Source organism: Rhinolophus hipposideros (genome assembly GCF_964194185.1).
Source record: "Rhinolophus hipposideros genome assembly, chromosome: 21".
NCBI lineage: Eukaryota > Metazoa > Chordata > Mammalia > Chiroptera > Rhinolophidae > Rhinolophus > Rhinolophus hipposideros.
The window spans coordinates 36,845,096-36,965,301 of NC_138067.1; the positions used below are offsets into that span (position 1 = coordinate 36,845,096).

Sequence of the window (120,206 nt, forward strand, 5' to 3'; positions counted from 1 at the left end):
ACATCAAGTACACATTAATTTCAGAGATTCCTAGTTACATTAAATTTTAATACTCTTTTGTGTAGACTCAGTTTCTTATAAAATTAAATTTAAATGCCAGTTTGGTAAGTTCTAGTTGAAATATAACTTTAACTTTACATAAAAAATAAGTAAAAATGTCTAAAGGGGAGGGTAAAAGGGTAGAAGCAGGGACAAAAAAAGTGAAGGGGATCAAAAGATACAAACTTCCAGCTATAAAATAAGTCAGTCACAGGGACATAATGTATAGCATAAGGAACATAGTAAATAATATAACTTTTAGAGGGACAGATGGTTACTAGACCTATTGTGGTGATCACTTTATAAGTTATATAAATATTAACTTACTATGTTGTATACCTAAAACTAATAAATTGTGTGTTAATAAAAAATAAAATTACAGCACCAATGATTCCAAAAATTTAAAAAGCAAAAAACAAACTATAAGTCATGTGCCAGGGTTTCAACTTTTAACAAGCTTGGTTCCTGACCTAAGGACATAATCCTGCAGTGGCAGTCGTGCATCACAATCACCTGGAGGCTGGTTAGAATCCATAGCTGGCACCCACTACCCGTTTCCTATTCAAGTAAGTAGGTTTGAAGTCGGGCTCAAGATTTTGCATTTCTAAGAAGTTCCCACGTAGTGCCCATGAAGCTGGTTCAGGATAACACTTTGAGAACCTTCTGTATCCTCCATGGGATACAGAAAATGTCTGTGGCTTTGTTGTGGACCGTTTGTGCCCCCAAGCCCACACATTCATATACTGAAATCTTAACCCCCAATGTGATAGGAGGTGGGGCCTTTGGAGGTTAATTAGGTCACGAGGGTGGAGCCCTCACTAATGATTAATGCCCTTATAAAAAGCGACACAAGAGAGCTTCCTGCCTCTCTGCTCTCTACCTTGTGAGGATACAATGAGATGATGGTCATCTGTGAACAAGGAACAGGGCTTCCACAGAAATGTATCATGCTGGCATCCTGATCTTGAGTTTCCAGCCTCCAGAACTGTGAGAAACAGATGCTGTTTAAGCCTAAATAAATAAGTAATAAAAGAATGGCTAGAGGAAGTTCTTTAAGCAGAAGAGAAATGATAAAGTAAGGAAACATGGAATATCAAGAATGAGGAATGACAAGAGTAAAAACATGTGCACATTTAATAGACTATCTCTGTTGAGTGTCCTAAATTATGTTAGCTTGTTTAAGCAAAAATGACACTGTTTTATGTAGTTCTTAAGGTATACAGAGGAAATATTTAAAGCAATTATACAATAAAGTAGGAAAATTAAAGGATCTCAGTTGAGATAAAAAGTTTTTAACTGGTTAAATGCTGACACAAGTAGACTGTGATAAGTTATGTATGTATAATGTAATACCTAGAGCAACTACTAAAAATCTGTACAAAGAGATATATATATATACTCAAGAACTATATAGATAAATCAAAGTAGAATTCTAAAAAATGCTCAAGTAACCCACAGTAAAAAAAAGTGAAACAGAGGAACAAAAGAACAAATCAACCAATAAAATGAAAGACAAATGTTCATTAACAGTTTTATTTGTAATAACCCCAAATTGAAAACAATCCAAATGTGAAAAAAAGCCAATCTCAAAAGGTTATATAGTGTACGATCCCATTTATAGAACTCTTGATATTACAAAATTATAGAGAATAGATTGGCGGTTGCCAGGATTTAGAAATAGGAGCAGGGAGAGGAAAGAATGGTGTAACTACAAAGGGATAGAACAAGGGATCTTTGTGGTGTTGGAAGTTCTGTATCTTGATTGTGGTGGTAGTTACTCAAATTTACACAAGATAAAATTGTATAGAACTACATGGGCACACATACACAAAGTGCATGTAAAACTGGTGAAATACGCATACGATTAGGTCTGTGGATTGTACGTGTCACATTTGATACTATAGTTATGCAACATGTTACCATTAGGGGAAACTGGATGTAGGGTACACAAATTAAATAGTACTATAGAATATTATTTCTGCAACTTCCTATAAATCTATAATTATTTCTAAATAAAAACATTTTTGAAAGTCCCAGTAGAAGAAAATAGACAAAATATGTGAATGGGCTATCTACAGAAAAGGAACTTTGAGTACTAAAAATATTTGGAAGTCCTTATATAAAACAGCTATGGTACAGGAATAAATGACCTTTCACATCCACTGGGTCCTTACCTGGCACATATGAAATCACCAGCATCTGTATCCCCATTGAAGGATCCAGAAACCAAAGAAATCTTTGCTGAGATATTTGTACATTGAAATTGCTTCTGCTCTGATTCAGGTAACTATTCTTGGTCTGACATATTAGGACATTAATCACATTTTATAGTATGCATGTTCCCCTCAATCTGAAACCAACCCAAATGCAGCTGATTTCCCTCCATACCCAAATGGACAGTCAATTATCCCCAAAATTTAATATTTCATTTCTTTACTACTTTCAACTAAGGAAGAACTTGTGTTTGTAATAAAAATTAAAATTTTAAAAAGCTGGCCTCAAACGAATACGATATTCTGATTTTTATTACCCCAATTAATATTATGAGGACACAGTAAGCAAAGTATTATCTTAATTCAGGTTTGGTTTGTGTATTAGCAAAGAATTTTCTCTAAATGTTAGTACCTGATCAAAGATAAGAATCCTTTTTCAAATTGTTTTTATAGGTCGTTTCCTGCACCCATTTGATTCTTTTTTAGAGAAATAGGTAAGAAAGGTAAGGAAGAATACAAAAAAAGCAACAATTTGACAACCAAATTTGTTACCACTGTCATATTTGCTTTCATTATATAAGAAATATTACAGATAAATATAACTCCCTCTAAACCTTTTCCACTTCCTAAAAGTGGGATCCATGGTCACATAAGGATCCATGGTCAACACACATTACTGTTCTTTGCATTATTTTATTAAATTTATACAAACAGTATGTCTTGTTTTATTGTACATTTTGCTTTTAACTCTTAGTATTATATATTGTGATCTATCCATGTAACTATGTAAAATTTGTATTCACTAAATACTGTATTCTATCACAGAAATAACCACATCATATTGATCTATCTCTCTACTAATAGAAATTTGTTATATCCAATTTAGAGTAATATAAGCCATGATGCAGTGAACATATATATCTTTGTGCACATATGTGTGTGCTCTGAAGACAATACACCAAAATAGAATTGATTGTCCCGTATGTATGTGTTTTTAAAGAAATCCTGTTACTCTAAAGTGACATTCTATTTTCATCATAGTTTAAGAATTTTGCTTTTTATATTCTGTTCTTCAGTCTACTTGGATTTCATTTTTATATATGGCATAAACTAGAGAGCTAACACTTTTCATTAAAATGAATCTTCCATTTATTGAATAGGCCATCCTTTCTCCAATTATTTCCGTAGCATTATCACATACAAAATTCCCACATCTCCTTCCTCCAATCCTCAATTTGTTTCCACTGATTTATTTACTCATCAAGAACACATGGTTTAAATGACACCTTTAAAGTATGTGATGGTATCTAGTAGACTGCCTTTTCTTTTGTTTTTCACATTTTCTTGAGCTATTTGTAGTCCTTTACATTCCAATGCAAAATTTTGAATCATTTTGTAAAATTCTTTTTTTTATTCCTTGTATTTACCTACAATTGTATTTCTTTCTTTTTTAAAAAAATTTATTGGGGTGACAATTGTTAGTAAAGTAAAATTCTTAAAGTACAACTAATTGGTGAAAACTTTGAGTGGAAGTACTTTATAAAATTAGAGATTTGTGAAAGAATTTATATTTTTTACAATGTCAAATCTTTTCAGACAGCGTTATTTTTCTAAATTTTAAAGGGGTTCTTTTGTGCCCTTCAAAATGTTTTATAACTTTATACACATATATGTATCGTAACTCATTGTTGTGCTTCTTCTTAGATATTTTATATCAACACACTTTCTAATTAACTATTTCTCATATAAAAGGTTATTTTTATAGTTTCTCTTTTTTTCCCAATCTTTTTCTTGCTAATGCACTGGCTGGGAGCTCAAGTATCATGTTGATAAGCTGAACAGCAGATATCGTTTCAGTTTTTAATGAGAATGACAAATATTATCAATAAGATAAGATGTCTGCTGAAGGTTTTTGATAATCAACTTTTTCATTATACAATTTAATCTTGGAAATAATTCTCATGTTTCACAAATGTGTGACTTCATCAAAAGTCTTCCCTACATTCATAGTTTTCTGCAGTAGAACTGATTATGTAACGTGCAAGGAGGTGCTAGTTCCTTCTGATGGCTTTTCCATATTCACAGGGTTTCTATTTCTAATGAGTATGAATTCTCTGGTGTCTAACAAGGTGTGACTTTTGGCTGAAAGCCTTACCACATTCATTACAATGATAAGGCTTCTCGCCTGTATGTTTTCTCATATGAAGTGTAAGAGATGAGATTTGAGAGAAGGCTTTTCCACATTTACTACAGTCAAAGGGTTTCTCACCTGTATGACCTCGTATATGTATAGTAAGGGATGAGCTTTGGGAGAAAGCTTTTCCACATTTATTACATTCATAAGGTTTCTCACCTGTATGACCTCTCATGTGCACAATAAGGGAAGTTCTTTGAGAGAAAGCTTTTCCACATTCATTACACACATACGGCTTCTCACCTGTATGACTTCTCATATGTAAATTAAGCAATGAGCACTGAGAAAAGGCTTTTCCACATTTATCACATTCATAAGGCTTTTCCCCTGTGTGACTTCTCAGATGAAGAGTAAGGGATGCAATTTGAGAGAAGGCTTTACCACATTTATTACAATCATAAGGTTTCTCTCCAGTGTGAACTTTCTGATGTGTAATAAAGTTTTGCTTTTGGCTGAAAGCTTTACCACATTCATTACATTCATAGGGTTTCTCTCCAGAATGAATTTTTTCATGAGCAATGAGATTTGATTTCTGGCTAAAGGCTTTGCCACATTCCTTACATATATAGGGTTTTTCTCCAGTGTGAATTCTCTGGTGTCTAACAAGATTTGACATCTGAATGAATGCTTTTCCACATTCATTACATTCATAAGGTTTCTCTCTAGTATGAATCTTCTGGTGTGTAATGAAGTTTTTCTTGTGGCTGAAGGCTTTTCTACATTCCTTACATTCATAGGGTTTCTCACCGGTATGACTTCTCATATGTACTGTAAGGGCTGAGCTTTGAGAGAAGGATTTTCCACATTCATTACATTCATAAGGTTTCTCACCTGTATGAATTCTCACATGTATAATAAGCATGGAAAACTGAGAGAAGGCTTTTCCACATTTATCACATTTATAAGGTTTTTCTCCTGTATGACTTCTCATATGAAGAGCAAGGGATGCAATTCGAGGGAAGGCTTTACCACATTCATTACATGCATAAGGTTTCTCCCCAGTATGAACTTTCTGATGTGCAATGAGGCTTTGCTTCTGGCTGAATGCTTTTCCACACTCATTACATTCGTAAGGTTTCTCTCCAGTATGAATTTTTTCATGATCAATGAGATTTGATTTCTGGCTGAAGGATTTCCCACATTCCTTACACACATAGGGTTTCTCTCCAGTATGAATTCTTTGATGTCTAATGAGATTTGACATTTTAATGAAAATTTTCCCACATTCATTACATTCATAAGACTGCTCCCTACTGTGAATTTTATGATGTTTAAGGAGTTTTTCCTTGTGGTTGAAGGCTTTTCTACATTTTTTACATTCATAAGGTTTCTCTCCAGTATGAATTCTCAGGTGTCTGATGAGATCCAAGGTTTGACTGAATCCTTTTCCACAATGATTACACTTAAAGGGGGTTACTACAAGATGGGATGAGTTATTGCCAAATGGCTTTATAGATTCACTATATTCACAGTATTCCTTTCTTATAAGGATTCTTTCATCATTATGACAATCAAAATTATTATGTTCTAAACATTTTCCAAATAAGTTACAGTCATAAAGATGGTGACTGGAATGAAAAAAGTCTGAGTTTGGATAAAATGCATTTGCAAATTTCTTATGACATTCATTGACTTTTTCTTCAGTCAATGTTTCTGCGAACTTATCTTCAAGTTGTGTCAAAAGTTTGTCCTGGATATTCTGATGCTCATCAATTCCCCATATTTCTCCTAAAACAGTTTGCAAATAAATATTACTTGTAATTTCCTCCAAGATTATAAATCAAGAATATTTTTAAAAATATGCTATAGAATTATAGAATTGATTCTTGGCTTAAGGCCTAGTTTTCCACTATTAAGCAAATTCCAGGTGCATATACCTCCTATTTCCTAAGCTTAAGAAAATTTCAGGAAAGCAGATATGAGTAGAGGTAGACATTTATGAATACAAATAGCCTTGCTTGCTTTTAAATGGGATCTGAAAGAAAATAGATAAACTGTTGGGTAAATAAAAAAGAATGTAGAATTTACATATAAAGTAAGAAAAACTAATGAGAGAAAAACAGACAGGAAGTTAAAATCATAAAACTATTTTGAAATACACTTTTACAAACTTTGATGTGAATAATTTTCTGAAAAATGTAAATGACCAAATTGACTATTTAAGATATAGAAGACCTATATAAATCAAATTCTAAAAAATAAACAGACATATAAAAACAATCCCTTAAAAACAAAACAAATAGAAAAGGCCCAGAGAGACTCATATGAAATTTTAACAAACACTTAAGAGACAGCTCTCATGCTGTGCAAAATGCTACAAAAGAAAAAAAAGAGAATTCCTAATTTTTTGTGTATGAAACGAACAATATTAATACCAAAACCTGACAAATATGACAACCAAAAAAGCACCAATTTCACTTATGAATATCAATGTAAAAATTCTACATAAAATATCAAAATAACCCAGAAGAAAAAAAAAGGGACCCAGAAGCACATTAAATATAAGCTACTTCATACCTGAATAGATTTTTTCCCAAGAATATAAGTATGTTTCAATATTAGAAAAATTCTATTACTATAAATATATTGATAGATCAAAAGTGAAAATTCAAGTAATCATTCCCAAAGATATTAAAAAGATGATAAAGCTCAGCATCTATTTATCATTTAAAAAACCCTTTACAAAATGGGACTAGACAGACACTTACTTAACGAGAAAAAGTACAGTATAACTTAAACCTTAGCACCATACTTAATGGGAAAAATCCCAAAATATTCACATTATAGTCAGGAAGAAGTTGAGTACTATACCACCATTACTATGGTACTGGATAGTGCATTAAATAGAGAAAGAAATCAGAGGTATAAGAAGTTGGAAAGGAAAGGTAAAATGAACATTGTCAACAATAAAATGATTTACCTGCAAAATCAAGAGTCAACTGAAAAACTATTTAAAAAAAGTAAGAAACTCATTAAATTTACTATATAGTAAATATTGTTTCAAAAACCTTCATATGTATAAACAATTATTTACAAAAATATAACAGAAGACTACACTTACAAATGCAAAAAATATATTAAAAATCTGGGAATAAATTTAAAAAGAAATATCCAAAAATTATAAGAAAACTTTAAAATGCACACAGATTTGAAAAAATGAAAAAGTGTTATGCGTTGAATTGTGTGTCCTCCCAATCCCCTCCACACACACAAAAAAACAAACATATGTTGAAGTCCTAACCCACAGTAACTCAGAATGTGAAGTTATTTGGAAATAGGGTCATTGCAGAAATAATTAGTTAAGATGAAGTCATACGGGAGTAGAGTAACCCCTAATCTAGTATGACTGGTGTTCTTATAAAAAGAATGCCACATGAAAAGACAGAAACACAAGGAGAACGAATGCCATGTGAAGATAAAAGACTGGAGCTATGATGCCACAAGCCAAGGAATGTCTAGGGCTCCCAGAAGCTGAAAGAGGCTTCTGGTTTCAAAGGGAGCATGGCCCTGCTGACACCTTGATTTAGTATTTCTAGCCTCCTTAACTGTGAGAATAAATTTCTGTTATTGTAAGCCACCCAGTTTGTGGTAGCTTGTTATGGTAGCCCTAGGAAACTAAGACAAAAGGTATATCACATTCTTGGAAAAGAACATTTAACAGCAAAAATAACAATTATTCATAAGCTAACCTATCAACTTAAAGTGGTTTTAATAAGAATGTTGGAAATTACAAGTAAGAGCTCTAAGGAGAATTATGCTAGGGGTTGCCACCATAGAGGGAAAATGGGTAAGAAAAGAATAATTACTTTTCAATATATATCCTTTTGTACTTAAAAAAATCATACTATAAGCATGTATTTTATGTATTTTAAAAAGTAAATAAATGAAATTGTTCTGAACAATACAGTAATTCATAAAATAAGAACAAACAACAGGAAGGTAAAAACCGGATGAAAGAGTTGGAACATAAAACTGAAAGAGTCTACCTAGCATGACTGGATAGGGAGTAAGTATAGTGAGCGGGGGAGGGATAAAGAGTGAGAAATTGAGTTTACATATGATAATAATAAATACATAAAATTTATCTCTAATCCCATCTAAAATCACACTAATATGAGATAAAGAAAAAGATATAAACTAGCAAAGACAAAGACTATTTATTCCTCTACCCTAGAGAAGATGAAAGATTACTCTCGAAAAAAATGGAAGCTCTGAAAGGCTCTACAGTCAGGGACACTAGGCAGAAGAATACAGAGAAAAGGAACTGGCTCAAGCATAGAGAAAATAAGTGAAAGTCTACATATTGAATGGTGACACAGACAGTCCCCTGTTGTTTAGCTCCAAGATGGGAAAATGGAGATTTTTCTCCCTCTCTGCCAGAATAAAGTAAGGGAAAAATTCCTGTGAAATAGTAAAGCAGGTAAGGTTAGAGATCTGGTTGCAGACTATGAATGTAAAAAAGAAGGCAGAACACTAAGCTTTTGGGTCACTTCAGTTAGGGGAAAAAGACAAGCTCAATTAAGCAAAAGATGTTGAGGGAGAAGGTAAGATTAGGTCATTAAGGTACTATCCAAGCAGAAGTGAAAAAGAATTCCCAAGGCAAGATCAAAAAATCAAATGTTATAGAAAAGACTCCATGTTTTAAGATGATGTAATAAAAAAGTATCTGATCTCTTTTCCTCTTTACAAGAAGAATGAAAAGACACTGATTCTTCATTGATTCTATGGGATGGCTGTAACCCAAATTATGTTAAATGAGTTAGTGTTGACAAATACAGTGAAGGCTGCAACAGAGGAAAAAGGATTCTACAAAAAGGCAGCTGTTCATGCTGATCTTGGGCAGAGAAAACAGTGTCAAATGTATTCCATGTTTCCCCGAAAACAAGACTTGGCTGGACCATCAGCTCTAATGTGTCTTTTGGAACAAAAATTAATATAAGACCTGGAATATATTACATTATATTAAATTATATTAATTATATTATATTATATTATATATTATATTATATTATTATATTATTATATTTATTATATTAAATTATATCCGGTATCATGTCATATCATATCATACCGGGTCTTACATTAATTTTTGCTCCAAAAGACACATTAGAGCTGATGGTCGGGGTAGATCTTATTTCTGGGGAAACACGGTATCACGTCTTGAAAGGCAGAATTAATTATCACATGATTACAACATTGAAATTTGGGAATGTAGACTGGTTACAGGAGACTGGATATCCCAAGATATGTCAGGGAAGCCAGGACTGCACAAGGAAACATTCTGACATACTATCTTTTTAGGAAGAAGTCTACTGGGGTAAGAATGTAAAATTCAATTATGAGAAGATGTGCAGCTGCAGTTTCTTTCTAGATAAGAATAAATAAAGCCTAAACATACACAATCATGTAGAACAAAGGGCTTCAATATGAAGCACAGATGCAATCATATATATCGAGTTGACAAACTTTTTCTTAAAGGGTCTGACTGTAAGTATTTTCGGCTTTGTAGGTCGTATAGTTTTTGATGTAACTAACTTTGCTGTTGTAATGTAAAAGCAGTTATAGACAAGATGTAAATGATTGTGTGTAGCTGTCTTCTAATGAAAGTTTATTTACCAAAAACAAGTGGCTGACATACAGGCCATAGTTTACTAATCCCTGCTCTTGATCAAAGCACTCATTTTCCTTCCCCAACATCACCCTTCTTTAAAGCAGGTCAAGGAAGAACTATCCTTACTCAAAAATGAGAAGGTGTTGGTATCAGATCTATAAAAAATATTACGAGAAAAAAAAAGAATAGAAATACGATATAAAGAAAGTAGACAAAAATACAAGTGAAAACAATTATGGCACATAGTAAATGAAAACCTTGATTAAACATATTGTCATGAATGAAAAAACTTAATGAAAATAGAACCTATAAATCAGGAGTTCAAAATATAAATACAAAGGAAGAAACAACGAGAAAACAAAAAGGGATTAAAAACAATTAAATGGCAGAACCAAGAAAAGAAATGGAAGGGAAAAATAAAGCCACCTGAAACAAAGAACACCATGCCAGTGATGGAGAAAAGAGAGAGAGAGAGAGACAGAGAGAGACTAGTTAGGACTTTTAGTATTGACATTATGGTAGGGTAACCTCAGATTGCAAAACAAGAAGGATAGAACAGAAATTATAATGCATCCCTGGGCTTATAGGAAGTCTTCCAAGAACACCTCAATACTTTCCACCAATCACACCTCAGCATCATACATAAAAAATGAAAAATAAAATAAAAAAAAACAATTACTAGCCAAAACCAGGTGTGAGAGAGGGAATTAGAAAGCAAGCTGAAGAATGGGTGTGACTTGAATACCTAGGTAAACAAAAGTCCTGTTAAGTGAAGTATAAGCTTTGGGCCAGCAATAAGAAAGAGAAATTCAACTGAGGTTTCTACAAAAAGTCAGGACCTTCAAAGAATATACAACTCGATAATGGTAATGGTCCTCACTTGGTAATGTTTGTTGGCACCCACCAAAAGCATATGCAAATTGTCTTCAGAAGAAAGCAACCCAATTTATTAGGACAATAACATTGTCGGAAACTAAGATTCTAAAATTTCAATTCACAGTCAGCAATCATCAAGCATGTGAACAAGCAAGTATAAGTGAGTCACTGAAAACAAGATATTTAAACCTGAGGACTTAAAATATGAGAATTGTCAGATACAAAATACAGAAGAGTGATGTAGAGTATTTTTAAAGAAGCAAAAAACAAAAACACAAAGCTGAAATTATTAGAAAGGACAAGAAAGAGTGAAAAAAAAAGCAAAAAAAAAGAAATTTCTAAAAATACAAAATACTGCTATTGAAAAAAAAATTTTTTTTAAGTAGTGAGTTGAAAAGATGAATAAAAAGAGCTGAAGAGAAAATTATCAACTGGAAGATATATCTGAAGTAATTACTGACAAGGCAACACAGAGACGTAGGAAGTAGAAAATAGCAAAGGAAATGAAAAAACATATATGGAGGAAAAATAAGGTCTGGAATATAACTAACAGGAGTCCCAGGAGTAGAGTGTACAGAGAATGAAGGAGAGCCAATATTTGATAAGGCTGGCTGAGAAGTTTGCACAATTTAGTGGAAAACATAAATAAGAAGAGAACATTATGGGTAATTTTATAGCAACAGATTTGAAAATACAGATGAAATAAATTGTTAAACGTAACAGATGACCCTGGAACATCAATATATGGTAAACGTTTACAGATAAAGAAAAAAATGTTTATGGAAATTATGTTGTTCAACTCTGTTAAAATTAATTTGAAAACCAGGATTAAACAGATAATTTTCTGGAAAAATATAACCTATTATCAAAAATTAATGCCAAAATACATAAAAACATTTACATAGAAGAGTTACAAAAGGAATAATGGGAAAAAGATGTCAAAAAACCTTCCCTCGATAATCCACAAGGTCCAAATAGTTAGTTCAACAGGTAAGATAAACCAAGATTTTAAGGAACTTATATGCCAATGCTATTAAGTGTTCCAGAATATGAAAGAAAGCTTCCAAATTCTGTTTATGAAACCAAAGTAACATTGACTTCAAAGCCTGAAAAAGAACAATTATTTAAATTCATAGCAAAAATGTGAGGATGAGTCATTAAGAAATATGTAAATATAATTCACTCATATACATTAAAGGAAAAAATCATGATAATTTCCTGTAAGAAAAGATTGTTATTTTAACTACATGAACATTAAAAAACTCAAGGTGGGTAAAAGTACGTCAAAGATGAATTGTACTTCAAATGACCAATTGTGAAAAAATACTAGAAAAACTTACAATAAAGGGCTAATCACATTACATGTTGAGTTGATAAAAATTATAACAACAGAAAAAGGGCAAAAGACAAAACTGTTCATAAAGGAATATAGATTTTAAAAACATGGAAGGATGCTTGCCTTTACTCACCACAAACGAAATGCAAATTCAAACTACCATAAGTTATTTTGCATCTATCAATTTGGGAAAGATTATTTTCCCCCCCTTTTTGGGCCTCTCCTCCACCACTCCCCTACTCCGGAGAGCAGCCCAGCAGCCCAGCTACTCACAGCAGCCCAGCTCCAGAAAGAGCTGTTGTTCACAATCATAGCTGTAGAGGGCGCAGCTCACTGGCCCATGTGGGAATGGAACCAGCAACCTCAGCATTAGAAGTCGGCGCTCCAACCATTTGAGCCACCAGGCTGGCCCAGAAAAGATTTTAAAAATGCCAATAGACTATGTTGGCAGAAATTGTTGCTAGAAATATAAATCGGTTAAAATCTCTTAGGTGGGCAAAAAAAGACTTGGCAACATCTATAAAATTAGAAATACATGTATGTATGCATATAAATGTATATGTGTATCATATATATGTATATGTGTGTGTATACACACATCGCACATCTGCACACAAATAAAAGCATATATACATGACAAATGTAGCAGAAAATGGGAGCTAACAGAAAATAGCACAGTCTTTAAAACTTTTCTTAAAGTAAAAAGGTTGTAACCATTACTAAAGTATGAAAGAAAAAGCTAAAAATACAGTGGGAAGTATGATTATGGGTACAAAATATGATGCTAAGGCATTTACAATGGAAGGAACAAAAGAAAGCAGAAAGTAAAGGACTAAAAATGTTAACACATTTGTTTGAACAACTGTAATTCCATGAATATCCGAAAGCAAAAAGGAAGGATCCTATGTAACTAAGGTACGATAAACAGAACGATTATCAAAGTAAAGTTGGAAATGAGTTACAAAATATTGATATCTAACATACAGGTAAAAAGGCCAACTGGTCCTTCAGGTTCCTTGGAAAGAAGTTCTGAGGAAAGAAGTTAAGAATCTTATCTAGAAATGACACCTCATTTTCTGCTACATCTGTCATGTATATATGCTTGTATTTGTGTGTAGATGTGTGATGTGTGTATACATGATACATATATACACATGCATACACATACATACATGTAATTCTAATTTTATAGATATTGCCAAGTCTTTTTTTGCCCACCAAGGAAATTTTAACAATTTATATTTCTACTAACAATTTATACCAATTGTCACTATAAAAGTCTACAGTCTTTAGGAAAATATCTTTGAAGAACATTTCAGAGGCATTAACGATTCATGGATTAACTATTAAAAAGTCCTGGCCCCTCCTCACCTGTCTGATTCCCTCCCACTAACCTGGACAGTGTCTCCTTAACATTTCTTCCTCCACCACCCATGGTTCTTCTTCTTGCTCCAATTTGAAAATCACATCAGGTTTGGAGAATGGACAGCCTGTCAAAGGGGAGTAAGATTGAGGCATAAATACTAGAACAAAGAATCATTCAAGAATTTAGGCTGGCACAGGAAAACAAGGAATTCTGAAGGACAAGAAAAGTGTGGTTTCTGAGGATGTCTGGGGATGCTGCCCGTTGAATCATAATGAAAGAGGACCTTTTTCTTTTTTTTTTTTTTTTAAAGCTGCAGCATGCACATTCATTTGAATGAAAGCATCTAAAGGCCAAATTCACTCTAACATTTAAAGGTTCCACACATTTCAGAAAATTGGGGAATAAAGCAACTTTACTTCCAGAGTTTGGGTTATACAGGAAACTATCCTTACCCACTGTGATTAAGTTGTTATAGTTTTCTAGCATCACATTCCGGTACAGGTTCCTTTGAGCAGGATCCAATTGCTGCCACTCTTCCTGGGTGAAGTCAATAGCCACATCTCTGAATGTCACTGTTCCCTGTAACAACACACTCCGACTCAATCTAAGTCATCCATCTTAGATGCTGCGGGCGAAACATATTGAACTGTGTTCTCATGGTATGCACAGGGAAGAGGTTTTAAAAAGTTTACCTGGTTTTGTTATTTTCTAAAAGACAAAATATCATATTAGCAACATCCTGTCAGTTTATGTTCATTCACTGAATTAGCAAACACATATCTTTAATAACCATCATGGGTTAGCGAAATCTCAGGGACTAATTTATACTGAGTGTGGAAGAAGGGGGGAATATAAAACTTTACTGAGTGAGGTTAACTAGTTTGGGAACTCACTAGATGCCTGTGATTCAATGAGGCAGGAAAAAAATGAAGACAGGATTTGGATGAAAGCAAAGCAGGGAGAGAAGGATATGCAAAATTTGTAGTAAGGTAGGATATCCAACTAGAGATATACATTGATTGAACAGTTGGACATATTGTTCATTAGATCAAGAGAAATCTACAATGAAATGAGGATTTATTGTTCATAAGCCTATAGTAGGTGTCTGCAGCCATGAAAATGAATGTGACTGTTCAGAGTTCACACATATTGAAAAAAAGAGAGTTACAGAATTACACAAATACCAACAAAGAAAAAAAGATTAATTAATGGTTTTTCTAATGTTCTGAACTAGAATTACAAACAGAACTATGAGAAAACATTATTTTAAAAGCTTTAGAATAAGTTTCAGAAATGAGATGGTACTGACAAATTTCTTAAAAGCAGTATGATTTGAATATTAGAAATATAATACATTTTTCCTAGTTAAAACCTGAAGTGTCCAAAAGAATATAAAAGAAGAAAAAAAATCTTCAATAGTACTAGAACAAAGGGAGCTGTCCATATTTCTTGCCTTTGAAGAATTTCTATGAGAGATGGGTGGGATAAAAAGAAGTCACCAGGAGCTAATTCACAGTCAATGTTTCTAAGAACTTATTTCTAGGTCCTAAAAGAACTCTATGAACATGGATATCCACTAACATTAAGGGTTCAGAGTGGGCTGTGGGACTAATGGGAAGTCCTCTTTTGGAATCCTTTTCTGCTGAAGACCAAGGCCTTTGAAACAAACAGGTTTCAGAAACCAAAGGTGATTATGACTGAATAACACACCCCTCATTTGCTCCTCCCTGCCCTACAACAACAATTTGGCATCCATGCATGGGCAAAAGTGCCTTTGTGAGAGCTGTGGAATCCAGCACCATATGCCAAGGAGCTCGGGGGGAGTCTTGTCCACCCATGCATTGGGTAATAAGGCATCCAGACCTCAGTCCCAGCTGTGGACACTGCAGCAGCCCATGAACCAACTCTGGTCCCTCTTGGCCATGGTCCAGGAGCCCCTGGAAAAAGCTGTCTTTGACAATCACCCATGGATGACAGAGCCTTTGTGAAAGTCCAGGTCTCCAGCAGAGAAGTTCCAGCACACCACTGAAGCAAAAAATGAGTTTGGACTCATCAGAGATGGTAAGAACAGTTTGACTTTACTCGCATCGCCTCTCTCCCAAGGTGGCAAAGCTTAGGGCCATGAGAGATCTTGGCCCAGGAGCTCATCCATAGAGGAAAGTGAGAGTGTATGGAGTGAGCACCTGGCTCCCTAGCTGTGCAGGATAATGCCAAAGAGGCTCATTTCTCTCTTGCCCCATCCAGATTACTGAATTCTGAGCTGCATGACTGGACGAAGGAAGAGTCTGGGAGAGTGGAACATAAAACTCTCATAGGGCATTAAAGGGACACAGAGCCTACTAACAGCATTGTAACTCCATCAAGAACCTGCCCATGAGCTTCTTGGTGTGCTCCCATGGGCACCCCCAGAGTTCTGCAGGCCTCACCCCCACATTGTAGCTGGTTCCCTATGTGTGTGCCCCATGGTGGTGGTGAGAGCGAGCTTTGGCAGATGACTAGTGAACTTGTGCAGAGAGCCAGCCCAAATCTGCAGGCCAGGGAGAGACCACAAACGTGAGCTTTAGTGCTGCCTTTGGGGAAACAAAAGGGAGGCTCTCAGCAAGCACGCTGCCTGGTGTGTTACAGGCTCAAGAGAAGACACAAACTTAAAAATTCTGCCACAAAAGGGAGCAAGAAGAATGGAGTGGGTATATCCATAGAAGCTCTGAGAATCCCCAGCAGGGTTGATGAAAGTTTTCTCTCCTGAAAGTAGTTAGTAAAGCCTAGAGAAGGTGACTGCTACTTCAGTGGAAAACTTCAAGGAACATGAAAAATCAAGGAAACATAATACCACAAAAGAATCACAATAATTTTCAAGTAACTGATTCCAAAGACAAGGAGATCTGTGATTTGCCAAATAAATAATTCAAAATAGCTGTTTTAAAGAAATTCAAAGAGATACAAGAAAACATAGAAAAACAATTAAACAATATCAGAAAAACAATATATGAATAAAACGAGGAAGTCAACAAAGAGAAAAAGAAACAACCAAACAAATTCTAGAGCTGAAGAATACAATGAATGAAATTAAAAATGCAATGGAGAGCATCAACAGCAAAATAAATCAAGCAGAAGAAAGAATCTGTGAGTTAGAAGACAGGAACTGTGAATTATCACCTGAGAAGATGAATGAAGAGAGTGAAGAAAGCCTATGTGAATTATGAGACATCACCAAATGCAACAATATTCACATTATGGAAATCTCAGAATGAGAAGAGAGAGAAAGGGACCAGAAAGATTATTTAAATAAATAATGCCTAAGAACTTCCCAAATATGAGGAGAGATTTTGATATCCAAGTTCATGAAGCTCATAGTTTACCAAATACACTCAATTTAAAGAAATTCTCTCCAAGACACATTAAAATAAAACTGTCAAAAATCAAAGACAAAGAGAGAATATGAAAAGCAGGAAAAAAGAAGCTTATAACTTATAGAGAACCCCCAACAGGCTAACAGTAGATTTTTTAGCAGAAACATTATAGGCCAGGAGAGAGTGGGATGACATATTCAAAGTACTGAAAGAAGGAAACCTGCAAACCAAGAGTACACTATCCACTAAAGTTGCCCTTCAGCAATGGAGAGAGATTTTCCCCAAAACAAAAGGTGAGGGAGTTCACCACCTCTAGACCTACTTTACAAGAAATGCTGAAGGAGTTCTTCATGCTGAAATGAAAGGATGCTAATTAGTAACATGAAAACATAAAAATATATACACAATGATAAAGGTAAATATATAGCCAATTCAGAAATCTCTAATACTGTAGTATGGTGGAGTGTTAAGCACTTTAGTCTAAAGGTTAAAGGATAAAAGTGTTAAAAATAACTATAGCTACAATATTTTGTCAATGAATCACAATATAAAAAGAGGTAAGCTGTGACATCAAAGACATAAAAGAGGGGAGTAAGTGGGTAGAGTTTTTGTATCTGACCAAAGTGAAGTTGTTGCTGGCATAAAACAGAATGTTATGTCTATAAAATGTTTTATGTAAGCATCATGGTAACCACAAACAAAACTTATGGTAGAAACACAAAAGATAAAGAGAAGGGAATCAGAGCATACTACTACATAAAATCAGCTATTCACAAAAAAAAAAAAAGGCAGCAACAGAAAAAGAAAGCAGCAAGGGAACTATAAAACAGCCATAAAACAATGAATAAAATGACATGAGTAAATCTTTACCCATCAATAATTACTCTAAATGTAAACAGATTCACTTCTCTAATCAAAAATCATAAAGTGGCTCAATGGATAAAAAACAAGACCCAAAAGAACTATATGCTCTGTACAAGAGACTCACTTTAGCTTTAAGGAAACACATAGGCTCAAAGCAAAGGGATGGTAAAAAATATTCCATGAAAGTAGAAAATAAAAGAGAGCAGGGGTAGTAGCTACATTTATATCAGACAACATAGACTTTAAGACAAAACCTGTAATAAGAGACAGAGAAGGTCATTATGAAACACTAAAGTGGTCAATTCAACAAACAGATATAACAATCATAACTAAATATGCACCCAACGTTGAGCACCTAAATAATAAGTAAATACTAATAGATCTGAAGGAGGAAATAGACAATGATAGTAGGGGACTTCAACCCTTCTTTTAACCATGAATATATTGTGCAGACAGAAAATCAAATAAGGGAACACTGGATTTGAACTATACTTTAGACCACGTGGTATATGGACGTGTTATGGACCTAACAGACCTAACAGACATATAAAGAATATACCACCCAGAAGCACCAGAATACATATTCTTCCAAGTATATACAGAACATTCTCCAAGATAGATCATTTGATGTGTCACAAAACAAGTTTTAGCAAATTGAAGGCTGAAATTGTACCACATATCTTTTCTGACCAGTAACAGGAGAACAGGTAGAAAATTCACAGATAAGTAGAAATTAAAGAATACACTCCAACAGCTAATAAGTCATGTTGGTGGGAATGTAAATTAGTACACACACTCTGGAAAACAGTATGAAGATTCCTCAAAAAATTAGAACTAGAACTACCATATGATACAGGAATCCCACTTCTGGGTATTCATCCAAAGGAAATGAAATCAGGATCTCAAAGAAATATCTGCATCCCCATGTTCACTGCAACATTAATTCACAATGATCAAGATGTGGAAACAACTTAAGTGTCTGTCTACAGATGAATATATAATAGATAGATAGATGAATATATAATATATAATAGATAGAGAGATAGATAGATAGAGAGATAGATAGATAGATAGATAGGTAGGTAGGTAGGTAGGTAGGTAGGTAGATAGATAGATAGATAGATAGATAGATAGATAGATAGATAGGTAGGTAGGTAGGTAGGTAGGTAGGTAGGTAGGTAGATAGATAGATAGATAGATAGATATTTGATTATTATTCAGCCATGAAAAAGAAGGAAATGCTGCCATTTGGGACAACATGGGTTGACCTTAAGGCATTATGCTAAGTGAAATTAGTCAGAGAAAGACAAATAGTTTTTGAGCTCACTTATACGTGGAATACTAACCAGTCAAACTCATAGAAACAGAATAGAATAGTGGTTGCCAGGGGATGGGGGTTAGGGGAAACTGGGGAAATGTTGGTCATTGGGTACAAATTTCCAGTTATAAGGTGAATACTTTCTGAGGATCTAATATACAGCAGGGTAATTATAGTTAACAATAACGTATTATGTACTTGAAAGTTTCTACAAGAGATCTTAAATGTTCTCACCACAAAAAAATTAATAATAATTACATACCAGAATGGAGGTGTTAGCTAACGCCATGGAGGTAATCATTTTGTAGTATATAAGTATATCAAATCAATATGTTGTACACCTTAAACTTACACACTGTTACATGTAAGTTGTATCTCAATAAAGCAAGAAAAAGATTTTTAAAAGAAACCAAAGGCAAATTGTCAAATCAAATCCTGAAATCCAAGGGGTTGTTGGAATTTCCCCTTAACTGGGATACAGACCAAAATAAGCTTGGCCAAAGCACTTGGTGAACAAGTCGGCTGAGGAAAAAACATGATGCAAAAAGCTGGTCCTAGGATAATCACATTGAAGGACAGGAACAAAGAAAATAAATTGTTGCTGATACTGCTTCAGCCTCAGATTTCTCCTCAGGTGGCTGTATTCTCCTCAGGAAGATGGATCAATAAACAAACAAAATTTAAAAACCAACACTACAAGGCCAGCCCGGTGGCTCAGGCAGTTCGAGCTCCGTGCTCCTAACTCCGAAGCTGCCGGTTTGATTCCGACATGGACCAGTGGGCTCTCAACCACAAGGTTGCCAGTTCAATTCCTCGAGTCCCACAAGGATGGTGGGCTGCGCCCCCTGCAACTAACAACAGCAACTGGACCTGGAGCTGAGCTGCGCCCTCCACAACTAAGACTGAAAGGACAAGAACTTGACTTGGAAAAAAGTCCTGGAAGTACACACTGTTCCCCAATAAAGTCCTGTTCCCCTTCCCCAATAATAATAAAAAACTCTTTAAAAAACCAACACCACATATTTTGCAAGAAAATCCTAATTGCACCCAGCTCAAGACTGGGAGAATCCAAAAAGAAATCATTAAAATAAATTTGAAGAAAATACTTAAGAAAAATAATTTGGTAAACGTGAAAGCCTAATCTTAAAATAAGAAATCTAGAACTCTTATACATTAATCTCCATATTTAAAAGTTGATATTTTAAGTATAAATAAGGAGTTAAGCAAATGTTTAATAAGTTTAATGAAAAAAATAAAAACATACATACAAAATTAAAAATCATGAAACAATCTCAATGGAAAAGCTCAATGAAATGAATAATTTAAAAGGATATATGAAACCAACATTGATCTAAAACTAAAAAGAAGAAAACAGAATCTAGAACAATGCAATACTATAGCACAGACTATTACTCTTCTACCCCAACATTTATTCTCCCCCTTTTCCAGATTTTTGGCTGGGCACCGGGCCTCCTATTATAAATGATCATTCTTTAACTCCTTGGAAGCTGCCATGCCTGACTGCTAAGCTAGGCCATTAGTCTTTTCCAGTCTTCAGAGGTAGACTTGTTGAGGACGGTGACATTTCAGCTGAGACCTGAATGATGAGAAGAAGTCACTCACATAAATATCTAGGGTAGGAGCATTTAATAGCATGTTCGAAGTTCCTGATGCAGCGATAAACTTGGTCTGTTCCAAGGGAGCAGGGCAGGGGAAATCTAGTGTTGCTGAAAGACAGTGAATGAGGGAGAGAGTAACAGAAGATAATGGTAAAGACACAGGGGGAAGGCATATCAGGAAGGGTTTTGTAGAGGACACTAAGGAATCTGAATTTTATGCCAAATGTTATGAGAAGCTATTAGATAGTTTAAAGCCAATAAGTTAATGCCTTAGATTTTAAATTATCACTTTAGTTGTTCTATGGAGAATAGATTATAGATTGTTAAGAATGCATGCAGGGTTATTAGTAGGCAGTTATTGTAATCGCAGAACCAGCTCAAACTGTCCCTATTTTGTTTCTTACAAGATGAGTCATTTTTCAGAGACAACATAAAATTTCAAGTCGTGCAGCCAAAGCATGCCCAGGGGAGAACATGTTGCAAATTATATCCAGAACCAGTTTCTCTCTATCCCCACACTAGGACATGACTGGAACCCGAAAGCCAGAACCCTTTCAGATGCAAAGCGTTCACTGTCTAGTAAGATCCAGTGCTAAATTCCACCCAAACCCTCAACTGAGAAAACAGATTTGAGCCTTGCCTACTTTTCCATCGACTTCACAATACATCGTTTCTCTTTTCTCAAAAGCCATTACTGGCTTCTATGCATGTCAGGCAGTGAGCCCTTCCTCGGTAACTATTGAACTACCTTTCAGGTAAAGGGATGATATGGCCTAGATTACAACAAGATCCATGGAAATATTGACAAGTGATCAGATTTGAGATATGATGAACTTTTACAAAACTGGACTAATCTAATGTAAAATTTACATTTTATTAATCACAAGCGAGGCTGAGGTCATAAAGGACAGCAGTGGCTAAGATAACAGGCTTCACGGTCATAGTGCCTGGGACTGAATCCTGATTCTATTACATCCTTTACTGATGAGTCTGACCTTAAGCAAGTTTCTTAATCTTTCTATGCTTGTTTTTCAACTAATAATAAATAAATAAATAGAAAATGGACTCCTAATGAAGAGTATATGACATATAAGGACATCCACATAAAATTTTAATTAACAATATTAGTTTTATTATTATTATTTGCAAGTTTTATTGGGCATTTTTTCTTTATTTTTTCAATCGTGAGTTTGTTTTTCATGTCCCATATGCAGTTTTCTACTGGATTTTAATTTGGTTTGTAAATATGTATTTAAACACCATATTGGGTCTGCCATATGTATTACTAAAATTTTTGCCAAGTTTTGGCAATTTATTTATGGTAATGGTATCAAAAGGAGAATAATTTTTATGTACTCAAATTTAGTTGAGCTTCTCTTTTACTGCCTATGAGTTTAATATATGCCAAAAAGGCAACTTAGTGAGTGTAGAAAATATGCTCAAGAAGGTTATCTTGGAGTAACTGCAACTCTCATATGCTATTAAGAGTGTTATTTTGGGCCGGCCCGGTGGCTCAGGCTCTTAACTCCAAAGGCTGCCGTGTTCAATTCCCACATGGGCCAGTGGGCTCTCAACCACAAGGCTGCTGGTTCAACATCTCGAGTCCCGCAAGGGATGGTGGGCTCTGCCCCCTGTAACTAAGATTGAACACGGCACCTTGAGCTGAGCTGCCTCACAGATGGCTCAGTTGGTTGGAGTGCGTCCTCTCAACCACAAGGTTGCCAGTTGGATTCCTCAACTCCTGCATGGGATGGTGGGCAGCACCCCCTGCAACTAAAACTGAACACGGCACTTTGAGCTGAGCTGCCGCTGAGCTCCCGGATGGCTCAATTGGTTGGAGTGTGTCCTCTCAACCACAAGATTGCCAGTTCGACTCCCGCAAGGGATGGTGGGCTGTGCCCCCTGCAACTAGAAACGACAACTGGACCTGGAGCTGAACCGCACCCTCCACAACTAAGACTGAAAGGACAACAACTTGAAGCTGAATGGCACCCTCCACAACTAAGATTGAAAGGACAACAACCTGACTTGGAAAAAAGGCCTGGAAGGACACACTGTTCCCCAATAAAGTCCTGTTCCCCTTCCCCAATAAAATCTTAAAAAAAAAAAAGTTATTTTGGACAACCACTTTGGAAAACTGTTTGGCGGTATCAATAAAAGGTGACCTTATGCATAACCTATGACTCCGTAATTCTACTTCTGGTATATACAAAGGAATGTGTACCTATGTCTATCAAAAGACATCTACAAGAAAGTTCAGGGCAGTCCTTTTTTTTTTTTTTTTGTCCGACATCTTAGCGAAGCTGCGGTCGTAGCTTCTGCTGTCCGCACTTTGCCATGCCGCCCAAAGACGACAAGAAGAAGAAAGATGCTGGAAAGTCGGCCAAGAAAGACAAAGACCCAGTGAACAAATCTGGAGGCAAGGCCAAAAAGAAGAAGTGGTCCAAAGGCAAAGTTTGGGACAAGCTCAATAACCTAGTCTTGTTTGACAAAGCGACATATGACAAACTCTATAAGGAAGTTCCCAACTATAAGCTTATAACACCAGCTTTTGTCTCTGAGAGACTGAAGATCCGCGGTTCTTTGGCCAGGGCAGCCCTTCAGGAGCTCCTTAGTAAAGGACTTATTAAATTAGTTTCAAAACACCGAGCTCAAGTAATTTACACCAGAAACACCAAGGGTGGGGATGCCCCAGCTGCTGGTGAAGATGCATGAAGAACAGGTCCCACCAACTGTACGTTTTGAAAAATAAAACTTTATTAAATCAAATAAAAAAAAAAAAGAAAGTTCAGGGCAACAATATTTGTAATTGTCCCCGAATAAAAACTACCTCGATGTCAATCAATAATAAAATGGATAAACAACTTTTTTCACATAATGTATTCACATAATTGTATAATATAGAGCAAGGAGATTAACTGAACTACAAATACATGCAACAATTCAACATGAATCTGATGAATATAATATTAAGCAAAAGAAGCCAGACACAGAGTACATAGATTATATAAAGTTAAAAGATAGGCAAAAATAATCTATGATGATAGAAGTTAAACAGTGGTTACCCCTGGTGGGGGTAATGACTTGGAAATGTACAGAAGGAGTCTAATGGGTGTCAGGGTAATGTTCTATTTCTTGATCTATTGCTTATGCTGGTTATACAAGTGAGTTAATTTTGAAAGTTAACTGAGTTTGAGGGGAAAAACTAGAGACATAGAGAAGCTGCTAGGTAGGAATATATGGCCAAAGAAAGGTATATCTCAAAACAGCAAAGCTTTGAGCTGAGGGTGGAAAGGCAACAACGTGAGATATGTTCACTATCTGAGAGTACAGAGTAAATCTGAAAGAGAAAGATTCCAAAGTGTGAAGAAAAAGGATGAAGTCTGAATAAAAGGAATCATCCTTGAAGAGGAGGCAGATGTCATTTATTCTAAGAGTAAAATAAAGAATAAGGAACTGTGAATTTGATTCACTAAAACCACAAATATTCACAAAAACCAGTTTACCAGGCATTGTTCTAGGGGCTGGAGGTACAGCAGTAAACCAATAAAACACTCTCTCTGTTCACATTCCAGTGGTCTAGAATTATAAGAATTTACCAGAAATTTGTACTTTATGGCCCAATTTATAGCAAATCCCCATTGAAAAAAGATAATTATGTAGGGTCATTTGAAAGACATACATGCCCATCTATTAAGATTTTCTGGTTTTCTTTTTTAATGAGATATAACACACACAGAATAATGTGAGTACAATGCACTAATCTTAAATGTACAACCTGATACATTTTTATACATTTATATATTTGTGTATCCACCACTCAGGTCAAAATATAGAATATTTTCAGTACTTCAGAAGATTCCCTCATGTCCCTTTCTAGTAAATACCCCTTCAAAGATAACCACTATTCTGGTTTCTATCACAAAAGATTAGTTTTACAGTCAAACTTCACATAAATGAAACCATATAGAATGTACTCTTATTTCCAGCTTCTCTTCACATTTTTGTGAGATTTATCCACATTGCGTGAGTAGCAGTAATCTGCTATTTTTCATTGTTGTATAGTCTTCCACTGCATGTAATGACGTAATTTATCCCCTTTCCTGATAATCTTCATTTGTGTTCTTTCTAATGCTGGGGTACTTTGATATATATTCTTCATTTTATTGTTGATCAAAACAGACCATCAAAAAAGCTGTGTTTTATCAACTACAAGAGGTCATAATATAATGTACTTGTTGACCTAGTAAGCAAATTAAAAGCTTACTTTTGCTAAGAAATGTTCATTTTTATCCTTATGTACAATGAAAATTATGTAATGAATTTCTGCTCTGATTTGCTTTACCTATAATAATGAAATTCAAAATGGAAGCCCAACTTTAATCTATTTAAATGAATGCATTTCTGCATAACTATATTTTAACTCTCTCCTGGTTTTAATCTTCCAACTTTATTTCCTCTGAAAATATACTTTATCTGTACAGGATTTTCCAATTTTCTGTACAGATTACTGCAATCCTCTTCAACTACACTGTAGACTAAAGCAGGGAACAAATACACTATTTAAAATTTACCTGGAACTCAGTCATTTCCTCTTCTTTCTGGGGATGGACAGGGCCTGAGAAGGCAGAGCTGGAGAAGAAAATAAAAGCCATTAGACCAGGCTTGTTTTGTGGTTTCAGAAACATGCACCCACAAGGTAGATTAAAGGTAACCCTGTAGCAAAAGGATACTAGGGCCCATCAGACAGCTAACAATATTCATACCACAGATGTGCTAATAAGTCTAAGGATGGCTGGTATGATCATGTGGAGTTTAGGCATAAGGTGGATAAGAATAGGAGTGCACATGTAGGAGATGCCCCATGAATTTACCAATAGTTCTGTATCAGAGAATGAACACTTCACATGGAGCTAACTTCATGAAAGCACATAACCAAGAAAAGTATGAAACTGACAAAAACCTAAGGTATTTTAGTGTGTTAGTGTATTTAGTGAAACTTTTAAAGAGAAATATTTAAGTACCAACTAAATGAGAATTTAACCAAAATGGTAAAATAATTATATTTTGAGGAAGGAGTAGAAAGCTTGTGCATGAGAGTAATGTAAATCAGAGATATTGGTGGTGGTGAGTTAAATTCTTATTTTCCATAGTAAAAAAAACACAAAAATCCAAATCTGGAAAGTGTCAAATAATAGCAGGATAAACACGTGATTTAGAAAAATGGAGTAAATACATGAAGTCACACTTAAGATTTGAAAGTGATTCTCTCTGGGAACAGGAATGAAGGATGGGGAGAAAAGGAACAGGGTATAGTTTTTCTTATTATTATTACAAGTCTAGCACTATTTGATTTTTTAAAAACAAATTCATATATTATTTTCCTCAAAATACAAATTTAATCAAGAAAACAGAGCACTGCAAGAGTCAAGCAGTACTACAGTGTAGAAGGAACAACACAGATGTCCTCCACCCCCATGCACAGCCCCTTTCCCCATTTTAATTTGAGGAAAATTTATGTTATTTTACTGTCCTTCTTTCTTTCTTTTTCTTTGGTTGTTTTTCTTTGTTTGAATTGATTTTTGTCACTCATTTGGGGTTTTTCTCCTAAAGGGTCTTTTAAAAGAAACTTTAGGCCAAATGAATTATAGTGGGAAAGAACAGTAGCCTGGGAACAAAGAGATTTGCCATCTAGTCCTCTCTTGTCACTAATAAGCACTGTGATCCTGGGAACCACACTTTCTTAGAACCATTATAATCAACTCTTAAGAGAACAGCAGAATAAGATGATATCTCAGTGGCTCCCCCAGCACCAGCACTGTGAAATTCTCTAAAGAAAATCTGATACCTTCCTAAGGATGGAGAACTAGCAAATTCCTAAAGGCCAAATGAGACAGATAATGTTACTGCCTAAAAATAGCCATTGCCCCCACCTTATTCCTTGAAAAGTAAAATTTAATTTTATCACAGGGGCAACATACCTTCTTCCAAGAATGAATCATGATTGAACTAGGTCAATGACAGTAATTTTATTTCCTTTTGCCGGTTACTCACTTTCCCAGCATCCCTTCACAGCTAAGAGTTACCATGTGACACAGTATTGGCCAATAGGAGTTAAGATGATAATTACTGGTGGGAAGGGTTATGGAAAATTTTCTGTTTTCTGGTTAAAAAAAGATATAAGAGCTGTCCAACTACAGAAACAAGATCCAGATGATTCTCCTAAGATCTATTTGTGATATTTTAAAGATGCAACAAAAGTCCTCTATTGCGGGAGGGAGGAGGTGGACACTGTTTTACAAAATTTATTTCCCAACACTTTCAGTGCAGTTATGTCGTATATTTGTAATACATTTAAATGCATTTCTCACATTTTGCATTCCATTTTGGTTCCACCTCCATCCTCATTGATATCTACAAAAAACACTGCTTGGAATTTAGGATTGTGTTTACTCTATAGATCAAATTGAGAAGAAATGAAAACAAATCTTCCAATCCATGAAAGTAGTGTATTTTTCTACTTATTTTTTTATTTCTTTCAACACAGTTTTATGGTTTTTGTTTTTTTTCCCATTTTCAGCATACAGTGCCTGTAGATATCTTGTGAAACTTATTTTTAAGTATTTAATTTGGGGAATGTTAATAAAATGGCATTTCAAATTTTATTTCAAATTCCAATTGTTCACTGCTGGAGTATAAAAATGATTTACAGTTGTAGGAGCGTTTTGTAGATTCTTTGGGGTGTTCAACTTAATCATGTTGTCTAGAAGCAAGCATATTTTCTTCCTAATTTGTATGCCTTTTATGTCTTTCTCTTGCTTTACTGCACTGGCTAGTACTTCCAATATGATGTTGAATAATGATGACAGAGGACATCCTTGCCTTCCCAATCATAGGAGTAAAGCATTCAGTATCTCACCATTAACTACAACGTGAGCTGTTGATTTTATCTTTCTTCCCCTCTTTTTTTTCAGACGGCTTTTATTAAAGGATGTTCCCTTCTATTCTTAGTTTGGTGAGAATTTTTTTTAAAGATTTTTACTAAAATATAGCTAACATACAATATTATATTAGTTTCAGGTGTACATCATAGTTATTCAACATTCATATACCTAAAGAAGTGATCACCATAAGTCCAGCAGCCATCTGACACCAAACCACGCTATCACAATATTATTGACTATGTTCCCAATATTACATCCTCGTCATTTATTTCTTTTATATCTGGAAATTTGAACCTCTTATTCCCATTCAACTCCCCACGCCCCAGGCTTTTTAAATTTTTCAGTTACAGTTGACATTCAATACTATTTTATATTAATTTCAGGTGTGTAGCATAGTGGCTAGACATTTATATAATTTAAGAAGTGTTCCCCCTAACAAGTCCAGTACCAACCTGGCACTACACACAGTTATTACCATATTATTGGCTATATTCTCTATGCTTCACTTTATATCCCAGGACTATTTTGTAACTACCATTTTGTACTTCTTAATACCTTCACCTTTTTCACCCTATCCCTCAACCCCCCATTTATCATCCTGATAAATCTAGTACCCATCTGACACCACACAGTTATTACAATATTATTGACTATATTCCTTATTCTATACCCTATATCCCCATGACTACTGTGTAACAACCAATTCGTACTTCTTAACCCCGTCCCCTTTTACACTTACCTCCACAACCCCCCTCCCATCTGGCAACCATGAAAATGTTCTCTATATCTATGTTTGTTTCTGTTTTTATTTGTTTATTTTCTTCTTTAGATTCCATATATAAGGGAAATCACATTGCATCTGTCTTTCTGTGTCTGACATACTTCACTTAGCACAATATCCTCTAGGTCCACTCATGCTGCTGCAGATGGCAATAATCAATTCCCTTCCCTGGCCAAACAATATTCCATTGTATATATGTACCACCTACTCTCTATCCATTCATCCATCGACGACACCCAGGTTGCCAGAGATTATCAGCGTGGATAAAAACCAAGACCCAAGCACATATGTCTACAAGAAACACACTTTAAATATAAACACTCAGATAGGTTAAAAGTAAAGGATGGGAGTGACATCACTGAAAATGGAAGGACAGGGAACTCCAGTGGTCCATCTCTTCCCAGAAACTAAAAAATCGGGCAAAACCTGTTAGAATCAACCTTACAGGAACTCTGGAAGAGAGTCAAAGGTTACAACCAGGAGATGCTTAACCAGGAGAGAGGCAACTTAAACATAGTAGGACATCTGTGTGGCATTTTAACTAACCTAGTCACAATTCACAAAAGTAAAAAAAACTCTAAGGTACTAGGAATAATTCAAACAAAAGCTATGTAAGAACCTAATCAAGAAACTTCATTAAATTTATTAAAGGACATAAAAGTGGTCTTAAATAAGTACTGTGCTTAATAATAGAAAAGTCAGCATGGTTAAGATGCCAGTTTTGCCAATATTATCTCTAAAATTAATTCCAATCACAATTCCCCAAAATTTTTTCATTCAACCTGTCGAGCCAATCTTCAAATTTATTTAAAATGAAAGAGCTGAAAAAAGTGAGAGGAAAAAAAGGACATGAATAGCAAACTAAAATTTATCTAAAAGGGGTGACACGAATATATATACACACACAAAACCATATTTGCTTATATAAAAAATGGAATATAACACCCCAAAACTAAAGAAATTTAAAAACAGTTACTAATAGCAGTAGAGAAGGAACAAAGTGTTAGAAAATAAAAAGAGAGAGATAACAATAGAATAAAAACAAGACTACTCTTTGTTTTGTATATTTGTTTTGTATATACTTAAATATACGTTGTTTTGTATACGTGATTTTCCAACCACCTAAATGTTTTACATAATTATAAAACAAATGAACCTAATTACACATCATGTTTGTGGCTTAACCACACAGAGAAATTAGTTCTCACTGCTTTCAAGCACAATAATTAAACTGTAGTTGTTCCCTAGGGGGATATACCCTAAGGACAAACAGATCTATAAAGAAATGTAAAATTATTTGCAGTAAGAATATTGTAAGCATTGATAATATTGATCTGAAACTACCTTATTTATATATCTAGAAGGAATGTGTTAAAATACTCAGAGCCATCTTGAAGAGATAGCCAAAGATGGGAATATTTAAACCTCAAAAAGAAACTAACTGCAATGGTTTGAAACATATCAAATGTGTTAAGAACTATGTATATATAATAGTCATAATAATAACAACAACCCATTGGGAGGTCCTAGGGAACCAATTCCATAGGCTGAAAACCTAAAGAAAAGAATCAATTTATTCTGCCTTTCCTGCACAAACTGTACTTCAAGGAAACCAAAGCTGATGAGAAAATTTTTTCTTTAGAAAAATATTCCAGATAGTAAACGAAGAAGGAATGATAGAATTAAAATATCACCACTTTGTAACCACTACTGAAATATAGCTAATAGTCACCCACGTTTTCTAAAACTAGTATAGTGGTAAAAAGAGAGATTGTTCTGTTTTTAAAACATTTGACAATTAAAGGAAAAAATACCCTTCTATCTCTTTACTTCCTCTAGTATTGCAACTCAACAGTCTTTCAACCCCATCAGGAATTTCTATTACTTCATTCTACCAATTTTGCAATGTCCTCACCCTCTTCCTAATCTCACTTTTCTACGTACCAGGCCTAAAATCCAGTCAATCAATATAATTAATTCTTTTATTTTTTTAATTTTAATTAATTTTTTTCATAAGTTTCAGGTATACAAAGCAATGTAATAGACATTTAAACCCCTCATAAAGTGATAACCCACCCCCAAGCTACTACCCTTCTGACATCTTTCTTATATAGCTGTTATAATACCATTGACTATCTTCCCTGTGCTGTACTCCACATCCCATAACTATATCTATATAGTTATAGCCGACATTCTACTTCAGCATCAGGTGTATAGCACATTGGTCAGGCACCTACAGTCTATGACATGATGCCCCTGATAAGTCCAGTGCCGATCTGGCACCTTACATGAACTTTACAACATTGTTGCTTATATTCCCCATACTGTATTAACTACCAATTTGTATTTCTTAATGCCTTCACCTTTTTCCCCTGCCCCCAACCCCATTCCCATATATCACCCTAATAGATATAGTACCTATCTGATACCATACCTAGTTATTACAATATTATTGACTATATTCCTTATGCTATACCCTACATCCCTATGACTACTGTATAACAACCAATTTGTATTTCTTAATCCCTTCCCCTTTCACCCATTTAATTAATTTTTAACTTAGACTCCCTTCCTTCTCACATTATTCCTACTTACTTCATGAAACCAACACTCTGGTTAAATCCAACTCTTCCCTACCCAATCTGTGGCTACAACTGTGAAGATGAACATTGCAGGAGAAAAATGAAAAACTATGTGGTATAGGCTCACTTTAAAGTCACAAATACTAACATTAAGTGAGTCTTCACTGCTGCCTGGAAATCATATTTCTTTATTCTCTGTCCACTCTCCTAAGTATTTATTTTATTCTTTTCCTCTTTCCTTAAATTTCTAACATTTGTTTTGCTATTTAAGGACACGTCTATAGTATTTCTCCTCTTTCTCTCCTGTACCATCAAGTTTCTTTCTCGAATGAATCATTTCAATCAGTATATAAACAGTTACTATATGCCTCTTAAGTACATCTACCACTCCATTTCACTCCTTCCATTTAGGGAAAAAATTTGAGTTGGTATCTCCAATTTTTCTTCTCCAATTCGTTCTTTGGCCTCATACTCCACTGAAACTGTTCTTCAGAGTCACCAATGACTTTCATGTTGCTAAATTCAGTGTTCCTTTCTCAGTCTTCTTTTACTTGGCCTATCAGCAGCATCTGACACAGTTCTCATTAAAACACATTCTTCCCTTGGATATCATACTCAACTAGTTTTCTTCCAACCATTCTAGCTTGTCCCTTTCAGTCTCTTTTGCTGGTTCCTCTTGATTTCTATATATATATAGATAATATTGGAGTGATCCAGAAATAAGTCCTCTATCTCCCTTTTTCTATCTAACCTACCCTCTAAGTGGGACGTCATCCAGTGTTTGGCTTTAAATATCATCTATATGACACTTTCCAAATGTATGTCTCCAGCCTGGATCTTAGATCTTTCTTTTGAACTTCAGACTTATATAACCCACTGCCAACTTAAATATCTCCACTTGAATGTCTAATGGGCATCTCACACTTCACATAATATATTCTAAACTGAAATCTCACTAACTCCCTAAGTCCCAGTTTTTCCTTCTTTCTTTCCCTTCTCAGTTGACAATAACTCTATTTATTCTTCAAGTTGTTCAGGTAAAAAATATTGTGTCATCTTGTCATACTTACATTCCACATCAGTTTTGTTAGCAAATTATATCAGCTCTACCTTTAAATTTATCCAGTATATGATTACTTTTCACCATTTTTAACTACTCTGGTCCAGGTCACCAACATCTTTTCCCTAGATTATTGCAACAGTTTCTTAATTGGTCTCTCTGCTTCTGCCCTTGTCCCCACTTCCTTCCCCCATTCCTGTAGTCCTCTCATCAGAGCAGTCAAAGCAATCATCTTAAATTATATGCAGATGTCACTCCCATGCTCAAAATTCTCTAACAGCTTCCCATCTCATTCAGAGTAAAAGCCACGTTCATTAGTATGGCCCATAAGGCCCAACCTAACCTGTCCTTCCCTCCTCTTACCATTCTTCTCTCATCCCTCACCACTCAACCACTCATTTGCTCTTTCAGCCACACCAGCCTCTTCATTGTAACTGGCATGTTGCCACCTCAAGGCCCTCTGCCTGGAATAATTCTCCTTCAATTAAATGCATAACTAGCTCCTTTACTTCCTTCATATCTTTATTATTACGTTTTCAGGCTGTCTTCCCTGGCTACCCAATCTAAAACTCCAAGTCCCATTCCTAATTTTATCTTTCTGCTTCATTTTTTCTCTTAGTATTTTTCACTATTTAACGTATATTATATGTAACTTAACTTACCTCATTTATTATCTGGCCCACAACAATGTAAGTATCATGACAGCAAGGAGTTTGTCTCTTTTGTTCAATGCATCTAGAACTGTTCCGGGAAAAAAAGGCGACATTCAATAAATGGTGAGTCAATGAATGAATCCTTAATAAATGAACAACTCTACAAAAGAAATTTGAAATTAGAACATTGCTTTAGAAAAACAGAAAACACAATTCACAAAAAGATTTTTAAATGCTTGGCTTCAGTAGTAATCAAACAACTGCAAATTAAAGAAATTATTTTACATTTATGAGGTTAACAAAGATTACAAATATTAATATCTATTGTTAGCAAGGATGTATGAATATAGGTAATCTTATACTATGCTAATAAGACTGTGAGTTATTGGAATGTTACACAAGAATCATTGGATACATTTAGGGAGCCTTTCACAAGCGCATACATTGTCAGTTCCACTTCTAGAAGCCTGCCCCACCCTCGTAACCCCAAAATTAGGAAAGTACACTATAACCTATGCCAAATAGTTGCTGAAAAACATCATTTTTACTACTCTGGTCCACAGGAATGGTAAGAAGTTGGAGAGAATCAAATTAATTACTCATCAACAAGGATAAATGCATTAAAATGCACAAATACCAGAAAACACTTTAAAATGATGATACAGATTTGTAATTGTTTAAATGGAAAGATTTTGTGTTTGTTAGATGACAAAGGTGGGTAATAGAACTGTATTGCATAGTGGCTGTACATATATACTAATATATGAATGCATGTGGATGTATGTATTCACAGAGAGAGGGGTGAAAAGACAGGATGTAAATTTGACAGTAGCTGGTAGAATTATGAATGATTCTTGTTTTCTTTGAGCTTTCCTGTATTTTGCGATTTGGGGGGGAAGTGGGGGACAGGGAGCATAAAGTTAATATGCACACACAACGTGTCTGATACACGGAAACAAAATTTAGAATAAATAAATAGTAAAATAAAGTGTTGGGGCTATTGACGCCTCATATAAAAACGTATTTCCTACTACTATAACTGAAGAAGTGAAGCACTGGTATAAACAGTCTCGCAAATTTACACATACAGCCGTACCTTCCATCTGCTGAGTTTCTCATTCGCTCACGATCCCACCACAGTCACGCACGCTCGCAGCCACGTTCATGCTGAAACATAAAAGGAAAAGCACATCCACAAAATCCGCTCATTCACACGATCCCACGGCTACACTCAGTCACAGACAAATATCTGGCAAATGCAGTAACATCAGGCCATCCGCTCCTTAACATGCCACTCCTACGGCCTCTGGGAATCACCCGCACGGGCACAGTCTTGCCCGGCATCCTCCTCCAACAACACTGGCACCGGTCCGCAGGCCCCCTACTCTCACCCAGCACAAAGAATCCCGGACTCAGAGCTCGCGACTTCCCGAGTACTCACCACCGAGCCCGCAGACACAGGCCTCAATCCCACATCTCAACGCCGCCCAAGTGGCACAGTGGGTGCGGGCTGAGGTACAGGCGCCACAAGCGTCAGTGCCGGCTGTGCCTGAGGGCAGCACAAACCTTGGGCCGTTAGTCGCAGGACAACACTTCCCAGAGGCCCCCGCGGCCCACCCGGAGGGGATTGGCCTTCCCGTTTGCGAATAATGGGACTAACCAACCGTGGCATTTAGGGGCGCCCAGATTTGGGAAGGAGGCTCAGTTTAAGGTTTAACGGAAGCGGATTACCTTGTGCCTGGCACTCGGAGTCAGGGAGCGGAGCTTGGTTCTGAGAAGAATCTGAAAAGGTCTTCAGCTTTCGTGCCCCGGACTACATTTCCCAGAGGCCTTCGCGTCCCAAGTCTCTTTCTGCAAAGAAGTCACTTCCCTGTTACGGTTAACGGATCTTCGGATTCCTGACGTTATGATACTTGGTCCACGACGGGAGCACGGTTTAGTTGGTTTAGTTCCCTCTGGTTGCGTCGTATGTTCTTGTGGCCGTTTGATTTTAATCTGCAGTTTTGTCAGAGACAGTGTGCTTGTGTCAGTTCTTTGTGTTTCTGATTTTCTGACTGGTCCCTCTTACACTGAAATGTATAAGGTTAAGTTTACAATAAACCAGAGTCACAAAATATTAAATGGGAGAAATTACAGAGATTTGTGAGTACCTGTTAATGAAACACCCATGCTTTTCTACATTGTGTTACTCTACATTCGGTGTGTGTTATATAGACAAAGGATATAGGTAGTTTAGAAAGGCATTGTTGAAGAAGGCAAAGACATTGAGCCATCAAATTAAAGTTTATGTTAAGAATTCATAGCCTCAACAACAGGAGTGCGAAGTTTAAGTGGGATACTGGAGAAGTAACCAAGAGCAAAAACCAGGAATCAAGCAAACCTGACTATTTGTCACTCCTGCCCTTAAGACCTGATTTTCTTTTCAGTGTTTCATATGGGTTGCACTCTGACTTCAGAAGAATTAAAAAATATTTGACAGTGAAAGTTGAAGACTCGCTGGAGTAATTTTTCAGTGGACACTAAAATGGAGAAAATATCTATGAAAATACTAGCCCACGCTTTTGTGCTATGGCATGTTGGCAAAGAGAATAAAATGCTGGAGACTACATCAGGTAGTCTATGCTAATATCAGGAACTTGTAGTGCTCGGAGATATCAGAGGGGCTTCTGGCTCATAAGCTTACCATATAGCTATGCAAAGCCCAAAGGATTATGTAATCTGTAGGATGCAGTAAATAGTCATCCTTTCACTAGATGATAATGAGCACTGATGATATGTTTCAGTGTGAATCTATGGGAAACGACAAGGGTCCCTCAATCAAACACTATGTAGAGAGAACATGTCCTCCAAATAAGTTGCTTGTTTGTGTTATGTATCTTTACCAACAGTAATTTTTTCTGTCTACTGTAAGAATTGTCATTGCTAATTATTTTGTTAAGAGATGAGAAAAGAACAGAATTGGCTGTTCTGGGTCCCTCCAGCTTTCTGATTTCATTTTTATACCTGTAGATTTGTCTATTTCTCCTTTTATTTCTGTTAAGCTTTGCTTTATATATTTTGAAACTCTCTTATTAGATGAACATATTTAGAGTTGTTATAGCTTCCTGTTGGATTAATCCAACATGAAATTATGGAATTTTCCCTTTATAATATTGCTTTTTTTCTTAGTCTGTTTTGATATTACTATAGCTTCACCATCCTTCTTTTGGCTAGTGCATGGTTTACCTCTTTAAACCCTTTTACTTTTAATCTTTGTTTTATTTTTTAAAGTGTATTTCTTATTAAACAGCATTATTTTTTAAATAATAAGTCTTACTCTTTAATTTGACATTTTGTGAATTTACATTTAATGTAGTTGTGTTTTGGCCTATGGCCTTAGAATTTGTTTTTGGCCTAGATTTTATTTTAAATTTAACTTTTTATTCTGAGGTAATTCTACATTTGCATGCAGTTTTAAGAAGTAATTCAGAGGTCCCATGTACATTTTCCCCAGTGGTAACATATGCAAAACTATATACAGTATCACAACCTGGGTATTAACACTGATACAGTCAATATTTAGAATATTTTCATCATCTAAAGGATTCTTTATGTTGTCCTTTTATAGCTACACCTGTTTCCCTTCTCACCCTCCCCTGCCAACACCCTCCATAAGGCCTGGAAACCCTAATCTGTTCTCCGTCTCTATAATTTTACCTTTCAAGAATATTATATAAATGGTATGTAATTTTGGTATTGGCTTTTTCACTCAGCATAATTCCCTGAAGATTCATTCATACATGTCGTTACATGTATAAGTAATTCATTCCTTTTTATTCCATGTGGACATACTACATGAAATTATTGTTTAACCATTCACTCATTGAAGAACACATGGGTGGTTTCCAACTTTTGGCTTTTATAACTAAAACTGCTATCTACATTCATACACAGTATTTTTGTGTGAACATACATTTTAATTTCTTTTGGGAAAACACCTAGAATTTCAGAAGGAATTTGTCAATTTGTACCTCCCCAAAAATTTATCCAGGGTTTTGATTTTGAAGTTGTGTTGAGTATATACATCAATGTAGGGAGAACTGACATCTTTAAAATGGTGAAACTCATGACCCATGAACACTATACACCTCCATTTATTTAGGTCTTTAATTTCTCTCAGCAATATTTTGTAGTTTTTAAGGTACAGGTTATGATATCTTTTGCCAGATTTACCTCTGAGTATTTCAGAGTTTTTGATGCTATTGTAAATGGTATTTTTTTAAAAAAAATTTCAATTTCAAATTGTTCATTGACAGGATACAGAAATACAATTGCTTTTTTCATTTTGATCTTGTAGCCTATCACTTTGCTAAATGATCATTGATATTTCTACTAGGGTTTTGAAGGTTCCATTGGATTTTCTACCTAGATGATCGTGTAATCTCTGGTAAGACCTATTCCTATCTATTGTTGCCAATCTTCAGGTACAGGATGGACTCGCAACCCAAAATTTAATGTTGAGACTGATACACACACACACACACACACACACACACACACACACCCCAAGAAGGTATGAAAAGTTTAATTACTCACACAATGAATCATTCTAGAGAAAGCAGGGCAGGCTTCCCAAGAAAGTCTGCAAATGGTTTGCAAGAGGAAGGAGAGGAAATTGGTATGGAATTTTTATGGCAGAGGCTTACTTGGTTTAAATTTCCTGCTAGTGCCAAAGGAGGGAGCACTTGAGCTTACCCAGATGTGGAGCACTGCTGGAAGGAGTGAAGCTTAAAAGCTGTGAGCAGCTGCTTCTGTCACTCCCGGTGCTGCTTGTACAAGTATATATCACATTTTGTTTTATCCATTCATCTGTTGATGGCCACTTGGGTTGTTTCCACTTTTGGGCTATTTTGAATAATACTGCAGCAAGCATTGGAATACAAGTATCTGTTCAAGTCCCTGCTTTCAGTTCCTTTGGCTATATACCTAGGAGTGTAATTGCTGGGACATATGGTAATTCCATGCTAAGCTTTTTGAGGAATTGCAAATTGTTTTCCATAGCAGCTGCACCATTTTATATTTTCACCTTTATTGTACTAGAGTTCCAAGTACTACTCATTTTCACCAATACTTTTCAGTTTTTTTTATAATTCCCATCCAATAGGTTTAAAGAGGTTACTTACAGTTTTATTTGCATTTCCCTAATTACTGATGATGTTGAGTATCTTCTTATGTGTTTATTAGCCATTTGCCTATCTTCTATGAAGAAATGTATATTTGGGTCCTTTTCTCATTTTTCAATTCGGTTGTTTGTCTTTTTTGTTGTTTTAGGAGTTCTTTATACATTTATTGGCTATTCAACCCTTATTAAATATATGATTTTAAGTATTTTCACTCATTCTGTAGGTTTTATTCACTTTCTTCATAATGTTATTTGATGCACAAAAGTTTTTAATTTATATGAAGTCCAATTTATTTTTTATGTGGTTGCTTATGCTTTTGGTGTCATATTTAAGAATCCATTGCCAAATCCAAGGTCATTTTAGCTTTCTTTACACAGCATTAGCATGGTGTATCTTTTTCCATCCTTCTATTTTTTACCTATTGGTATAGTTATATTTAAGGTGAATTTCTTCTAGGCAACATAAGGTTGAGTCGTGCTTTTTTATCCAATTTGATACTCAGTGCCTCTTAATTGAGATATTCGGATCATTTACATTTTTGTTTTAAAGATTTTATTGGGGAAAGGGAACAGGACTTTATTGAGGAACAGTGTGTACTTCCAGGCTTTTTTTTTCCAAGTCAAGTTGTTGTCCTTTTAATCTTTGTTGTGGAGGGTGCCGTTCAGCTTCAAGTTGTTGTCATTTTAGTCTTAGTTGTGGAGGACGCAGCTCAGCTCCAGGTCCCGTTTCTAGTTGCAGGGGGCGCAGCCCACCATCACTTGTGGGAGTCAAACCGGCAACCTTGTGGTTGAGAGGATGCGCTCCAACCAACTGAGCCAGACGGGCGCTCAGCGGCAGCTCAGCTCAAGGTGCCGTGTTCAATCTTAGGTGCAGGGGGTGCTGCCCACCATCCCTTGCGGGACTGGAGGAATTGAACCGGCAACATTGTGGTTGAGAGCCCACTGGCCCATGTGGGAATCCAACCGTCTGCCTTCGGAGTTAGGAACAAGGAGCTCTAACTGACTGAGCCACCAGGCGGCCACGGATCGTTTACATTTAATCTGATTATTGATATAAACCTTCCATCCTGCTATTTGTTTAACATCCGTTATTTGTTCCCTTTTCTTCTTTTCAATTTCATTCCAATTGAGTATTTTTATGATTCCATTTTATCTCCGTCATTGGATTATTAACTATAACACTTTGTTAGTTTAGTGGTTGCTTTAGAGCTTAGAGTTCACATATTTCACTAATCACAGTGTTCATTCAAATGATATATTACTTCACATAAAATATGGGAACATTATAATAGTTTATTTCCATTTACTCTTCTTCTGGCCTTTGTGCTGTTGTTGTCATACAATTTGCTTCTCTCTCTCTCTCTCTCTCTCTCTCTCTCTCTCTCTGTCTCTCTCTCTCTCTATATATATATACACACACACATATACATATATATGTATGTATATATATATATATATATATATATATATATATATATGTATCCCCTGAACTACATTGTTTTTATTTTTGTTTAAACAGTAATTTATCTTTTGGGGAGATTTAAATAATAAAAGTCTTACATGTTTACCCTGTAGTTACAATCCCTCGTGCTCTTCATTCCCTGTGTGAATCCAGATATCTGTTTGTTATCCAATTACATATATATTAAGCTTCTTGAGATTGCACTTCCGTTCGCTAATATTGTTTGCAAATTTTTGAAGATTATTTTCTCTTTATCCCAGCACCTCAAAGAGCATCTGGCACACAGTAGGTAGTTTCTAATCAGATACCATAGGGAACAATTCCACACACAAACCCACATCCATTAGTCTAATCCTCATGGTCTGTCATAAACGCTATCATATCACTCTCCTACACTCTCCACCACTGTGTCCCTTTCTGTTATAGCACATTACAGTGACATCACAAATGTCACACACACAATCACAAACGGTTACAGAAATGCAGCATGCCACCACAACAGAGTTTTCCATATAGTTAACCTCATAGAAATACACATACTCACACAATGACAGAATGAAAGGGTCATTCACCAACTCAGAAAATCACAGTCTGGTGACAGAAATTTGTGGGGAGACAATAAACAAATTTAAAAAGTTAAAATATAAACACTGTTGTTCCAAGGGGTTATAGAGTCACATTAAGGAGTCCTGTAGTGCCAGGGGAGAGGTGTGATCAGGGAAAGCCTCTTTGGAGATGTGACATTTGTATCTGAATGTAGGAAGCAAGGGAACTTTGAAGATACCTGACAGAAGAGCTATTTTGGGAAGAGGGGACACATTCACACCCACCATTAGCAAATCGAAACACAAGAACCATATACAAACGGGACTCTCTCTACCCTGACCTGGTCACTCCCGTCTGAAAGGTAACCCTTTCTAGGAGCGGAAACGCCCTAGAGGGAGGCGGGACTGCAAGAAAGTATAAAACACGCTGCTCACTCTGATCCCTACTCACCCCACCCACCCACCCACTTTTTTGGGGTACCGTTAAGCAATTCTAGGAACTAGCCCTTCACCCACTTGGTGTAGACGCGCGCGCACTAGCGCCAGTCCGCACACAGACCCCGCCCCCTGCGGCTAACTAGCTGCTCGAAATTCTTCAGCCCTGTTGCCATGGATGTGGACCCAGCACGTGTGCTTGCGCCCTTCAATCCCAGACCGTCTAGTGTGATACTTGGTTCAGTCCCTCGGGGTCCCAGGCTCCAAGTTGAGAGTAATTGGGACTTCTGGCATCATTCTGGAAGGTCAAGGAGAGGCTGGCAAGGGACGACCTGGGGCAGAGGAGGCGGTATTTCCAACCCCCAGCCGCGGGTGCAGTTAAACTGCAGCACCGCGGGTTTTTTTTCTGGTCTGGACTACATTTCCCAGTGGACCCCGCGAGCACTGGGCGAGCGGCCCCTTTGTGTCCTCCGGAGGCCGTGTCGCTTCTTTCCGGGCCCGCGGGGGCTGGGTTCCATCAGATTCTAAGGGCAGTAGGTGGGCCCGAATAGAGATTGCCCGAGCCTTCGGGGCGGGGACTGGATCTTCCGGCAGTTCGGTTCTGCAGGTAGGGAGAGGGCTGAGGAGTGTCCTATGGGTCACCCGGAGGCTGGTCCCCAGGCCCTCTGTGTGACTGCGTGTGAGACGGTGATTGATACGGTACTGTGTGAGACTGTCACCTGTACACATCGTATCTGTGTGACTGCGTGCGAGTAAATCAGTGGTTGGTGCCATAGAGTGTGAGACTGTGAGTAGGGGTGGGAGGGAGGGTATTTTCTGTCTCCTTGTTCCCCTACCCGGGGCCTCTTTGTGACTGGGGTGTGTGAGTGAGACCGTCGTTTTTTTTAGTATTTGAGCCTTGGGTGTGAGAGAGGGTGGCTGTGTGAGGCTGTGACTTCATTTCCCTGGCCACTGACTGTGACGTGTGTAAAAAGGTGATTGATGCTGTAGTTTTTAAGAATTGTATGTGTGGGTATTGAGTGAGACTGCGTGCCACCACTGATCTACTGGAGAGAAGCACTGTAGAGTCAGGAAGACCTTTATCTCGATGCTGTCATTTATTAGTTGTATCCACGAAAAACATCCAGCTTAAGAGAAAGCTTTAAAGAATTTATTTGAGCCAAACTGACGACAACTGCGGGGAAGCAAAGTCTCAACAGATTGAGAAAATGCTCTGGAAAATGGCCGTTTTGCAACTTATTTTATACATTAGAATCAAAGGAGGAGGGTTATATGCAATCCATTCGTGGTAGATTAAGGGGGTGGGAGAAAGCAAAACGGGGTGGGGTGGGATTGGATAAAAGTAAATTGGGAAGGCAGGTGCTTCTTTTACATAGGTGGTGCAAGGTATTTAAAGTTCACTTTTTACAGCACATAGAGATGTTAATCAGGGGACAAGAACACCATATTTCCTCGAAAATAAGACCTAGCCGGACCATCAGCTCTAATGCACCTTTTGGAGCGAAAATTAATATAAGACTGGGTCTGGGTCTTATATTAATTTTCGCTCCAAAAGGTGCATTAGAGCTGATGGTTTGGCAAGGTCTTATTTTCGGGGAAACGGTAATAATGAGGGATTCTGTAGTTTCCTGCTCTGGTCTGGAAAAAGGGATTACTGACATTCCAAGGATGTCGTCTTAGGTGCAAAAGGACAATAGACAGGCACACTTAAGATGAAGATTGACTTTATGAAGATAGCTTCAGGCTAAAGATGTGACTTCCCAACATGGCCCACCTTAGTTATGATTTTTTTTTTTAATGTTCACACCATCTTATGTGGTAATTTTCAGTTTCCTGAGCTTGTCAGGTTTAATCTTGTGGCCCCTTTTCTGTCTTCAGTTGTGTCTTTATATATATATATGATTACTCGGAGTTTTTGTTTGTAAAATCTAGAAAAATCTATTGTTAGAATAATAAATTAGGAAGTGATTTAGGCATGGATTAAATTGTATGCAAACAAATTCCCAGGTCTCCATTATGCTTTCTCTTTATTGGAGAGGATGCTCCTCTCTTAACAGGAGCAAAGAGAAGCTGCAAACTTCTAGGCTGGTGATTCTGGATGCTGCCAGGAAAGCCTACTTTCTAATGTTCTCTTCCCCATCTCGGTCATTTAAGGACACTGCCATTTCCCAAAAGAAGAGCCAAGAGGAGGAAAAAATGGCTGTTGGACTTCTTAAAGCCATGTACCAGGTGAGTTGTACCTGAAATATTTTCTTGCTTTTTAAAACAGCAGACATTAATTTTCCTTCTGCTGAAACTTTTGTGCGTAACCAATTATATTCCTTCTTAAAACCCTTCCATGCCCACCCATTCAGTGTAAATGCTGAAGTCCTTGCCTTGGCCTCTAAGGCCCTGTATAATCTGGTCCTTGACTATCCCTCTCACCTAATGTACTTTTTTTCACCCTGTCTGTAACCTCATCAGTTCCAGCCACACTAGCTTCTTTTTAGTGAGTTAAATTCATTCTTAACTCATGGCCTTACGCTGCTCTTTCCTCCTCCTGGAAGGCTGTTCCCCCATATACAGACCAACTTCTTCAGTCTAGTCTCTGCCTAAACATTCATTCATTCAATAAATTGTATCAAATGACCCATAATGAAGTCTGTTCTTGCCTTTACCTCTTTTAATTTTGTAAAAATACCAAATTTTACATACACACACACACACACACACACACACATACACACACACGGTATGTTAGTTTCATCAGCAAGTGGTCACGTTATACAAACCTGGAATCCAAGAGACTCACTGCATGGCTCCCAAGTTTTTAAGAACTTTGCCCAGCCCACTTAGGCAGAAGTAGTATTATGAGTGGAATACCCATTTCTTTACATAAAATTTGAAGGACTTTGGATTAAAGTATTTGAATTTTAATGGAATTGATGATTTGCTCTGCTTGGTCTAGCACATTTCTCAGAGAAATAGCAAGTGCTTTCGGGTCTCATGTTTTTGTGTGTTTTTTTTTAAATTTATTGGGGTGACATTTGTTAGTAAAATTACATAGATTTCAGGTGTACAATTCTGTATTGCATCATCTATAAATCCCATTGTGTGTTCACCACCCTCAGGTCTCATTTTTAATCCTCTTATAACTTCCTGAACTTTTCAAACCATTCATTTATTAATTCAGTTTATTCAGTGAATATTTGAATACCTCTGTGTGCCAGATACTGTTCTATAACTGGGAATAGAGCAGTGACCAAAACAAATATATTATGCCCTCATGGAATATACGTTTTAGTGGAGGTGGTGGTGGGCAGATGATAAATAACAAAATAAATAACAAAATAATAGAGAAAAATAACACAGGGTTCAGGGAATGGAAAACTGGGGCAGGAGCGCTGCTATTTTTATACAGGATGATCTGAAAAGTACAAAATCCCTGAACATGCCTGACAAATATGAGGATGTAATATCCGGGAGCCCCCAGTGTGCCTGGGGCAGAATGAACGCGGTGAGTATGATAAGACATGAAATTACTTCATTTATTTCATTTCAGGAGTTAGTGACCTTCAGAGATGTGGCTGTAGACTTCTCCCAAGAGGAGTGGGATTGTCTAAATTCTTCTCAAAGGCATCTGTACAGTAATGTGATGTTGGAGAACTACAGGATCTTGGTATCACTGGGTAAGAATATATTGCAGAATTGTGTTTCTGTTCATAGGAGGCTTTTTGCCACCACCATTAAAAATGTTTGGATAGCATCTGCAGTGCTTGGCTGAATGTCTGCTGTCTATACCAAATCTATTCTAGATTTTAATATTTGTAGAGTTGGCAGTGGACAGGTCTATTATTAATCTATGTCAGAAGCTTCAGCTTCCCTATCCTTTTAATACATGTCCTTGGCACATTTTTCTCTCACTGACTGTTAATTTCCCTCTTCCCTGATGATCAAAGGATTGGATTGAGTTCTGGGATATCCACAGCGTGACCAAATTCTGTTTCTTTTCATACATACAGGACTTTGCTTTTCTAAGCCAAGTGTGATATTATTGTTGGAACAAGGGAAAGAGCCCTGGATGGTGAAGAGAGAGCTGGCAAAAGACTTGTGCTCAGGTGGGTGAAGAAGAAATATGAGTAAGTAGGCAAAAACCTTTGCAGGTGACAGCTGGACTCAGGCATCGCCTCTTTACTTTTCTTTATTGGCATGTTCTCCAATGTTCTTGGTCTTAGTAGAAACTTGGGACCTTTTAGAGTGTTCTCCCAAATTTATTATTTGTAACTATTTCACCTTTAACACTTTAACCCCCTTCTTTCTGATAACTCATGTATTCTCTGTGTCCCATTCCTTCCCAGTTTCATAAGCCTCTTCCAGGCTTTGTAAAAGTCTTTTCCTAATCTGACAAACTTTTGAGCTCGACAGACAGCTGGTATTGAGCTGATAGACAGATGTCAGATTCAAATCCTGACATCTTACATGCAGTGAAATTTGGAGCAAGTTACTTAACCTGTCTGTGCTTTTGTTTTGTCACCTATAAAATAGGATAATACTTTTTAAGCACTTTGAACAGTTCCTATCTCCTTATAATTCAACAGCTGTTAGTTGCTGTTGTTGGCAGTAGTACACTTCCAAATGCCTCATTTTTCTCTTATTTTTTTCTCCATTCATTCCTTTAATCAACATTTATTGAAATTGTACTTTAAACAAGCTACTTGCAAGAAGCTAGGGTGTTACACATTTACATAAATAAACAATAGGCTAGTAGCAGAGTTATGATATAGCTATAAATGGAATATATGAAGAGAAAGCTGACATAAATGGGAAGCTCAGAGACTGGGTAACTGGGAAGATGACAGTCTTTAACAAAAACACAGGTCAGAAGCTATAAAACATTTGAGGGAGAAGATACTAAGAGTTTGTCTTAGTATAAGATAAGGAAGGATTTTCATACAGACATAGAAAGCATTAAGCTGAAATAGAGGACTGAAGTTCAGAAGAAAATCAGGGTCATTATAATCATTTCTGTCAACACCTAACTCACCCCCCCACAATCTCTCCCCACTCTTGTATGTCATGGTTTAATTTTCTGAGGAAAAAAATTTGATGTAGAGTCATAGTGTCAAATATGTATGGTTAAATTTCGTTTGTTAATTATTATTAAATAAATAACACACATAAATATATATTAGCATATATGTGTGGTTTAAATAATAATAGAACAAAAGCCCATGAATCTACTTCTTAGTGTAAGAAACAGAAAATTGTCAATGCCATTTTATCCTAATGATATACATTTCCTCCCGATGGCTCATACCCACCCCTCACTGGGGTAACCATTATCCTACAATTTTGCTTATCTTTTCTATCTTTTCTTGGCTTTTCTTTATGGTTGTACCATATATCCATATTTTCAACTTTTTATACATGAGAATATATTGTGTGTGTAATTCTGATTTTTTTTTACTCAAATTCTTGAGATTCACCCATGTTGATTTTACTAGCTACAGTTCATTGAAATATTTTTTCTTGCTGAACTGTAATGTATTTCACTATGTAAACCACACTTTATCCATCGAGGGTCGTTTGAGTTGTTTCAGTTTTATGCTACTGTATGTTACTGGTATGAACTTTATTATATGTGACTACTAGCGCACATATGCTGGAGTTCGTTTAGAAAATACAGCCAAGAATTTACTAGATAATGCTATTTTACGTTCCAAAGTGCTTGTACTAATTTACGTTTCTAACAGCTGCGTGTGATGCTTATTGCTGCACACACTTGGAATTGACAAATTTACAAAATTTTTGCTAACCTGCCAGGTATGAAATATTATCTCCTTATACTTGTAATCTGAATTCCCTGATTACTAAAGAAATTGAGCATCTTTTCATATTTATAATGGTCATTTGGATCTCCTCTTTTGTGAGGTGCCTGTTCAAATCTTTTGCCCATTTTGGGGAAGGTTGTTTTGTATTTGTAGCTTATATTTTTGATATTTTGTTTTAAGAAACCTTTCTATAATCCAAAGTCATGTAGATAAACTCAAATTGTCTTCTAAATATTTTCATTTTATATTTAGAGCCATAATACACTTGAACTTGATTTTTGAGATTGAAGTAAGAATTTAATTTTAGTGCCTTATGGAAAACCAAATGTCCCAGATATTTATTGAATAAATGAGCTCTCTCTGCTTATTGTTCTGAATGGTACCTCTTAATATATCAGGTTATAATATATTTATAGGTCTGATTTTGAGCTCTATTCCATTCCATTGATCTCTGTTTTCTTATGCCAGTACCAACCTTGTCTTATTTAAAATACTTTATTCTAAGGTTGTCTTTTAGGGTAGATCCCTACACCTTGTTTATGTTCTTTAGAATCTTATTTGCTCTTTGGCCATCGAAATAAAGTTTAGGGTCATCTTATCAATTTCTACCAGAAAGCAACAAAAAGCTATTGGCTTTTGATTCATTTATTTGTTTTATATATCACTTTTGGAAATTTTTCATTTGTAAATATGGTTTATCTCTCCATTAAATTTCCTTCAATATGTTTTTTTTTTTAATTTTATTGGGGTGACAATTGTTAGTAAATTTACATAGATTTCAGGTGTACAATTCTGTATTACATCGTCTATAAATCCCATTGTGTGTTCACCACCCAGAGTCAGTTCTCCTTCCATCACCATATATTTGATCCCCTTTACCCTCATCACCCACCCCCCACCCCCTTACCCTCTGGTAACCACTAAATTATTGTCTGTGTCTATGAGTTTTTGTTTCTCATTTGTTTGTCTTGTTCTTTTTGGTTTATATACCACATATCAGTGAAATCATAGGGTTCTCTGCTTTTTCTGTCTGACTTATTTCACTTAGCATTATTCTCTCGAGATCCATCCATGTTGTCATAAATGCTCCTATATCATCTTTCCTTAACGCCGAATAGTATTCCATTGTGTATATGTACCACAACTTCTTTATCCATTCATCTATCGAAGGACATTTTGGTTGTTTCCATGTCTTGGCCACCGTAAACAAAGCTGCAATGAACATTGGCGTACACGTGTCTCTATAGAGAAATGCTTTTATATTTTTGGGGTAGATACCCAGGAGAGCGATTGCTGGGTCATATGGTAATTCTATTCGTAATTTCTTGAGGAACCTCCACACTGCCTTCCATAGCGGCTGCACCAGTCTGCATTCCCACCAACAGTGTATGAGGGTTCCTTCAATATGTTTTATAATTTTCTCTTTGAAGGCCATGCACATCTTCTATTAGATTATTTCCTAGTCTTCTTAGTTTTGTTGCTCTGTTAAATATTATCTCTATTTTCTATTTGTTGCTCATATTTAGAAATGAAATTAATATATTGACTTTATATCCAGCAGTGTTGCTAAGCTCTCTTGCTAATGATGATAATTTTTGAATTTCTTTGGATTTTTTTCTGTGGGCAGGCATATTTGTGAACAATGGCAGTTTCTTCGTTTCAAATTCTTATTCCCTTAATTTCTTTTTTCTGTGGCCCTGTCTTCAATCTCCAGTATGGTATGAACTGAAGTAGTGATAGCAGGCATTCTTGTCTATTTCTGATATCAATCAGAATGCTTTAATATTTTGTTATTAATAATTCTGATGTTTAAAGGTTTTTGGTAGATACCCTTTCATTTCTGTTTACTAGAGTTTTGGTTATGGAAAGCTTTTGAGTTTTAAGAAATGTTTTTCTGTGTCTATAGATGATTAGATGATTTTTAGTTTTTCATGTGTTAATGTGGTGAATTACAGATTACATTTTTAAATGTTAAAGCAATCTTGTATTCCTGAGACAAACCCATCTTTACATGGCTAGTTGCTATTCGGCAATATTTTCTTTTTCGCATTTGTGTTTATCAGTGAGGTTGTCCTTCAATTTTCCCTTCATATTCACTTCTTGTCATATTTTAGAATCAAGATTGTTCTGCTCTCATAAAATCTGTCTGTGAGTATTCCTCTTTTTCTTCCTTAGAAGAATTTGTATAAATCAAAATTATTTGTTTTTTAAATGTTTGGTAGAACTTTATTCACCTTGGCCTGAGGTTTTTGTGTGTGTGTGTGAAAATAATTTAAATTGATAATTCAATTTCTGTTATGTTCTAAGGTTCTATGTTTTCTATTTCTGTTATAGTCATGGAGTTAATGGTATTTTTTTCCAAGAATGTATACTTTTCATGTAAATTTTCAGATTTATTGAAGTTGTCCATTATTTTCTAAAGTTGGTAGCATATGTAATTATGGCCTCTTTTTCCTTCCAAAAAGGGAGAAACAAATCTTTTCAAGGGGTTATCAGTTTTTTAGTGTTCTCAGACATTTTTCACTTTCCTAATCCTCTCTAATTTATCTTTCTTAGAATTTCATGTATTTCTCCTCTTTATTATTTTATTCCTCCTACATTTATTTATCCTATCCTCTTTTTTTAACTTTTAAGTTGGTAATTCACTGTTTTTGAGGTATTTTTCTTTTTTATTATAAGCATTTAAGGCTTTATTAGCAATATACCCCACATGCTTTCATATGTAGTATTTTTGTTACCATGTATATCTAAACATTTTCTAATTTTCATTGATTTCTTCTTCTTAAATTCCAAATTTAAGATTTTTGTTTGGTTTAATTGCATTGTAGTTAGAGAATGTGTTCTGTTTAACATTCATTCATTGAAATGTTTTGAAAGTTGCTTTATGTCCTAGGGATTTTGGTAAATATTTTGTGTTTCCTTGAAAAATAATGTCTATTTTCTGAGTGTTGAGTACAGCATTTGATATATGTTCATTGGATTAAGCTCATTAATTTTGCTGGTCAAATCTTGTGTCCTTACTGATTTTAAAACAATATCTTTGAGCAATCAATTATGGGGAGACCTATGTTAAAAACTTCTACCCTGATGGTGAATACGTAAATTTTTTTTTTTATTCTGACAACTAGTTCTTTATATTTTGAAAGTGTTTTATTAGGTCTTATGGTTTTGGAATTGCTTTATCTTTCTGGTGAATTGTTCATTATATACTGTTACCCTCTTTAAATCTAGTGATGATTCTTCCCTTAACTATTTTGCTTGATATTTATGTAGCTATTTTAGTCATCCTTTGTTGATATTTACTTAGTGTAGTTTTTTCCACTCCTTTACTCTTACCTTCTATTCTATATAGAGTTTCTCTTGTAAACAGTATATAGCTAAAAAAAAATTTTTTAACTTTTTAAATTTATTTTAAGTGTATTTTTCTAGAATCCATCGCTCCAAGTCAAGTAGTTGTTTCAATCTAGTTGTGGAGGGCGCAGCTCACAGTGGCCCATGTGAGGATCAAACCGGCAACCTTATTGTTAAGAGCACAGAGCTCTAACCAACTGAGTTAACCGGCTGCCCCTAAAATTTTTTTAGTCCAGATTGATCATCTCTATCTTTTAACTCAATGTGGTGATCAGTTACATTTTTTTGGTAATACTAATAAAATTAGATATATTTCCACCATCTTACATTCCTTCATAAATTCTGCTTTTTTACATTTTTTTTTGTTTGTTTGTTTCTTCTCCACCTGCTTATTTGAAAGTTATACAGTGTGTTTCTGTTACCTTGGAAAATTTTTTTGCATTTTAATAACTATTGAAATGTATATCCCTTAGTACCAAAATGGTAGCTGTTTAGGTTATTTCTGCCAACTCAAAATTAACACCGATGTAATCAAAATATTGAAATATATCAGCCTTTGGGAAAGCTGAAAAGTTATCTACAAAACATGGTTTACAACAGTGTAAGATATACTGTGGTTCTCTGATTTATTTTCTAGTGCATATTTACCTACAACATGATGTCAAAATTGGTTACAGGCATCCTGGGTGGACTCAGGCTACACACTGCTTCGAGTAACCTTTTACAACACTTTTAACACTGTAGATCTCCTTATATTCACTGAGTTGATAGAAAATTCTGAACACTACCTCAGTAACCTCATGATTATGAAGATGCTTATTTTTTTGGTAATTTTTTTGGTAATGAAGATGCTTATTCTAAAGACTTTCTGTTGGTACAGTAGGGGCAGGTAGTGAAGGTATATTCTCTTCATTTTAAACAAAATTCTAAATTAGAAGCAATGGCAGTTTTATAAAAACAATCCTTAGTAAAAACTGGAGTATTAAGTTTTCAGAGTGATGTTAATTTATTTTGAGTTACTAATACAATAAACACTACTTTTCTTTTTTTTTTCTTTTTTTTTAACACTACTTTTCTTGATGGGATTAGATCAAAGCAGTAGATTTTGTATAAATTTTTTTTATCATGGATACAAACATCACCTGTTTTCTAGAAAAAATGTTAAAGATATTTAATATGCCAAAATGATTAGGTGTATAGTCTTGCTTTATGTAAAATGCCCTCAAATTTAAATGTAATCCCAATGTAGCAATAAAGTTCACATCTCTGGTTTATCTACTACTTGTGTTACGGGTACCAAGAAACCATTTTCACTGCCTAGAATAGTGACCCTTGTTATGCCTTAAAGGTGCATTTGTGAAATGTTGGTTTTGATGTAAACCTCATAATTTAAAATTTAAATTTAAATTAAGTAGATTAGCATTTTTAATACCCCCTAAATACATTGATCCAATGTAGAAAGCTAAACCAATTACAAATGAAAAGTCACAGTTTACCTTCCCAGTCTTGTCATTAGCTCTTGGATTTGTTTGTATGCCTCACAGATGAATTCAAATTTAAGCATTATTCCACTACAGCATAATGTTAATTAGGCAGTTTTCCCAAATCTGAGAACATTAATGTTAATCTAGTTTTGATGTTTTGAGGCTTCACAGCTTATATCTGCGATAACATTATGGATTCCATAGTTCAGGATTGTGGAGAAAGGCTTCAGAGAAGAGTTTTTGTTGCTGTACTAATCCAACTAAGGGACCATTTCAGGAATTGTTGGAAGGTAGGTTATTCTGTAGTTACTGCTTCAGTTGCTGTGCAGTTCACCCAGAAACACTCCATTTCAACTTCTGAACATCTGGTTTGGAACACTTGTTTGATGAATATTCAGTTAAACACTTGAGAAATGGTAGAGAAAGTCAAATCTCTACCATTTATCTTGGCATGGTTCTGAAGACGTTCTACTCCTTCTGTTAACTCTGCATGCTTCTGTGCTTAGGTCTCCAATGTAATGAGACAGTGCCAATACTGAAGGCTTTCCTTTAGAAAATATGATCCTGCAGTAGCATGCCCTGTAAGCTGAGCTTCTAATCTTTAGAAATTAAGGCTATTCCTCTTTTCACATGGCAAGTTCTCTCGAATGAGTGAATAATAGAGTTGCAGAAACTGAAAGGCAGTAGTAGCTTTGACTTTCTAACACACGTTTTCCAGTACAATCTTTTCCATTCCCATCAAGTCTGAAACTTTGAACCTGTACTGGGTTATTTGGATCAAGTCAGTTGCCAGTGGGACATTCTTTTCCTCTTCTGTTGACTTAACAGCCAAGTAGAAAGTTGGTCCAACACACCCCAGGTGCTTGGGTTGTACCTTCATTTTGGACAGGAATCTGCAATAAATTCACAGCTAGGCAAAATGCCCAAGAACTGAGTTAGACTAAGATCTTTTACTTCAAAGTCCCTTAGTCTTGTGGTCATCCCGAGGCTGTTATCATGTGCAGATTCAATTAGTCTCAAGCTGCAAACCTTTGGCTGACATTTCAACTCCTGCTCCAACAGGCCATTCAACTGGTGTAGAAGTTTCTAAGAGTCAGTTGTTGTCAGTACATGATCAGGAATGCAGCTCCTCAATGGTAATCACCTTTCCTGGGCCTGCTCTCACCTCAGCCCATGATACCAGATCCGAGAGGCCTGCAAAGTGAGGGGATTTGGGCAAGAGGGTAGTGGCCTGGGGAGGGGGAGCTGTCCTGGGTAGAGGTCTCTACAGTGCTGCCCAGACAACACTGCCCTCCTCAGGGCCAGCTCTGAGCCAACGGGCTACCTTAGCAAATTTAACATCTGTAATCACCTTAACAAAATCTAAAGTTAAGCCTTTATTTTCCTCCATTAAAAATACAAGAACCTCAGAATGTTTTAACTTCACTTAATCCCTTAAGTATTATGTACTTTTAGTTAGAGAATAATTAATCAATTGCTGACATTTGAACCATTTTCATGAATGAATGTTTAATGACATAGATGAAGATTATCGATAATAGGCATTTTATTAACTTAATCATTAAGCATAGTATGGGTCCCTGTGACTTCAAGAAGCTTGATATTGTTTAGAAAAACTAATAAATGGCCACAAGAATGAAGGCAAGTTCTGTAACAGAGTGGAGATGCCTATAATGCTTGTGTTTAAGATTTCAGTCATTTCCCAGGTTATTTATCTTCCTATTGTCATTAGCGTCTTTTTTCTCAAATATATTAATATGTTGGAGTTCTCTAGGGTTCATTCTTTGCTCCTTGGTAATATAATCTCTTTAAATACCATCTATATGCTGGCAACTCCCAATTTTAAATCTCTAGTCCAGACCTCTATCTTAAACTCAGTCTCTTGTATCCATCTGCCTTTCTCAATATTTCCACTTCAAAAGTCTAAATCTATCTTAAGTTTATTATGTACAAAAATGAATTCCCTATCTTCCATACCTCACTACCTAAACTTGCCTTTCCCATCACTGCTGATGTCCATTCCATCCTTCCATTGTTCAGACCACAAACTTTGAGGACATGCTTTGTCTCATCTTTTTCTATTACATTCCATATCCAATCTGTCATGATATCCTCTTGGCTTTTCCTACAAAATATACCTAGAATCTGACTGCCTTGCTTTACCTCCATTGATATTTCTCTGGGTTAAGCATCATCTCACCCGGATTACTACAATAATAGGTCCCTTTTCTTCTCCCCTTGCCTCCCAACTTCCAGTATTTTCATTAATCAGTAATTAGTTATTATTCCTCTACTCACACTTGTGGCTCTCCATCCCATTCAGAAGCCAGGTTCCTTAGGAGGCCTGTAATGCTTAAATAATCTGGTTATCCATTACCTCCTGTCTTCTCCCCCTACTCTCTCCTCTCTAACTACACTGGCCTTCTTGCTATTCCTCAACCATACCAAATATGCTTCTATGTACTTTTAGGCTTTTCTTTGGTGCAAAATGACTTTCTACAAATATCTAAGTAACTTAATCTCTTCACGTCCTTCAAATCTTTGCTTAAATGTTAACTTATTAATGATTACTGCCATGTTTCCCCGAAAGTAAGACCTAGCCAGACCATCAGCTCTAATGCATCTTTTGGAGCAAAAATTAAGACCCAGTATTATATTATGTTATGTTACATATACCCGGTCTTATATTAAATTTTGGTCCAAAAGATGCATTAGAGCTGATGGTCCAGCTAGGTCTTATTTTTGGAGAAACACAGTGTCTTTGACTTCACCAACACTCCTGCTCTCTTACCTGGTTCTTTTTCTGTTGGACTTAGTACCTTCTAACATACAATAACATTTACTTAATTAGCACTTATTTTCTGTCTTCCCCAAGAATATAGGTCCAAGAAGGTAAGGTTCTTTGTTGTTGTTGTTTTTTTGTTTGGTTTTTTTTTTTAGATTTTTATTGGGGAAGGGGAACAGGACTTTATTTTATTGGGGAACAGTGTGTACTTCCGGGACTTTTCCAAGTCAAGTTGTTGTCCTTTCAATCATAGTTATGGAGAGCGCAGCTCAGCTCCAGTTCCAGTTGCTGTTGTTAGTTGCAGGGGGCACAGCCTACCATCCTTGCAGGAGTCGAACCAGCAACCCTGTGGTTGAGAGGACGCACTCCAACCAACTGAGCCATCTAGGAGCTCAGCGGCAGCTCAGCTCAAAGTGCCGTATTTAATCCTAGTTGCAGGGGGCAGAGCCCACCATCCCTTGCGGGAGTCAAGGAGTCCAACAGGCAACATTGTGGTTGAGAGCCCACTGGCCCATGTGGGAATCGAACCGCAGCCTTCGGTGTTAGGAGCATGGAGCTCCAACTGCCTGGGCCACAGGGCCGGCCCCTGGTTCTTTGTTTTCTTTACTGTGATATCATAAGCATCTAGAAAAGTACCTGTCACAAGGTTCAATGAATGTCCTTAAAGGAAGCAACTATAAGAATGGAGGTTATTTCAGTACCTTTATTATTCATACATGTATAAAATTAAGACTGAATCCAACCATCTCCATAATTTCTCCTTTTTAAAAAAAATTTATTTTTCAGTTACAGTTGACATACAATATAGTGATTAGACATTTATATATCTTACAAAGTGATCATCCAGGTAAGTCTAGTATCCATCTGACACCATATATATCTATTAAAAATTATTGATTTTCTATGTTGTACTTTTTACATCTATATGACTGTTTTTGTAACTGGCAATTTGTACATCTTAATTCCTTTCACCTTTTTCACCCATTTCCCCAATCGCCCTCCCATCTGGCGACCACCAATTTGTTCTCCATATCTATGAGTTTATTTCTATTTTGTTTGTTCATTTATTTCGTGTTTTAGTTTCCATATGTAAGTGAAATCATATGGTATTTGTCTTTCTCTGTCAGACTTATTTCACTTAGCGTAATACCCTCTAGGTCTATTCATGTTGTCTGAAAAGGCAAGATTTCATTCTTTTTTATGGGTCAGTAATATTTCATTGTATATGTACCACATCTTCTTTATTCATTCATCTATCGATGGACACTTAGGTTGCTTCTTGGCTTTAGTAAATAGTGCTGCAATGAACATAGGAGTGCATATATATATCTTTGTGAATTACAGTTTTGGATTTCTTCGAATAGATACCCAGAAGCAGAATTGCTGGGTTATATGGTAGTTATATTTTTAATTTTTAGAGGAATCTCTGTACTGTTTTCCATAGTGGCTTCACCAATTTACAATCCCACAAACAGTGAGTGAGGGTTCCCTTTTCTCCACATCTTTGCCAACACTTGTTATTTATTGATCTTTTGGATGATAGCTGTTTTGACACGTGTGAGGTGATACCTCATTGTAGTTTTAATTTACATTTCCCTGATGATCAGTAATGTTGAGCATCTTTTTCAAATGCATATTGGACATCTGTGTGTCCTCTTTGGAGAAATGTGTATTTAGGTCCTCTGCCCATTGTTAAATTGGATTGTTTCTTTTGGGGGGAGTTAAGTTATATGACTTTCTTATATATTTTGGATATTAACCCCTTATCAAACGTATCATTGGTGAATATTTTCTTCCATTCAGTAGGTTGTCTTTTCGTTTTGTTTCCTTCACTGTGCAAAATATTTTTGATTTCCTGTTTGTTTGTTTTTTCTTATGTTTCCCTTGCCTGAGGAGACATACAAAAATATATTGCTAAGAGTGATATCAAAGAGCTTACTGCCTATGTTTTCTACTAGGAGTTTTATGATTTCAGGTCTTATAGTTAAGTCTTTTATCCATTCTGAGTTTATTTTTGGATATGGTGTAAGAAGGTGGTCTTGATTCATTTTTTTGCATGTATCCATCCAGTTTTCCAACACCATTTATTGAAGAGACTCTCTTTACCCCACTGTATATTCTTGCCTTCTTTGTCATAGGTCAATTGATCATATAAACATGGGTTTATTTCTGGGTTCTATTCTGTTTCATTTGTCTATGTTTCTGTTTTTATACCAATACCATGCTGTTTTGAATACTATTGCCTTGTATATAGTTTGATATCAAATAGCGTGGTACCTCCAACTTTGTTCTTTTTTTCTCAATATTTCTTTGGCTATTTGGGATCTTTTATGGTTCTATATGAATTTTAAGATTATTCTAGTTCTATGACAAATGCCATTGGTATTTTGATAGGGATTGCATTGAATCTATAGATTATTTGGGGTAGTATGGACATTTTAACAATGTTAATTCTTTTCTATCCATGAGCACAGTATATCCTTTATTTGTATCTTTTTCAGTTTTCTTCTTCAATTTCTTATACTTTTCCAAGTATAGGTCTTTTACCTCCTTGTTTAAATTTATTCCTAGGTATTTTTTTTCTCATGCAATTATAAATGGGATTGTTCTCTTAATTTCTCTTTCTCATAATTTGTTAGTGATGTATAAAAATGCAACTAATTTTTGAATATTAATTTTGTATGCTGCTACTTCACTGAACTCCTTTATAAGTTCTAATAGTTTTTTGGCAGAGTCTTTAGGTTTATCTCTATATAGTATCATATCATCTTCCAATAATGACAGTTTTACTTCTTCCTTTCCAATTTGATTGCTGTATCTAGAACTTCCAATAATATGTTGAATAAAAGTGGTAAAAGTGGAACTCCTTGTCTTGTTCCTGATCTTAAGGAAAAAACTTTCAGCTTTTCACTGTTGACTATGATGTTAGCTGTGGGTTTGTGATATATGGTCTTTATGTTGAGGTATGTTTCCTCTATCCCCACTTTCCTGAAAATTTTTATTCCATAATTTCTTCTTTACTTGAGATTTACTTTACTGATTTTCTTACAATTCTAATCATTCTTCCTGAAGTTTCTGTATGACCTATTTTCAGCTCTGTTCTTACACACTTCAGAACTATAAAAGCCAATGTTCTTGTGGGTTTTATTTGCTGTTAAGTTCACATTCTTCACTTTATGTATGTACTTTCATAAATGTACCTTCTGGTACATAATAGAGGAGACATTTTTTTTTTCCAGGTTGGGAATCAATGTGTGAGAGTGAAGAATTAACCCCAAAGCAGGACATTTATGAAGCACAATCAACTCAGAAGGTAATAGAAAAACTTAAAAACTGTGGCTTTGAGTCCTCCAGTTTGAGAGAAGAATGGAAATGTTTCAAGGAAGAGACAATCAATCATGAAGAAACCCTTGTTGATGAAAGAGGACAAGAATATAACAAGTCTTGGGGAAGTTTCCATTTCAGACCGCTTCAAAGACAACAGATAATTCCAAAAGAGGTGAAAGTACATAAACATGACACACATAAAAAAAGCTTTAAAAAATATATATTGGCCATTAAGCCCAAGAGTACCTATACAGAGAAGAAACTTTTGAAATGCAATGACTGTGAAAAAGTTTTCAGCCAGAGCTCATCCCTTATTCTTCATCAAAGAATTCATACTGGAGAGAAACCCTATCAGTGTGTGGAATGTGGGAAAGCCTTCAGTCAGAGATCAAATCTTGTTCAACATCAGAGAATTCATACTGGGGAGAAACCCTATAAATGTAAGGAATGTAGGAAAGCATTTAGCCAGAATGCACACCTAGTTCAACATCTGAGAGTTCATACTGGAGAAAAACCTTATGAATGTAAGGTGTGTAAGAAAGCCTTCAGCCAGTTTGCCTACCTTGCTCAACATCAAAGAGTTCATACTGGAGAGAAACCCTATGAATGTATTGAATGTGGGAAAGCATTTAGCAATAGATCATCCATTGCTCAACACCAGAGGGTTCATACTGGTGAGAAACCTTATGAATGTAATGTGTGTGGGAAAGCATTTAGCCTTCGTGCATACCTTACAGTACATCAGAGAATACATACTGGAGAGAGACCCTATGAATGTAAGGAATGTGGGAAGGCCTTCAGCCAGAATTCACACCTTGCTCAACATCAAAGAATTCACACTGGAGAAAAACCTTATAAATGTCAGGAATGTAGGAAAGCATTCAGCCAGATTGCCTACCTTGCCCAACATCAAAGAGTTCATACTGGAGAGAAACCCTATGAATGTATTAAATGTGGGAAGGCTTTTAGCAATGATTCATCCCTTACCCAACATCAGAGAGTGCATACTGGAGAGAAACCTTATGAATGTAATGTTTGTGGAAAGGCTTTTAGTTACTGTGGATCCCTTGCCCAACATCAGAGAATTCATACTGGAGAGAGACCCTATGAATGTAAGGAATGCAAGAAAACCTTCAGGCAGCATGCTCACCTTGCTCATCATCAGAGAATCCATCTTGGGGAGTCACTCTCACCACCAAATCCAGTCAATCACCAAGTCCTATAGACCCTATCATAAATATTTCTGGAATTTATTCTCTTTTCTCCATCTTTAATGTCACCCTAGTCTAAGATCCATCTCATCTGGATCACTATTATAGCTTACTAACAGGTCTGCCTCTGTAACTTTTGGTTTCCTTAAATTCATTTCCCACCATGCTCCCACCGATCTTTGAAGTGTAAGAATACACACATCACTGCCTCCAGTTAAAACTTTTTTGGCTTCCTGTTGTTCTTAAGCGAACATCCACAGTCTTTAAAATTGTCTATGAGGTGCTTTATTATCTGGTTCTTATATACATGTTAGCCTTATTTTAGTCCAGTCTCCCACTCTGGACACTAAGCACTTCCCAGGATGAAAAGCTTAGATTCTAGAAAATCATAGCTCTTCCACTACTGTGGGATTGTGTAATTGAGTAATTTGCTTGACTTATCTAAACCTCAGGGTTTTCTTTAATTCTTAAAATAGGGATAATAAAAGACACTGTATTTTAGAACTGTATTAAATGGAATAGTGTCTGTTGTAGATTGGTGCCTATTAAGTAAGAAATTTGCATGTAATCTACTTTATGTAATGCATCAAATATAGCAGATATTTCGTAAATGATAGCAGCTAACATATATTGAGTGCCTACTATGCACCAGGCATTGTTCGACATACTCAACATATATTAACTTACTACTCAAGCTAAAACAAGATTCCTAAGTGGGCAAAGTATAACGTCCCTTAGAAGCAATAGGTCAGAATTGGGAAACCTAAATATTTTAGAACATAAGTGGAGTCTTTGTACACTACGTGAGTAATCAGTATAGACACAAGTAGTAGAAATATAACACTTATAACCAGTTTTAGGAAGTTTCCAGAGAGAATGAATAGAATAAACCAATTAAAATGAGAATTCACTGAGAATACAGTTTACATATAGAAAAAACAATAGAGTATCACAATTAACTCCAAAAAAAAAAAAAACCAAACAAATGGAAAAACCAAATTCATATCGTCCCATAAAAAAGCACCAGGTAGTATTATGGTTCAATCTAGGTAATTTCAAAAGCATATAAACTGTTCCATGCTGTAGAAAAAGCGTAATGTTTATAATTTTTTAAGTCAGTGATTGCAAAATTGAAATCAAAAGGAGATTTAGAGAAGAAAACTACACATATATGTGTGCTGTCATTCATTTGTAAATATTGAGTAGCTACAATTTGCCAGACACTATCACTGTTTTAGTCATGAGAAGACAACAATGATCAATCCAAAGACTTGTGGAGTTAAATTCCAAAGATTGGGAGTGTTAATGCTTAAATATAAACATAGATTTTTCAGAACCAGAAAACTGAAGAATAATGAAGTAAATTGAAGAGTACCATGTAGTCTAGACTGAAGAGAGTCGAGATAACAAAGTTACCAGTTATTCCTAACTCACAAATTCACTGTAGTTGTAACCAAAATTCCCAAATGGGCCTTTTTGCCTTTTATTTTCACTTTTTCTGAAATTCATTCTATGAAGTATGAATTTTTAAGAATGGCAAGAATATTCTTGAATCTGAAGTATTTGTAGAAATTTTGCATATGAAGATGGTTCGTGCCAGTAAAGAAAGGATGGATTTGGGGATTTTAGAATAATTGACTATGTACATCACTACATTGACTATGTAAAGGAAATACAAATAAAACCATGATGAACTGTTTCATGATCATCACATTGACAAAAAGCATTACATGGCCAATGATTGGATAGGTGTACAGTAATAGGAATGTTCAAACAGTGTTATTTGAAAGTAGTTGTGTTTAGGATAATTAGGCAATATCTAATAAAGTTGAAGATGTGGATACTCTGACCCAGCAAATCCACACTTAAACCTCTACAGAGTCTCCTCGTGTTCAGGGAGATGAAGGTCCCCTTCAGCACTGTTAGAATGAAAATTGAAAACAATCAAAGCAACCGTTATGGTGAATATAAGTTAGAACCCAAGTTAAAATGAATGAACTAGAGATATTTCTATCAACATGGACAAATCTCAAAACAATGAAATTGAACTAGAGAGTATTTTGTGTGATATGGTACCACTTATTTATAACGTTTGAAAACATGCACATCAACACTTATTTATATTTTTCATTGCTAACTACGATATAGAAATATTGTAATAACATTGATGGAAATTAATCAAATTCATACAGTGGTGATCTTTGGGGAGGGAGAATAATGAGACTGAAGAAAGGATGCAAATAATTTATTTCTTTAAAATATAAGCAAATATGGCCAATTCTTATAATTCGACAGAGCTGGTCATGGGTTTATAGGTAGGTTTTTATTCTCTATCTTTCTGTATATTTAAACTATTTCATAATAAAAAATGTTTAAATGATGTATGCTTTTGTCAGTTATTACTATACCTCAAGGGTGCAACTGGTGTTCCCATCCAAATCACTATTTTCTTCAGAAAGAAACTCATGTATAATTGACTTCCAGATGCAATCACTTAATTTGGTGACTATCCTTCCATGTGTCAGAATTTTGAGAGTGACTATTTTTTTACGATGAGCATTTTATTGCCTACTTATTACGTTTTCCCCATCATTCTTCCCCACCCCATCTTCACTGAGGTATGCTTAACAAATTAAAATTGGATATGATTAACATTAAAATGTAAGGTTTACAACATGATGTTTTGATTTATTTATACATTGTGAAATGATTACCACAATTAAGCTAATTAACATGTTTATCACTTCACATAGTCACCACTTTGTGTGGTGTCTGTGTGTGTGTGTGTGTGTGTGTGTGTGTGTGTGTGTGTAATACTTGAAATCTACTCTTAGCAAATTTCAAGTATACAATACATTACATTAACTATGTCTGGTTTGTTTCACTTAGTATAATGTTCTCTAGGCTCATCCATGTTGTTGCAAGTGGCAGGATTTCTTCTTTTAAGGCTGAATAATATTCACACATAAAAACACACACGCATCACATTTTCTTAATCCATCTGTCTATGGACACTAAGGTTGTTTAATTTCCTTTGAATATGTACCCAGAAGTGGGATTGCTGAGTCATATGGCAGTTGTATTTTTAATTTTTTGAGGAACCTCCATACTGTTTTCCATAATGGATGTACCAATTTCATTCCTGCCGACAGTGGACAGAGGTTTCTTTTTCTTCACATCTTTGCCAACGCTTATCTTTTGACTTTTTAAAAATAATCTTTCTAATAGGTGCGAGATGATACCTATTTGGTCTCTTTGTGGTTTTGATTTGCATTTCCCTAATAATTAATGACATTGAACACGTTTTCACATACCTCTTGGCCATTTGTATGTCTTCTTTTGAAAAATGTCTATTCAGGTCCTTTGCTCATTTTTAGGTTTGTTTTTTGTTTTGTTTTTTTAACTGAGTTGTATTAGTTTCTTACATATTTTGGATATTAACCCCTTGTCAGACATGTGACTTCCAGATCTTTTCTTCCATTTTCATAAGTTGCCTTTTCATTTTGTTGAAGCTTTTTTAGTTTGATATAGTCCCACTTGTTTATTTTTGCTTTTGTTGATTGTGTTTTTTGTGTCAAATCCAGAAAAACATTGCTAAGACCAATCTTGGAACATTTTCCCTGTGTTTTCTGATAGGAGTTTTATGGTTTCAGGTCTTATATTTAAGTCTTTAATAGATTTTGCATTAATTTCTGTGAACGGTGTCAGATAAGGGTCTAACTTAATACTCTTGCATGTTGAAACCCAGTTTTCTCAACACCATATTTATTTATTTTTATTTTTATTTATTTTTTTTAGGAGGGCGCAGCTCACAGTGGCCCATACAGGGATCAAACAGGCAACCTTGGTGTTATTAGCACCACATTCTAACCAACTGAGCTAACCGGCCACCCCCAACACCATTTATTGAAAAGACTATCCTTTCACCATTGTGTGTTCTTGGTGCTTTTGTCAAAAATTAGTTGACTATTTGGTGGAAGGGATCATCATTCTTAATGTTTACAGGGCACCATTCTGTTTACACCATGATTCATTAATTCCTCAATGTTTCTAATGTCTAGAATTTTCATGGACCAATAACTATCCTTTCAGAGCTCAGTTTTTACAGATGTTAAAGGAGATAATTCTGCCTTTGTCATAGAACTGTTACATGAATTTATCATAACATTAAATGCCTAGAATACTTAATGGTAGCTAGTATTATGTTGTAAAAATGTATGGGGGAGGGAAACTGGAAAAGGCAAATGATGTGAGGCCATTACAGTATAAATGGGGTGGAGACTGAAATTAAGATAGCTCTGTAGCATACAGGAGCAAAGGTATACAGTAACTCCGTTTTAAAAATGTATGCCTAAATTAACTTAGTTACTATGGTTATAATCAATGTCCAGCAGAATTTTTGAGTGCCTTACTAAGAAAATAAAATGATGAATTTAAATACTTTTGTCATAGGTCCCTAGGATCTGGAATATCACTGTACTGCTTAATCCTATGCTCATAAGTAGCTCTAAAGTAGGCTGTATTCACCAGGCATCCAGGCGTAGTCCAGAAATATACGCCATAGAGTTTAGACTGACAAGTGGATAAAAAGGAAAGACTTTCCCAGTTTAAACCTTCCAGTACCTAAAGCAATTCTCTCTGCAACTACCTCTATCCTCCCTGAATAAATAAATACAGGTATATTGGATCACAAATTGTCAGAGAACAGTTAAAATAACTCTAAGCTCTTGCCTTGTTTTGTCTTGAGACTCTGTCACGCGGGGCGGCCTGTGGGGTCTCTGCTTCCGCTCCCCACATAAGAACACAGGATGTGGCTAGGCCAAAAAGGAACACCCACGGAGACTTAGGTAGGGGAGTCACACCACTATAGTATCACTGGAGGCTGGATTCACATGACATGCGACCTGCTGTCTACTTCTCTGCCAACCGACCAACTCCTCTCTTCGACTCCCCTCCCCAGCGCAGCCGCAGCAGTTATATTAGTGGCCAATGGCTCAAGCGTTACAGCTGACGGCCAACTAGCCACAGCTGATGGCCACCCAATCACAGTTGATGGCCATCTACTACCTGAGCCAGCACCTTTCCACATGAAGCCAAGAGCCTGGAAACTGCTCTCTGGGGCTCTGTCCCCACACTCCACCCCTACAGGGTCTCACCTCACAATCTATGCGACAAGTGTCTTCCGCAAGGGGCCCTTTGCGAGGAGCCTGGAGGTGAATGCAATATCCTGGACACAGCCAGGCTTTCTGGGCACAGCCGGGATTTCTCAGGGCAGCACCAGTACTTCTGGCCACAGCCAGACGTCCTGGGCTTCTTAGGGTACCACCAGACTCCCCGGACACAGCCAGGGCTCTCAGGGCACCGTCACTCTCTCTGGGCACAGCCAGACTTCCTGGACTCAGCCAGGGTTCTCAGGGCACCGCCACTCTCTCTGGGCACAGCCAGACTTCCTGGACTCAGCCAGGGTTCTCAGGACACTGCCACTCTCTCTGGGCCTCTCAGGGTACCTTGCTGGAACAACAGCGACTCCCAGTCAAGGTGCTTACATATTCTCCATAGCGGCTGGTCAAGACACAAAAGCAAACATCCTCCAGTTCCACTACATGGTGGTATGTTCCCAAGCAAACAGTCAAGCAGTCTATTAAATTAGGGATGGAAGGCAATTCCCTAGGGTCCATAGTCATTTGCCAGGGCTGTCCTGGGGGTGAGGGACAACCTTGACCTCACCCTCATCTCCCACGGAGGACTCAGCAAGCGTTTCCTCCTGGGATTACAAGTCCTGCATCTGGGCTGCCTCAGCAAGCACTTCCCAGCCCACAGGGCCACAACGAGCTTCGCTTTCTCTGGCCTATGCTGGTTGGGGAACCGTCCATATCTTCCCACCCCTCCATGGGGATCCAGCTCTCCGGCAGCTGCTCCTCCTGGTCTTCCTGAGACTGAGTGTTCATATGCACAAACTGCTCCACCGCCCTTCAGAGAGCTTTGGCTGGCACCGTACCCTGCTCGCTGTGCCATGTGTCATGCACAGTGTCAGACGGGGTCTCCTGCAGGACACATGGCGCAGCAAGCAGGGTCTCCCACGTGACAGACTCCAGTCTCTAATGGGTTTCTTCTCAGTTATAGTGAAGTAACTAGATCAACACTGCCCAATAGAAATATATGAGCCACATTGGTAACTTCAAATTTTCTAGTTGCCACATTAAAAAAAGTAAAAAGAAATAACTGAACTTAGTTTTAAAATATTTTCTTTAATAAACTATATCTAAAATACTATTTCAACATGTAATCAAAAATACTGAGGCATTTTATATTCTTTAATTCAGACTAGTCACTTTTCAAGTGCTCGATAACCACATGTGGTCAGTAGTTACCATATTGGACACCTAGAACTAGACCTCTATCAAAAGTAACAGGCAAATAGAGAAAAATTGATAAATATATGAAAACACTCCAGGAGTGTAAGACAAGACCAGTAAGAACAAATGGCACCCAATAAAACAGAATTTTTCAGAGGCTCTAATTATATTCTCAGTGCAGAAAAAAGGGAGAGCTTAGGGGAAAAATTGAGGAAGGAAATGATTAGCAGAATGGATGTTGTAGAAATTTTGAATACATACATATCCAAAAATTAAAAATCAAATGGAAGGGGTACCAATAATCTCATTTGAAAAAGTGAAAATGTCAAATACTGTCAGGAAGGGGAAATAGAAGAGCGTTCAACCTCACCAAAAACAGTGCAGGGTCCTTGCGTTTTTCTTTTATTCATTGTGTCTCTGGCTGCCTTGCTCTGGTGGAGGACTACAGCTGAAAGAACTAAAATCAAAAACAGATAAAAGAGATTGTCTCTTAAAGGTGAGAGTGTAAATAAATCTCTTTTAGGAGTAATTTATCTTCAAAAATATAAAATACAAATACCCCAATCCATGCCCTTGTATGTGTACAAGGCCCTTGTATGTGTACAAATCTTGTATATTATAAATAAATATAAGAAAAAAATTCACCTTTAATCGTGAAAAATAAGATATAAATGGCTATAAAAGGAATGAGAAGAAAGCTGGATACAAAACAAAGTACAATGTGATTAAAATCATATTTTAAATTTTTAATTAAAATTAATTGTTTTTTCAATTACAGTTGACATTCAATATTATGTTATTTTCAGGTGTATAGTATAGTGGTTAGACAGTAATATAATTTACAAAGTGATCTTTCCCAATAAGTCTTACACCCACCTCACACCACATATAATTATTGCAATATTCCCTATTGACTATATTCTCTAAGCTGTACTTTACATTCCCATGACTATCTTGAAACTGCCAATTTGTGCTTTTTAACCCCTTCACCTTTTTCACCCACTCCCCCACAACCCTCTTGCCAACTGGCAACCATCCGTTTGTTTCCTGTATCTGTGAGTTTCTCTTTTCTTTGTTTGTTTGTTTTTTAGATTCCACACCTAGGTGGAATCATACAGTATATTTCTTTCTCTTTCTGACTTATTTCACTTAGCATAATACTCTTTAGGTCCATCCATGTTGCTGTAAATAGTAATTTCATTCATTTTATGGCTGAGTAATATTCCATTGTACATCTGTACCTTATCTTCTTTATCCATTCATCTTTGATTGGAGCTTTTAACCATTTACATTTAAAGTAATTATTGATAGGTATGTAGTTATTACCATATTATTAATTTTTCTGATTGTTTTTGCAGTTCTTCTCTGTTCTTTTCTTATTCTCTTGCTGTGTTCCCTTGTATGTTGATAGCTTTCTGTGGTGTTGGGTTTGGATTTTTTTCTCTTTATTTCTTGTATATCTCTCATAGATTTTTGGTTTCTGGTTTTCATGTGCTTCATATATTCCAAGCTATGTTTATAGCATCTATTTTAAGTTGATGGTCATTTAAGTTCAAACATGTTCTAAAAACACTACCAGTTTTACTCACCCCCTTCATGTTTATGTTTTTGTCATTATATTTTACTCGTGTGTGTGAGTGTGAATATCGCTTAATTTACTGTTTTAATTACACATAATCTTCCTATCTTTGACTTTTTACCTTTGTACTACCTCTAGTGTTGGTTGATCCACTAGTTTTATTATGTGCTTGCCATTGTCAGATTATTTTTCTTTGCAACATTTTCTTACTCATATTTGATTTTTTTAATCTTCTTCTTAAAGTAATCCCTTTAACATTTCCTGTAATACTGGTTTGGTGGTGATAAACTCCTTAAGCTTTTTTTTGTCTGGAAAGCCAAATAACTTCCGTATTTATCTCTTAGCCTGTGAGCAACTTGGAACTCATTGCTCCTTGAACTACCTGGCATGCAGGTCAAAAGCCTGACAATAAACATATCTTTCTGCTTTGTTTTATTCAGCATGCAGAGTTTGGATTTTGGAACTCCATTCCCCAATTCATACATCAAATACTAATGCCCAGTGTAATAGTATTTGGAGGTGGGGCCTTGGGAAGATGAGTAGGTCGTGAGATTAGTGCCCTTATAAAAGAGGCACTAGAGAGTTCCCTTGTCTCTTCAACTATGTGAGGACACAGTGAAAAGATATACATCTGTGAACCAAAAGGGGACCCTCATGACATGGAATCTTCCAGTGCTTTGATCTTGGACTTTATATCCTACAGAAAGTGAGGAATAACTTTCTCTTGTTTATAAGCCACCAGCTATGGTATTCTGTTATGGCAGCCCAAAAAGACTAAGACAAGTCCCTTATAAGATATGTTATTTGCAAACATTTTCTCCCATTTTGTTTATTGTCTTTTTACTTTAATGGTGCGTATTGAGGCAAAATAAATTTTTAATTTTTAATTGAGACCGCCCCCTATGCTTATGGCTAAATCTGAATCTGATTGGTCTGGTTAGCTCCACAGCTCCACCTGCTGACTCACTGAGACACTGCCTCACCCAACTCGCCAAATGCCAGAGGCACTTTCTCCAAGAGCAGTAAGCCCCATCCACATTGCACACTTTCTTGGAAAATTATCAAAGTCCAACAGACCCCAGGCTGGAGGTGACTGGCCTCAGTGTGCTCTGAGACTTTTGCTGAGTAGGTCCAGGTCAGCACTGTCACCAAAACAGAATTTACATTAACCTGGTGACCCCAACTCTTCCCACTCTAGTGACACTCCCTGACACCCTGCTTCACCCAACTTAGTACTGCATGAGGCTTTATCAGTGGCTGAAACATAAGGGAGCCAGCGGGTGGCAGCAGACCGCAGGGTGTCCTGACATTTTGTAGAGCTACCCTAGGCCTAGTATCGGTGACAGATGCCCTCGGTTCCCAGTGTGGCTTCTTCCACACGCCTCTGGGGTTAGAGGCAGCAAACAACCACAGATCACTCTGTAGCTCTTGCCAGGTCCAGCGGGTCACAGGAGTTGGTGACCTGGACCTGTACTGGAGCCCTTCACAAGAGGCCCCAGAACCAGCATACTTGAAGGTTGGCTTCAGACCACAGCAGAGCACCACCCAATTAACCCTACAAATGGCATACGCAAAGGGCAGTCTCAACAGGCACCAGAGCCCACTGTGGCTCTTATCCCACTCACTGGGTATTGTATAAAGAATAGAGTCATTAATGTAATAACTATATGTGGTGTCAGATGGGTACTAGATTTATCGGGCTGATAGATGGGAGGGGGTGAAAAAGGTGGAGGGATTAAGAAGTACAAATTGGTAGTTACAAAATTGTCATGGGAATGTAAAGCATTGGGAATATAATTAATAATATGGTAATAACTATATGTAGTGCCAGGTGGGTACTAAACTAGTCAGGGTTATCACTTCTTAAATTATATAAATTTTTAACTGCTATGCTGTACACCTGAAATTAATATAAAGCAATATTGAATGTCAACTGTAATTGAAAAATTTAAAAAGGCGGGGAAAAGGCGAAGGGGAATAAACATTTTTTTAAAAGAATGAAGGAGAAATTAGGATATTCCCACAGAAACAAAATCTTAGGGAGTTTGTTCCTAGTAGACCTTATTGTGACTTTGTTAAATTAACATTATTATGTAGAGCCCTCTGAGCTGGATGGTGAACTGAGGTTTAACAAGAGACCACAAGTCATGAAGTAGAGAAGTTTGTTACTCAGGTCCTGGAAGAGTGTATGGCATGCCTTGTGGGGCCACACAGGGAGGTGAAGGAAAGGTGCAGGCAAAAAGCACAGCCGGACCTGGGGTACACTCCTTTATTAGGGTCCACATGTGGATTGCATTGGGGTTCTCACGCTGAGGCCAGATTGGTCATTCAAATCAAAATCTCGGTGTTTGATTAAGCTTCAAGATGTTCTTATCAAAGAGGTGCAGAAGGGAAAGGCCTTGCATGACAGGGGAGACTTTCTTTCTAGAGCCGTTAGGGGAGTCATATCAGGAACTTATATTTACTTGTGACTCTGTAGGCTGTTATCTAGGGCATGCACTCTTGGGAGGGGTAGTGTCAGTTCAAGGACCTTACAGGTCACTTGACCACACAAAAGGGATGCCAAGGCATCAATATTATGGAGTAGTTTAGCTAAACTCTCAACATCTTCCTTACAAAAAATGTTTTAGGCTGAAATGAAAAGACACTAGATAGTAACTTAAAGCCATAAATATGCAGGTAAATATAAAAGCCTGTTATTGTATTTGGTTTGGAACTCCATTTTTTTTCTATGATTTAAAGGCTAAACATAGAAAATTATAAATCTGTATTAATGGGCACAATGTATAAGGATGAAATCTATGACAATAACAATATAAAGGAGGGTGTACAGGGATGTACAGGAGCAGACTGTAGTATATTATTAGGACTAAGTTGGTATTATCCAAACTATAAGTTTAAGATGTTAATTGTAAGAAACAATTAACTACTTAGAAAGTAACTAAAAAGAAAACTACTAAGTAACTAAAAAATACACATAAGAGAATCGAACTCATAGACTACAAAAAAATCAACTAAATACAACAGAAATGGAGGAGTTGAGGAATTTAAAAACATAAGGCATACAAAAATAAACAGATAAATAGCAAAAGTCCTTCCTTAATTACCTTAAATGTAAATGGATTAAACTATCCAATTAAATGGCAGAGATTAGAGGAATGGATAAAAACAGAGTCCATATAAATGCTGTCTACAATAGACTCGCTTTATACACAAAGACATAATGAGGTTGAAAGTAAAACGATGGTTCTAAAGATACTTCATGGAAATACTAGTATAACCATACCCACAACCATCCTGTCCTTACATTTCCCTGATCCTTAATCTGTGGCACCTGCTAACCTTTTCTCATTCCTATACTTTTGATAGTTCAAGTATGTTATCTAAATGGAATCATACATTATGTAACCTATTGAAGTTGGCTTGTTTTTCGTTCAGCATAATTCCTTGGAGATGCATCCAAGTTGTTGTATCAATAGTTCATGCTTTTAAAAATAATTTTAATTGCTGACTATTATTCCATGGTATGGATTTACCACTGTTTGTTTGCTGAAGGACATCTGAATTGTTTTCAGTTTTTGGCTATTTCAAATAAAGCTGCTGTGAATATCTGTGTACTTTTTTAAAATTAAATTTATTGGGGCAACAATGGTTAGTAAAATTACATAGGTTTCAAGTATACAATTCTGTAATATGTCATCTATATATCACATTGTATGTACTTTCAATTTCATTCAGTTCAATACATTTTTCAAAATTTCCTTTGAAAGTTCCTCTTTGACCCATGGGTAGTTGATTAATTTCCAAGTGTTTGATTTTTTTCCTGTTGGTATTTTTATTCATTTTAGTTTGATTCCATTATGGTCAGAGAACATACTCTGTATGATTTATATCCTTTTAATTTGTTGATGTTTATGACCTAGCACATAGCCTATCTCAGTGAATGTTCTGAGTGCTTAAAAGAATGTGCAGGGCCGGTCCGGTGGCTCAGGCGGTTGGAGCTCCATGCTCCTAACTCCAAAGGCTGCCGGTTCGATTCCCACATGGGCCAGTGAGCTCTCAACCACAAGGTTGCCAGTTCGACTCCTGCAAGGGATGATGGGGAGCACCCCCTGCAACTAAAATTAAACACAGTACCTTGAGCTGAGCTGCCGCTGAGCTCCCGGATGGCTCAGTTGGTTCGAATGTGTCCTCTTAACCACAAGGTTGCCGGTTTGAGTCCCGCAAGGGATGGTGGGCTGTGCCCTCCGCAACTAGAAAATGGCAACTGGACCTGGAGCTGAGCTGTGCTTTCCACAACTAAGACTGAAAGGACAACAACGTGAAGCTGAATGGCACCCTCCACAACTAAGATTGAAAGGACAACAACCTGACTTGGAAAAAAGGCCTGGAAGTACATACTGTTCCCCAATAAAGTCCTGTTCCCCTTCCCCAATAAAAAAAAAATCATAAAAAAAAAAAAAGAATGTGCATTCTGCTGTAGTGGGTGGAGTGTTCTTTAAATAATATATTTAATTATAGACATAAGACTAAAACAAAGGTAAAAAGTGTCACTCAGAGCATATTTGTATTTATGTCCTGATATATCTGTGTAACTTTTCTCTAGGGGATATATTTATTATATATCTATATGCTGAATATTCAGAGGGTGCCAAAAAATGTATACACTCTTTAAGAAAGGAAAAACCTGTATTAAGATTGTAATACTCAATATATACCTATAACAAAAGATGAATACAAGTCACATTTGACTTCTGCAATTACAAGAGGAGCTCAAAGTGGTTACCATCAGCGTGCAGACATTTCGGAGCACGGTGAACTACTGCTTGAGCAACGTTGACCACACAACGTGTCCACTTGTATTGCTATGCATACCGTTTCAATTTCTTCCCGAAGTACTGCCAATGTAGCTGGTTTTCTACAGTACATCACATCGTTTAAGGTTCCTCACAGGTCGAAGTCAAGGGGTGTTAAGTCAGGAAAACATTCTCGAATTTCAAATACTACTTCAAAATAGTCTTGCGCTCCTCGAACGACAACTGTGCTTCCACCATTTTCTTTGATTGTCCTGCCTGTCGCATGATGATGCTAGCATTCATTTGATTAATGCCATTTTTTGAGTGACCGTCTTACTACACATGGGCATGCTACCATAATTCAATTAAACTTCAAAAAGTAACACATAGATAACATCTCTTAAAATGTGTATACTTTTTTTGGCACCCCTGGTATATACTGTCATGGGCATGCCCATCTTTAAAATTAATAAATACTGCCTATTTCTCTAAAGAAGTTATGATTTTCATTCTCACCAGCAGATGAAATTCCCATTTCTCCAAATCCTCACCAACTTGCCAGCATTATTTTTCCAAAAGATGTTTGTGAGATGGTATCTCAATGTAGTTCTGGTTCACATTTCCCCGATTACTGAGGACGAACAACTTTTCTTGTGTTTATTGATAACTTATGGTTTCTCTCTCGTGAAATACCTGCATATGCATTTCACTATTTTTCAATTAGCCTAGTTGAGTTTTTCTGACTGAAAGTTTATATTTTCAAGATATTGATCTACTATTGTGCCGGTTATCAGTTTATTGCCTCACAGCTCCAAACTCAACTTTTAGTACCTGCTACAATGGTTTGGCTTCTAAGCATTTTCTTCTTTACAATGTGATGTTAAACTTTTCAATAGGCTTTTCTTATTGGTCCTGGTGTGGTGTTTTGCACTTTCTTCCTCCTACTACATGGCTGTCCAGCAGAACATTCTGTGGTGCTCTGCCTCAGCTATGAGAGCATGTGATAATCCCTTGGCAACTATGCAGCCCCGCAAGGCGAACTGGATACCTTCCCAGGGCAGGCAATGTGAACTGCTGGGTAGCCAGGTGCCCAGAAAAAACGATAAATTTTGGCAGGCTGCCAAAATTATAGTACATCAATAAAATAACACATAGCTACAAGAATAATATACTGCTATAAATATAAGGAAAGTCTTCATGTGTGAAAGGTTCTTTGGGATAGAATGTATTTTTCAAAATTGCCCACCAAAATATATCCCGTCTCATATGATCTACTTATGACGTGACAGTGTTCCCGTCACGATGTAAGTGCCTAAACCAATAGGAAGTGGGTGAGATTATGTGACTTCCAATGCTAGATATTGAAGAATCTTTGTGGCACATTGTATTTTACAAAGATGGCCATAATGTATTGCATTCTACAAGCTCTTTTGCTATAAAGTTCATTGAGCTGTAACTGCCTCGACCAACGGAGTATGAAAAAGTGATATGTGATTTCTGAGGGTTGATCATAAAAAGCACATGCACTTCCACCTTGTTTTTTGGGACACTCTTGGCACCCAAGCCACTATGCTAAGCAGCGACATGGAGATATGACATAGAGGTATTTTGCATAATGGCCCTATTTGAGGTACAGTTGAGAGCCAGAATCAATTACCAGATACGTGAGCAAGTCGTCAGACAAGTGAGTCTTCAGATTATTCCAGCCTTCATCTATCAAGTGACCCCTAGCTTTCAAGCCACCCCATGTGAAGCTGTGTGGATCAGAGATGAGATGTTCCTGCCAAGCCCTGTCCAAATGTTTGTAGATGTGTGGGCTAAATAAATGATCACTGTATTTTAAGCCAAGTTTGGAGGGGTTGTTATGCAGAAATAGAAACTGGAAAGACTGCCAACATACGTAAGTGAAAAGGCAACGCATATTTTAAAAATAGAATATACAATTTATGTATTTTTAAAAAGCAAATGGAAAGACTACCTTCTAAGTATGTACAATTATTTACGTAAAATATAGTTTCATATATATACCTGGAAAAATTACGTAAGTGGGTCATTCCTTGATGGATTTGCAGTATAGCCTGGCAATTGTTTGGGGAATTTGAGTCATAGGCTGTTGCAGGCTATTGGGTTTCATTAGCAGCACATTTCCCTTAAAAACTCAGAAGGCTTTTAAACTATTTGCTACTGTTTAATTATAACGCCAAAGATCTTGTATACAGTTTTAAGCTAGATGATTCCTTTTGCTTTCTGGACCCTTTGCTTTCATTTTTCCAGCCCTTTAAATGTTCCCAGGCTATCATCCTGTACATCCCCAGACCATTAAATACCTCATTTACTTTAGTGACTATTTCATATCTCTTTTAAACCCCAAACCTTTCAACCCCCATAACTTTCACCTATCTTTGCTTACTTCATGAAAGCACCGAAAGAAGCAAAGGAACACTTTCCAAGACTTCTTCCACCTCATTTACCCACTTTTCAGCATCTGCACCCTATATTCTGTCATTCTATTACCAGGAGTAAACTTTCCATGTTGTTACCTAAAGCTATTCCTTCATCCACTAAATCTTACCCATGTAAGGTCATTGCTCCAGTGAATCTCCCTTCTCTGTCTGGAATCATTTTTACCCCTCTACTAGATTATCCTAATTGGCCTACAGAATTGCTATTACTTCTTCCATCCTGAAAACAAACTCCTATTCCTATTGCCACACTAATTATTAACCTATCTTTATTTCTGCAAGCAGCAAAATGCCTCTAAGTATTTGTCTCTATACTCATTGTCACCAATTTCTTTCTTTTTTTTTTAATTAATTAGATTTATTGGGGCATTGTCACCAATTTCTAATCTCTTATCAGGCTTTTACTTCTACCACTCCAAAACACACCAAGACCCTTGCTCTTCTCAAGGTCAATGATAACATCGATATTGCTAAACCCAATAGCCAATTAGCAAGCCTCCTATTATGTAATCTGCAAGCAGTATTTGATACTATTGATCATCCTTCCTTTGACTCACTTTCATTTGGCTTCTGTGATACTAGACTGTTGGTTTTTCCTTCCATCTCACTGATCCTCCTTTCCATCTTTGCTGGACTTTTATCCTTAAACTCTTAATGTGGATCAGTCCTTGGTGTTTTTCTTTTCTCTCTATACACTCAGGTCCTTAATGATCTTAACCTGCCTCATGATTTTAAATAACTACCAAATTAATATAATTTATAATTACTTATAATAACTACCAAATTTCTAGAACAGTGAAAGTTAAAACACCCAAGTGCTTACTCAGTATTGTCATTTTGTCTAAAAGACATGTCTAACTCAATTATGTTAAGAATTGAACTCCCGATCTTCCCCCACAAACCTGATGGAATTGCACCTTTTCCCCTCTTAAGCTGATGAGAACATCTTTCCAGTTGCCTGGGACCAAAACCTTTGGGTCAAAGTGAATATGGACTTTTCTCTCTCACACCCGACATCTAACACCTAAACAAAACTTGCTTGCTCTATCATGTTTACCATATATCTAGACTCCCACCACTTCTCACCATTATTATCCTGGTCTAAGCCACTGTCATTTTTCTGAATTAATGCCACAGCCTCCTACTCGTAGCCACTTATTTTGTTTTGTCTTTAAACACAATAGCAGCATGTCAGATCGTATCCTCTGCTAAAAACTCTCCACTGGCTGCATTTACCTCATAATAAAATCCAAAATGCTTACAATGACTTATAAGGCCTTATAAGATATGACCATTCTCTCTCTGACCTCACTTATTAATCGCCCACTTGCACAAACCTTTACGATGACTTCACTCACATTCCTCAATTATACTAGCATCATCCCATAGTCCCACAGGGCCTTTGTTCTAGCTTTTCCCTCTGCCCGGAATGTTCTTCCCTTAGATAACCACTGACTTACTCTTTCATCCCTTCAAATCTTTCCTTCCCTGTAGTCTACTCTGATCATTCTATTTCATATAGCAACCTAAACTGTCATATCCCCCACAACTCCTTTTGAATAACTTTCCTTCCCATAACACTTAGGTTCTAACATACTCTACAGTGTATTATTAGTCTATTTCCTCCTGTTAGAATTGTTCATTGATATATCCCAACACCTAATAGAATGGCTGGAACACAGTAAGCATTTAATACGTAAGAACAATAGGTTTTTAGAATAGGTTTGGGTAAAGCATTTTAAACTTTTCTTTCCTAGCGACTCACTGCCTTTGCCTGGATGAATAATGGTCTCATTTCTTGTTTAGGCTGCCACTTTAAATCCCTTAAGTGGCTTCAGTTAAAGATAATCAGTTTGGCATTTTGAAACCCACAATGCTCAAAATTCTGAAATTTACCATCAACCTGGGTTGAACACCTGCATCTCTCAACAAAGCAATGTTGCTTTCAATGTCTACTAGCAGCCTCTGCAGCTCATTCTACACTAAATTTCTTTCACAGGACATCATTACTGAATGCAGCAAGAAGCACCGAACACATACATTCTGAATCACTACTACTATTTACCCTAACACTACAGCCTTGACTGGCACAAGATATGCCTTGTGAGATAGAATGGAAGGGAGTCTGACCAAATGTCTTGTCTATAAAAACAAGAACCTTGAGTTTTCTAGCTTGAGGTGGGTAGATCCTCATTCTGCATAATGTTAAGACAATGCCACATTTGATATTTCTTTTATCCATGGCATTCCATATCCAGGTACGAAATTTTATATCCTTAATAATTTTTAGTGTTAATAAGAAAATGACAACAGCCTCAACAAATAAGTTTATTTTTATATAAAGAAATACAGGAAGCAGGCAAGACTAGAGATGTTATGGCTGTTCCATAAAATCAGCTGAGGTGTATATTTGTTCTGTGTTTTTGCTCTATCATCCTTAACATCCATGCTCAAAGTTCCCATTAAACTGCCAGAGCTGCAAATTAAATGTCCACATTGTAGATAGGGGGGAAAACAGAAGTAGACAAAAAAGGCTTTCTCAAATGTCCTACTCATACAAATACCAGTTCTATCTTGTTGATCGGCAAGGGAGGCTGACATAGGTTTTCAACCAAGAACTCTGTTACCGAAAGAAGAGAAATGGATATTGGGTAGAGAAATAGCAGTCTCTGACACAGACTCTCATTTTTTCATTGCAAAATAGTCTGTGATGTCAGTTTTTATTTTTAGTTTAATTAAAAGCTGTAAATCCAAGTTCTTAAAAAGTTCCTAGTAGAAAGGTTTATTTTGGCTATCCATTTTTTAATTTCTAAATAATATTCTTGAATTGTGGTAAGAGATAGTAGAAAATATGAGTTTTGGGGCTTTGTTACAATTCACACCTTTCCAACAAACCACTGATTAAATCTATCATTTTTCTTTTTCTGTTTTTTACAGTATGAATTTTCTCTTGTAGCATATGGGATAAAATCTGAATGAAGCTTTCTCACATTTATTATGGCATACAGTGATCCCTAGTCAAATAATTGGAGTTGTGTTAATGAAAGATTTCTCAATATTCATTATACTAGTAAGTGTCCTCCTCTCATGCAAATTCTCTAACACTACAATGATAGCCAATATTTGTGATATGCTATGTTCAAGGCACTGTTCTAAGAGCTTTACATGTAATAACTCACATAGTACTCCCAAGAATCTTATAGAATATTATTCTTAGGTTTTCTTGCAAACTATTAAATGAAAGTAGTGGTTAACTATCATGAGAAATGTCACAAAGGAAAGCAACTGAAGGTCAAGATAATGTTGAAAAAGACATGCTATGGCTAAAGGCCTTCCTATATCTACTACATTAACAAATTACTGTCTATTAAAATTTGCTAAAGTTTACTAGGTTTCCAGTAATAGGTTTTTCTACATGGGTTACATTATATTTCCCCATGTAAATACATGATGCTAACTAAACTTTATGAGGCAAGTGTGCGTCCATATTCACATTTTAAAAATTCTTTGATGATAATGGATTGACCAGAGAAAGCTCTCTATATTAACCACAAAGAATTAGATAATTCATATAAAAACTTGTGAGCCATGAGTAAAGTCTATTCCACATTCCTTATATTCAAAAGATTTCTCACTGATATGAATTCTCTGATGTTGAGTTAGTTGTGAACCACGAGTAAAGGCCTTTCCACATTCCTTACACTGATATGGTTTCTCACCAGTATGAATTCTCTGATGTCGAGAAAGATGTGAGCTCTGTGTAAAGGCTTTTCTACATTCTTTGCATTCATAAGGCTTCTCTCCAGTATGGATTCTTTGATGTAGAGTAAGTTGAGAACCATGACTAAATGCCTTCCCACATTCCTTGCATTCATAGGGTTTTTCTCCAGTGTGAATTCGCTGATGTTGAGTAAGTTGTGAACCACGAATAAAGGCTTTCCCACATTCCTTACACTGATAAGGTTTCTCCCCTGTATGAATTCTCTGATGCTGTATAAGTAGTAAGCCACGAGCAAAGGCCTTCCCACATTCATTACATACATAGGGTTTCTCACCAGTATGAAGTCTCTGATGTTGAGAAAGATGTGAACTCTGAGTAAAGGCCATTCTACATTCTTTACATTCATAGGGTTTCTCACCCGTATGAATTCTCTGATGTTGAGTAAGCTGTGAGCCACGAATAAAAGACTTCCCACATTCCTTACATTCATAGGGTTTCTCACCAGTGTGAATTCTCTCATGTTGAGTAAGTTCTGAGCCACGACTAAAGGTCTTTCCGCATTCTTTACATTCATAGGGTTTCTCACCAGTATGAATCCTCTGATGCCGAGTAAGGAGTGAGCCACGATTAAAGGCTTTTCCGCATTCCTTACATTGATAGGGTTTCTCACCAGTGTGAATTCTCTGATGTTGAGTAAGTTGTGAACCATGACTAAAGGTCTTTCCACACTCCTTACATTCATAGGGCTTCTCATTGGTATGAATTCTCTGGTGTTGAGTAAGCTGTGAGCCACGGATAAAGGCCTTCCCACACTCTTCACATTTATATGGTTTTTCACCAGTATGAATCCTCTGATGTTGCATAAGTAATGAGCCACGAATAAAGGCCTTTCCACATTCTTTACATTCGTATGGCTTTTCCCCATTATGAATTTTCTGATGTTGAGAAAGTTGTGAGCCACAAATAAAAGCTTTCCCACATTCCTTACATTCATAGGGTTTTTCACCGGTATGAATTCTCTTATGTAGAATAAGTTGTGAGAGCTGAGTAAAGACCTTTCTACATTCTTTACAGTCATAGAGTTTCTCACCAGTATGAAGTCGCTGGTGCAGAGTAAGTTGTGAGTTCTGAGTAAAGGCTTTTCCACATTCTTTACATTCATAAGGTTTTTCACCAGTATGGACTTTTTGATGTCGGGTGAGTTGTGAACTACGAATAAAAGCTTTTCCACATTCTTCACATTTATATGGTTTTTCACCAGTATGAATTCTGTGATGTAAAATAAGTTGTGAGCTCTGAGTAAAGGCTTTCCCACATTCCTTGCATGCATAAGGTTTCTCACCAGTATGAAGCCTCTGATGAAGACTGAGCTGTGAATCACGACTAAAGGCCTTCCCACATTGCTTACATTCATAGGGTTTTTCCCCAGTATGAATACTCTGATGTTGAGTTAGGTGTGAGGCTCGTCTAAAGGCCTTCCCACATTCCTTACATTTATAGGGTTTCTCAGTAGAATGATATCTGGGATATTGAGATAAGTAAGTATGCTGGTTGAAAATGGACATTTTTTCATATATGATCATTCCTTGTCTGAAATATTCCTTCTTATTTTCCAATGCGCCTCTGACTTCCAAATAATCTCTGGAACTGCACTCCTTAAGATCATAGTTTTCAAGCCTGTCACTCATTTCCCATTGGGATAATTCTGTTTCATAAGTGTCCTTTTTTGGAGATAACTCCTTATTCGCACACTTTGAAGGCAAATCTGAAAGATAAGAGCACAATAAAAAATTTCTGTTGTCATTTCAGAAGAAATAGACCTTTCATTGTAGAAAATACTATACACGAAAATATACATAGGGAAATTATGTTTTTTAAAATATTATTTACTATGACCTATAGTAATACCTACTTACTTTTCACATCACAATCTGCTACATTTATGGTTTCATAAAACAATACCTACCTATTTTCTATTCTAGTTCTATTTCTGCCTTTCTCCCCTCCTCTCTTCCTCTCTCTTTTTCACACACACATGCACACACGCACATAGTCAAAACTCACTAAATTGATGTCATGTATCAGTGATATGTTATTACCTACAATTTGAAAAAAATATTAGCTTAGAATGATCTCATACATTACCATGTGAAAATTGCATATGAGAGATCAGAGAATAACAAAAACTCTACTAAGAAGATAAGGGAAGAGATTAAGAAAACTTTTTAAGTCAGTAGTTCTAAAAATTTGGTGGGGATCAAAACCACACCTGGGACACTTTTTAAAATTAAAGATGCCCAGCTACCACACCAGACTAACTGAATCTGAACCTAGTGAATCAGAAAAAGAGCATGGAGATCTCTGGTTTTAATACTTTCCACCAACTGATTCTGACTCAGATTCAGATCATGATTTGCTATCTTTTAAATGGCTTGCAAATTAAACTTAGAATAAAATCCAAATGACTTCCATGACTTTGACAAAACTTTTCATGATCTGGTCCCTAGTTATGTATCTGATTTCCCCATGATTCTCCTCTTCTTTATTCACTATTTGCCAAACATACTTGATTTCTTTTAGCTCTGAAAAAGTCACAAATCCAATTTGAACTTACAAGTAGTTAGAGCTGCTTCCACGTCTTTGAACTGTTCTTTACAAGAAACTCTACATAAATTGACTCTTTCTCATCCTCAGGTCTCAATTTAAATATAAGTTCCTGAATCTTAAACATCCATTTCTGGTATCAGGATGTTAGGTAACACAAATTAGACAAAATATAAAAGGCATCTGAGTGAAGGCATTAGAGAGTTAATATTGGAATAAAGAGTTAATGGGATGAAAGTTGAAAAATATGAAAACCCAAAGAAATACACTGAATACTTGGGGCCACTCTTCTACTTAGGGAAGTTTTATATCTATAAAAGACAAATGAAAGGTGGAGAAACTAAGAAGTATTTTGGATCATTTCATAGGGCTTGGGCAACAATAACTGGAGAACAGGGCCCAACATAAATTCTCCATACTTTGGGAGGGGAACTCTGAGGGCTGCAATGAGGAATAAGGGAGAAACAGTAGACCACTCTGGGCAGCGTCTGATGCCTGAATCATATTTGAATAATCTCAATTTAGATTATTAATCCAGAAATTTGGATTAAGGTAATTCAAGATTGCTTGCCATAAGCAAATCTAAATCTTCACTGAAGATGTACAAGATCATCCAAGTCTTCAAATTACTTTTGTAATTTTTATTTATAATGTCTAGCACTGAACAAATAACTAGATGAATGAAGGTACAAGATAATTGAAAAACAAGAGAAAAAACAGATAAAACAAATAGACCTATAAGGGCTCAACTCATGTATCCACCACCACAGTAATGATACACAATAGTCTATCACTGCTTAATATTCTTGTGATGTCCCTTTGTAGTAAACCTCTCTTCACCCTAATGGTAAATGCCTGGAAACCATTCATCTGTGGCTTCCCGAGTACCTTCTTATAAATGTAAATAAAAGTATATCCATACTAAATCTAAGATAAAAATGGAAAAAAAGTATATACACCTCTCCAATTGCCTTCCTTTTCCTCTAGCATACTTCCTAGGGACTAGGCATGGTTATCTTCCTTAGTTCTCCCTATCCTTTTCAATCAAGATAACAAGTGCTTTTGTTCACTTATCTTTACTTCAGAGTCTGTTTTGTTTCTTCATGCGTTGTCTCATGTCTTCTCTTATTTACTCTCTTATCCAAGGCCAATTCTATTTGTTCATCCCAGAAGAACATCTTTATTATTTCTCAGATACTGATACAGGTCATAATGAAAGGTTTCTAAAATCTTAGAGAATGTTAGGGATGTTGGAGAGAGAATAAAAACCAATTGTTGAATATAAGGGAAGGAGTCTGAAGTAATGAAGTTCCAGAAATTCTATTTTAAAAAGAGGATTCTGGCGGGAAATATAAAGAACTCAAAAAATCTCATACACTGGGTAGAAAAGGTGAAGGGAGTAAGAAATATAAATTGGTAGTTACAAAATAGTTATGGGGATGTAAAGCACAGCATAGAGAATATAGTTAGTTATGTTGCAACAACTATGAATTGTGCTGGGGGCACTAGACTAATTGTGGGGAATCACTGCATAAATTATATAAATGTCTAACCACTATCCTGTACACCTGAAACTAATATAAAATAATAGTGAATGTCAACTGTAATTGAAAAAAGAGTAAATAATTAAAAAAAAATAATAGATTTACTAAAAATGTTAAAAAAAAGAAAAGGTTTCATACACTTGCTAATGGGAATGCAAAACAGCACAACCACAATGAAAAAGAGTTTGGTAATGTCTTAAAAAGTTAACCATATACCTCACATATGACCCAGCAGTCACACTCATAGGTAATTACACTTATGTCCAAACATCTATACAGCGAAGATTATAGCAGCTTTATTCATAACTACCAAAAATTGGAAACCCACATGTCCCTTAAAAATGTGAATGAATCAAACTTTGGTATTTCCATACAATGGAACACTAGTCAGCAATTAATGAAAACAAACTATTGATTCATTCAACAATATGGATAAATATTAAATATATTTTATTAAGTGAAAAAAGCTAGACCCCAAAGGCAACATATTTTGATTTCATTTATATGACATTCTGAAAAAGGTAAAACTGTAGGGATGGGAAATATGTCAAGTTTCCATAGGCTGGTGAGGGGGAAGGGACTGGCAACAAAGGGGCAACATGAGGGAATTTGAAAATGTAATGGAATTGTTGTGTATTATGACTGACAGTGGATACACTTGATATGTAGGTGGTACATCAGATTTCCTGAAGAACACCAAAATGTTGAATAAAACATGATAAACAAAAATTCTAAAGTATGCCAAGCTTCAATGAAAGTAAAGAAGATCCACAGGGACCACATGAAGTAAGAACCAGAAACTAGAATGGTAAACATGATTTAAAGCCACGGCTACCTTCAGAACATTTACTGAGTTCAATTGCCTACCTTTGTATGTTAATGATCTAAAAAAAAAAATCAAGGAGACAAGGCTTTGGGCCAACAATACTTCAGGGATTAGAAAAAAACTTCACAAAATTGTAACCTTCAAAGGCCTACAGTTCACAGGGATGGGAAAATAAAATCCTCTGCCTCAAAGGAAAATGACAAGGACATCATAGTCTTGGCCATTTTAAGAAATTTTACTTTTATTCTGAGATGGGAAACCGTTGGAGGGTTATGAGAAGCAGCATGACAAGATCTGACTTTTGGTTAAAAACAAATTGTTTTAAAAGTAAAAAAATAACAGATAGCAGGAAAATACAGAAGCTGGGTGGACACAATTTAGGAGGCTATAGCAGTAATCCACATGGCTCAGACAAGATGATTGGGAGAAAGGGGTGTAGAAAGTGAGATATCTATCACTGGATTCTGGATATATCTTGAAGGTATAATGAAGAGGATTTGATGATGGATTGAACATGTTACATGAAAAAGAGAAGTCAAAGAAAAGTCTAAGTATTTTACCTGGGCATCTGGAACAATGGAAGTGCCATTTACTGAGAATTTCTCATTGTAGTAGGAGCAGGTTTGGGAGAGAATATTAAGAGTTTGGTTTTGAACTATATGATATCATAAAGATATTGAGCAGGCAGGTATACGTACAAATATGGAGTTCTGGTGAGATACTTGGATTAGGTATGTACATTTTGGAGTCATCAACAAATGTCATTTAAAGCCATGGGATTTCATGAGGTTAAGGGAGAGTCTTCCAACACTAAAGAGAAAGGAAGAAAAGGGAAGAAAAGAAAAGGGATGTTTGAGGATTAAGCCCTGAGGCACTTCAACATTTCGAGGTCAGGTAGATGAAAAGGAACCAGCAAAGGAGATGAAGGAGCAGCCAATGAGGATGGAGAAAAATTAGGAGAATGTGGAATCCCAGAAGCCAAGTAAAGAAGGGTTTTAGTTTTGAGGAATAATGAATTGTATCAAATAGTGAGAGATGAAGTAAAATGATGGTTTTTAATTTAACAAAGGCTTCAAGATAGAAGATCTGAGTATATATAAACAACCACATAAGAATTTTAAATTTGAGTTCAATATCTATGTTCCTAAAAGGCAACAGATACTGATGACTGATCGTACTACTGGCAAGATCATCCAAACCATTAAACATATAATTCCAATCATTTGTAACTGTTGTTAAATATATGAAAATATGGAAATATACCTGTCATTTTACAAAGTTAAATTAACTCAGGTAACAAAACTGGACAAAAAGAGCTGAGTAAAATGAAGCTAATTTCATGAACAAACATGGGTAAAATTTTAAAATAAAGTTTTGCAACATAGAATCTAGCTGTATATTTGAGTTCTAATATATCATGTTCAAGTAAGGTTTATCCCACAAACGCAGGAATAGTTCAACATCAGAAAATCTAGCTTTCCCAACTTGTAAGATGGCGGGTGAAAAGGCTGGGAAGCCGGACACTAAGGAGAAGAAACCTGAAGCCAAGAAGGCTGATGCTGGTGCAAGGTTAAGAAGGCTAACCTCAAGGCCAAAACGCCTAAGAAGGGGAAGCCGCACTGCAGCCGAAACCCTGTCCTGGTCAGAGGAATCGGCAGGTATTCCCGATCAGCTATGTATTCCCGAAAGGCCATGTACAAGAGGAAGTACTCAGCAGCTAAATCCAGGATTGAAAAGAAAAAGAAGGAGAAGGTTCTTGCTACTGTCACAAAACGAGTTGGTGGCGACAAGAATGGTGGCACCCGAGTGGTTAAACTTCGCAAAATGCCTAGATACTATCCTACTGAAGATGTGCCTCGAAAGCTGTTGAGCCATGGCAAGAAACCCTTCAGTCAGCACGTGAGAAAACTGCGGGCCAGCATCACTCCCGGGACCATTCTGATCATCCTCACTGGGCGCCATAGAGGCAAGAGGGTGGTTTTCCTGAAGCAGCTGAGCAGTGGCTTGCTACTTGTGACTGGACCTCTGTCCCTCAATCGAGTTCCTCTGCGTAGAACACATCAGAAATTTGTCATCGCCACCTCCACCAAAATTGATATCAGTGGTGTGAAAATCCCCAAACATCTCACTGACGCTTACTTCAAAAAGAAGAAGCTGCGTAAGCCCAGACACCAGGAGGGGGAGATCTTCAACACAGAGAAAGAGAAATATGAAATTACAGAGCAGTGCAAAATTGATCAGAAAGCCGTGGACTCGCAAATTCTGCCAAAAATCAAAGCTGTTCCTCAGCTCCAGGGCTACCTCCGCTCTGTGTTTGCTCTCACAAATGGGGTTTATCCTCACAAACTGGTGTTCTAAATTAATTAAGAAGAACCTAATTAAATGCCTGAACTGTTAAAAAAAAAAAGAAAATCTATTTTCAATCCTTTATTAAAAAGTAAAAACTCTCTAAGACCAGAATGTCTCTTCCTCCTCATTAATGGTATTTCCAGAAATGTATAGAAACGTATTTAATATTAGGTTCATGCAAAAGTAATTGTGTTTTAAAAGGTTAAAAATAATTGCAAAAACTGTGATTACTTTTGCACCAACCTAATAAACATCAGAAGCACTCCCAATAAAGTTCAAAAAAAGGCAAGAATTATTTGTTTTCAAGTTGTGAAATACTAAAATGTTTAGGTTCTACTTAATACAGTTTTTAAACTATAGAAATAGAAATAGACAAAGATAATACATTTTATGTAGAGAGCAAAATGATCTACTGATAATCCAGTATTATCCACTGAAAAACTATTAGATATTTCTGTAAGATTATTAACTTACAGAAATCCATACATTGCTATATTTGTATAAATATATATGCATCAGTAGTAACCATTTAGAAAACATCAGAGAACAAAATATTCCTATTTATAATGTCAATAAAACTTATAAAGTACTGAGGAAATTACTTACAAAAAATGTGGAAGACTTTATAAGAAAAAAATAATGAATCTTTATAGGAAGACATAAAAAGAATAGTACATAGAGCATGCATGTTGAAAGATAGAAGGAATCAATATTGTTTAAGTATGTGAATAGTGTACCAAATTTCCTGAAAACACCATGAAATGCTGGATAAAACATGACAAACATCCTTTTAAAAGTATGCCATGCTTAAAAGAAAGGAAAGAAAATCAAGAGGAGGCACAATGAAGTGAGAACCAGAAACTGGAGAGAAAAACATGCTCAGAAGTCACAGCACTCAGGATATTTGTTGAATTTATTTGCCTAAAAGTTTGTATCTTAACGGTCTGAAAAAACATCTAAGAGACAATCCTTTGGACCCACAATGAACCTCTTTACAAAATCAGAGCTATCCAATGCCTATATTTCAGAGAAAGGGGGGAAAAATCCGTCTGACCACAAAAGAAAATTACAAGGAACGAGATCCATATGGAGAAAAAAATGCTACAGATAAGTCATCATTACAGAAGAGCCCCCATGCATGCAGGAAATTGCAGAATTAGATCTATTCCCCAGAAACAGAAGTTGTTGAATGATACATATATTAATAATATAAATGCTTGAAATACAAGAAAATATACAGTCAAAATCATGGGAAAGAGACGATATAGGTATTGTAAAAAGATCTAGGAGAGGAGGAAAATATCAAACTTCTGGAAATAAAACAATATAATTAATTATATTAAAATCTTAGAAAAAAAATTTTTTTAAAGCAGCCAGAGAGAAATTACAGATTACTTACAAAAGGAACAACAATGAGACAGATGTCAGACTTCTCAAGAGCAACAACAGAAGCCAGAAGACAGTAGAATAAAATCTTCAGAGTGCTGAGAAAAAAATAATTGTCAGTATATACCCAGTTAAGTCATCAGGCAAGAATGAAAGTGAAACAAGGTTATTTTAGAACAACAATAAAAAGGGAGAGCATTTACTAACAATAGGCATCGCCTAATGTATTTTTATAATAAATAAAATGATCCCAATAGGAAGGTATAATGGAAGAGGAATAGTGTGCAAATAAAAGGATAATCATGTGAATAAATCTACAAGAAAACAGTATCATTATAAAACAAAAATAATGCCCATTTTGGGGGTTAAAAAGAAAAGAGAACTGAAAAACTACACAATAATAACATATTAGATGGGAAAGACTGATCAAAGTTAAAGCGTCCTAAAATCCTTTATATTGTCCTGTGAGAAAGAACACATTAACCTGTGTTAAGTACATATTTGTTAAGTGACACAAACAATAATGATAATGATTAGAAGACCGAAACAGGCAGAACTACTCCTAAAATATTTAAATTCATCAGTAATCACAGGAATATGTGAATGATTTTTTAAATCTATAAATTGACGAAGATATTTTAAGTGATAATATCTAGTGCTGGTAAAAGTGTAGAAAGAGTACCATCATACATTGCTGGTACACCCCCATAAGAATTTTGTGACAATGAGATACATAATTGACATAGAGATGTCAATCTCTCATCTTTCTTATAGAACCTCAACTCGCTGCCACAATAGCCACCAATTTATTTTAAGGTAGACACAATCCTTTGTATCTGTGTTTCTCAACTTGTTGGTCTTGAAATCCTAGGGATAAAAGTGGGGCATATAGTTTATTTCAAGATAAACTCTGTAAAGCAGTATGCAAACTAAATATTGTATGTGGCTTGAATAACTACTTTAATATTAGTTAAAACATTTAATATCCAAGAAAATACTTAGTTTCCATTAAATAAGTACATTTTTTCACACATCATTACAATTCATAAACACTATAAAACTGCATTTGCATTAAAAGGAATGGAAAACAAGACTCGGTCTTATTTTCAGGGAAATAAGGTAGGGCTTATTTTATATTACAAGCATCCTGAAAAACCATGCTACAGCTTATTTTCCAGTTAGGTCTTATTTTCAGGGAAACTCAGTATGTACTTGTATTTGATAGATTGCTTGTCTCCATTTCGTTTAGTTCTTTTCTGGAGTTTTGTCTTTTTCTTTCATTTGAGACATGTTTCTTTGCCCTCAGGTTTTGACTGACACCCTGTGTTTGTTTCTCTTTATTAGGTGGGTCCATTAAATCTCTCCGTCTTGATACAGTGGCCTTAGAGAAGGTGTCGTGTGGAGCCCAGTGGTGCAGTCTTCATCACCAGAGCCAGGTCCTCCAGGGATGTCCCGTGTGGGTTGTGTGTGCCCTCCTGTTGCAGTTGGGCCTAGATTGCTGCTTGCACATCACTGGGTAGGGTTGACCCTCAGGCTCTCTGGCTGTGTGAGGGCAGGCTGTGACTACAGCAGATGAGTTGTTGTCTGGGGGCTGACACCATGTAGTGGCAGTTGCTTTATTGGGGCTCTGGTGCCAGTCAAGTCTGCTCTTTATGTCAGTCATTTGTGAAACTAACCTGTTTGTCTGAAAATAAGACCTAGCCAGACAATCAGCTCTAATGCGTCTTTTGGAGCAAAAATTAATATAAGACCCAGCATTACATTATATTATATTAATTATATTATATATTATATTATACCTGGTCTTATGTTATAGTAAAATTAAGACCAGGTCTTATGTTAAGTTTTGCTCCAAAAGACGCAGTAGAGCTGATTGTCCAGCTAGGTCTTATTTTCGGGGAAACATGGTAGTTAGGTGGTGCTTAGGTGTGGTCGAAGCAATCATCCATGTGTTGGTTCTGGAGCCTCCTGGGACAGGCTCCTGTGCAGGCTAAGATCAGCTGCTGCTTGTGCCTAGCTTGGTGCTGCTTGGTAGGTGCTATGAAGTAATCTGAAATTAGTTGTTACTTTTGATGGACTTCCTGGTGCTTTGGGAGATGCTACTGTGTGAACCAAGGTCGGCAGCCACTTGTATCTGCCTTGGGACCCTTTGGTAGGCAACACAATGTAAGCTGAAGCCAGCTGCCTCTTGTGCCTCATTTGTTACCACTTATTTGAAACTGCATTCCAGGCCAAGACTGGCTGCTGCTTATGGCAGGGTTGGGGCCACTTTAATGGGAGTAGCAATGCAAGTTAAGACCAGTTGCCACTACTGTTTACCTGGGGACATTTAGCCAGAGCTACAAGGCACACAGAGGTCGGCCGCTGCTTGTTTGGGGTTTGTGGGCCTTTGAGATATTTTTGGAAAGTCTGCAGCATGAGCTGAGGTAGGCTGCTTGTGTGGAGGAGCCACTCAAAGAGGCTCAGGCTGAGAGAGCATGTTGGGTGGGGCAGAGTCTTTAGGAATCACCAGGGTGAGGCAAACAGTGTTTGACAGGTTGATGTAGATCATAGATTTGGCTCCTGCCTGCCTGTGCCAAGCTGGCTGGGTGAGGGACGCCTCAACAAAGGAACAGTGGTGCCTGCCAGCGCTTCTGTCTGAAAAGAGAGTTGACCTGACTCCTGCCCCTCTAGTGCTTGCCCTGAAGTCCATTTCAATACTCCCTGTATTTCCTCAGTGCTTTTTGAGCTGCTTCCACTGTGCTAGAGCTTACAGCTAGAGAGTTTGTAAACAAGTGAGTCTGTGTGTGGTCCTTGTAAGACCTGTGTCTTGTCTCCCACAGGCCTTAGTCTTTCTCTGACACAATTCATGCTAGTTTTCATAGTCAAATATTACAGAGACTTATCTTGCCAGCACTGGTAGACTAGGCTGAGGAGCCAGGTATAGGTCTGGGACCCCTCGCTTGTCAGGGTGGACTTCTCCAGCCAAGATATCCCTCCTGATTCTTTTTTTTTCTCATTTGTTTCTTTTTCTTTTGTCTTTATTTCCCTTTTTTCCCTCCTGATTCTCAATCACCACACCCTGGGGATGGGACCTGCCTGTTCTGCATCTCTGCTCCTCCTACTAGTCTCAATGTGGATTCTCCTTTACATCCTTAGTTATTGGAATTCTGTTCAACTAGTTTTCAGGTGGTTCTCCATGATGGTTGTTCTATAATTTAGTTGTAATTTTGATGTGGTCAAGGGAGGAGGCGAGCACAGAGTTTACCAATTCTGCCATCTTGACCAGAAGTCTCTAGGTTTACAACTTTATAATACTTATAAAGTATTTATGAGCACACATATTCCATTGTGTGCTCATAAACCAAAATCAAGTCTTTCAGTCATCATATCTGATCCCCTCTATACTCTTCATCTTCCCCCCTGCGTACTTTCCCCCTGGTAACCACCATTCTGTTATATGTATGTATGAGTTTTTTTCATTTGTTGATGTTATTTTATATTACACGACTGAAATCATATGGTTCCTGTCCTTTTCCATCTGACTTATTTCACTTAGCATAATACTCTGAAGGTCCACACATGTTGTCACAAATGGCAATGTTTCATCTTTTTTATGGCTGAGTAGTATTCCATTGTATATATGTACCACATCTTTATCCATTCATCCATCAAAAGACACTTAGTTTTTTTTTCCATGTCTTGGCTGTTGTAAATAGTGCTGCCATGAAAACAGGGATACAAATAAGTGTTTTCAAATTTTTTGAGTAGATTCCCAGAAGTGGGATTGATAGGTCATATGGTAGCTCTATTCTTAATTTTTTGAGGAACATTCAATCTGTTTTCAATAGTGTTTGCACTAATTTACATTCCCACCAGTAGTGTGCAACGGCTCCCATTTTTCCACATCCTCTCCAACACTTATTTCTTGTCTTATTGATAATGGACATTTAAACAGATATGAGATGACATCTTGTTGTAGTTTTGATTTGCCTTTTCCTTATAACTAGTGATATTGAGCATCTTCTCATATATCTGTTGGTCGTCTGTATGTCTTCTTGAGAAAAGTGTCTGTTCAGGTCCTCTGCCCATTTTTTAATTAAATTGCTTTTCGTCATTGAGTTGTATGAGTTCTCTATATATTTTGGATATCAGCCCCTTATGGGAGATACCGTTGCAATTATCTTCTCCCATTCAGTTGGTTTTCTTTTTGTTTTGATGGTTTCTTTTGGTGTGTAGAAGTGTTGTAGTTAGATATAGTATCATTCATTTATTTTTATTTGCCTTGACTTTGGGGTCAACGCCACAAAACCCCCTCTGAGACCAAAGTCCATAAGTTTAGTGCTTATGATTTCTTCTGTGTATTTTATTGTTTTAAGTCTTTCACCCATTTTGAGTTAATTTTGTGTGTGTGGTGTCAGGTAGCAGTCTAATTTCATTTTTTTCATGTAGTTTTCCAGTTTTCTGAATACCATTTATTGAAGAGATTTTCCTTTATTGCATATTTTTGGCTCCTTGCCCGAAATTTAGTTGCCTGTATATGTGTGGGTTTATTTCTGGGCTCTAAATTCTATTCCATTGGTCTGTAGTTTGTTTTTCTGCTAGTACCACACTGGTTTGGTTACTATAGATCTGTAGTATAGTTTGAAATCAGTGAGTGTGATACCTCCAGCTTTGCTCTTTTATCTCAGGATTGCTTTGGCTATTGGGTTCTTTTGTGGTTCCATACAAATTAGAGAATTTTTTGTTCTATTTTTTTGTTCTAAAATTGTCATTGGGATTACATTAAATCTGTATATTGCTTTAGGTAATACGGCCATGTTAACAATGTTGAATCTTCCAAACCATGAACACAGAATATCTTCCCACTTTTTTGTATCTTCTTCAGTTTCTTTCAGCAATGTCTTGTAGTTTCGAGTGTACCAGTCCTTCACATCCTTTGTTAAGTTTATTCCTAGGTGTTTTATTCTTTTTGTTAGACAAGGCTCATAATACCAGCATGGGCCAGGGATCTGTGTCCTACACAACTAGACTGAGAAACAAAGGCTTGAACAGGAGTGGCTGGGGGGAGGCAAAAGAAGAGGGGGAAGAGCTCCTTTCAGCATTTCTCATAATGCAGGTCTTGTGGTACATTCTGTCAGCTTCTGCTTATCTGGAAAAGCCTTTATTTCTTATTCATATCTAAAAATAACTTTGTTGGATATAATAACCTTGGCTGATGTTTTCTCTCTTTTAATATTTTGAATATTTCTTTCCACTCTGTCCTGGCTTGCAATGTTTGTGCTGAAAAATCTGATGATAATCTGATGATAATCTAATGGGGTTTCCTTTGTAGGTTAGCCTTTTTTCCCCTGACTACCTTGAGAATTCTTTTTCATTAATTGTTGATAACTTGAATAAAATGTGTCTTGGAGAGGTTCTTTCTGCATTGATATAATTAGGTATTCTGTTAGCTTTTTCTATTCTAAAGTCCAGTTCTTTCCACAGACTTGAGAATTTCTCATCGGTTATTTCTTTGAGTAGTCTCTGGGTTCCCTTCTCCCTCTCTTCTTCTGGTATACCCATTATCCTTATATTGCTCTTTCTAATGTAGTTACATAGTTCTCATGGAGTTCTTTCTTTCTTTTTTTTTCACTCCTAGTTCTCTTTCTTCTTTCTCCTAGGTCATAATAAGGGTCACAATCATAGTAGGTCACAATCACAGTAGGGGACTTTACTGATACAAATGTGGACAGATCCTCCAGGCAGAAAAATCAACACAGAAACAGCGACCTTACATGACACTCTAGAGCAGATGGATTTAATTGATAATTTTATAGCACTTCACCCCAAAGCTACAGAATATACATATATTCTTCTCAGGTGCACATGGAACATGTTCCAAGGTAAACCACATGTTAGGCCACAAAACAAGTCTCAATAAATTAAAGAGGACTGAAATCATATCAAACATCTTCTCTGACTACAGTGCTATGAAACTAGAAATCAATTACAAGAAAAAAAACTGAAAAACACACAAACACATGGAGACTAAATAACATGCTACTATATAATGAATTGGTCAACAATGAGATCAAGGAAGAATGCAAAAGATACCTTGACACAAAACCAAAATGAAAACACAACGACCCAAAATCTATGGGACACAGTGAAAGCAGTCTTAAGAGGGAAATTCATAGCAATGCAGGCCTACCTAAAGAAACAAGAAGAATCTCAATCAAAAGTCTATCTTCACACCTAAAGGAACTGGAAAAAGAAAAGCAATATAAGCACAAGGAAGGAAATAATAAAGATCAGAGTGGAAACAAATGAAATAGAGACCAAAATAAAAATACAAAAGATCAATAAAACCAAGAGCTGGCTTTTTGAAAAGATAAACAAAATTGACTAACTTTTAGCCAGACTCATCAAGAAAAAAACAGAGAGGACTCAAATAAATAAAATCAGAAATGAAAGAGAAGTGATCACAGACACCACAGAAATCCAAAAATTTAAGAAAATACTATGAGCAACTATATGCCAACAAATTAGACCATCTGGAAGAAATGGATAAATTCCTAGAAGCATACAATCTTCCAAGGCTGAATCAAGAAGAAACAGAAAATCTGAACAGACCAATTATTACCAATGAAATGGAATCAGTAATCAACAAGCTCCCAACAAACAAAAGTCCTCGACCAGATGGCTTCATGGGTGAATTTTACCAAACATTTAAAAAAGAATTAACACCCATTCTCATCAAACTATTCCAAAAAATCCAGGAGGAGGGAAGGTTCCGAAGCTCATTTTATGAGGCAAACATTATCCTGATCCCCAAACCGGACAAAGACATTACAAAAAAAACCACAAAAAACTATAGGCTGATATCCCTAATAAATATAGATAAATATAGCAAAAATTCTCAAAAAAATATTAGCAAACCAAATTTAGCAATACATTAAAAAGATCATACACCACAATCAAGTGGGACTCATTCCTGGTATGCAGGGTTGGTTCAATATCCACAAATCAGTTAAGGTGATATACCACATGAAAAAATAAAAATAAAAATCATATGGCCACATCAATGGATGCAGAAAAAGCATTTGACAAAATCCAGCACCAATTTATGATAAAAACTCTCAGCAAAGTGGAAATAAAGGGAACATACCTCAACATAATAAAGGCCATATATGACAAACCCAAAGCTAACATCATACTCAATGGGGAAAAATTAAAAGCATTCCCCTTAAGATCAGGAACAAGACAAGGATGCCCACTTTCACCACTTTTATTCAACACGGTACTGGAAGTTCTAGCCACAGAAATAAGACAAGAAAAAGAAATTAAAAAGCATCCAAATTGGAGAGGAGGAAGTAAAATTGTTATTATTTACAGATGATGTGATACTATATACATAGAGAACCCCAAAGATGCCACTCAAAAATTATTAGAACTGATACATGAATTTAGTAAAGTAGCAGGATACAAAATTAATATTCAGAAATTGGTTGCCTTTTTATACACCACTAATGAACTATCAGAAAGAGAAATTAAGAAAACAGTCACATTTACAATTGCATCAAAAAAAAATACTTAGGAATAAATTTAACCAAGGAAGTAAAAAACCTCTACTCAGAAAATTGTAAGACACTGAAGATACAAATAAATGGAAACATATACCATGCCCATGGATAGGAAGAATATAGTTAAAATGTCAATACTACCCAAAGCAATATATAGATTCAACACAATCCCTATCAAACTATCAATGACATTTTTCACAGAAGTAGAACAAATAATCCTAAAATTTATATGGAACCATAAAAGACCCTGAATAGCGACAGCAATTCTGAGACAAAGTGGGAGTTACCACACTACCTGATATCAAAGTATACTACAAGGCTATGGTAGTCAAAACAGCATGGTATTGGCATAATAACAGACACACATATCAATGGAACAGAATAGAGCGCCCAGAAATAAATCGACACCTATATGGTCGTCTAATCTACGACAAAGGAAGCAAGAATTTACATTGGGGTAAAGATAGTCTATTTAATAAATGGTGCTGGGAAAACTGGACAGATACAAGCAAAAAATGAAACTGGACCACCTTCTTATGTCATATACAAGAATAAATTCAAAATGGATTAAAGACTTACATGTAAGACCCATAACCATAAAACAACTAGAAGAAAATATAAGAAATAAACTCTGAGACATTACTCTTAGTAATATTTTTACTAATATATACCCTCAGGCAAGGAAAAAAGGAAACAATAAACAAATGCGATTACATCAAACTTAAAAGTTCTTTCACAGCAAAAGAAACCATCAACAAAACAAAGACATTCTACTGAGTGGGAGAAGATATTTGCCAATGATACATCTGATAAGGGGTTAATATCCAAAATTTATATAAAACTCATACAACTCAATACCAAAAAAACCCCTAATCAACCCAATTAAAAATTGGGCAGAGGACATGAAGAGACATTTCTCCAAAGAAGACATACACATGGCCAATAGACATATGAAAAGATGCTCAATGTCACTAGTCATCAGAAAAATGCAAATAAAAACGAAGAGATACCATTTCACTACTGTCAGAATGGGTATCATCAATACATCAACGAACAAGTGGTTGGCAAGGATGTGGAGAAAACGGATCCCTTGTGCACTGTTGGGACTGCAAATTGGTGCAGCCACTATAGAAAACAGTATGGAGGTTCCTCAAAAAATTAAAAATAGAACTACCTTATGACCCAGCAATTCCATTCCTGGTTATTTATCCAAAGAAATCCAAAACACTACTTCAAAAAAATATATGCACCCCTATGTTTACTGCAGTGCTATTCACAATAGCCAAGATATGAACACATCCAAAATGCCATCAATAGATGACTGGATAAAGAAATTATACACTGGAATATTACTCTGCCATAAAAAAGAATGAAATCTTACCATTTACGACAACCTGGATGGACCTAGAGGATATTATGCTAAGTGAAACAAGTCAGACTGAAAAAGACAAATATCATATGATCTTACTTATATGTGGAATCTAAAGAACAGAATACACCATCAAACAAAACAGAAATAGACTCAGAGATACAGAGAAAAAACTTATGGTTGCTAGATAGGAGGGGGTTAGGATGGGGGAGAAGGTGAAGGGATTAGAACATACAAATTGGTAGTCATAAAATAGTCAAGGGGGTGTGAAATACAGTATGGGGATTATAATCAATAATGTTGTAAAGATTATGTAGAATGTCAGATGGGCACTGGACTTACCAGGGGGATCACTTCATAGACTGTGTAGGTGCCTGACTACTGTGCTGTACACCTGAAGCTGACGTAGAATAAAATTGAATGTCATCTATAATTAAATATATATATATCAAATAATAAAAATAAATAAAAAAGTGGGGGAAAAAATAAATGTGCCCTATGAAACTATCTATGTCTACTTCCAGGAATTTAAAACCATTCCTTTGAGAATTAGAAGAAATTCAGTTAATTACTTAAAAACAACCTTGAAATAACATCAAATGAGGTAGGCATTCCAAAGATAGATCCTGAAATAGTAGGGGTAGATATCCTTACCTAGTGACACCAAGTTACTATAGTTCTCCAACATCACATCTCTGTACAAATCCCTTTGAGCAAAGTCCAGGCATTCCCACTCTTCTTGAGAGAAGTCAATGGCAACATCCCTGAACATCACCGATCTCTGAAAAAACAAACATAATACTAGTAGTGGAAATAAAGAAAATGTTTTTTCAGTGGAGGGGGAGATGATGGAGAGCTCGCCACAAAGGAGGCAACAGAGCAAATATGCTAAGAAGCCTCTTACATAAATGAGACATTACAGAACTTGATGCTTCTGAAGTGCTGACATATTCCTTTTTATTCCTGTTGTTATAGATATTTCCTGCATGTAGAACATCTCATTACACAATAAGTCTGGGAATTAGTAAATTAAATAAAATTAATTTAAAAATGCAATGTCCCAATTAAAAGAAACAACATATGGAAGCACCCTGTACAATATGTATTTTGTACATCATACATTCTCAATAAATGCAAGCTCCTCTTTCTTTTCTACTTAAGAAATTAAGAGAAACAATTGGTTAAATATTTCTGTAAAATCTTATAAAATATCTATCATATAAAATAAGATTTGCAAAATAGTAAACATTTTATTGAAGCTTCAGGTTTGTGATTATATCAGAATATTAGTCATAAGCATTTTCCTGTTACCAATAATTTAGTAAATATTTTTAATAGGCTGCAGAGTTGATCCATATAATGAATATATCTGACTTAATAAATGCACATATTTGAACATTTTAGGTTATATAAAAATCTCAGAAGCATTTTTTGCTTTGGAGAGTTTATAATTCTCAACAGCTTTTGCATGTGAATTTTCCTGTTACTATTAATCACTTATTAACATACCGTGTTTCCCTGAAAATAAGACCTAGCCAGATTACCAGCTCTAATGCGTCTTTTGGAGCAAAAATTAACATAAGACCCGGTCTTGTATTATATTATATTATATAAGACCCAGGTTTATATTTTATTAAAATAAGACTGAGTCTTATATTAATTTTTGCTCCAAAAGATGCATTACAACTGATGGGCCAGCTAGGTCTTATTTTCGGGGAAACACGGTATCTTTTTCTTGTTCTAAGCAATAGAAAGATGGAAAAGATAATCCAAACTTACACATTCAAGATTAGCACATAATATTGAATCTCAAAATGATCCATATTATTGGTATCAATTATGGATTCCCAGGGAAGAGCTCTCTGTATTCAATCCCTAATCCTGTTCCTAATCTTAAAAGCCCACAAAGCATGGGCTCTTGCCATGTATGGAGACTCAGCACAGTAAAGCCCAACTCCTTTCTTGCCTAACAGAAAAACTTAAGTCTAAAGAGTGCAAAGTTTTCTCGTGTGGTACCATTTAACATCCTTCTATATCTTCTAAAATCAGGATATCTGTTGTTATATCAGTGCTCCTAATCAAAGATGCTCAATGGGTTTTTGAATAAGTATGTGAATATAGGTTAGATTAGAAAGACATACCTAGCGAAGACACTATCACTGGTAAGAATGGGATAAACTGGGGGCACATTCCTGAGTGGAGTTTCAGGAATAAGAAATGCAAACATGCACACACTCTGTAAAAAAGTGACTACTCAAAGAGGGCATGAGGAAAACACCAATTTACCTGAGCCATGGTTTTTAGAGTTAAAAGAAATGATCAATCCTCTTCCGGATTCCTATCTTAGAGAAGCACAGAATCTGGAAAAGGCAGTGCTGGGGAGGAGACAACAGAACCATGAGACCATGCTCTTTATAAAACCTCAGACAAGTTAAGTTAAAATTACCTTTGTTGCTCTCTTCTTCCTGTCTCTTGCTCCCATTCCCAAAATATACACTAAACGGGGGTGGGGAGGGAAGAGGGATACAGGTGGTGGGTTCTTATCCTTGTCAAACTCAGTGCTCTCTATACACAGAAAGAAAATATTCACAAAAACTTATCTACCATTTCTGAAATGAAAGTAATATATAATATGACATATTTATGTATAGTATACCTAAAATAGACATGACCGTTATATTTCAACATATTAAAGAACAAACACTACAAAAGAAAGCACAAATAATTAAATGTTTATGCTTACAAATACTTAAAATGAATAAATTTAAATTTATAAGATGACAATATTCAACTAAGTATTGTTGACACATTTATATTTGACATTTTGAAATAAAGTCTATATACTTGTATGTACACATTTGTATATGTGTGTACAAGTGTGTGTGTAGAATAAATTAAATTCATTATCTACAAATGGAGGCTTTTACAAGTATGGATATTAACAAGTCAAATGTCACAAGCAGTGTTGCCATTAGTGCCATGATTATTTAAAATTGTTTTTTTTAAATCTCCGTAAATTTCTGAATAAAACGAAGTATAATCTTTCTCAAAGAAACTGTAGTAGCATTCCTGAAAGATTTAGCTAATAGTAAGAACATGCAATAATAGTAAATAGATAAATTCAGCAATTTTTAAAAATCATGCAAAAATGCTTTATGTGAGAGGTTCTAGACCCCCAATAATAAGTATATTTCCCCACAGCTATGGTCCTCATTTTGCAGGTCACAGAACAATTCTTCATTGGGCACTGCAGGAAATCTAGATCAGAAGTTGGCAACTATTGCCCACCAACTGTTTTTGTAAATAAAGTTATATTTCTAAAACACCCCATAGGAAGAGTCACTGTTCCTACAGACAATCATTGATATACGTGCTCAATAAATATTTAATTAGAAATTCCACTTCTTCCAGATATTGGAAAGGTGCAATAGGTAAGTGCCCATTCTAGCAACCGAAAATAATTCAGTAAGATGAAAAACCATAATTCCTTTTAAATCCATCAAAGAGCTGAAGACACAAAGAAATTTAAATGAACTAAACTCCAAAAAGTGCCAACCTCTTCTTCTTAAGACATGGATGCTACCATCCCTGGCAGGGCTTAAACTGCGTTGTAATTACCTTAAAGATAAACAGTCCTACTATTCCCATAAAGAGACAATCTCAAGACAGTATAAAAAAGCAAGTTGCACCTATATGCTCTTTACAAGAAACACACAGCTAGGTTGAAAGTAAAATGGTGGAGAAAGACCACACAAATACTAAGCATAAGAAAGCTTGTGTACCTGTATTAATATAAGATAAAATAGACGTCAAGACAAAGAGTAATAGTGAAGAGGCTAAATTCATCAAGAAGACATAACAATCCTACATGTGTAGAGATTTAACAACAACGCATCAAATATACGAAGCAAAAATTGACAGAACTAAAGGAAGAAACAGATCAATCCAGAATCAGATTTGGAAATTTTAACATCTTTCTCTCATAATGGACAGAACAAATAAATTTTATAAATTAGTAATGATATACAGGATTTATATAATACTATCAAGTACCTTGATATAACTGATAGCATACCCAACTGTCAAGAATACCACACCCAAGTATCAAGAGCTGAGCTGAGCTGCTCAGCTGTCAGCTGTCAGAAAAGCTGATTAAGACAATAAGCTAAGGCCCCGCCCGGTGGCTCAGGCGGTTAGAGCTCCATGCTCCTAACTCTGAAGGCTGCCGGTTGGATTCCCACATGAGCCAGTGGGCTCTCAACCACAAGGTTGCCAGGCTCCGCCCCCTGCAACTAGCAATGGCAACTGGACCTGGAGCTGAGCTGCGCCCTCCACAAATAAGACTGAAAGGACAACAACTTGACTTGGAAAAAAGTCCTGGAAGTACACACTGTTCCACGATAAAGTCCTGTTCCCCTTCCCCAATAAAATCTTTAAAAAAAAAAAAAAAGACAATAAGCTAAAATGAAAGTAACAGTCAAATCTTTAATCACTTCCTACAAGGAAGAGAAAGTGCTGACTCCCCCCTCTTCCATTTTCCCCTGTGGAACAGCACCTACAGAGGGTCAGATGGATCAGCACAGACGGAGAATCATCTCACTGCCACAGGAGATGGGGAAAGAGCTAGGAATAGAAAAGTATTGAGTACCAAGTGGAGCAAAAGTGTCAAGTTTTCCCCCTACCCTTAACAAGGACCTCTTGACAGAGATGCCTGATAGGTAACCTAATGGAGGCGGTTAGGCTAGGAATGCATATATATAAATAAGAGCACGGCTTGCCAGGGGTGCCTGAGTCCTTGACCGCAACTCCCTTAGGAGATTACAATGCATTGGCTATGCACTAAATTCAATGGGGGAAGGAAACAAGTGTGAAAAATATTTTAAAATTAAATTATACAAAGTATATTTTCTGGTTTTTGTCTACACATTATTTAATTAGAAATCAATAATAAGAGGTCTAGAAGAATCTCCAAATAGTTGCAAATTAAACACACTTCTACATAACCCATCAGAAGAAATCACAAGATATTAGAAAATATGTTGAATTGAATGACTATGAAAACACAACTAACCAAATTTTGTAGGCCAGAGTAAAAGCAGTATTTAAAGAAAAATGTATAGCTTTAAATGCTTATATTAGAAAAAAAAGGAAATCCTTAGTTTTTTAGAATCCCACCTTAAGGAACTGGAAAAAAACACACAAATGAAGCCAAAAATAAGAAGAAATAAAAATAAACATGAAATCCACAACATAAAATGGATTTCAATAGAGAATATCAACAATCAAAAATTGTTTCTTTCAAAAGATTAATATACAGTTAGCCCTCTGTATACCACAGGTTTACATCTGTGGGTTTGACCAACCATGGATCAAAAATATTAAAAACAAAACAAAACAAAACAAAACAAAACAAAATGTTACATTTTTGCTGACATGTACTATTAGGTTAGGCCTACAATAGTTGTGTCTGTACTGCATATACACAGTTTTTTTGTCATTATTCTCTAAATGATACAGTATAACAACTATTTACATAACATTTGCATTGTATTAGGTATAATTATAGTACGTCCTCAAATAACATCTTTTTGTTCAACATCATTAGTTTCTTTATAACACTGATAAGATGCCATAGGAACTTGACTTGTTTATATCAATCAGCCTATGATTAAATTGATTTCCTTATATGTTAATTTGCCACAGTTCCAAGAACCTATTGGCGATGTTAAGTGAAGACTTACTGTAATCTAGAGATGATTTAAAGCATACAGGAAGATGTTCATTAGTTATATGCAACTACTACGCCATTTTATACTAGGCACTTGAGCTTCTGAAGATTTTGGTCACCTCGGGGGGTCCAGGAACCAATCTTCCAGGATACCAAGGGATAACAATAATTGACAAGCCCCTAGCAAGTCTATGGAGGGAAAAAAATATTACCAATACAGAGAATGAACTACAGATCTTATAGGCATTAAAAGGATAATGTAATTCTATGCCAATAAATTTGACAATTTGAATGATGTGGATAAATTTCTTATGACACAAATTACCAAAAGTCACACAAAAAGAAACAGAAAACATAAGTTGCCCTATAGATAGATATTAAAGAAATTGAATTTTTAGTGAAACAAATGCCATACCCACAGAGAAGGTCCAGATGGCTTCATCAGTAAGTTCTACTAACATTTCAGGTGAATATAATACTATTCTTTCCCAAACTTTTTCAGAAAATAGGAAAAGAAGAAAACACTCTCTTATACATTTTGAGGTCAAGTAACCATGACACCAAAACCCGACAAAAATATTACAAGAAAAAAATTACAGTTCGATATCTCTCATGAACATAGACATGCAAAAAAATATATAAAATATCAAACTGAACCCACCTGACTTTGGAAACAAGAGTATGTTTTATATAAGACAAAAATAAATCAATTTTTTTTTAAATCCCTAATAACCAAAAGCCAAAGGAAACACTCATCTGAGAGTTCATAATACTAACAGGGTAAATATAAAAAAAGGAAGCAATTATTTCAAGGAATTTTAAAATACAATTATTTGACATTAGATCCCTAATACAATACAACGTACAGGCAAAACAACTATAAACTGTTTTTCAGTAATTATACTGTTATTAATAATACTGAAATTGTTAGTCTAAAATATATACATATACATATATACAGTTATATATCTATATATATTCTGAAATGATTATATACACATATACATATATCAATGAGAATAAAGCAAGTAATTAATGTAACTAGGAATAAAGATTTTCAGAGTACAAAAAGAAATACAAATTTTTAAAAAATCAAGAAAAACTCCAATCTTTAAATTCAGTTGGAAGTATCAATATAAACTCAGGATTTATTTTTCTCTTTCTAAAAGGTATGTATTTAACCAGCTCTATTAAAGGCCTATAAACAATAACACCCAGAAGCAGTGAGAACCTCCTACTATTCTAATTGTGTCTTCTTAAAACCACTTCCCACAAAAAGGAACCAGGGCTCCATAGAGAAGAGGCTGATTTCATGTTTGGGAGAGGAAAATGTACAAGATGAGCCTAGAACTTCTTTTCACACCAGAAAGTTTGGAATCTACCAAAGATTACTGGTTCATGTCACAAGGAATCCAAAAGGAAATAAATCAGAGGGAGCGTAAAGAGGGTCACACTGGCCATAGATGGACAATTTGAGTATTAGGAACAATAACAGCTATGGACTGAAAAACATAAAACATCTTTAAATCCACAAGTTCATAACGATAACTTAAAAGGAAAACACAGGATAAACTTTTGGAAGATGCTGAAAAATAATGAGTAAAATCAAGCTTTTACCCTACATTTTTTGCATAAGCTATATTTCAGAGTAACCAAGACATTGATGAGAAGATGATTCTCTTTATAGAAGCATTCCAGTTCATAAATGCTGAAGAAATGATAGAATGAGAATACCATTTTGTAACTCCTGATAAAATATGGATTCCAAGTAAAGATGATCAATGGCTGCTAACACCACATAAAGGAAAACAAGCAAATATTATGCACCACTTCACAGAGGTACATATCTTTATGTATGAAGGATTAGTGCAAAACAAATAATCAAAAAACACACAAAAAACACCCTTAACCTGATCAAGCCTCTAGAATTAAATACCAGTTTACAAGAAATATAGGGTTAAAGGAACATTTTAAATGACACCACACATACAGTCAACAAAATCCAGATTATGGGTAACTGTAAGAAAACTGTTCCTGGAACTACAAGAAAACAGAAAGAGAGAAAAGATTTAAGAAACATAACCCACTATTATACTAAATAGACACTGTTTGGATATGGATTCTAACAAACCATAAAAAAATATTTATGGACAATGGGGAAAATTTGAATGCTGGCTGTTTCATGACATTAAGGAAGTTTTGTTTTTTTCTTTTTAGTAGTGATGATATTGTGGTTATTTTTTTAAATAAGTCCTTTTTATTTATCTTATAGAAACACATGTTAAAATAGTTGTGGATGAAATTATGTAACTGGAGGTTTTTCAAGATAATCCATGGGTTTTTGGGGGGTTGGGGTCAGGAGGGAATAGTGGAACTATAGATAAAACATGTTTAGCCATAAATTGATATTTGTTGAAGCTAAGAGATGGGTAGAGTACATGGGGATACATTACACTATACTTTAGTTTTGGATAAGTTTGAATTTTTCCATGAGAAGTTTAAAAAAAGACTTTAAGGACAGATTCCAAATGTGAACGGTGTTTCATTCCAGAGGAGGATTTTTAAGTAATTGTTATTTTCTTCCTTGTTTGTTTCTTTTCGTATTTTTTAAATTGTGTCAACAAACATGTAGTTCTTTGATATCAGAAAACAAGAAAGTAACAGCTTTCTGGAATTTAAAACAAGAACATGCAGTGGTTAAAAAAAAAGAAATTCTCAATAAATTCAGAGAAAAAGGAATATTTAATAGTATAAACTCTAAGATTTTTTTTTTAATTGGATAATGGAGAAAGAGATAGGGAGGGGAAAAAGTGAGGAAATGTACCAATTTTATTATTACTCAGAGTTGTGATTCAGGTAGAACTTATGTCAAAAGCATTTAAAGAAACCTAAAAGTAGGCCACTTCCAGAAATCTGCCCCAAAGATAAACCTCTACAAATAGAAGCCATATATACTGTTACTGAATGCTGCATTATGTAATGGCAAAATACTGGGAAAAAACCCAAATGCCCACCCCTAGGAGACTGGCTAAATAAACTATTACACTCACACAAAATGTAGCTAAAGAAAAGGATGTGGAAGATGTCTATGGAATGACATCTGCTGTGGCATGATCTGTGGGATATATTAAATGTGTGAGAAAAACAAAAAAAAGGAAGGTGCAGAACAGTATACATAAAATCCACCCTTTTAATTAAGAATGGAGACAATAAAATATATATATATATACAAATACTTAACATATTATCGTTTAAAAGAAAAACAGAAGAATAAACCAAAGATAATTACAGGTAAGTCAGATGGAAACAGAGTGGAGGGGACAGGAATGGACACCAGACTTCTCTTGTTCTGGAGTTTTGATTTTGGAAATACGTAAATATTTTAAACAATTTTAAAATTAAATTAAATCAAAGCTGGGAAAAACAATTTCTAAAAGTAGAAGCAAGATTAAACAAATAAGCCTAACTCTGTCTCTCAGGTTGGTGGCTTAACTATATGAGGTGTTATTTTAGGTGACTTTAAAAACACAGTAATTTGATTATAGGTCCCTACTGGGTTATATCCTATTGAACTCCAGGAAGTCTTGATTGTTTTTCTGTATTTATGTGGTTAGTAAAAATATTGGTATTGTTATTTTGAAACTCTCTCAATCAAAAAAGGAGAAAAGAAGGTAAAGGGAATAAAGAACAGATGGGACAAATATAAAACAAATGGCAAGATGATGGATTTGACTCAAACCATCACTAATCATGCTAACTATCAATGGTATAAATACTCCAATTAAAACACAGATATTGTCAAACTGGATAAAAACACAAGCTCCAACTAAATGCTGCCAACAAGAAATGCACACAGTACAGAAAAGAGTTAGAAGTAAAAAGATAGAAAAAGATGTATCATGTTAACACTAACAAAAAAGAAAGCTGGAGAGTCTTCATTAAATATCAAAAAAAGTAGATGTTCAGAGCAAAGACTGGGATAAAGAATACCGTTTCATAATGATTAAAGGGGTCATTCCACTATTAGAATATATAATCTAAAACATTTATGTACCGTATAACAGAGCTTCAAAATACTTATACATGACACAGACTGATAGAAACTATGAGGAAAAAGAGTTAAATCCAATTGACAGAAAATCAGTAAAGACACTGTTTGGATATTGATTCTAACAAACCATAAAAAAATAGAACACTATCAACCTATCTAGGTAGTTGACATTTATAGAACACTCCACCCAACATTAGCAGAGAATACAGTCATTTCAAGTGCACATCAACATTTACTAACATAGATCACACATTCTCAGTTATAAAACAAATCTCAATAAATTTAAAAGAATTCAAGTCATACAAAGTATATTCTTTGAACAAAATGAAATGAAATTAGAAATCAGTGACAGAAAGATATTTGGAAGATCTTCAAAGCATTTGAAAACTAAATAACATACTTCTAATAATCCATAAGTCGAAGAAATCAAAAGGTAATCAGATATCGCCCTCCCCCACACTCCAGTTCAAGCCGGTGTTTCTCAATCTAGCTGTGTAGGACACAGCTCCCTGGCCCATGCTGGTATTATGAGCCTTGTGCTCCCCCCAGGCTGAGGCAGTCGGTCCTAGGTCACCTTCGGCTGCTCACAGCAGCGCAGCTCCAGGGAGAGCAGTTGTTCACAATGGGCACACAGCTCACTGGTCCATGTGGGAATCGAACCGGCGACCTCGGCGTTAGGAGCACAGTGCTCCAACCACCTGGGAAACCGGGCCGGTCCCTGGATTTTTGAAATAATATTGTAATAACTATATATGGTACCAGGTGAGTACTAGACTTATGGGGGGAATCACTTTGTAAATTATATAAATGCCCAACCACTATGCTGTACACCTGAAACTAATATAAAATAATACTGAATGTCAACTGTAATTGAAAAAAAAATTTTAAGAAAAAAGAAAGGATTTTGAATTGAAGGCAGAATAAATAAGATTGGTAAGTGATAATTTTTAAGCCGGGCATATGATGGTTCATTATACTTCTGTGTACATTTGATAAATTTTAAAAAGTTAAAAAAAACAGAATGCTGTTGTTTCAGAAATAACACTAGATTATCTCCTTTTTAAATTTACAAATCTCAAATCCATTCTTCCTCAATTTAAACACTATTGAGAAGCATCTATCACAATTAACTGCACATACTCCTTGCTCCCAATCTACAGAAAATTGCCTTGCCCCTTCTTTAGTTAAAAAGGCTTAGACAGGAAATTTCAAAAAGAAAACAAAGATTATGTCCTGAAAATAAACAAAGACATTTTAAAAAACAAAGTGGAAACATCTACTCACCTTGGACTTTGCTTTTAAATGTGTATCAGCCATTTTTCCTCCTTTGGGCTCTATTCTCAGGAAAAGAAAATAGAATTATGAGATTATACTAGGCCTTTCTTAGGGTATATTCTAAATTAGAACACATCCTTTTCTGTCTCTCCACGCCCTCAACCTACCCCTCATTTAACATTGAGGCAGGTCAGAAGGAGACTAGAACAGTTCTGTACTTTGTGTATCAGAAAGAAGTGCCAAGATCACAACTGTCTTGAGATAGAATTGATTTCTAGATTCAAAATGGTCCACTGGAGACAGAGCCCTGCAGTAGAGTGCTACAGGTTCTGAATTGTGTGGCTTGCCTCCTACAGCACATTCTCTGAAAGTATTCCCACTCCGGGAATCCCATTACATTTACAAGTGGCCTGTCTTTAAGGTGCTATCAGTTCTGAAATTCTCATATCAAGACCAGGTCTGTGGCTTAGAAGTAACTCATGTATTCTTTATTCATGGGCTCAAATTTCCGACTTCCTGTCACTTCTTGCATCCAATACCCTTAAGGTGAGAGGGCACCGGAAAGCAGCTGGGAACCTACAGATATAAAGCAATCAATGTGAATTTGGGAAGAAGAGAGGGTAGCCACTGTAATCAGAAGAGAAATAAGTCCTCAGAGAAGGGCAAAGTCACATAGGCAGACTCAGCCCCAGAATGAATTCAAGAAATATTATACCAAAACAATTTTACCTCTGTACCACACTAAACTCCCACCTGGGCACAGACTATAATACACACAAATAACAACACAAAGTCACCCAATCACATTTCCAGTCACACAGCCAGTCACAATCACCACGTTAACGCTACATTGTCACACCACCTAATCTTCAACAAAATCCAATCATACACAGAGCATTTACATAACCTCATTCGAGCATAGCCAAGCACACTGCCAGGTGCACACAGCCAAAAACACCCTTTCACCCCACCACTTTTACTCTCTTCACAGTCAAGGAAAACAGCACACACACACACACACACACACACAGTCCCACACAGGGCACACACACAGTCATCCATTCAGATAGTCACAATCAGAAAAACACAACCAAGTACTGGGTCAAGAAAACAAGCAGTCTCAAATACTGTCACAGCAACACTCATAACACCTCAGTCAACAGGCAAACTCCAGTAATACACACAATACACAGACAAATACCCAACCTCAAAGCGACACAAGAACATCCAAACACCCTGTCACAACACCACTGTAGCACACCTCACAGACACAAGCAACCCGTCATACACGCGGTACACACACAATCACAGAAGCACATTTCCAGCCAGTAACCACGCGGTCACAAACACAGCAGTATCATCAAACCCTCAGAGCAACTCTCACACAAATGCTTAAACACAAAACCACAGTCGTACACGCTCATTCACAAACACTAGCCAGGCTTGCCGCACAACACAAACCCGAAGACACGGCCTCACATGCAATTCCAGGGACGCTTCCTCCGAGCATTTCTGCCCACCTCGACAGACGATGCAGTTCAGGGTCCGGGGTCTGGCACCCGGGATCCAGGCCGATTTCGTGTTCGCGGGCCCCACCGGAGCCGGCCCTAGCTCCTCCACATACACAGCGCTCTCCCCACGCGAGGCCCCCAAATCGCGCGAACAAACGGAAATGAAGCAGTGTTAGGAATCCGGTGGCTCTGGGAAATGTAGTCCAACGCCGGGACGGCTGTGGCTGGCCGGCCAAGACGCTGGGAAACACAGTTCACCAACCCTTGGTGGGTTTCGTGGACCAGGCTGCTAGAAGCCGGCAGCCCCAAGGGCCGCGCCGGAGAGTTCTAGGAGTGCCTGCCAGCGCTCAGTGCGCAGGCGTCGGGCGCCCGCTGCTGGGGCGGTTCAGAGCCGGTACCGCGAGTTGCTGAGTGGTTCCGATGAGGAGAAGGTAGGACTAGCCCGCTGGGCAGGTGCAGGGAAGGAGCTGGGCGGGGACCGGCCGCAGCCTCGGAGTGGCATGAAACCCTTTGTGTGCCTCACCAGGCCCTCTGGTGTGTGTAAATGTGTGTGAGACAACGCGAGACGTTGTCGGGCGGACTGAGTCTCTTAGGGGCTGGGTGTATTGTAGTATTTCTGTCTGTGTGTGATTTTTACTCGCTGTTGGATATGGGGAGATCCGTACTAAAAGCCGCAGGGTAATGGCATTTTGGTAACTGTGTGGGATTGTCTGACAGAATAAGGACCTCTCCTGTTGTGGTTTATCTGTTTTGCGTCCGTGATTGAGTGTGGTTGCGTGACTGATGATGATCTGTTTATATAAATGTGATTTTCTCGTGCTTGTATTCCAGAGTGTCTGTAGGAGTTCTGTCAGCAAAAGAGCATGTGTATGATATGAAAACAAGATGGAGAGTCAAGTTATTTATTCCTCGAACACTAATTTGATGATAGGGAAAAGGTTAAAAATTTATCTGGGAAATAAAGGATTTTTCTACTGGAGCAGATACATATATCATGGGGAAGAATGCAAAATCAACGTAGTTTTTGTTTTAACAAAGATTATTTCAAAGCCAGTCCTAGGGTTCCTGCTTTTTCCTCTGCCTCAGCCCCCCACAGTGGGCATCAATTCTTTTCTACTGTTAGAAAGACATTATTGAGTAAGGTTGAGAGGCCAATTAATAAAGTAATAAAATAAGTTTAAAAAGAATGAATTTTAGCAGAGTCCAGCATTAGTTAGATTTCCTGAATTCTAGGTCAAACCCTTGTCCCCATTTTCTAAAAAACAAACCTTGGCTCACAGAGAGGAAGGAATTTAAGGCAGTATGGTTTGTTGGTAAGCCTGAACTTGTCTTCACTTACTTTAAGATCTCATGGCAGTGTAAAAACAAAAATAATTACAAACTTTTGAATTTCCAGCACAAGGAGATAGTTATAATTCCACCACTCCTCCAGGGGAGAGAAAATTAATAAAACTTGCTCTGAGTTTCAGAACCTTATACCAAATACTTTGATCTCTTCCCAGTAATGTGACTGGAATAGCAAATTTGGTAACCAGGTCTGTGAAATGAGGGAACCTGTGTGCATAATCTGGTATAGCTATGTGAAATAAAAATAGTCATATTGTACTGACATCGAGTGTGTCAAAGTATCAAAGTGGAGCAAGAATTTTAAGAGTATGCATGAGGGATGTAGATTGGGGTTTTTTTGAGGTGACACATTCTGATTTCAAATTAGGTAGCATGCATTGATCTCAAGCCATATCGACGAGTATTTGATTCTGGATTATCTCTTGGCTTTTAGATAGTTGTGATGACTGCTTGCAAGAAAAAGGAGGCTATTGTATAAAAGTGGAAAGCAGGAATTATTAACCTGAGATTAATAGATTCCATGTTAGATGGGCTTCTTTTTGTATATTAAACTTGTGACATTTTGTATGTGTAGATATAATGTGAATTTCTTTTTTTAGAGAAAATATAGGCAGTTTTATCAGATTCACAAAGACATACTTTGACCCCAAAAGGGTAAGACCATTAGAAATACAGACTGCAGGAGCTAAGGAGGACTTTTTTAGCATACCATGTGATACATTTAATATAAAAAATAGTTTATCTTTTATGGAGGGACACACACCAAACTCCTGTCAATGGTGACCTTTGGGGCAAGAAGAGAGGACTTACAGTCAGGAGAGAGGAGTGTCAAAGGGAACTTTAAGCATTACCAATAATCTCTCTCTCTCTCTTTTTTTTTTTTTTTACAAGGAAAACATACTACTTGTGCATTTAAATTTAAATTTTAAAATTCAAAAGAAAATGGAGATTGGAGATTTTGGAACAAGAAAAAGTGAGCTAAAGGACCCAAACTCTGTAGAAGCAGACAAAATCCAGAAAAAAAGTGCCCTTTACAAAGACTGCAGAGATAAAGGAATACTCAGGCAATAATTTTTCATAGGCCTCAGGTCCTTTGTTTAACAACTGGCAGTTTCAGATTTATGTTCTTATGACCCATTTTGACCTTGCAGACCTTTAAGGATTAGTTATCTTTTCAGTCTAGCAACTGGATTCAGCCCTGTTGTAGTGGCTGCCTGTGAGCAGCATTGGTGAGTTAGTTCTCTTTCCTGGTACTGAATCATTTTCTTTTGACTCTGTCGATACTGGCAAATGGTTGTGACTTTCTTCCAATAGATTGGGTTTATACCAGTACATATCAGGTCAGGCATTCAATTAGTGATCCTAGGAAAGTATTTGAGGCATTCTGGTATTTTTATAATTATTTTTCCCATTTTTATTTTGAAAAATTTTAAAGCTACAAGAAAACTAAAAGAATAGTATAGTGAGGTATACTGTATACTGTATATATCCTTCATCTAAATTCACCAGTTTTTAATATTTTGCACCATTTACTTAATATCTGTCTACACCTATTTATAGATTTTGTTTGTTTTTTGCTCAACATTTATGAGTAAGCTGCAGACATCATATACTTTGCCACTAAATAATTTAACTGTATCTCTAAGAACAAAGTTCTCCTGTATAACCTCAATGTCATGAATGCATGTAAGAAATTTAATATTGATTTATAATATCATGTTACATAATCCATATTTAAATTGCCCCAGTTTTTTCCTAAATGTTCTATATGTCCATTTAAAAAATTGACCCACAATTCAAATCAAAGTCACGCATTGCATTGGATGGACCTATCTTTTTTTTTTTAAACAACAAACATTTATTTCTCATGGTTCTGGAGGCTGAGAAGACCTAGATCAAGGTACAGGTAGATTTGGTTCCTGGTGAGAACCCCTTCCTGGTTTACAGATGGCCACCATCTCACTGTTTCTTCACATGATGGAGAGAGGGCATTTATTTTGTTTCTTTACTGTAGAGCAATGTTCCTCTTACCTGTTATTGTGTTTCATGATATTTTTGAAGAGATGAAGAGTCTAGAATGTTTATCTTGTACAAATGTCTAACATTCTGGATTTAGTTGTTTTATCATGCCAAGGTTAAGTTTAAATATATTTGGCAAGAATACAGTGGATTCTTCCTATTATATCACATCAAGAAGTACATAATTTTAGTTTGATCTATTAGTGGTGATACTAAATTAGATCACTTTGGTTCAAGTAGTGTGTGCACCTGATTTCTCCATGGTAAAAGTTACCTTTTTTTCTTTGTGAATCAAAAAGTAATCTGAGAGGTTTATTTTTAGACCATTTCAAATAAAACCTTTAACCTAATTGTTTTTTAGCAGCCATTGGTGACCCTTGGCTAAATAAGTTATTAAATTCGGGGTTGCAAAGTGATTTTTAATTTTATCATTGCTTCTTTAGTATAAAAGTGCTTTACCTTTCCCCCCCTTTCTTCTCTCCCTCTGTTTTTTCTCTTTTGAGTTATCACTATGACTCATGGATTTTTTTTCCCCATGCAGAGTATTTCAGTACAAGGAACAGTGGATTTTAGCCCATTATTGTCATCATTCTTTGTGTTCCTCAAATTGTCCCAAATTTGGCTTTTCAAGCTGGCTCCTGTATTCCCAGAGGTCTTTGAGCATTTCTTTACCTTTTTTTTTTTTTTTTACTTTTTGACATAGATAATTCCAGACTTACATTGTACATTTCCTATCCCAGATTTGGCATTAGCCATTTTCTGAGGAGAATTTTTGCCATGATCTTTTAAAAACTATAACCTGAACAAAGACATAGTTAAGTAATTTGTGGTACCGATGCAATGGAGTGTTATACCTCCAATAAACTTGGGTTTATTAAGATTATAAATTTAAATTAACAAAAATCAATCTTAAAATTTGTTCAGTATTGTATAAAATGTACAGTATTGTATTGGTGACATCTATCCATGTTGATTATTAATTATGATTATAATCTGTATCATAAATGTGACTGGCTGGATAGGTTTACAATAATTTATTTAAATCATTCCTCTCTGATGAATATTATGTTGCTGTTTTTTTTCAATCAATAAGTAATACTCCCATGAACATTCTTGTGCATTCACTTATGGGTACCTGTGAGGTTGTTACTTCTGAGAAATCAATAAAACTGGAGAGTCAGGTTAAAAATGAGGACATTTATCAAGTTACTATAACATACAAAGTACTAGGTACTTGGTATTAGTTATTTAAGATACAAAGATGAAAAGTTGTTTTTAGCCTAGTAAACAAGATAAAGCTGTATTGAAATAACTCTAAGAGTATATAAAACTCATTACAAAGTTATAAATGCATCATCTAGAAGTTAGAGGAGGAATATGTTCTTGCCACAGGTACCACTGTTTCTCATGTCCAAAATATAAAGAACACAAGAGAGAGAATTCTTGATATTAATGGATTTTGTGAAGTCAGCTTTACTTGCAGTTTTTATTTTGATAATCTTATTAATGAAGTGAAATTGAAGATAGTTGAACAAGGTGACTTGATACCAGCCCGGGATCATTTGGTCCAATTGGGCTGATTAGAAGTAAAGTTAAAATAGACTAGCACTGATTTAGTTATCAAAAGGTTCGTATAATTTCCAATAATTATTTTTTATCAGGAATTGAACACATAACTGTATATTTCACAAAATAACTCATTCAAGTTTTGGGAACTCACAATAAACTCCATTTAGTAAAAGTACAGCAATTGCTTAAAAATTAGCTAGAGTCTCTATTCCTTCTCTTATCATTTGAAAATAGCTTACATTTACCCAAGGATAGAAATGTTATAAAAACATATATGTTCTTGAGCATTATAAATAATCATTGGAAAATTCAGAAATAAACTTAAAAATTTTTATATCACTGATAGTCACACAACCAAGAGATAACCACATTTTAGGTTTATCTTTTCAAGTGCCATATAAAATATCATATACTACATACTATTTTGTAATCTGCTTTTTCCATGTTATGAAACATAAAATATTACAGTCAAGTTCATAGGCCTTTCAAATGTTCACAATATTTAAAACAGATTATTAGTGTTATAAAGTAATGTTGAAATATATTTTGAATATTTATAACTAAGTTGTTAGAATTTGTCAATATGGTTTATGTTTTATTGGGACATGTATACTAAAAATTACATAGTATCCATTGGTCATCATAGTTTTTAACTATTCTAAACCTGTCAGAATCCTGTAACATCTGAATAGTTCCTCATTTATGATGGCATTTTCCTGGATCTTGACCTTGGCTTTGGGTAATTAAGAACTTGCCGTTGCAGGGACCAGGGACCTTCAAGACTTCTCCTAAGAGTAGAGGTAATGAACTCAGAGGAATTTATTTATAGACTGTATGCTGAAAAACTAGAGTGATCTCATCTGGCTAGAGAAGAACATTTTCTTCCTAAAATTTTAAAACTGCCATATGGAACATCTTGTCTTTTCCTTTGTGAATCTGTAAAGCCTTGCTTCATGTTCTCAGAAAATTATTAGAACTTTTCAGTTATACAAGACAACTCTGCCAGTAGCTTTAATTTCCCGTATTTCATATCTTTCTCTAGTCTTTCCTAAGATGGCCTTGCTTCCCTGATAACCGTGGAAATTGGCCTTAATTATTGAACAGCTAAAGTCTGACCAATTCCTCATCTTTTCCTATATGCAAAATGGTTAGTTTCTAAGCCCATTATAATTTCCTTATTGGATCATGAAATAGAAAGACATGGTTGAAGGACAAGTGACAAGAGTCTAGGTGAGTGAATGGAAATCATCCAGGGTGAAACCATTGGCTAATGCCCAGTTTTTCAGTTAACAGGAATCATATTTTACAATGTTATTTGAGAAGTTGCTTTAGACATTCCAGTACAATAGGAAAATTGAATCCACTTCAGTATGACCTACCAAAAGAATTTAACTTTGACTCCTTTTAATTCATAGCTTTCAAAGATACTTGTAGCTTCAATTAAACATTGAGTTGTTCCTTCTTTTAATTCATAGCTTTCAAAGATAGTTCCTATTAAATATTGAGTAGATGCAAAAGAATATTTATGAAATACATGTAAGGTATGTTGATTCACAATACAACAAAAATCTGTGTACCAACTGCCTATTTTAAGAAAAGAATATTACTGTTAACTTTGAAGACCCCTAGACATATACATTCATTCCTATCAGCTTTCCTTTCCCCTCAAACATAATGATTCACAATACAACAAACACATAACAATTATCCTGAATTTTGTGTTTATAATTATGTTGCTTTTCTTTATAGTTTCAACTACTTACCCCAAAACAATGTTCAACTATGCATATTTTTAGTTTGATATATTTTATATATTCTGTGACTTGCTTTTTTTGACAACATCTGATCCTAAGATTTACCCAGATAGCTACAATTAATTTTCACTGCTTCATTGTATTCTGTTTTATGATTATGTCACAATTATTTTTAATTTTTATTAAATTTATTGGGGTGACATAGGTTAGTAAAATTATATAGGTTTCAAGTGTACAATTCTATAATACATCATCTATACATTGCATTGTGTGTCCACTACCCAGTCAGTTCTCCTTCCATCACCATATATTTGACCCCCTTTACTGTCTTCTACCACTCCTCCCTCCCTCCTTACCCTCTGGTAACCACTAAACTTTTATCTGTGTCTGTGATATTTTGTTTGTTTGTCTTGATCATTTGTTGCTTTCAGTTTTATATCCCACATGAGTGAAGTGATATGGTTCTTGACTTTTTCTTTCTGCCTTATTTTGTTTAGCTTATCATGCTAAGCAAAATGAATCTCAAGATTCATCCATGTTGTTGCAAATGGCAGTATTTCATCTTTTCTAATGGCCGAGTTATATTCCATTGAGTGTGCCACAACTTCTTTATCCAGTCATTTATTGACTGGATAAACTTTGGTTGTTTCCATGTCTTGGCTACCATGAATAACACTTCAATGAACATAGGAGTACGTATATCTTTAAGGAAAAATGTTTTCAGATTTTGGGGGTAGATACTCAGAAGAGGGATTGCTGGGTCATATGGTAATTCTATTCTTAATATTTTGTGGAACTTCTATATTGTTTTCCATAGTGGCTGGTGGGAATGTAAATTCCCACCAGCAGTGTACAGTAGTATATGAGGGATCCTTTTTCTTCAGCACTTGTTGTTACTTTTCTTGTTAATAGCCATTATAAGAGGTGTGAGGTGGTATCGCATTGTGGTTTTGATTTGCATTTCCCTAATAGCTAGTGACGTTGAGCATTTTGTTTTAACTTTTGTTTATTTTAAGTGTGTTTTTCCAGGACCCATCAGCTCCAAGTCAAGTGGTGGTTTCAGTCTAGTTGTGGAAGTCACAGCTCACAGTGGCCCATGTGGGGAATCAAACCGGCAACCTGGTTGTTAAGAGCACCGCACTCTAACCAACAGTGCTAACCGGCCTCCCCAAGCATTTTTTTATATATCCATTTGTCTTCTTGGGACAAGTGTCTGTTCAGGTCCTCTGCCCATTTTTTAATTGTTTCTTTTATGTTATTGAGTTGTATGAGTTCTTTATATATAAAGATATTTATGTAAAGATATTTATATAAAGATATATAAAGATATAATATTTGGATATTAACCCCTTATTGGAGGTGTAGTTTGCAAATATCTTCTCCCATTCAGTTGGTTGCCTCTTTGTTTTGTTGACAGTTTCTTTTGCTGCGCAGAAACTTTTTAGTTTAGTATACTCCCATGTATTTATTTATTTATTTTTGATTAGTTTCAGGTGTACAAAAACATGTAATAGTTAGACATTTATACCCCTCACAAAGTGATAACCCCACTCCCCCAGTCTACTACCCCTCTGATATCGTACATAGCTGTTACAATTCCACTGACTCTATTCCCTATGCTGTACTCCACGTCCTGTGACATATATATATAAAATTATACTTGACATTCATTATTATTCAGCTTCAAGTGTACACTGCAGTGGTCAGGCATCTACACCATCCATGAAGTGGTCTCCCTAATAAGGCAAGTGTCCATTTGATACCCTACAAAATCTTTACAATATTATTAATTATACTCCCCAAACTGTCTTTCCTATCCCCATCGCAATCTTGTGGTTACCAGTTTGTGCTTTCTAATCCCTTCACCTTCTCCCTCATCCCCACCCCCCTCCCATCTAGCAAGCCTCAGTTTTTTCTTCTATATCTCTGAGACTGTTTCTGATTAGTTTGTTCATTTCGTCTGTTCTTTAGATTCCACATATAAATGAGATCATTTGGTATTTGTCTTTCTCCATCTGACTTATGTCACTTAGCATAATGTTTTCTAGGTCCATCCATATCTTTACAAATGGTAAGATTTCATTCTTCTTTATGGTCAAATAATACTCCATTGTATAAATGTACCACAATTTCTTAATCCAGTCAGCTACTGATTTGTTAATCCAGTCAGCATTTCGGTTGTTTCCATGCTTGGCTATTGTGAATAGCACTGAAATAGACATAGGGGTGCATAAATTTTTTCGAATTACCATTTTGGATTTCTATGGATAGATACCTAAGAGTGGAATTGCTGGGTCCATTTAGTTTTCTGAGATACCTCCATGCAGATTGGCTGCACCAATTTGCAATTCTACCAGCAGGGCACGAGGGATCCCTTTTATCCACATCCTCGCCAGAACTTGTTGTTTGTTGATTTATTGATGATAGCCATTCTGACCAGAGTGAGTTGGTATCTCATTGTGGTTTTTATTTGCATTTCTCTAGTGATTAGGGAGGTTGAGCATTTTTTCATATGTCTGCTGGCCATCTGTATGCCCTCTAGAAAAATGTCTCTTCATGTCCTCTGCCCATTTTTTAATTGGGTTGTTTGTTTCTTTGGTGTTGAGTTGAATGAGTTTTTTATAAATTTTGGATATTAACCCCTTATCAGATGTATCATTGACAAATATCTTCTCCCAATAAAACTTTTTGTTTTATTGATGGTTTCCTTTGCTGTGAAAAAACTTTTTAGTTTGATATAATCCCATATGTTTCTTTTTTTCTCTTCTGTTGACCAAGGTGATATATCAGTAAAAATATTACTGCAAATTTACTTCCTATATTTTCTTCTAGGAGTTTTATGGTTTGGGGTCTTGCATTTAAGTCTTTAATCCATTTTGAATTTATTCTTGTATATGGCATAAGGTCTGCCTTCATTTTTTTGCATGTGTCGTCCAGATTTCCCAGCACCATTTATTGAATAGACTGTCTTTACTTCAATGTAAATTCTTGCTTCCATTGTCATAGAATGAATATAGGCATGGATTTATTTCTGGGCTATCTGTTATGTTCCAGTGATCTGTGTGTCTGTTTTTATGCCAGTACAATGCTGCTTTGATTACTATAGCCTTGTAGTATGAGTTGATGTCAGGTATCATGCTACCTCCCACTTAAGGAGAATGGTTTTAGCTTTTCCCCATTGAGTATGATGTTAGCTGTGGGTTTATCATATATGACCTTTATTATGTTGAGACATGATCCCTTTATTCCCACTTTGCTAAGTTTTTATCATAAATGGCTGCTGGATTTTGTCAAGTGCTTTTTCTGCATCTATTGATATGACCATATGATTTTTATTGTTCATTTTATTAATGTAGTGTATCACATTAATTGATTTGCGGATATCGAACCAACCTTGCATACCAAGAATGAGTCCCACTTGATCGTAGTGTATGATCTTCTTAATGTATTGCTGAATTCTATTTGCTAATATTTTTTTTTCAAACATTAGCTTTTTGTAATTACATGATGAGAAAAAGATTCAGAAATGAACATTTCAATTTTAAAATAAAATGAACTACAACTAGTATTTCAAACATTCTTTTACAACTTTAAATGAATATTATTCAAAATAAAAAATGCTTTTATAAACATTAAAGCCTATAATATAAAACTGGTAGCAACTAATAGCTTCTTTCTTAGTCTCTCTATATAAGTAGTCAATGAACCAATTATTTTCTCCCAATTCTTCAAAGCCGAATAGTCCATGCAATTGATTTCAGATTGAGCATTTTTAAAAGAATTACTCAAACATATAGTTATCTTAATATTTTTGAAGAATTATAAGAATATCAAAGAAAAAATTTTAATTCTTGCACTTTTTACTATTAGAGAGTTCTAAGACATTACAAAGTATTCTTCTTTTTAACCTACATAAGAATTATAATGTGCAGAAAAGATGAGAGATTTTTCTTATACAGGTAAATAATTGTGCTTCAGACTGTAGTTGCTTTTAAATTTATGTTATTTTCCCTCTAAAAAGAAAAGAAGAGAATCCTGTGAAACAAATAAGATATCCCAGGTGCTTTCAAATGATTCCTTTTCATACAGGAACTTCTAAGCAAGCACACTATTGTGTGGGTGGGTATTTTTCATTCACTCCTCTTCTTCTTCTTGTAGACCGGGGAATTTAGCTAGAGAAGATCTCAGGGGAAGGGCACTCGTGAATGGAGAGGCATACATCTCCTCTGATGGCAGCTGAGTCTATGCAATTTTCTTCTCATTGCCAAATTAGCTGGTCTGTGTCCATTGATAAGAAGACTCATCATAAAAATAAAAAATACAAAAAAGAATTGTTGAAATCTCATTTTTCTCCACACTAAAGTGGAGCAGTAGCTCTCAAAGTAAACCAAACTTCTTTGAACAGTCTTATGCAAAAGCTGTGTGGCTCTTCTCACATTCTAATGACAACCCTCAGAGAACTGCCAGCTGCGTTTTCTAGAAAGGTTAATGATCACATCAGACAAGGTTACTGGTGCGCTGTGCTGTGGTTAGAGCCTCCCTATTTGCTAATATTTTGTTGAGGATTTTTTGCATGTGTGTTCATTAAGGATATTGGCCTGTATTTTTCTTTTTCTATAATGTCTCTGTCTGATTTTGGGATTAGGGTGATAGTGGCCTCATAAAAAGAGTTTGGGAGCCTTCCCTCCTTCTGGATTTTTTGGAATAGTTTGAGGAGAATAAGTGACGATTCTTTTTTGAATGTTTGGTAAAATTCACCTGTAAAGCCATCTGGTCCAGGGCTTTTGTTTGGTGGGAGCTTGTGGATTACTGATTCAATTTCACTCGTAGTAATGAGTCTACTCAGGTTTTCTGTTTCTTCCTGAGTTAGCTTTGGAAGGTTGTATGCTTCTAGAAAATTATCCATTTCTTCCAGATTGTCTAATTTGTGGCATATAGTTGCTCATAGTATTTTCTTCAAATTTTTTGTATTTCTGTGCTGTCTGTTGTCACTTCTCCTCTTTCATTTCTGATTTCATTTATTTTGGGTCCTCTCTCTCTCTCTTTTTTTTTTTTTTTTTGATGAGTCTGGCTAAAGGTTTGTCAATTTTGTTTACCTTCTCAAAAAAAACAGCTCTGTTTCATTCATCTTATGTATTTTTTTTTTTTGGTCTCTATTTCATTTATTTTTGCTCTGATATGTATTATCTCCTTCCTTGTACCCCCTTTGGGCTTATTTTGCTGTTCTTTTTCCAGTTCCTGTAGATGGGTAAACTGTTTATTTGAGATTTTTCTTGTTTCTTTAGGTAGGCCTGCATTGCTGTGAATTTCCCTGTTAGGACTGCTCTCACTGCATCCCACCGATTTTGAGTCATTGTATTTTCATTTTCGTGTGTCTTAAGGTATCTTTCGATTTCTCCCTTAAACTCTTTGTTGACCCATTCATTATTTAGTAACGTGTTATTCAGCCTCTATGTATTTGTGTGTTTTACATTTTTTTCTTGTAATTGATTTCTAATTTCATAGCACTGTTGTCAGAGAAGACACTCGATATGGTTTCAATATTCTTAAATTTATTGAGACTTGTCTTATGGTTTAACATGTGATCTATCTTGGAAAATGTTCCGTGTGTGCTTGAGAAGAATATATATTCTGCAGCTTTGGGATGAAATGCTCTAAAAATATAGATTAAGTCCAACTGGTCTAATGTATCACTTAAGACCGCTGTTTCCATATTGATTTTCTGTCTGGAGGATCTGTCCCTTGTTGTCAGTGGTGTGTTGAAGTCCTCTACTACGATAGTGTTACTGTTGATCTCTGTCTTTATGTTGGTCAGAATCTGTTTTATATATTTAGGTGCTCTTACGTTGGGTGCATAGATTTTTACTAGGGTTATATCCTCTTGTTGGATTGATCCCTTTATTATTGTGTAGTGTTCTTTGTCTTTTATTATATTCTTCATTTTAAAGTCTATTTTGTCAGATATAAGTATTGCTACTGTGTAGCTTTTTTCACATTTACATTTGCGTGAAATATCGTACTCCATCCCTTTACTTTCAG

The 120,206-nt window shown here is 36.0% G+C and overlaps 5 protein-coding genes and 2 pseudogenes across 15 annotated transcripts; 3 read left to right on the forward strand and 4 right to left on the reverse strand.

The window, feature by feature from the left end:
* Positions 1–3,377: 3,377 nt before the first annotated feature.
* ZNF569 (zinc finger protein 569) lies at positions 3,378–34,623 on the reverse strand. Of its 4 annotated transcripts, XM_081031956.1 has the most exons (8): positions 34,538–34,623; positions 34,248–34,355; positions 33,903–33,973; positions 32,816–32,894; positions 25,361–25,418; positions 14,088–14,214; positions 13,664–13,759; positions 3,378–6,174 (listed from the first exon to the last, which is right to left on the reverse strand). In XM_081031956.1, exons 4-8 carry the CDS (start codon positions 32,818–32,820, stop codon positions 4,349–4,351), a joined length of 2,112 nt encoding a protein of 703 aa, XP_080888082.1. In that variant the 5' UTR covers positions 32,821–32,894; positions 33,903–33,973; positions 34,248–34,355; positions 34,538–34,623; the 3' UTR covers positions 3,378–4,348. The 4 variants fall into 4 exon arrangements, with proteins under 4 accessions (XP_080888082.1, XP_080888081.1, XP_080888083.1 ...); XM_081031955.1 differs by lacking the exon at positions 34,538–34,623 and having other exon boundaries at positions 34,248–34,389; XM_081031957.1 differs by lacking the exons at positions 33,903–33,973; positions 34,248–34,355 and having other exon boundaries at positions 34,538–34,616.
* Positions 23,080–23,519, forward strand: LOC308490135 (small ribosomal subunit protein eS25-like). The gene has a single exon (XM_081031960.1). The coding sequence runs from the start codon at positions 23,124–23,126 to the stop codon at positions 23,499–23,501; it is 378 nt and encodes a 125-aa protein (XP_080888086.1). The 5' UTR covers positions 23,080–23,123; the 3' UTR covers positions 23,502–23,519.
* Positions 32,883–60,759, forward strand: ZNF570 (zinc finger protein 570; the record flags this gene model as incomplete). The annotated part of the gene is made up of 7 exons (XM_081031493.1): positions 32,883–32,929; positions 34,138–34,380; positions 40,839–41,016; positions 42,564–42,638; positions 43,951–44,077; positions 44,411–44,506; positions 57,079–60,759. 7 exons carry the CDS (start codon positions 32,883–32,885, stop codon positions 58,389–58,391), a joined length of 2,079 nt encoding a protein of 692 aa, XP_080887619.1. The 3' UTR covers positions 58,392–60,759.
* LOC308490134 (cyclin-G1-like) lies at positions 51,315–51,793 on the reverse strand (annotated as a pseudogene). Its single transcript has one exon. The product of its transcript is annotated as a cyclin-G1-like (transcript).
* Positions 60,760–75,885: 15,126 nt separating the features above from the next.
* Positions 75,886–107,994, reverse strand: ZNF420 (zinc finger protein 420). 6 transcript variants are annotated; one of them, XM_081031962.1, is made up of 6 exons: positions 107,488–107,901; positions 105,977–106,026; positions 105,267–105,410; positions 97,200–97,288; positions 95,568–95,694; positions 75,886–79,056 (listed from the first exon to the last, which is right to left on the reverse strand). In XM_081031962.1, exons 4-6 carry the CDS (start codon positions 97,206–97,208, stop codon positions 77,138–77,140), a joined length of 2,055 nt encoding a protein of 684 aa, XP_080888088.1. In that variant the 5' UTR covers positions 97,209–97,288; positions 105,267–105,410; positions 105,977–106,026; positions 107,488–107,901; the 3' UTR covers positions 75,886–77,137. The 6 variants fall into 6 exon arrangements, 5 of the variants coding, with proteins under 5 accessions (XP_080888088.1, XP_080888087.1, XP_080888089.1 ...); XM_081031961.1 differs by lacking the exon at positions 105,267–105,410 and having other exon boundaries at positions 107,488–107,994; XM_081031963.1 differs by lacking the exon at positions 105,267–105,410 and having other exon boundaries at positions 107,447–107,901.
* LOC308490139 (large ribosomal subunit protein eL6-like) lies at positions 83,758–84,629 on the forward strand (annotated as a pseudogene). Its single transcript has one exon. The product of its transcript is annotated as a large ribosomal subunit protein eL6-like (transcript).
* Positions 107,995–118,351: 10,357 nt separating the features above from the next.
* LOC308489812 (apelin receptor early endogenous ligand-like) lies at positions 118,352–118,513 on the reverse strand (the record flags this gene model as incomplete). The annotated part of the gene is made up of 1 exon (XM_081031443.1): positions 118,352–118,513. The coding sequence occupies one exon, from the start codon at positions 118,511–118,513 to the stop codon at positions 118,352–118,354; it is 162 nt and encodes a 53-aa protein (XP_080887569.1).
* Positions 118,514–120,206: the final 1,693 nt, after the last annotated feature.

Excerpts from the sequence above, each read along its gene's own strand:
- LOC308490135 (XM_081031960.1), top strand. The coding sequence starts at position 23,124 with ATGCCGCCCAAAGACGACAAGAAGAAGAAAGATGCTGGAAAGTCGGCC.
- ZNF569 (XM_081031956.1), bottom strand. Across the intron at positions 13,760-14,087 it reads TAACAACTTAATCACAGTGG|GCTGTCCATTCTCCAAACCT; the intron begins GTAAGGATAGTT and ends CCCCTTTGACAG. Across the intron at positions 6,175-13,663 it reads GTTAAGGAGACACTGTCCAG|GAGAAATATGGGGAATTGAT; the intron begins GTTAGTGGGAGG and ends AAACTGTTTTAG.
- ZNF420 (XM_081031961.1), bottom strand. Across the intron at positions 79,057-95,567 it reads TAGTAACTTGGTGTCACTAG|ATTTGCCTTCAAAGTGTGCG; the intron begins GTAAGGATATCT and ends CTTATCTTTCAG.